Here is a 121,896-nt window from a genome sequence, read left to right on the forward strand (position 1 = left end):
ATTTTCAATTTTGCCTGAAGGTTAAGCTAGGAGGAAGGAGAATTATCAGTCACGCTTCCTTTATGCTGACACCTTTTATGCACCCTAATCACAGTTGTGATGAACCGTCAGGAAACAGGAATCCCGTCATTGTCTGTATTTTAATTATTAAACTCAGATTTGAGCATATAAAATGAAGCTAGTTGCCCCATAAACTAGGGCCTTAGCTAGATGGGGTGAAATCCCAGGGTGATTCCCGGGATTGTCCCTGTGCGTTCACATGATGCACAGGGGATCCCGGGATCAGGGAGGGATGATCCCTCCTTTGTCCTGGGATCTCACCCTACCCTTTGAGCCCAGTTTTTCAGTGGTCCCTGGCTGAGCCCAAGACCATGGAATGTGTGGCCAGGCATTGCGGTTTGTCCCGGTTCCTCATGAGGAGCCAGGAGCCATGCATGGGGCACAGAGCTCCTCAGGAGCACTGTGCCCTTCGGGGGGGGTGAGGGGGGAGTGGGGAAAACATTTTTTTTAAAAAAAAATCAACCTTACCTTTTGCACACAAGCGATTGTGCGCATCTTCCCCTTTAAGAAAAAAACCAAAATGGCTGGGGCAACACCTTTCCCTCTGAGGTCATTGCATGCCACATGTGAACAGAGGGGGAGATCACCCAATAAAAATATTGCAAGATCTTCACCCATCCGTCCCGCTAGACCAGGTAGGTCTAGCTAAAGCTTAAGTCTCTTTTCCCCCAAAAGAACTGTGGCTCTCTGCTCAAGGGGAATGTTTTGAAACACACACACACTTACTGCTTATCTTCTTTAGAGGATGGTAACAAAATTTGTTTTAAAAAATACACTTTTGCCCGTCAAAGATTGTTTGGATTACATAGAACATTGAGGTTAAAATAACTCAATACACCCCATTTTTGTCACCAACGGTGAATCAAAAATATTCTATGAGGCTACTTAGGTTAGTTTAGTATCAGTGCAAAGAATCACAGATCACAACACATGCTAGGGCAAATAAGCAATAGCCAACCTTCCCTTGAAAATCTAAACCCTGAATTTATTTGAATCTCTCCCTAGCATATTTACAGCAATTCATGGGTTCCTTGTAAAACAGAGAGCAGTAGATTTTATATTAGCAAAGGTCAAGATTAATTTTATATGATGCACTAAGTTCTGACTCAATAAAAGCAGGCATTTGTGTCTATCTTGGAGGTGGAGGAAGAGGAGGAAGATTCCACCTGTATCATGTTAGGAAGTTTTTCAATACCATAAAGATCAAACCAGGGGGAAAAAATGTGTGTGTTTTAAAGAAAAACACATATTTGGCTTTAAAATATTATCAGCACCATTGTTTTTGGTTCCAATCAAGCATCTAGCCTTGCACCTTCAGAACTGTCCCTAGTAAAAATGAAAGAACGTGCCCCCCACTCAACAATTGCAGTTATTGCTGACCAGCACCCCAAATGGGAATGTAACAATGTTCAAGTAATTAATATTTTTCTTATTCCTTTCTAAGCATTCAGCGGTACCTCAATATTTCAATTAATCTCTCCTTATAAATACTTTGTAGTACTGCAGAGCATTTAAGCACATAGATAGGCAAAGTTGTTCAAATTAATAGGTATAGACTTATTATTAGGGTATTTTAACTCTTGGAATTCAAAACATAAGATATTTCTAAAAGCTCTCTACCCCATGGATATACTTGCTTGAGTTGCAGTCTTCTACAGTAAGTGTCCCTTTCACAAAGCTAGGCTCTAGGGCATAGGAGAAAGGCAATCTCCTTGGGACCTGGACACATGTTTTCCAAGAACAAGTGAAAGTACAAAGAATTTTACCCAGTGGCATCAGATTCCATCTGAATCTCCCTGGAAATTAGAGTCCCAGTTATACTGTATCAGTTTTAAAGTGCCTTCTTAGAACAAACTGCAAGAACATGATTTTGAATTCTCATGTTTCAGAAAAGACACCTCAACAACATACCAAATGTTTATGTCTCTGGAAATCACTTCCAACTTTATATCACTGGAAAGCTCTTCTGAGAACAATTACATAATTAGAAAACTGAGAAGCAGAACAGTTCTAGTTAGAAGCCACTCTGGAAAGGTTACTATTGTCTTCTGATGATCAACCTTTCCTCAAGCTTTCAACATTATATTTTGTCAACATTAACACTGATGATGAAAAGTAACAAGGATTTACACCAGGGTCTTATGTTTGAACAGCTCGCTTGGTGGAAGATCATTAAGGTATCAGCTAATGAAAATGGTCTTTTAATTACAGTACTGATTACTGATTACTGATTTTCACTACAAAAAGTGACTTGAACCAGTCTCCTTAGCTGCTTCTGACTCCATGAGGAAGAGGACTTTGTAGGGCCCATCTTCATGTAGGTGAACTCCGATGGTGAGTAAACCTCACATGACATCATCACACAGGCATGCCTCAGGAAAACAACCAATCAGAAAGGGGGCATAACATAGTGACGAATGGGTTAAGAGTTGGTATTAAAGAAAAGCTCTCATCTGAGCTCACATGGACAAATTCGTTACTTTTCAAGTAAATCACAAACTCATTCTGGGTGAGTTCACCCATCACTAGTACTGGTACTTGAAAAGGTTTCATACCACAATGAGTTTTGAAGGTGTATTGGTTACATCCTGGATGATGCAGGCCTAAGAATGTTCAGAATAGATATACTCCAAACTTAGTTCTTCACTTACTCAGTGGAAAGGTAGTTTTAATGCAAGTTTGAGAACATGTTATTGTTGAATCTGCTCTGCATTCTCATTTCAGATGACTCTCAGTTTAATGATTCAAGAACAAGTGGGTGTCACCTCACGTCAGAGGAGATAAATGAATTATGTTTTTAGTAAGATGCCAGAGGACTGTGAGCTGGAAACCACGAAACAGCATCCAATTTTAATGAAAATGGGGGAGGGGGGGATCATGACCAAAAAGCAAATTTAGTGATGCCTAGAACTCTGGGTTTAGTTTCTGAACATGATAAGTCACCTTACACCTCTTCATAAAGACTGAACAGGTGAGACTATGGAAAGTAAACTTCAATGTAGTTTCACAAATGTTCCTTTTCATGATTTGTGTTTATGATCAGAGCAACCATACAATCCTATGCATATTTACATGGAAGTTAAATCCTGTTTGCTGGGACATACTCCAGTATGGCACCTAAGGATTATCACAGGCAAATGGAGGGATCATCCCTGCCTGCTCCTGGGATCCCCTGTGTGTCATTTGCATGCACAGGGACGATCCCAGGAAAAAAGGCAGGTGTAGAAATGGCCTAAGTGTGTATAGCTTTAGGTGTGCGTAGCTTAAGGATGCAAACCTATGCACAGTTCCTTGGGAGCCTCACTGACCTCAGTGGAACTTACTTTGAATTAAGCATGCATACAAATTGTATTATATGCCATCCAGAGTCTGTCTTCAAACATGAGAAAATACATCCCAATGTCTGTAAATCATTTGAAAATTGAGTACACAACATATGACAAGATAGGTATTGGCTGGGCTCTCAGCCAATCAGGTCAAAGAACCAAAACTGGTGAGACTTTGAGAACAATGAGGGGAAATCATTGTTGGGTTATGACAGAAATGTAGCATTCATTAGGGATGCTGTCACATCCACCTTCTTCCAAAATTAATATTTCAATGGAGAACATTACAAAGACATGCTACAGAACCAGTGCACAACACAAAGAAACAACTGGTGCACAACTTAAAGAACACAATGCTATTATTGAATTACTACAAAATGGTCTTCTTAATGGAATTTCCAGTTAAGGAACATTGTCAGTGGCTTCTATTGCAATTAATACCGACATAGCAAAGGAAGTTGAGAATAATGCTTATGAGAGTTTTCATTTAAGAGAAAGCATCAAACTGTACAGATGACAAGTAAACAAACACCAGGTGAGAAACAGATATGACTGGATTCATTTCTCTATAGCTACCGCTTGAAGATTAGAATCTCAGATTCTTAATTTTCTTTGTATTGGCTTTGGTGCATGGAACATCAAACTCAAATAATGCAGCTAGATACAAATCATTCAGAGCTGTTAAAATCTATTTCCTTGAAATACAGCATTGATGACCGCTAGCCCGTTGTCATTGAAAGAAGGCAAGGAACCTCTCGTGCAAGCACTGAGTCATTACTGACTCTTGGAGGGACGCCAGCTTTCGTTGATGTTTTCTTGGCAGGCCTTTTAGCGGGGTGGTTTGCCATTGCCTTCCCCGGCCATTATTACCTTTCCCCCAGGTAACTGGGTACTCATTTTACCAACCTCGGAAGGATGGAAGGCTGAGTCGACCCAAGCCAGCTGCCTGAAACCAGCTTCCGCTGGGATCAAACTCAGGCTGTGGGGAGAGTTTCAGCTGCAGAAACTGCTGCTTTACCGCTCTGCGCCACATAAGGCGCATTGAAAGGGCAATTAAATATGTTTTCGATGGAGGTGCTCTTCTGCATAGAATTCTATGCACTAAGAATGAGAGGTATGTTGCTCCAACTGGCATGTATACACAATTAAACGACGAACATGTACCTAAGTGGGCCTTTAACCAGAGGTGTAGTATGCAGACAGAGAACTGGTGCTCTATGTTCTTATAAGTGGGGAATAGCTACTTCTAAACTGAGGAAATGACAGCTCAAGCCCTTGTTAAATTCCAAAAATGTAAACTTTACTTTTACAGTTTTTTTGTGTGTGCTATGACTAATTTTGCAGCTATTAAATGAGTTTTAACCAATTACCTATGCTCATTTCTAACACAACGTTAAGATACCCAAGCAAAACATACATTGGGTCCATGGGTATATGATATCCAATCATTCTGCTCAAATGGGTTACGATTTCCCCCGCAAAAAAAAAAATTGATTTTTTTTTACAAGTTCACTGTGTGTGAAGGAAGTCTGCATTGGTTTCCTCACACACTTGCACTTTTTATTGCTGAATGTAACTACACCTAAGGCCTTTTGTTGCCTATGAAACCACGGGACTTTAGCCACAGCCAGCATCATAAAAGCAAAAGACCCTCCATGATAAAAAGCCTCTACCAATAAAGAAATGAGGGGAGACATGATAGCACTCTTCAAATACTTAAAAGGTTGTCATACAGAGGAGGGCCAGGATCTCTTCTCGATCCTCCCAGAGTGCAGGACGCGGAATAATGGGCTCAAGTTAAAGGAAGCCAGATTCCAGCTGGACATCAGGAAAAACTTTCTGACTGTTAGAGCAGTATGACAATGGAATCAGTTACTTAGGGAGGTTGTGGGCTCTCCCACACTAGAGGCCTTCAAGAGGCAGCTGGACAACCATCTGTCAGGGATGCTTTAAGGTGGATTCCTGCATTGAGCAGGGGGTTGGACTCGATGGCCTTGTAGGCCCCTTCCAACTCTGCTATTCTATGATTCTATGATTCTATGAAGTTAATTGGCATTATAAATTCTTATTATTATGGAGGGCACTTACTCTTCAGCACCAACAGTGTGAATGGTAGATTCGTACTTAGCTTGCTCATGAATTAATCTCCCCATTCAGTGTACTGCTGTAAGCTCACTGAGTCAGCTCAATTCTTCTAAAGTGACCTGATTCTGTAATCCCATTATTAATATCATGAGAAAGGCTGTCCTAGCTTTGTGCTATCAATGGAAAGCCAGCACAACCCAAAAAAAATGCACAGGTCTTCAGTAAGATTATTTGCGTTGACGCAAACAGAATTAATCACAGACGTATTTGAATAATTGTCCATCGCAAATTCCCGTGGGAGCTTGGTTGGTGGTTACTGTTAACATCTGACTCAGAATGCTGAGTTCCATTACATTCTTATCAAAGCTCAGTCCACCTATACTAGAGTTCAAAACATCAGGAGTGCACAATATTTGAATTGCATAGGAAGGACCACGTTTTCTAAGTCATGAACTCTAGCAGCCAGTTCTAGGTGCCGTGATTTCTGCACTTCAAGACAGTTTGAGACAGGGAAAGCTGCTGACCTGATCACTGCTGGGGGTTGGACACGATGGCCTTATAGACCCCTTCCAACTCTACTATTCTATGATTCTATGATTATCATAGAGCTACCAGCACTGTGGAAATTGGGTCACTCAAGGTGCAATGGACTTGCATCTGGGCCTGTAAAGTTCCTCAGTCTGAGGCTCTCTGTTTCTTGGGCTACTTGTCCCCACATGTCTTCATACTGCCAGCTCTATGCCCATGTCTACAGGTTCTTTGGTCACATGTTTCTTTAAAAGCTGCACAGGTGACAATTCTTGAAGAAAAGTTTCTAGACTCAGATCCGAACCAAGTACCATCGCCTGAGTAATATTCTCCTAACATGCATGTGCAAACACTCCTTTTTATCTTGTATAAATAGTACTTTTGCTTTTTCATTAGACTTAGTGCTCTTGGGAAAAGGGGGATTATGTAACCCGTAAGCCACCCAGTGGATCAGGCTGGGACAGCTTGGATCTTATGAGGAGGAGTCAGGAAATGCAACCAGTTTATGAAGCAAGCAAAGGATTTATTTAGGGGAATTGACAAGGGAAATAGCAATGAATAAAATAAAACCGATAAAGTGTTTACAAATATTCTCAAAGAGTTGCACACTCTCTCTGGGCTACAGACTTAGTTTTCCAGTGTTACAAAGATTCTCATAAAATCACACACACACACACACACACACACACACACACACACACAGAGGATTACAATTTTTGTTTCTCAGTGTTTTCAGAGAGTTGCACACCCTCTAAAAACAACAGTTCTTACTTCTTTTAGGAGGTTGTTCTCCTCCTAGTTACAAACGTAGCTACCCAAACCATGGTGTTTTGTTTGACTAAATATCCAGTACAGTTAGCCTCTGTAGAATTATACAATTCCCACCAACCAAGTCTTGGGATACAATGCTCCTTGGATCGCACTTGCCCAGTGGCAAGTGCAATACATGCCAACGAGACACATTCCTTCACCCCTCAGCTGTTGTATAACCCGAAAACCAATAGTAAAGTGGCTTAGCATCAAAACATACACACTGTGATACAAGTGTAAAATTTTGTGTGGTGGTATTTATTACCATGTAGACTAAACTTAGATATAGGGCCATCTTGGGAAATCAAGGAGGAGGGCTTTCTCCGCTGTGGCACCCCGGTTGTGGAACGAGCTCCCCAGAGAGGTCCGCCTGGCGCCTACACTGTACTGCTTTCATCGCCAGCTGAAGACCTTTTTATTCACTCAGTATTTTAACACTTAATTTTAACTTAAATTTAAATTTTACTGTTTTAACTCTGTATTTTAATCTTATATCAACTTTGCTGTGTGGTTTTATCCTGGTTACGCTTTTTATATTGTATTTCGTAATTGTGTTTTAACCTGTTGGGTGTTTTACTGTGGTTTTAATTTTTGTGAACCGCCCAGAGAGCTTCGGCTATTGGGCGGTATAGAAATGTAATAAATAAATAAATAAATAAATAAAATCATTGTAACAGTCACCATTTTGGAAAATGGTGCCCAAAATCCAGGTTTCCCCCCCCCACAAAACCTCCATTATTTTTAATCTCACAAAACAGACATCTTAGTACAAAATTAAAGAGCATAAAATTTGCTACAGAAAGCTCCTTATCAATCTTTTCTAGAAGCAACCCTTGTCGAGATATTAAGGTTTTATTTCTACACATTTGTCTGAGAAGTCAACAAGATGCATGATCTCACCCTCATTTCAATCTTGCACTTTGTGTTGCCAGCCTGAAACTTTCAGAAGTCATGTTTTACGCCCTTTTCAACAAGAAGGCATCAATTGGGGTGGGGGGAATGAGTTAAAATAATGTGAAATTTCCGTAAGAGGCTGCTTTTTACTTGAGATTGATCTCAAATATAATATGATTTATTTTTCTTATTTTTAACTTGTCTTTCTTTTTTGTTTCAGATTAGATCAAAACGAAGAAGTTTACAATGGGAAAAAGTGCCAACAAGTTACTTTTACAAAGTATATCCACATCAGGCCTGAAATCCAACAGATGTTAAATGGATTGGACAAAATGCGTATTTTGCCAAGAAGACAGTTCCGATGATCTTCAGTGTCCTGCTAACTCCAAAAGAAAAGATAAAGGTGCTGGTTACAAAACAGTAAATCTGCTCTGGGCTTTAGTCAGAGTTTAAAGGAGCTATCCAGGGTGCTGAACCTAGTTTGGGGATAAGGTTCAGCATCTTGGATAGCTTCTTTAGAATTCTGATTGGTTCTGACTGAAACCCAAAGAGTACACTTTTATTTCACCAGTTCATCATAATTGCTTTAGATTAGATTACGTTTTGGTTTCTACATCTTTCATAGGTCAAATAAAAGATTGCAAGATTGACATATTGGCAGCATCAGACCATGGCCCAGTCTGTTTGGAATTGCGATTTTATGATACTCCCAAGGCCCCTGGCCACTGTTTCTCGTCTTAATGATGAGAAATTTAAAACATAGATGCAAAATGCTATTCTTTCACAGCAGCAGAATTCGCTCTGACTTGCTTACAACACGTATATTCGGGACATGCTGAATGTCCGAGTAAGAACCTCGCACACCATCTTAAACAGCAACAACACTGAAATGTAATTTCAGCCATTAAAGTTGAGAATGATAAAGCATGCATTTCTCCTATGGATATGAACTCACAATTTTTAAAATTCTATACTGATCTCTACAATACTGGTAGCAAGATATCACAGCAAGGCATGGACACTTCCCCACCCTAATATTAATCTTCTATATTTAGATGCATCACAATGACAGCTTCTTTTAGCACCTTTATGTTTGGAGGAAATTATGAATGCAATTATGAATATGAACACTGGGAAATCAGCTGGTCTTGATGGATTTCCAATTCCTGGCCTCGGGAAACTTGGGTTCAAATCTTTACTCAGCCATGAAACCTACTACCTGGCCCTGGACAGGTCAAACACTCTCAACCTAACCTACCTAACAAGCAATTGTCATGAAGATTAAATTAGATAGCTCCCACTTAGAACCCTTGTATTCTGCCCATTTTCTGACCCTTGTTTTTTACCGTCTCAGTCCTAACCAAAATCTATTAAATTCTGTGCAAACCCAAATACTGCTGTTGGATCAAAATCCTGAAAGCTTAAGTTTATTTTATTTTATTTTTCCCCTCCCTCTTTTTTTAAGCGCAGAAAAGAGATTTTAGCCCTGAGCCTAACCATTTCAGATTGCATCTTTTTGAAGATTTGGTTAGTCAAAGTAGCTGCTTATAAAGTTAAAATAGCACTGCTTGTAAATTAATTTATGACCCAGTGTGTGAATACTTCAGACTTGTCAGAGACCTGATTATATGAAGTGAAGGGTTATTAGAACCAAAAATAGGATTTTCTCAATCTACAGAAGTCTTTATTTGCAACACTTCGAAAGTTGCTAATGGGGCTTTTACAAGGCTAGGTATAAACAGAACTTGCATTTGCGACGTTCACAAAGTGCATGCACTGTGAAGTAAGAAAGAAAGATATCCTAGTTAACTGTTACTGCTTTGGATGCATTGAATCCAATGATATTGACATAATTTATTTATTATTATTATTTATTTAAGGATTTTTATGCCGCCATTCAGCCAAAAAAGGCTCTCACAGCGGCTTACAAAAGTATTTCTTGATAATAGAAACAAAATCATTTGTTGGTAAATCGATTTAAATCGGGGTGGGTAATTTTGAGTGGTCTGGAGAGGAACTTCCAACACCTCAACTCTCTTGAGAGCTGCAGAGGCAAAAAAAAAAAAATCAGCAGTTTGCCACCAAAATTCTGCAGCAAACTGCTATCGAGATTCAGAAGGGCCTCAGCTTGAAAACAAACAACATTTGGCACTTCTGAATCTTTGCAGTAATTCGCTGCCAATTATGGTGGTAACCCGCTAATTGTTTTGCCACTGAACCGCCACATTTCAGTAGCACGGGACGGAAACACGTCTGGCAGGCACTGCACTCAAGGATATGAGGGGGTCACATGTGGCTCCCGAAACTACGTGCTGCCCACCCTTAGTTTAGATTCAAATAAAACAACGGGTGACCCCCATGCGTTAAAAGCTTTCACAGAAGGACAGAAAAACTCCCTTTAGCCCAGCCTTGCATGCCACAGCCACAAAAAGCTCTGATGTAAATTATACAAGCAGGTCAGTACTGTGTCCCTCTTGCTAGGGACAATGACTCAGGCACTGACCTAAGTCTGACAACCTAAACATGAGTTGCTGCTACTCTGGAGAGTCGAGCAGTTGGATTATTTTCCCTGCAGAAAGCAACCTTGGGCTAAGCTGCTTCCTGCTGTGTCTGTAGTTCTGTGCCCCCCACAAGCACCTTATGCTTCCAGACAAACTCCCATCCCTGAAGCCATCCTACCACATGTCCACACCAGATGCCAAGTTGCCTGGCATAGGCCTCATAGGAGAGGTAAACAGAATCAAATCTTCTTCCTGGACAGCAAGCAAATGAGGCCTCAGTCTGGATCACAAAGCAAGCAATGTTGTGTCCAAACTAGGCTTTTGTTTGCTTGTTGCTAGGCTCACTTTGCAAAGGAGTAGATAGGCCCAGGCCCAGGCCCAGGCAGTGTATTCATATGAGAGGTGTGTGCAGTTTGCCTCTCAAATTCTCCACCTTATTTGTGGGCGGAGGAATGGCTGGGGCAGGGAGAGGGGAAGGATTTCAGCAATTTCATCTACCACAGTGCAGGTGTGAGGGTATTAGGGTTGTGTCTACCTCCAGGGAGGAGGTGGAGTCAGGGCTGTGCCAAAATTTGTCCTTCAATTTCCTGAAATTTTCTTCCCCCATGGAAGAGGCTTCCACTGTTCTGCCTCATTCCCAGGTTTCTTTTAGGTTACCTAATCTCTGTGAGATGACCAAGGCTGCAGTGTGTGTTTTTCTTTCTTTTACACATCTCTCCATTGCTCTATAGCCTCCTAGGCTGCCTGTGCTTTCTGAGTTGAAAAAGCCCTATGGGAGGAATTAACTCATGATGGCTTCCCAGTGTGGAAAGCCAAGGAGGCTATAAGCTACTGGAGATATGATTGTACAGTGCAAACCACAACATTCTTGGACACTCCTTGGACACCTCCTAAGTAAGGTAATTGCAAGGAAACCCAACCCATAAGAATTTCTCCAAAATGTTCTTGACCGTTGAATTTCTTTTCGAAAGCAATTTATTTTCTATCCGATTGAATGAGAATGGTTGAAAATAATGTAGAGAATTTTTGGGCACAACACTAATTCATATACCTGGGTGGAGCTCCTCCAGAACTATTTCAAAAGCAACCTTCTGTGGCCTCATGGTTTTATGCTTTCCTTAGGATCAGACTCAAAAGCCCCCTGGGTATACATGCATCACCCTCGGCATGCAGGCAATATGAAAATGAAGCCCTTGGGATGTTGCCTTACTGTATATCTGTTTCTGCTAGTCCTTATAGACTGGCAGGATCAGCCCATGGGCACCAACACAATTGCACCCACTCTGGCACAATAACTCTAAACCCCTGCAATATAAAATACCTCTTTATCAGAGCACTTTGTTTCCCAACTACTATTGTTAATTGGAGCAACATGTGGAAAGGAGACATTCACTTTGTGCAGCCTTTTTCTACCAAGTACAACATATGATTATAACTTTGCAACCTTTAGAAAATCAAGCTATCATTTTGTTTTCCCTTTGTTTTACACCAGTTGTAATATTCAGCCTTCTGCATTACACCACAAACCCATTTCCACGCCAAAGAACAACTTGCAGGCAGAGCACTGGTTTTCAGCATTTCACTAATTATTTTATGATTTTATTTTTATTTTTATCAACTTTTCCAAGACTTGGCAGAACTGCTAGATGTCACAGCATGGCAAGAATTTTCCTGCACTTCGCTTCTGTGAAAATGATACCACAAAAGAATTTTTCCAAGGGAACATAAGGCTTCAACTCTTACATTTCATAATTTATAATTAGCACAATTAAAAAGTGACAAGGCACATGGTACAGGAAGACCAAAATTACCTCTTGCAGATAGCACCAAAAAAAGCAGGAACTGATAACAAAAGAAAAAAGAGTTTTGGAAGGGTCGTTGTTCAGTATTTATTCTCAGAACCATCTTGTGATGTATGCTGCATCAATTAATAGTGATTTGATCGAGGTCTGTGTATGTTTTGTGACTTATTTTATTTTAAAATCCATTAGCCACCTTTCTAAAGGCTCTCTCTAGTTTCCATGTGCTAGGAGAGTTGTCAGTGCACAATATCATGATTGATTGGGGGAACTCTACTCTTGTGAAAATGGTTGCTGCTGTTCTCAGGCTCCAAGTTTCACGCATGTTTTGCAATACACACACACACAAAAGCACAATTCGTCTTTGACCATTTTTTTCAGAGCCATTCAAACGACACAAAAATCTGAATGGGGACACTTCTGGTGGTGGTGGTGGTGGTTTAAACTCAGGGTCTGTCGTGTACTTTAGCTGCTCCAGCTTTCTCTGGGAGACGAATGAGGCAAAGTGCTAGGCAATTTACAAAGCTTTATTGCAAGCAATAAACACTTCTGTAACACAAACTAGGCGCCTTCTGTGAAACTCCCCCTTAGGCAAAAACTATGCAAACTAAGTAAGGCAATTGTCCGTTCAAAGAAAAGGCTTTTCAAATGTTCATAACTTCAAGGTGGTTGATGCATGGATGATTTCTCATGCAATCTGTCCACCTGTCTCTTTGCCGCTAACCTCACTGAATGTTTTAGTTTCCGGCAATTCCTAACATCAAGTAAGGTCTTTGAATCCTCACCCCTGGAAGTTGGCTCCCTGTCTCCTGAAAGCATAGAATTTGGCCTTGAAGAGATAGACCCTGGAGGGGGCAGATTTCCAGCTGGAGTCTCTCCCATGTGAACCTCCTCCCCCACTGGCTCTAACTGCCTGGTGTCTGGCTCAGCATCTTCTGAGTCTGAAACTGTTTCTGATTGATTACCTGCCTCATCTACTCCCAATACAGGAGCAGTAGGGCTATACATGACAGGGTCCAGCATTTGGCTTTAAAAGGAGAACCTTAATTCTACAGTTGTTTGTAAAGCCACACAAGATTATGTGTGAGTGCTTGAAGAGTGTCTTCATTTGCCTTAGAATCCACAGTCATTGCACAGGACCATGGGTAAGAGAAAGAATGTTGGAAAGGTCTGGAGAAAGCCTACTGGTTTTGCCTGTGGTTCCCTGCACTGCCCTCATTCCTTTGAAAAAGCAACTGGGTTTTAGAGTCAACATTTTAGTTTCCTACAATACCCTCAACATAGCACTTTTCCAGGGCATTATGGGAATTTAAAACGGCACCACCTGAGTGGTGTTGCTGTCAGAGTGGTGTTGCTGCCATTGCCACCAGTAAAGCCCTCTGGAGCCCACTGAGGAAGGAGGGGAGCACCAGAGCCCCCCTCTCTGCATACTTTAGAACAGCAGCTTTCCCAGCCGGAATCATGAAAATTCAGGACAGCCGTTCTGATTGTGCTATTGAGCTGCTATTGCAAGGCATTCATGGCTAGCCCATGCCAGTACACTTTCCAGCACCGCAGTGGCCACCTTGGCTGCATCGTGGGATTCTGGCTATCTGAGCTGCCTATCCTGGTTAAATATATTCCAAACTTTAGAGGGACAATTCATCTTCTCTCAAGCTTTGAGGGTGACAGGCGCATATGTTTCCATTGAAAAGGGCTTACCCTATTACCTTATCTGCATATTCTCTTGGTTTATAAGCGTGGATATTTAATTGTACCTTCTGTGCCTACATCTGCTACTCTCATTCTACTCTATTTGCAACAGATGAGGAAATTGCACACTGCTAGTCCATAGAATATAGAAACGCTCTTCCTGATTGCTGTGCACAGAGTAAATAATGCCCCAACCTAGAGTCAGCTTTCAAATGCACCAAATCTCCATCTACCTGCCAGCAGGTCAGCTCAGGACAATCTAAAAAGCATCACCCACCTCCTACAATTCTATTGCATGAGATCACAAATTGTCTGCGGGATGAGCAATTACTCTTCATTTGTTTGGAGAGGAAAATCGACTTTGGAAGCTCTCCAACAAGCAGAAGGACTTATTTTTGCTTCACAAATGTGCTTTTGAGATGCATTTTCCATTGCAGGGCCTTTGGCACTGAATGTGGCTTTTGAGAAGCATGGGCAAACTGGTAAACAGCTTCTTGCATAGCTCTGAGCAAATAGCTCATTGCCTGGTAATACTGTTCCTGGACTTCTGACGCCGCTAAAAAGTTGCATGATTGAATACTCCTGTGTGAAAACTAAATTCCTACATAGAGAAAAGTAGCATATCAGGAAGAATAAGCTAGAACTCATCTCCTGCCATCTACATTTCTGTTTTCAGGAAGTGTTTATGCAGAGGAGCATTCGATACTGCAATACTTCGCCTGGAGCGGCACATTAAAAGTACAGTTTTACAGTTATACATACAAACTATTTTTCTGGAGAGGCACATGACCAAAAAGACCACAAGAGAGACCAGTGTCACTCCAGCTCTGGTCAAGATTTGTTGTGCAGGAGTGGCCTCAAATTCAGGTGGGGGCGGAGACTGGATATGCATTACGATGTGCATCTGCTTCTATGCACACTTCAAGATCATATGGATACCAAACCCTATGAAGAGAGACTGAAAGAACTGGGCATGTTTAGCCTGGAGAAGAGAAGATTGAGGGGAGACATGATAACACTCTTCAAGTACTTAAAAGGTTGTCACACAGAGGAGGGCCAGGATCATCCCAGAGTGCAAGACACGGAATAACGGGCTCAAGTTAAAGGAAGCCAGATTCCAGCTGGACATCAGGAAAAACTTCCTGACTGTTAGAGCAGTACGACAATGGAATCAGTTGCCTGGTGAGGTTGTGGGCTCTCCCACCCTAGAGGCCTTCAAGAAGCAGCTGGACAACCATCTGTCAGGTATGCTTTAGGGTGGATTCCTGCATTGGATGGCCTTGTAGGCCCCTTCCAACTCTACTATTCTATGATTCTATGATCTTCCTTGCTGAGTAGTTTTAAAAGATACATGTTGTTAGAATGCTCAAGCCCAAATGTAATAAACATCAAACAAAGAAGTGATGTGTGGCTACTGCTAACCCCTCTCCCTTCCTTGCATTTTTCAGGTAACAGGTAGTGAAAAGAAAATGTGTGATGTGATCACGATACCATCAAGCTCAGTGCCCACTTAGTTTCATTGGGTACACATTGCAGGGAAATGGTGAGCAAGACAACATCGCATCATACATCTTCTTTCACAAGATGTTACACAAAAAATATGGGAAACAGATGCAAGTTGGCGATGATACATCCCCTGTAACATCTAAGTTGAGTCTCAGATCAAACAGCCAAAGTTTGTGGCCTGGTGCATTCGTTAAATGCAATCGTCACCACGCACTTCTGCAAGGGGAGCAGATAATCTGAAATCAAGAGGATCCATTTCTCTATGAACTAGAGATATAAAGCAAAATCTTTCCAACATTGTGTAGAATTCCACAGCTGTGAATGAATGACAAACTACTAGAGATGTCAGGAAAATATGTTTGGGAGGTGGAGTTCAACGGGTTTTCCTTGGCTGGGCACCCTGGACTTCATGTCAGTTCCTGCTGCTGTGCCCAATTTCATGTGCAGCAAGTCGGGCCACTTTCTGGATTTTCTAGGTCCTGCAATTGGCGTGGATTTCTGAGCAATTTGCACAAATTACACCCAGATTTTCTCAAATTACAGCCGGATAGGTTTAATTTGGCAAATTCAGGCATATTTTACACAAAATTGGCCATAATTTGAGAAATATGCACAAATTGCAGGAACTTGGAAAATGCACAAAAATGTTCCCAGAGTTGGGGGAATCATCCAAAGGTTGGCTTGCAGGTGCAAAGCAAGTTGTACATGCCACGGAACTCCATCAAGCAAAAGAGAACCAGATTTCCCAGAACAGATATCCCTACAAACTACTAACCTCAAACATTACTGATTTGCATTGGTGTTTTCCAAATCATGCATAATTTCATCATCTGTCAAACATGCCCTCCAGCAGCTAACAGGGACTGTGTAGAAATGTCCTCCATCTCGTTTGAGTTGATGAGGTCTTGAAGGTAGCCATCAATGGCTGAGAACATTTCTTCCTTGTTTTATTCATTGTTTTCCTTTTATTGTGAATTTTAACAAAACAAAACAGAAAACAAATCATGAAAAGAAAAATGGGGAAAGAACAGAAAATTACGTGCATTGAAATATCAAAATTCCATCAAGTACAGCATTCTTAAAATGGGGAGCAGGAGAGAGATTGTGCAAAGATTACAAGAAAAGCAGACTAAATATCCATCTATTTATCCACTCGCAAGTGGTGTCTATATACCACCTGTTCAAAAGATAGCATTGTGAGGTCATCAGTTCATTGCATTATGGGAAGTAAACATTTATCCTTCCAATGTAATAATATCAGTCTTTTGGCTGTCATAAGGACTCAGAAAATGCATTTGCGCTGACCATTGTTTAACTTCCAAGAAACCAGTAAAGAGTTCAGCAGGACATACACAACATTCAGTATTAAAGACTGTTCCAATACACAGTTTTTCCATATTATGAACTCCCCAAAGGAAGCGACTATTGAGCATTGCCAAAACATCTGAATAAAAGAAGCATTATTTATTTATTTATTACATTTCTATCCCACCCAATAGCCAGAGCATTACAACTCCAACAATTATGCAAGCCCTTGTTAAGAAGGCGTTGTGGAGTCCAATAACCCCCCCCCAATTTTTTTTATTTTTATTTTTTATTTTTTTTGCTGAATAAGGCGTAGCCTAAGATCTATAGAAACTTCTGGTACAGTCGCTAAAGCAACAATCCATTAATTAGGCAAAATAAGATGCTCCAATTCTCTATTCCATTCCTGTCTTAGACCCTGAGCATCATATTCATTTACTGATACCAAGTATTTATATACATAGATCATGGGTTGATATGTCTGTTCAGCCACTATAAGTGTTTCCTACAATCATGGGGACTCTGAAGCTGTAAAAGAGGCTGGACCAAACCTAGATTCTAGCAAGTGTTGCAATTGCAAGTATTGTCCTTCAGCTATGCTGGGTAAATTGTATTTAGCATGTCAATGAAAAAATGACAAAAACTCATTGTCCAGACCCACTAATTGATCAAATATAAAAATTATCCGATCCATGTTCTCCACAAAAACATTTTCTTTTTAAAACCAGATTCCCCCATAAAGTCAATTTAGCATTAGAGAATAGTTCAAACTGTAATTGATGTGATACTATATGCCACACCTCTCTAGCTTAGAACATTTCATGCTGTTAGAACACATGGTCAGCTAATGAAACTGACTAGCAATAAGTTCAGGAGAGACAACCCATATATTGCTTTACACAACATACTTCTTCTTGAATTCATTACTGGTGAGTAGATTAGATTACAGGTCCCATGATCCCTGATGATTGGCCATTCTGGCCAGGACTAATGGGATTTTGAGTCCAAAACTTCTGAAGGGTACCAGGTTAGGGAATCCTGGCGCAGATGGATTTGTTTTGAAAAAGGATTAGGCTATCTCTATGGCTGCGAGAGCTGGACCATAAGGAAGGCTGAGCGAAGGAAGATAGATGCTTTTGAATTGTGGTGTTGGAGGAAAATTCTGAGAGTGCCTTGGACTGCAAGAAGATCAAACCAGTCCATACTCCAAGAAATAAAGCCAGACTGCTCACTTGAGGGAATGGTATTAAAGGCAAAACTGAAGTATTTTGGCCACATAATGAGAAGACAGGATACCCTGGAGAAGAGGCTGATGCTAGGGAAAGTGGAAGGCAAAAGGACCAAGGGCAAGATGGATGGATGATATTCTGGAGGTGACGGACTTGACCTTGGGGGAGCTAGGGGTGGCAACAGCCGACAGAAAGCTCTGGCGTGGGCTGGTCCATGAAGTCACAAAGAGTTGGAAGTGACTGAATGAATAAACAACAAATCTCATGGAGCATCATCCATGTTCAAAGGCTTCACCTCTGAATACCAGACACTCAGGACAAGAAATGGGATGGGTAATCATGCCCCATTTATTTATTTATTTATTTATTTATAATATTTATATAACACTCCCCATTGAAAAATTTCGGAGCGGTGTACAACATAAAATGAAAATAAAAACAGAATAAAACAGTTAAAACAAATTTTAAAAGAAGCAAATACAGAGATTCAAGGCTGCATATTAAGGAAAGGCTTCCTGGAATAAAGATGTTTTCAGGAGGCGCCGAACGGAGTACAAGGTTGGCACCTGCCTGACCTCCAGAGGCAGGGAATTCCATAGGAGAGGGGCCACCACACTGAAGGCTCTTCCCCTGGTGGACTCCAATCAGATCCTGGAACGTCTGGTCTACTCTCGTTGTCTTGACTTTCTCTCTAATAACTCTGCTCTGGATCCCTTTCAATCTGGCTTCCGTCCTTTGCATTCCACTGAAACAGCCCTTACCAAGATCACCAATGATCTTCTTACTGCCAAGTCTAAAGGCCATTATTCCATTCTTATTCTCCTCGATCTAACCGCAGCCTTTGACACGGTTGATCACGATCTTCTCTTAGATTCCCTCCATGACCTTGGACTCTGTGGCTCTGTCTATAACTGGTTCGCCTCCTATCTAGAGGGTCGCTCTTTCAGCGTGTCGGCTAACGGCAGCTCGTCCTCCTCTTTTCCCCTTTCAGTTGGGGTTCCGCAAGGCTCGGTGCTTGGCCCGTTGTTGTTCTCTCTATACATGCTGCCCTTGGGTAAGCTTATTCAATCTCACGGCCTCCAATATCACCTGTATACCGACGATACACAATTATCTCTCTCATCTCCGGAACTTTCTCCTGATGTTCACGATCGTATCTCGGCATGTCTTTCAGATATCTCAGCCTGGCTGCTTCATCGTCGTTTGAAACTTAACATGGCAAAGACTGAATTGCTTGTTTTTCCTCCTAAACCCTCTCCTCACCTCTCATTCTCTCTTACTGTCAACGATGTCACGCTTACTCCGGTCAAGGAAGCTCGTAGTCTTGGCTTTATATTTGACTCCTCGCTCTCCTTTACTCCTCACATCGAGGCAGTAGCTAAATCCTGTCGTTTCTTCCTGTATAATATTGCCAGGATTCGACCATTTTTGTCTGTCTCTTCTGCCAAGACTCTCGTTCACGCACTGGTTATCTCTCGGTTGGACTACTGCAACCTTCTTCTCTCTGGCCTTCCTTCGTCTCACATCAGTCCGCTGGTCTCTGTCCACCACTCTGCCGCTAAGATCATCTTCTTGGCCCGCCGCTCTGACCATGTCACTCCACTTCTGAAATCTCTTCATTGGCTTCCAATTCACTCCAGAATCCAATATAAACTTCTCCTGCTGACCTTCAAAGCTCTTCACGGTCTAGCTCCTGCCTATCTCTCCTCTCTCATCTCACACTATCGCCCCGCTCGTGCTCTCCGCTCCTCTGATGCCATGCTTCTCGCCTGCCCTAGGACCTCCACTTCCCTTACTCGGCTTCGTCCTTTTTCTTCTGCTGCCCCTTACGCCTGGAACGCTCTTCCAGAACACTTGAGAACTACAAACTCAATCACTGCTTTTAAAACTCAGCTAAAAACTTTTCTTTTCCCTATAGCCTTCAAATATTGAGTTTGTTCTGACTCTCTACTGTTAGCTTCTCCCTACCCGGTGCCTGTTTACACTTCCCTGTGCCTGTTTGCATTCTCCTTCCCTCTTTATTGTTTACTACAACTTATTAGATTGTAAGCCTATGCGGCAGGGTCTTGCTATTTACTGTGTTATCTGTACAGCACCATGTACATTGATGGTGCTATATAAATAAATAAATAAATAAATATAATAATAATAATAATAATAATAATAATAATAATAATAGAGGATGGATCTCTGTGGAACCACCAGGAGCAGGCCCTCGGATGACCTCAGTGACCGGGCAGGTTGGTAAGGGAGAAGGTGCTCTCTCAGGTATCCTGGTCCCAAGTTGTTTAGGGCTTTGTACACAAGTACATTTGTGAGCCTTCAGAGACATTTGAGTGGCCTCCTTTGGAGAAAGAATACTGGGTTAGGTGGACCTTAGTCTGATCAACAAGGCCTTCCTTATATTCTTAATGAATGAGACAATGCACTGCACAGAGTTTTAAATACTACACAAGTTTGTCTCCTATTTAGCCCATTAAATCCTCCACGGAGCTTTTCAGACCATAATCACTAACACCTTCTAAAATTCTGGCTATACTCAGCGTGTTCCACAGCATACCTGACCCACCATCTGCAAGGAGGCTCCCAGGCTACAGAGAGCATAAGATCCTGATGAGACTGTAAACTGCAAGCATCTGCCCCTCTGGCTTATAGCAAAATATGCTAGGCTAAGAACCAGCAGCAGTGAATTTCCAATGCAGGTCATTCTAAAAGGCGCTGCATAAACTATATTAGTATACCCCCTCCCCTCCACAAAAAGAAAAAGAAAAACATGTTGCATGGTGCTGTGTCAACACAACTGAATTCTTATTACATCTACAAAATTTGCTTGGTTCTTTGATTAGTCCATAGGTCAGATTATCCAGGATTACAAGATTAAAGTGTACAAAATCAATCTAAGCAGCAGGGAATTGCTCCTTACAATAGCTTTTGTACTCAGTTCCCAAGGAGAATGCAAACACATATTGCACTGCTGGAGAATGTTGCACACGAACACACACATGGCTACTTTGCCTCTTTACTCCAGAGTGGCAACCAGGAAACCATCAGGTTCCTGCTCCTATCTACGTTGAACATTCAAGCAGTAAGCTAAGCACATGTTCATCTCTGAAGCTGACCTATGTTCTGTTTTGTACCCTGGTACAAAAATTTAAATATGCAAGCATCATTTCACATCGGACAAAATCCCTACCTGGAAGAGCCTTCCGTTTAAAGGTGTTTCATGGAGTTTGCATGTACATTGTCACACTTTTCTTGGACTTTCTTTGCACATGGAATTAAATGATCAGTGGTCATTTTACATCTTACCTTACATGGGAGCTGTTTACGCAATACACTAATCCACACTCAGGGGTTGAGTGTGGGTTGTTGTTGAACCATGGGTTATCTGTTGCGGGTTGTCTGAACCCAGGACATTTTCTACAGGGTGGCTTGTTAACCATGCAGTATGGCTTGTTAATCACCCTGAACAACGCAACAACAAAGCATAGATTCTCAAGGGGGCTTGTTTGATAAAAATAAGCCACGCTGCATGGTTAACAAGCCAGTCTGTGGAAAATGTCCTTGGTTCAGGCATGATTAATCCATGGTTCAACAACAACCCACACTCAATTACTGAGAGTGGGTTAGCATGTTGGGTGAACCCAGTTAAGAACACACACGTGCAAGTCAATACTCTGGATCCGTCCCTAGCCTCTCTTCTCCCCTTGTGCTTCAGGCAAGATGCCTGCTTTTTATATATTCTATACACACAACCATTTATATTAAAGCATATGTTTATACACACATACTTTCATCCTTTATAATGCAAATGGTTTACGAACAGTTACAAAACTGCTCCAGGAACTGGGAAGATCTTTTCATCGGCAATATGGGAGGAATGAGTAAATACCTCACCACAGCTTGTTTTTCCATGATGTTGCCAGAGAAAAGCAGCCCATGCACATTTAGAGTTCCCATTCAATCTCCTTGACTCAAAACTCTCTTATTCTCTTCGAGATGTTTGGCAGACAAGGTCCAATCAGTTAGGATGAAATAAATCTGCAGTTCTCACTAGGGCTGTGCACGGACCCCCCAATCCACCCCGTTCCTGATCCACAGATTGCGGATCAGGCCCACTCCGCCCCGCCTTGATCCGCCTAGGGTCCACTCCACTCCGCTGCGGAGCTCCGGTTCTGAATTGGAGCTCCACAGTGGTGGGGGGCAGCGCCAGGTAAGGCCCCCCTCCCTCCTCCCCCTTACCTGCTTCTGTCATGGCCCACCGCCAGCTTCACTAAAGCCCACGGCTCAACCAGGAACTGTAGGCCCCGCTTGTGGCCTACACTTCAGGGTTGAGCCGTGGGTTCTAGTGAAGCCGGCGACGGGCCATGACGGACACAGGTAAGACCCCCCCTCCCCCTTGCTTCCTTACCTGGCTCTGCCACCATCGCCGCACAGGCAGCGGCAGCGGCAGGGCCAGGTAACCACCCCCTCCTTCCTCCCCCTTACCTGCGTCCGCAGTTGCGGCCTGGTCTTCCTGTTTGAGTCCTCAGGCTCAGTTGAAGCAGCCGCGGGGCCATGGATGGATGCAGGTAAGAGCCCCCTCGCCCTTGCCCCCTTACCCGGCTCTGCTGCTGTCACCACATGGGTGGCGGCGGCAGCGGCAGGGCCAAGAAAAAACCCCTTACCTTTTTTGCGGAGCTCTGGATCGAGGCGAAGGATCCGCCTTCATCTCGATCTGCTCCGCGACGCTCCACTGCTCCCCCGATCCTCTTCGCCTCCACCTTAAGGGGAGGCGAAGAACCCCGATCCACTTCTGCTTCTCTGGTCCGAAGAGAAGTGGAGCACAGCCCTAGTTCTCACTGTGATTCCCTATTGAAAAGGAAAAGGAGTACCCCAACCTTGGATCTCTTCGCCTCTCGTACGCCTAATCTTCCGAGATGCTAAACTGATATGGGGGCTAGGATTCAGCACCTTGAATAGCTACTTTTGAGTTATGGCTTGTTCTGACTGAAGCCCAGAATGGATTCACAGCCGCACTGAAATTGGACCCACCACTGCATATGTCCTAAATTACAAACAGTGCCGCCATTTTTAATTGCAAAGAACCGGTGCCTTTAATAGCTGCAGAAATTCCGCAGGTTCAGTATAATCAGTTTGTTTGTTTACCTATTTAATTTCTAACCCACTTTTTCCAGTGTAGAACTCAAGGTGAAGTACTTGTACTTTTCAGATCATCTCCAATCCAGACCCTGACCAGACCCAGGCCTGCTTAGCTTTAGCCCAGTTGCTGTGGCATGTCCCTTTCATACTAGGGTCTGGGTTCATGTCTGTGATGCAGCGTAAGGCCCTGGGTACATTTCTATCAAGAAAGCCAGTGCGGCCATTCCCACTTGGTAGTATGTATGCACACAGCAGTATTTGCATAATGTTAAAAGAAAAGTTCAAAATGAGATCTACAAAACTTATTGGAAGGTCAGACAAGTTTCCGTTTCAATCCTGATTAGTATTTTGGCTAATTGTTCTGTCAGCTTCTTTTCAGATGGAGGACTACAAACGGCTTTTCTTTTTTTTTTCCCCTCACAAGCCGTGTAGAAGCTGACAAACGGGCTACTGATGTTTTCATCTATGTAAATCTATAATTCAGAATGTGATGTGGAAATGGTAGATAATTAAGGCAACATGGTGCATTAAATTAATCTGACAGTGTCTAAACTGCTCAGAATGAGAAAAGCCAGCCAGCCTGTCAAAACAAACTGTAATCATCAGAGGTAAACCAGTTCCAGTATTTCAGAACAGATTTCTGACTCAGCAGTTGCTTTGTAGCAAGCCTGACAGGAAAGTTGAGCCGTTGCTTTCTGACCCTTGTAGAGTCTTACAAATTCAGCTGATCTTTCATGGGCACATGGATCCTGGAAAGAAGTCGGGTGAGAATACAAGTTTCGATCACAGAGAACGCTCTCCAGAGAACGCTGAAGCTATAGGAGATTCCTTAACTCAATGGTGAGTTCTCATAAACAATGGGTGTTACTCAGTGCTGCTGCAGTGCTTAGCATGAACCACTGTTAGGACAATTTATTTATTTATTTATTCCAATGCCATTAGCACTTACTATATTCAAGGGGAAAGGGCCACCATATTTTGGCATTCGTGGTTATTATTTATTTATTTATTTATTTCTAACCTGCCTCTCCCTCTGGATCGAGGCAGGGAAGAACATTTAATACAAAAATACCATATAAATCAAATGCATAAAACTGATTAAAAACATAAAACTGACACAATATAATAATCATACATCTTAAGTTAGGCCTGATTAGATGTTGTTGGAAAAATAAAAAATGATAGATATATATATAAAAGAGACTAGTCTTTATAGCTGTCTTAAACTCAGAGAGAGTATTAAATTGACGAATCTCCCCCGGCCGGCCATTCCACAGTCTGGAAGCAGCAGAAGAGAAGGTCCTCTGGGTAACAGTTGTCAGCCTAGTTTTAGCTGACTGGAGTAAATTCTTCCCAGAGGACTTGAATGTTTGGGGTGTGTTTAAGCTGTGTTTATGTAGCCACCATGGTTAGGTGTCAGGCTTTGCCAGCTGACCAAAGCTGAATTGCGAGGACTGCCATAAATCCCTTGCAGACTAGCCAGGCGATAAACCCATCAAAGCCAGGAAAGGATGGAGGACAAGGCAAGGTGGAGTTGTATGCAGGGCTGGGAAGTTTACCAATTCAATGAAGTAAATTCAATAAGGCAGAGAAGAATCCTTTTCCAAGCCAGAGTTCTAAAATCCAAGGCATTCAAGGCGTAAAGGTAAGGTAAGGGCAAAGCTCAAGGTCTAGGATCAGGCTGATGAGATCCAGCATATAGATGTGATGTATCTTAAGTGACTGTTCTGCAAATTCTGGCTGCTTTTAAGTTTACCATCTGGCAATTGGTCCCTTGTTTTCTGGAAGCCTTCCTGTCTTAAACGGACTGACACTCACCTCTGTTGCTCTTTTATATGAAGCCTCCTTTGCTCTGCTGGAACTTGGTCCTCTGAATCCAACAGAGGCAGGGCTGGTGCCAGACTACTTTGCGCCCTAGCCGAGGTGAGCTACTTTCGAACAAACACACACACTCCCAAAAAAATGCCAACTTTGATTTTTAAGAACAGATATTTCCTGGAAAAAATAAGAAGCACAAAACTTGAAACTGCTAAATTTATTTTAAAGTGCAAGAAATACATCATGCCAATTATAGCAAACAAATTGGAAAGGAACGACTATGGGTCTAAAATGCATTATTTAATAGAAATTTCACCTCCAAATCATCCCCCCCAACTCACACATGCGCGCACACACACACTCAGCATCACTCACTCCAAACACACGCATGAACACATAAAGACCCCATTCACCCATACATTCTCTCTCTCTCTCTCTCTCTCTCTCTCTCTCTCTCTTCCGGGCGCATTCCGGAAGTCCGAACGTGGAGCCACCCCACCCCCACCCCAGCGTTCCTGGCTTCGCTTCAGCTGGGCGGGTGCGGGGCGCCATCTCACCTGCCCAGGCCCAGCTGAATCCCCGGGCCGGGCCGGCTCACAGCTGTGAGTGCTGCGCTACACCCGGCACTCTAGGCAGCCGCCTGAGTGGCCTCTATAGTAGCACCGGCCCTGAAAAGAGGGGTTGCAGCAGGGCCCTGATCACTGTCAGGTTCTGAGGACTCTGGAGATGCTTCTGTTCTAGTCCCTTCACCTGGGTCTGCAACCTGCCAATCCCTTGGAAGAATCCGAGGGAGGCATGGCATTAGAAATAGTTCACATGACACACTAAGTCATGGTTCACACCCTAAGCCATAATGCTTAGCTCAAAATGCTTAGCCACCGTGGCTTAGCATGACGTCTGAACAGGGTCATAGTGTGTCATGTGAAGCACTCCTAACTGTGGTGGCTACATATAGTTACCTAGGGAGGTTGTGGGCTCTCCCACACTAAAGGCGTTCAAGAGGCAGCTGGACAACATTGTCAGGTATGCTTTAAGGTGGATTCCTGCATTGAGCAGGGGGTTGGACTGGATGGCCTTATAGACCCCTTCCAACTCTACGATTCTATGATTCTATGATAACCACGGTTTGAACACACTCAATAACCATTTGCTGCAAAAGAGTTAGTGGCCTAATCATGGCTTAGTTTGTTGTCTGAATAGGCTCAATACGGCCTGTGCAGTGTGCTTGGAACTCAAGCAAAAATATATCCATAAAAAGGAAGAGAAAGCAATACACTACAATATGGAAACGAAAATGTATGGTTGAATATTGTCTTCATATTTTCTGTTCCAAAGCATTGCAAAAGTCCATCTTTCAATCTTCTTATTGATCTTTTGTCCACAAGATGATCTTCTGCAATAGGTAAGCTTTGATAAAATGCCATACTCTACCACGCTGTTCAGAAATTGAGAGGGCGACTCTCTTCTTCCAATTAGCTGCTATGTGCATTTTGGCAGCCGTAAGTATGTTTGGAACAACTTTGAGGTCAATATCATTAACCAAGCCTTTAAGTAATACAGTAATACTATTTTAGGATATTGCGGTATTAGGCAGGCAGCCACTTCATTCATCAAATTCCAGATGATAGCTCAAAAGACCTGTATTATCAGACAAGACTGCCAAAATGTGCAAACATCTGTATGGCCATCGTTGTAAATGCAAATTACCATAAAGGATTATATAGCACTGTAATCGCTAAGCTTTTTTCAGATCAGTCGATACTAATTTGGTCAATATATTCTTCCACACCTAATCCCATTTCTTTCATTTCAACCTCTTGTGCCTTTGTGGGGGGTGGGCAAAGGATTTATTTATTTATTTATTTATTGCATTTATATTCTGCCTTTTTTCCTCCAAAGAAAAAGTCGTCTCTCTCAGACCTAATGATAAAACATAGAACTATCTTAGAAGACCACTAGTATTTCTGGTACCAATCAGTAACTTACAAATGTTTTTTCTTCCTCAGTTTATTCTACTTCCTATGTAGAGATATTGCAGTATGTTTTGCTTGGAAATACTATTTATTATTATTATTATTATTTATTTATATAGCACCATCAATGTACATGGTGCTGTACAGATAACACAGTAAATAGCAAGACCCTGCCGCATAGGCTTACAATCTAATAAGTTGTAGTAAACAATAAAGAGGGAAGGAGAATGCAAACAGGCACAGGGAAGTGTAAACAGGCACCGGGTAGGGAGAAGCTAACAGTATAGAGTCAGAACAAACTCAATATTTGAAGGCTATAGGGAAAAGAAAAGTTTTTAGCTGAGTTTTAAAAGCAGTGATTGAGTTTGTAGTTCTCAAGTGTTCTGGAAGAGCGTTCCAGGCGTAAGGGGCAGCAGAAGAAAAAGGACAAAGCCGAGTAAGGGAAGTAGAGGTCCTTGGGCCGGCGAGAAGCATGGCATCAGAGGAGCGGAGAGCACGAGCGGGGCGATAGTGTGAGATGAGAGAGGAGAGATAGGCAGGAGCTAGACCGTGAAGAGCTTTGAAGGTCAGCAGGAGAAGTTTATATTGGATTCTGGAGTGAATTGGAAGCCAATGAAGAGATTTCAGTAGTGGAGTGACATGGTCAGAGCGGCGGGCCAAGAAGATGATCTTAGCAGCAGAGTGGTGGACAGAGACCAGCGGACTGATGTGAGACGAAGGAAGGCCAGAGAGAAGAAGGTTGCAGTAGTCCAACCGAGAGATAACCAGTGCGTGAACGAGAGTCTTGGCAGAAGAGACAGACAAAAATGGTCGAATCCTGGCAATATTATACAGGAAGAAACAACAGGATTTAGCTACTGCCTCGATGTGAGGAGTAAAGGAGAGCGAGGGAGATCTTAAAGTGAACCCCAAGATCACAATGAAAACAAGAAATGATGCGTCGGGCATGTCTGCACCTCCCGGCATTCCAGGAGGGAGGAGGCAGGATTTCACGATATTCTGCTCACGAGAGCCTCCCCTAAGTCCACACATGTGCGAGACATCCCAAGAGGAAGGAGGGATGTCGCACCCGCCATTTTCTTTCTTTCTTTCTTTCTTTCTTTTAACAGAGATGAGCGCACTTGCACTCCAACAAAAATGTAAGGTTTTTTTAAAAAACAAAACAAAAACTTCTTCCCCCCCCCACCCCCAATGTCCCTGGACACCCCCCCATCCCGGCTCCTTCCCTCTGCTGACCCCCACTACACATGGGGAGGAAGAAGCTGGGATGGGCGCCCACACCACCTGCGGTCCTCAGGATCATCCCAAGAGTGCAGGAAAAACTGGGCTAAAAGTGTTCCCAGATATCCTGGGGAAATGGAGGAATCATCCCCCCCTGCTCCCAGGATGCCCTGTGCATCATGTGGATGCACATGGATGATCCTGGGGTAATCCCCTGGATAAAGACTGGTGAACACATGCCCATCTTTTCCTATTTTCATTGTGATCTTAGGAACCACCTGAAAGAGTGCAGCATGAACTCCTGGTGGCTCTTGGATTACAGTTTAAGAACGGTATCGCTGTTGTATAGCTGTGGAGCAGGAAGCAAGAATCATTTTAAAGTGCTGCCTTCATGTGCAAATGGCAAGTGATGGTTAATCCCTACATGTTTCTAATAAAACAGTGTCATTAACACTGCCGAAACTGAGTCGGCAGTGTTAATGACGTTAGAGGAAGTGTGCTTGGAAAAGCGATAGTAATAACCAACAAGGAACACAGTTCTACAATTCAAGGTCAACCATCAGCTCAGCCTCCACATCCATGTAAGGTAGGGGACAGGAAAATTGCCAATTATATACAAAATGGGATATCCCCCTCTCCAAGGCAGACTCAGGCCGTAGCTAGACCTAAGGTTTATCCCAGGATTATCCTGGGGTCAAAACTGTTCATCTAAGTGCCACACAGGACATCCAGCGCTCAGGCAGGGACGAACCAGGGATGATCCTGGGATAAACCTTAGGTCTAGCTATGGCCTCGATGTTGTGCACATTCAAAAGGCAATTCTACATTTCACATTCAAGCCCAATCTTAACTCCCATGCATATTTTAGGCCAGGCAGAAACAAATGAGGCCCCTCAAACCTGTAGTGCTAATATAGAATCATCTGTTTTCAACTGTACAGGCGGAATAGGGAGAAGGCAGGAACAATCAGGCATAGAGAGAGAGAAGCGGTCTCCATGCAGCATCATACCGCAAAAGCAGCGGCCCACTCTTGCAATTCCCCTTGGCTGGCCTGCTCCAAGCAAACAACCACATCGAGTTTCACTTCCACCTTGACACAGGAAGGTGTGTGATCATCGTTCTAGGTCTTGGGAGTATCAACTGCCCATCAAGCAACCACCTTTCACTGCCCAGAACAATTGTAATTGCTTCATTTCAAGCAAGAAAATGTGGCTATGGTAACAAAATTATGCTGTGATCATAGAATCATAGAATTATAGAATAGCAGAGTTGGAAGGGGCCTACAAGGCCATCAAGTCCAACCCCCTGCTCAATGCAGGAATCCACCCTAAAGCATCCCCGACAGATGCTTGTCCAGCTGCCTCTTGAAGGCCTCTAGTGTGGGAGAGCCCACAACCTCACCAGGCAACTGATTCCATTGTTGTACTGCTCTAACAGTCAGGAAGTCCTTGAGGTTTCCTAGCAGAGAAGCTTGCTGGCCTTATACTGGAAATATAAATATATTTTAAAAGTTCCTAATATTGATGCTAAACCCCCAGAATAATGAGATCCAATGTTCTTCAAGGAAAATATTCCAATTAGATGTTCTAGGAGGGAATTGTTCTCAAAGCTTTATCTAATTAGCACACCTCTAGCAATTTTCATTGCAGCTCAATAAAGTTTCATGTAATGATGCTGATAGAGTTGCCTTAGATTTGCCTGGGCATTTATTGCTTTTCATCATCCGAGAATGCACTTTCCTTTGCACAGTGTTTCCCGCTTCATGAACAAGCTTCCATTATGGGTTTCCAAATGTTTAAAACGTTCCGAAGGAGGAAGTAAGTGGCACCCAGAAGATATCTGGATGATATCTAAGACAAAGAAAATTATAATGAGAAATCACTTTTGAGCAGCCTCACTTCCAATATTGTATTATAATCTATTGTATATCTTTCCTCCCTCTCGGTGTAAAGACGAGAGCAGTGACCAAGCTGATGTTATAAGTACAAATGGAGAATTAGGTCATGTGAAGCAGGGCTGGGTGGATGTCAGACTTGCTGGATTTACTTTGACTAAAACCCCAAGGGTTCACCAACTAGAGTCTGGGGCAAATAGCGACTCAGTGCAGCAGATCATAGAACCATAGAATCATAGAATAGTAGAGTTGGAAGGAGCCTACAGGGCCATCGAGTCCAACCCCCTGCTCAATGCAGGAATCCACCCTAAAGCATCCTTGACAGATGGCTGTCCAGCTGCCTCTTGAAGGCCTCTAGTGTGGGAGATGTATGAATAAGGAACAAGGGTGCCTCTGAACATATGTTTCACTCAAAAATTTGCTTTCAGTTCAAGAACTGTGCTCACATTCATTTCATACGCAAACACAAAAATCCATTTCTGGTTCTCAGGCCTGCCCTGCTAAACCCACCCATCCCGATAAATCCCTCCACATGCTTTCAACATCTTAGCAGCCTAATATAGAAGCAGGGAGTGAGGGGAGAGATTTTTCATTGGCCCCATTCAGACAACACACTAAACCATGCTGCTTAACCACAAAATGGTTAATGGAATGGAATGCATTAAGGTTAATGCATTCCATTAGCCATTTTGTGATTAAGCAGCATGGTTTAGCGTGTTGTCTGAATGGGCCATTGTTGCTTTTCTTATACAACTGGGAGTCAGAAACCTTTACTACAGATCACCTAGAAACCTACCGGTACGTTCCAATATACCATAAGTGTATGTGCCATGTTTCTCAAAGGATTTTTCATACAACAGTGTGCTTTACATCTTTCCTGGCCCCTTGGACATGAAGGCTGGACCGGAGGTGGAGTTTGCACTTCACAGACCCAGTTGTGTTCCAATTGCTCTCACCAACTCTGATTCCAGTATCTTACTCTTCGATGCAAATAATACATTACAATACATTGTGTGTTTTCTTACCCATTCCACCCCCTTTTGGAAACAGCTGTGGGGGGTGAGGTGAAACAAGTATTTGAGCCTAAAACAGGAGCCAAGGGCCAAATTCGGCCGGCCTGCCTGCCTGGGGTCCCAATTTGAGGTTTCCCAAATGGTCACACCTCCATTCCCCTGGCATCACTTCATTCCCCCAACCATCTATCACTGAGTGGTTTCCAAGACTTGGTGCAGTTTTTTCCCCATTCTAAAAGGTCAGAAATGTCTCTCCTGCAGCTTAGTTACTGGCAATAAGGGCTGTTAGCCAAAACTAGCTTGACTCACACAGACCATCTGTGCGCTAGAACTTTATTGCTCAGTATCATACTTTTCCGGCTTTGTGTTTATATATCCTCCAATGTGTCATACCTCAAAACCTTCATGCTGTGCATTACCACGCATCACCTTCGTGTTTTCTATATAGAGATATGCTGGCATTTTTGGCTCCAGCCATTTTTGCTTTTGGCCCTGACCACCCCGGGAGTGCAGACCCTGAGAGCTTCTCCAAAATGCACTTACATCGTTGGCCTGAAAGAGGTTTAACACCTCTGACCTAAACAAAAACACCCCACCTGTAGCTCTGCTTTCTCAATAATAATAATAATAATAATAATAATAATAATAATAATAATAAAGTGAAAGCCAAATGGATCAAAGGTCTTATTTTGCCAAGCCCCTAAATTAAATCTTTCAATTATTTGTCTCCCTTTAAATAGGGTGACCATATGAAAAGGAGGACAGGGCTCCTGTATCTTTAACAGTTGTATTGAAAAGGAATTTCAGCACAACTTAAATTGTGCGGGGGGGATCCGCACATCGCTCTCAGAGCGCTCTCCAACCCAGGTCGCTCTTACCCAGGCAGCAGGAGGCTGGCGGGGAGGAGGCGGCGGCGGCAGCAAGGACACGCCCAGATTCCCCAGCCGCCGCCTCCACCGTCTCTTCTGGCTGTAGTGCACACTATCGTTTTGGGGTCGTACTTGGGGCGCATGCATGCGCCTTCAGTACGGCGTGTGGAAGGGCCCCTGCTGAAATTCCCTTTTCTACGCAAGATACAGGAGCCCTCTCCTCCTTTTCATATGGTCACCCTACTTTAAAGGTTCACTTACTTCACGGTAGGGCTGGGCCTGCTAAGTTATTTGGATGTGTGTGTGCTTTCAGACCTGCTAAAACACAGAGGTGGTGACTTAGGACTCATGCCCCTGAAGGTGAGAGCTGCTGGCCAAACTCATGTTTTGTTCTATCGTTTCCATGCGCCAGTAGATTCAGGCAACTCTGACAAGAATGATTACCTCTCTCACTCTCTGTCTTGCTATTTCTACCACTTACTGATAAATGTGATACTATTGGGGGAAAATGCAGCCCAAAAAAATTAACAAGGAATACTCATATGGGGTGGAGGATGGAATCTTGATCTTGTTTGGAAGTTTGCAAAGCCTGGACGCTTAGACAGGACAAGCCTGCCACCTAGAGGATAAATCCAGGACGCGGCCCAAGCTTTGCCTAAGCACTCACCTTCTTTTCCAAGATTTCGATGAAATGACAGAGGGAGTCTTGAATGTCAGGCAATTATCGCAAATCATGTTATGACTGTATTAATATTTCAGTCACACTGCACAATTAGAAGGAGAGTGCTGTATGCCAGGCAAGTCAGATTATAGAATTGCCAAGGCTTTTTCCAACACGGAAGGCAGTTGAAATTGATTTTTAATGTTCAGTGTTTTAATCTCTGTAAACCACCCAGGTTGCTTTGGCTGTGGGGAGGGATGATGATGATGATGATGATGATGATATAAAATCCCCAGTATAGTTTACATTTGTATGGCGCTGCTACTTTCCATCCCAAATTGCAAGGATATCCCTCCCATGTACTCAAACGGAAATGGCTGGACCCCAGAGGCAGCATTGCGCATCACTGTGAGAGCCAGTACTCTCATTAAGGTTTCACAAGTAGGGCATGAATGTGACGGCTATCCTGTTTCTCCTGAGAATCTGGTTCTTAGAGGCATATTGCCTCTTAACATGGAAGTTCCACTAATGAGCCAATCCAATGCATGTTTGAAAAGGGGGGGGGGAGGTCTTACAGCTCCCAGCATTTCCCAGGCTGCCATGTTGATTTAGCCAACCTATCCCCTTCCCAATGAATTGGCTTAATCTTTAAAGGCATCAAAGCAATAGGCAATCATCACCACATCTTGTGATAGTGAATTCCACAACAGAAATAATTACTATAATTTAAATCTCCAGCCTTTGGTCAGCAGCCTTCTTCCCCTGGCCTCATCCCCTCTGCCAGAGAGGGTGGAAAAAAACCCTCATAGATTGACAGGTGATAGGCGATAAGATAATAGAGAAGGGCTTTTTCCTGCTTAGCACTGAAAAGGGCTCCCTCTCTCAGTGCTTAGCAAGGGAAAGCACTTATATCCAATTAGCCACTGATATATATTTTTCTGGATGATGAGCAGGAATGGGCAGGAATTTGCTGAGTGATTCAATCCGGCTTCCTTCTGAGTCTTGTCCTGCTTGTGTCTAAGTAGTCATGCAGAGGCTTGCCCTGCTCACTTGTGCGTAGATATGTTCATGCTTTCTTCGGAACAGACATGCTATTTGAAAGGGCTGGGAGCAGGGCCGGTGCCAGACTATTTTGCGCCCTAGGCAAGGCAAGCTGCTTGCACACACACCCCAAAATTGCGTGGAAGTCCTAACGTGTGCGCCGAGTGGAGAGCTGGGAGAGCCTCACTTCAATTTGGGACCGAGCTGTCTGAAATTCATCGGGACTTACTTCCGTGCGAACGCAACCCGCTATGCATCCTGGCGTCCCGATCCCCTCCACATGTTTATTCGGGGGAATAAGGCTTCCGAGTAAGGAGGCATAGGCGGATCGGGCCACACTGGTGCCTCCCGGTGCAACGCTTTCTCAGATGCAAGTCCCGTTGATCCACACGCGCAGGATCGGGAAGCAGGAGAATTTGCCTTGCGAGGAGTCCACAAGTCCCTAGCTTGCCTGGGGAAAGGGAGAGGGAGTCCTGCTTGCCTGCCTGCCTGGACATCGCGGCCTATTTGAGGAGAGGAGAGGTGACCCACTGCCCTTTCCTCGGGAGTAAGGCAGAGGCGGGCTTGGGCCAGGGTCGAGCTTGCCACATGCTTTTTCTTCTTCTGGCGGCGGCCTCCCGGCTCTGGGAGGGCGGCTTCCAGGTGGAAGCCTGAACATGGAGCCGCCGCCCCACCCCATCGTCCCTCGCTTTGCTTCGGCTGGGCGGGAGCGGGTCGCCATCTTGCCCGCCCAGGCCCAGCTGAATCCTTGGGCTGGGCTGGCTCACAGCCAACAGTGTGCGTGAGTGCTGCGCGGCACCCGGCGCCCCTCTTAGCTTAGCGCTCTAGGCGGCCGCCTGAGCGCCCTCTATGGTAGCACCGGCCCTGGCTGGGAGATCAAGTCCAGCTTCCTTCAGAATCTTGTTCTAGAGCAGTGTTTCTCAACTTTTTTCCGACCGTGGCCCCCTTCCGACCTTGTTTCCGTCCTGTGGGCCCCCCATCCTACTGGTAGAAAGGTAGCTATTTAAATGTTTTGTTTGTAAATAGAACATGTTTTATTTATAATTTTTATAATTTATACAAAAAACAATTATATAAAAATTTATACTTTAAGTATTTCTCGATCAATGTGACCCTTGTGCTTGATGACCGGAAACAAGATTTTTTTTATATCCGGTTCTATTGCTGTGAGGGATAACCAAAGATGACCTCTGTCCATTATGTTAAGGCGATTCCACATTAGGCTGAGTAAATAATTCACACAACTAAAGCCAGATTCTACCAAATACGAAATAGGAAATGCCATGAAAAACAATTTTGCTTTATCCCAAAGCTGTGGAAACTTTTTAGATATTGTACTCTTTATCCAAAAATGGTGTTTTTCTTGACTGAAAGTTAGTTTGGCTGCTCTGTCGCTCTGTAGCTCTATGAGCGGTTCTTGCAAAGAAACATCAACGTCAGCAGCACTCACAGCAAATGGATCAACTACCCAGGCCGGAATATCCGTGTCCAGCAGATCATGGAAACGAACTTCCATATCATTATAAAGCTGCTTCAAATGATCCACATACACAATTATTTCATCATCTTTCAATTCATCACTAACTGCTACCAAAGAGGAAAACTGGGCGAATTCTCGACATCCAATATTGGTGGCATACAGCTTGACTTTCCCAAGAAACCCTGTAATAATCTCCTCGCTTGAAAAAAGGTCACAATTCCTTCCCTGTAGTGGTTTGTTTAACAAATTGAGCTTTTCGAAGACATCACACAGGTAAAATAGATCACATTTAGCGGAGGTCATCTTTTCTTCCATTTCCTTGCCTGTGAAAAATGTCACAACTGAGTCCCACAAAGCAACAAAACGACAAAGGCTTTGGACAGCCAACGGACGTCTGTATGCAATAATAAGCTTATGAAGTCTTCGTTATTGTCCTCGCAAAGCTGTCGAAACAGGTGGTCTTGAAGTGCATTTGATTTAATGTAATTTACTGCTTTTATTGCAATCTGTAGAGACTCATGCAAGCGCCCTGCTAGCTTTTTTGAAATCAAGTTTTGAAACCTCTGTGGCCCCCTAGTCTCATGCCGTGGCCCCCCATTTATGAGATTTTTACCTGTGGCCCCCTTGGAATATCCGGGGGGGCAGGGGGCCATATAGCCCCCAGTTGAGAAACACTGGTCTAGAGGATTGCTTTGCTTACTTCTGAGTAGACATTCAGAGGCTCAGTATTCAGGATCCTCTTAGTTGGTGTAGTAGATATGATGCCCAATGCTTACTTCCAAGTAGTCATGCTTCCTACCATAAACTGATAGCAATGGAATGAGGGGTGGATTTTCAGCCCCATCCAATTTTGCCCCTAGCCCTGTCCACTTTGCCCCCACCGACCACTGGAATGAAAGTCTAAGAACTTCCCTGAAATGGAATCCTAGGCCTGAAGGAGGCTTTCCACCCCTGATTTCAATAGAACTGTAACCCAAAACTTATATTTTGAATTAGGGAGAACATTTTCTCTTCCTCACACCATCCACAATTTTATAGACCACTTTCATGTCCTCCACTTGTATACTATGACGGGGTGGCAGAAGGTGGATCTCTAGATATTTTCGTAATTCAACTCCCAGCAGACCCTGCCAGTATGGCCAATGGTCAGGAATGCTGGGAGTTGAAGTCCAAAATATATGAAGATCTATTTTCTGCCTACATTTGATCTACAAAACTGAATAGCCTCAAGGCTTCAGCAGGGTTACTTGCCATCACTTGTTGTTATCCTTCAAAAGGAAAGGAGTGGAGCCACTATGACAAGAAGCAGAGCGTAGGAAGACTGAAAGCTTCTGAAAAATACAAGATTCCCTCTTTCTGTGTCCCACCAATGTGGTAAGAGAAGGAATCTGGAAGGGAGGTGAGTTTTTCTAAAAGAAGACCTATCACATCCATGTAGGTCCACAACTCTGTAGTATTCAGGTGAAGCCACTTATGAAAATTATTCTATCCAGATCAAAAAAAAAGTCTTTTTTCCCCATTCAAGGAAAACCCAATCTTCCATGCTAACTCCCACTTTCTAACTCCATCAATGTCAATGTTAAATCTCCCATTTGCATTAAGTATTAAAGCGTGTTCATTCTTTAGGTAACAACCATGTTAGATATGTCAGTGCTGTTTCTGCAGCAGTGGGTACATTTCAAAGCCCAGGCTCAATCAAGCTCTCTTATCCATGTATGACAAAACAGTTACAAAACGTTTGGGGAGAAGACCATTTGCTGCTACTAGTCTTACAGTGGTCAGAAAGGAGAGAGTAGAAGAGCACCAACCTTTCACTGACCTTGCGGAAGAGGTGCAGAGGCAAAAAGGAGGAAAGGAGTCCATGCAAGGAAAAGAGAGAACCTCCAAGATGTACTGAATTATAATTTCTTTAATCCAATACAGTTTGATTAAAATCTTTGTCAGGGGCAATGTAAAACAAAACACACAGGGATTCACAAACTTTAAACTGAAACAGCAAGGTGAATAACATGGAATTCCACGCATCTTTAAGGGGGGATCTACACTACTGCTTTAAAGCGCTTTATAACAGTTTTGACAACTGTTGGGGCCCAGGACACACTGCATATACAGGTTTCAAAACGTTTTCAAAGCGCTTTAAAAGCAGTAGTGTAGATCTCCCCCTCTGAGGCTTTTCTTCTTACCCTCTGTAGGATAACTGCTAATGGCAAAAAATATGTGAAACCCACCCCTTGTAGTTTCCAAAAAGTATCAGCTGAATTTCACCTGATTACAGGTGAAATCCTATACTTAAGATAGGTCAAGGTTGTTGTTGTTGTTGTTTAAAAAACCCAAATTATTTACAACCGGATATGGGTGGAAGGAAAGTGCAGGTAAACTTTCCGGTAGCACACCTGGTGTCTGCTTCTTCTTGCAAAGAATGCTGAACAGGCTGGACCTTGGTCTGATCCGGAAAAAGCACTTATGATCACTCAACACAGATTAGTTATGCTATGACTGCTGAAATATTCTGAGTATGCACACTTGCTTTGAAAATTTAGCACAGGGTGCTATTTTAAAACATGTGCCACTCAGAACTAGTTAGTTCACCTCCTGCTTTGAACAACAAAAGAAAGTTAGTTGTTATGAATATCTCCTGCTCTTTACAAGGGGGCAAAATACTTGTTCGCGTTAAAAATGCATACATGGTCTCCCATACTAGGGATTTTCAGATGTGCCCTCATGATTCATAACTGGAATGTGGAACATATCACCAAGAAACTACTCTCGACACATCATATACACAGAGAGAAAGAGGGGGAGAGAGAACAGGACAAATGGAAAGGAAACCATCTCTTTCACAAATATAGTACTGGCAGAACAAATACTCCAGGGTGGTATTAAGGGGGGTGCTGTTGTAGTCATGTCCTGCGTGTGGGCTTTCCATATGCGTCTGGTTGGCCGCTGTGGGAACATAATGCCTGAGTAGATAGACCTTCAATCTGATCCAGCATGGCTCTTCTTACATTCATAAATGCCACTCTTAAGTCACATTAGGTTCTGCCACTGAATATTTTTTTTTAATTTTTCCTGGGTTGTCATCATGAAGTTCGAACCTAGAAACTCTGAATTGTTTAGAGGTTAAACAATTGAGAGTTGATGAGGTATTCCTGGGTTGTTAAATGAAATCGAAAGTGACCAGTTTGCTTGCTCCCACTAGACATTGGCAATTTCTGGGTTAAACAACCCAGGAATTGCAATTACATGCAAACCAGGTCAGAGTGACTTCAAGAAGCAGAGTTTGTGAAAAGCCAGCCCAGGAAAGCCAGTTTAGAATGTTTTCCTTACTTCTGTTTTAATGGTTAAACTAAGTGCTGTTGGTTTTGGAACTTGTGTGCAAGGAAGAGCAAGAATACTTCATTTTCATGTATAACTAATACACCATACTACTATCTTTCCAACATGTACTCACTCCTAAGAAATGCATAACATTGTGCTGGAAATATCTATATTATTATTATTTTATTATTATTTATTTATATAGCACCATCAGTGTACATGGTACTGTACAGAGTAAAACAATAAAATAGCAAAACCCTGCCGCATAGACTTACATTCTAATAAAATCATAATAAAACAATAAGAAGGGGAAGAGAATGCACCAAACAGGCACAGACTAGAGTAAATCTAACAGTATAAAAGTCAGATCAAAATCAAGTTTTAAAAGCTTTAGAAAAAAGAAAAGTTTTTAGCTGAGCTTTAAAAGCTGCGATTGAACTTGTAGTTCTCAAATGTTCTGGAAGAGCGTTCCAGGCGTAAGGGTCAGCTGAAGAAAATGGACGAAGCCGATCAAGGGAAGTAGAGACCCTTGGGCAGGTGAGAAACATGGCATTAGAGGAGCAAAGAGCATGAGTGGGGCGATAGTGTGAGATGAGAGAGGAAAGATAGGAAGGAGCTAGACAGTGAAAAGCTTTGCAGGTTAACAAGAGAAGTTTATATTGGATTCTGAGGTGAATTGGAAGCCAATGAAGAGATTTCAGAAGTGGAGTAACATGGTCAGAGCAGCGAGCCAAGAAGATGGTCTTAGCAGCAGAGTGGTGAACAGAAACCAACGAACTGATGTGAGAAGAAGGAAGGCCAGTGAGAAGAAGGTTGCAGTAGTCCAACCGAGAAATAACCAATGCATGAACAAAAGTCTTGGCAGAAGAGACAGACAAAAATGATCGAATCCTGGCAATATTATACAGGAAAAAACGACAGGATTTAGAATACGGTAGTGTAAGGTTTATTACTCAAATTCTACCAGACCGATTTGCTCATTTTTGTTTAAAACTGAAGCTTGAGCAGTGTAGAGAATTCTACTCTGGGAATTCTCTCTCTCTCTCTCTCTCTCTCTGAGTGAGAGAGAGAGAGAGAGAGAGAGAGAGAGAGAGAGAGAGAGAGAGTGCGTATTTTAAAATCTTCTGTCATGGCAGGATATACATTATTAGCAGAAATAAATATTGGCAATGCCACCTCACAGTCAACTATGTTAAAGGCCACTGAAAGATGTAGTAAGAGTAACAATGAGTGGTTCTCCAGTTTACACGCACCACTCAATCAATCCCTAAAGAAACAGGCTGCAAAGAATTAGTTTAGGCATCACCCAGTGGGGTTTTCTTTTAAACCTTGTTTTCTTTGAATAGCAGTCCTCACCATGCCATCACTCTAAAGTCCTCTCTATTCCAAAAGTGGATTGCCAAGTGTTGATGCTGAAGCCACAGTTATAAAGCCCCCTTGAGTACATGAAACTAGTAGTGTGGTCTCCTGGCACAAGCAACAGTTTGCATTGTAACCAGGTCAGAAATTGACCTTGAAGGCTCCATGGATCTGATGTCATCCAGGCGTATTTGTGGAGCGGCAATACAACATGTTCCAAAACCTTACCAAAAATGTAGATTGGAGACAATAGCCTATGACTGGGAAATAAGCATCAAGGGGTGGTTTCTCAACCTGGGCTGAACAGGGTTGGGTATTTGCAATCCTACCCCCCTATATTGACAATCTGAACCAGCAAATGTGTGGTTTAAGCACAGGCATAAACTGAGTTCACAAATGGTTTCATATTATCTTCTCAAGGGTTGCAGCAAAGGTTTGTTGTTTATTCGTTCAGTCGTTTCTGACTCTTCATGGTTCCAATCCTGAGCACTAGAGTAGCAGTACTATGCTGGAGTCCTTTAGACAATAAAATAACATGGAAATAAAAAGTAATAAAGCGAAATAATAAAATGAAATGAAGGTGTGCATGCTTCAGTTTTCTTCTCTTTTTTTAAATAGCCAGACCAGTTATTTTGTAGGGATAAAAAGGTTACATGCTGTAAACTGGGAATTTAACAATGAACGTTTAAAAACTGCCTGGATTTCTAGTTATTTAACCACTGCTAATATTCTGCTAAATATTTAGCAAAAGCATAGCAAATCCAGAGAGAATTTTGGTCTCTTATTCCTTGAGAAGAGTATAAGAAGAGCCCTGATGTATTAGACCAGAGACCGATCTAGTCCACCATTCTGTTCTCACAGTGGCCAATCAGATGCCTTTGGGAAGTGCAACCACACCTCTCATGTTCCCCAGCAACAGGTAGAGAGAGGCCTACTGCCTTCTGAAACTGAACAGAGCCATCACGACTAGTAATCTTGACAGCTCTATCCCCCATGAATTTGTCTGATTTCCCTTTAAAACTGTCAAAGCTACTAGTTTGTGGCAGCTAATTCTATAGTTTAGTTATATGCTGTACGAAGTGTTACCTTTTGCCTGTCTTGAGTCTCACACCATTCAGCTTTATCGGATGATCGCAGGTTCTAGTATTACGAGAGGTGAGCGGGGGACGACGACATGATAGAGGTGTATAAAATTATACTGTTTTAATTGTTTTTAGTGATTTTAAATTATATACTGGTATTAACTTGATTAATGGTTTAATTTGTTTTTAGCTGTGTATATTTATTGTTTTATATTGTATAATTTTATCCGTATGCCACCCTGAGATCCTAGTGATATAGGGTGGGATACAAATGTTTTAAATAAAAAATAAATACATGTTTTGGAGCATAATTTTATACACCCCTATCATGTCTCCCTTTGCTCACTTTCCCCCCTCTAATATTTATTTATTACATTTATATCCCGCCTTTTTTCCTCCAAGGAACCCAAAGCGGCGTACATAATCCTCCTACTCTCCATGTTATCCTCACAACAACCCTGTGAGGTAGGCTGGGCTGAGAGTCTGGGACTGGCCCAAAGTCACCCAGTGGGTTTCCATGGCCAAGTGGGGACTAGAACCCGGATTTCCCGACTCCCAGTCCAACACTTTAGCCACTACACCACACTGGCTCTCAATATTGTGACCTTCCCTCATAGGGAAGTTGCTCCAGCCTCTTACTCATTTTAGTCGCTCTTTTCTGTGTCTTTTCCAGGTCTACGATATCTTGTTTGAGGTGTGTGGTGACCAGAACTGTGGTCACATAAAAGATCTTATGATATCGGCGGTTTTATTTTTAATTGCTCTGCCAATTAAAAACAACATAGCTAAGCAGCCACTGTGTCACTCACCATGAGAGAACTCTAAAAGGGCTCTAATGTGTTTTGGTGTGGTGTGGTGCTACTTATTAGTTCATTGATGTACCCACAGAATTTGAAAAAGAAATTGGATGGGTGGGGGGGGAGAGAGAAAGGAAGAAATAACCTTACCTGTACAAAGATGTGTCATCAAGCATTGTGAAAGGGAAGTGGAACCTGCATCCATTTATGTAAAGCTACCAATACCTTCATCACAAGATAAAGGCCCAGTGATATAACTATTCCTCAGGTGATCAGTTCTGAAGGGGGGGGGTACATTGACTAATGGAGGGTGGAAGCTGGTGGATAGCACGGGCAAGTTGCAACCCGGAGATTCCCCCTTCCTTTTACCTTTAGACCTGTTGATGAATTGGGGGCTGAAGCAACTGCGACGTAACAGACCCTTACGCTACACTAGGCCCGTCGCATAAACCCTTCTCACCCATAAACCCACCCATACCAGATGGGTGTTATTAAAAGCCCCTGCCAAAGGAAGTGAGGCAGGTGGCTACCAGGAGGAGGGCCTTCTCTGCTGTGGCACCCCGGCTGTGGAATGAGCTCCCTAAGGAGGTTCGCTTGGCACCTACGTTATATGCTTTTAGACGCCAGGTGAAGACCTTTTTATTCTCCCAGCATTTTAACGGTCTATAAATAAATTTTAACTTGGGTGTTTTAAATTTGTAATTTTGCATTGCTGCTGTTTTTATCTGGTTGAGCTTTTAAATTGTATTTTATATTACGTTTTATACTCTTGTTTTATACTTTGAATGTTTTTAATTTTTGTGAACTGCCCAGAGAGCTCCGGCTATTGGGTGGTATAGAAATGTAATAAATAAATAAATAATAACTGTAAGGCAGGTAAATAATGCCAAGCTGACACGTGGTATTTGGTAGCTAACAAAACAAAAATAAGTTTATTGTTATTTAAAAGCTTTAAATAAAAATATAATACTTTCACTCCTGTCTAATCTAAACTCTCCACTCACCAACCACCTCACTCTCTTCACACCAATCCTAAATCCCTAGAACCCAAACTCTTCTTACTCTGCAAATAAACCACTCTTCTCACATGCACTACTCCACAAACTCCCAACACTCTTCTTATATACTCTTCTTCCCCCCCGCCCACCTATTACATCATAAACCACACCCACTCAGTTCTAACATTCCATACTTACCAGATATACTAATTCAGACATATACAATATAATCAATTGTGGGGTAACGCCACAGCAACCAACTGCAGTTTCTCCAGTCTGCACACGCACCCTCCATCCAGTTACATCTGCCACAAGGAGGTTTGCACAAGAGGAGGAGTAATATGACAGGACTGGGAGAATTTACTACCCAACCTAGGGATGGGTAGTAAAAGCAAGGTCAAGGCAACTACAATGACTAGAGGATTATCCAACCTGCAAGGTCTCTAGGGAAATCCTTCAAGGTTACTTAGCAGCAAAACAGAAATGGCCTGGCAGTGATTCTGCTATGGAATTATATAGGGTGACCATATGAAAAGGAGGACAGGGCTCCTGTATCTTTAACAGTTGCATAGAAAAGGGATTTTCAGCAGGTATCATTTGTATATATGGAGAACCTGGTGAAATTCCATCTTCATCACAACAGTTAAAGGTGCAGGAGCTGTACTAGAGTGACTAGATTTAAAAGAGGGCAGGGCACCTGCAGCTTTAACTGTTGTGAGGAAAAGAAAATTTCAGCAGGTTCCCCATATACAAATGACACCTGCTGAAATTCCCTTTTCAATACAACTGTTAAAGATACAGACGCCCTGTCCTCCTTTTCATATGGTCACCCTAAATTATATGAACACCAGGAAAAACTTGGATCCCCAATTACTGGTGTCTATTGATACTACAAATTGTTGGGACTGTGACTGTCTCTATGAGGAGAAACATGGCCTAGTCTTTATTGGATATTTCTTCTGAACTTCATTTGTGTTTGCTAAGCCAACAGCCATTTTGTAAAATTCAGCCCCATGAATTTCTTGATCCGTTTTAAACGTGTCAAGACTTACTAAGAGGCATTCAAGCAATGTAAAAACAGTTATGGCTTTGAACAACCAGCCACTGTTTTTCTAAGAAGGCTTCTTTTGTTATTGAATGGAAATTCAAAACATGAAGATAAAAGCTTGCTGAACTTAAGGATGGTTGCTTTCATGTGAAAACTTGATTCACATCTCCTCTTACCTCAACTTTAGCTTCTGAAGTGACACCACACTGTAACAATCTGTTTGTTTTATGTTAACACACAAAGTAACATTTCGCTCAGATGTCTTCACATCCAACTCTAAAATACATTAAAACTAGCAGCATAAAGTCATGCAAATTGTCAGACACAGAGACATAGATCACACCTTTATGTTTATCACTTCAGTGCAACATCACCGGATGTCTTGCACAAGTGAATGGGCCAATGCAGTTCAATACTAGCACAGATAAAACTTTTATATAACTTCACGTTGCAAACATATCGGCTTTTAATGACGTCTATTCACACATTCAACTGCCAGTCATGTGTTGCGCATACATGTGTGAACCAGGCTAAGTAAAGCCAAAGAACTTAGTATTTTACATGGGTACCAAAGACTGTGATTGTACAGGACTGCAGCCTCCCAGGCTATCAGTTTGAAGCAAGACTTATTGATAAGTTGGCAGGCTGCTTAATATTTAAGGCCAAAATCATGGTTTGCCACTATGCAAATGGGCCTTGAGCACAAACTTGACCTCCCAATCAGGGTTGTAAGCTTCAAATGAAGGATGGGGGAGAAATTAGTTTGGTTTGCATTTTAATACAAACTGATCTAATTCGCCCTTCCCGAGCCAACATGTGAATCAGAGTGCAATCGCCCTTCTTTTTACACTGCAAATTTTGCGATAGTTTTCCATTCAAAAGTATGTACACAATGCATACATTAGAAAAAAATGCATTTAAAATGTATATTTTAGAGTAATGTTTACAAAAAATCATATTGGGGAAGCTGCATATGAATTTTCATGCAACTTTTTTTTTTTCAAAAAAAAGCATTTGCAAACTGATGCAGAAATAGGATGGAACACTTGTGCCTGAAAATATTTGAACCTTATAAAAAATGAAACAGGGCTATCCATCCCTACTTCAAACTGTAATTTGGCTTGGTTTGGAGGAGGAAAGATGCAAACCACGGTTTTGCATTTGATTGCAACAGAAAACTGTGGTTTGTGCCACAGAAAAAAAAATGTAATCAAATCAATGGAGCCCAAGGAGCAGGAAGGAAGCAGTGTGGAAGCTCAGAACTATGAATTGGTATGATGTCTAAAGTGAGCCAGTGAGACCCACTGCAGAGTAAACACATTTGGGATTTAGCTGTCAATTTACTGATTTTCTTAAAACTCAGCATTCCAATTCATAGGATTGAAGAGCATGCTGCAAAATGAGTAAGGAACGGCCCTCAAGGATCTCGTTAGACTACAACTCCCATCATCCCTGACCATTGCTCATGCTGGTTGGGGCTGATGGAATCTGGAGCCCAACAACATGTAGTGGGAAGACCGAGGTTTTCCATCCTGTTATGAAATAAGACTGAGCAATTAAGAAGATGATTCACAATGCAATGTGAACCAGTAATATATACCGTGCTCTCCAACGAAGAAGAACTTGAGGAATTTGGGTTGGAAAAGGGAGTGGCTAAAATCAGAACAAGTCAGTGCACAATAATATTTTCAATTTATTATCTTTGCCACAGTACAAATATTCACAAATCAAACATCCGTTGTCTGTCAATGTATGTAAACAAGTGCCCACAGTTGTCCCTATCCTGGTTTTAAGGTTGTGAATGTCTAAAAAAGTCCTTCAAAATCAAGTTTTGTCGTCTTCTTTTTTATCACTTGTGTGTGGAATCAGGAGCCCCCTTCTCTTGATAAAAGTCTTTTTCTTACCATACAGCCTATGCAATGCAATAAAATCACAGTGAAAGCCCTGGATAATCATGATCTTTACAACAGGACCCAATCCATTAGGTTAATTAATGCATTTAAATAAGCATTCTGTAGAAGAAATGAGGTTCCAGCTCCAGAAATCAACTGTTAGAAATGCTAGTTTCTACATAAAAACGACCTAAAAAATAACAATGAACCAACCCATCTCTTCTGTCTTTTCACAAGTCTGAACAGTTTCACTTGCGAAGATACTTTCCAGTCAGGAAAACAGTAGTGCAATTTAAGTAGTTTTACTTCATTTTAAAGTTACTTAAGTCCAGTACGCAAATGCCATAGCTTCGGTGGAAAGATAAGAAGATGCTCTGGTAAACAAGAAAAGAAAAACTTTGGCAAGCCCATGCAGGCTTACTAGTCCGTTAAAGCTTGTGTTAAAGTGTTGTTTTTTATGTTTTAAAAAAGTTTTATATATAAACTAAAAAAGCAGAAATAAATAGACAAATGACTGTAAACTGCCTTGAAATTTAAAATTTCTCATTGACAGCTGGCACAAGTTGACGTCATTTAAAACAGAAGAGAAGTTGGCCTTAAAAGGCTTTTCTGCTGCGGCATCCAAACCTGGAGAACCTTGATAACTACATTCTTAATTTAAAAAATAATAATAGCAACAGAGTCTAACAATGCCACTCATGAGCGTTGCCTCCGGCAGCCTCACTTCGACTTCTTCTTAAAGAGACTTTTTATTTTGGAGGACTTTTTGTTTCGCTCCCCGTTGTGACAGAGGTCTTGCGAGGTGCTACTTATCCGAGGGGTCGCAGAGGGTTCGTGGCCTGCTTTACTTTCGCTGCTGGTGGATGAACAGGAGGTGTGACGAGGCTTGGGAACCGGAACAGCGCTAGAGAGCTGATTCATGCTGCAGGACTTCTCCAGAATGCCGTTGTACACTTTGTTTGCTGGACTAAAGATCATACTTTTAGTTTCCGTCATGCCAACACAGTCAGGAGAACCCCTGGAAAGGTCAGCTGTTAGGGAGGACGAGTCTCCGGTAGATGACTCCTCTAGCGAGAGTTCCTCCCGGGATATTTTTTGAGGTGACAGGGGCTGATAGATTTCAAGGCTTGAAGGAGGAGACTGTTTCCTTACGACGGAGGAATTGAAGGAGTCACATTCGGAAGCTGTGTCTTGTACTTCCCTATAGCAAGGAGGAAACAAAATGGTAAGGTATCAGACTGTTCCGTTTAAGGATATATATAATCTTCAAAATACTTTTGATATAACCAAATGAAATTTTTAACTAAATCACTGAAACTTCGAATGGCTAAGGCATGGGAAAATACCACCTTTCAACCCAACTCTCTGCATCTATTTGACTAATTAATTGATCTAGTGAAGATACAATCCTAGAAGCACTTACTTGAGAGTAAGCTCCATTAAACACAATGGGCCTTACTTCTGAACAGACACGTATAAGACTGCACTGTAAAGAAGCTTCTGGCTGGCAAAAAAGATGCCCTGGTTAACTGGGCATGAGATTTTAAGTAAATAAGTTTTGATGATGCTTCTTGTCATTACTGTAATACAAATTACTTTTGGAAAACACTATCTTAAAAAAAAAGAGGCATTTCCTCGTCTCTTTCACAAAGGAGGGAATATCTCTTCTACAATGTCACCTGCTAAAACAGATATATGCTCATCTGAAGAGAAAGATACGCCTTTTGCTTCAAAAATTTGTGTCTTTACTCATGCAAAATTAAACTGATCAACTAAAACTTGTACAATTATATCAACTAAGATTATTTAAATCAGTGACAAGACAGCTTTACTGGTAATAATTAAAGATATAATTATTATATAATTATTAATATAATAGCTTCGGCTATTGGGCGGTATAGAAATGCAATAAATAAATAAATATATAATGAATTTAGCCTACCCCACACACGTGATTGAAATCCCCAATTTTTTAATCAAATGATAAATGGAAACAATTGATCTATCCTTCTTCCCTTCTGCATTAAAAGAAAGTGAGAAGGTCTTCTACTGTTTTTCTGACCGAGTAGTTTCAAAGGTTGGATTCACAAAATCCTAAGTTTGTGCAAATTGCTCCGGAGTTGTTCCTCTTCCATAACAAGGCTTCAAAGCACACATTTTACTGCCTAGAGACTACCTTAGAGATGGGCCAGGAAACCCAAGAGATGAAGTGCCAAAAACAGCCCATTCTGCTGACTTCATTGCTAGCTCAGAGTTAGACCGCTGTTAACAACTTCCAAGTTTGGACTCCCCTTGTAGACCATGTCAAGTATAACCACTTGTATGCTGCAACAGGTGAAAGTCTCAGCCCTATATATTTTGGATCCTACATACCTAAGAGACTGTTAACATAGAGGATCCAAAATATGTAGGGATTTACTATCCCATCACCAATTCTTAACATATATATGGAATAGTCACTTTATCATTCCTGTTGTGTGCCAAACTATAGACAGGAAAGACACACAGGCATTCCATGTAACTAGGGGAGCCATAACCTTCAAAACCAGTTCTAACTCAGGTCCTCACAGTGGAGTAGCAATGCTCATACCATTGCTTGTCAGCAGTGAAGTAAATGGCCTCCTCCTCCTCTTCTGTACGGTAAGCTGCAGGGCAACTGGACACTGAAAGGATGTCTGGATCTGCAGAGTGCAAAGTAGCTTGTGTATGCGAAGTGTGCTGCGTTTGTGCTGTGTGTTGTGACTGAGGAGATGATGGCATGATATTTCGCCTGGAGCGACACATGCTACTGCTCCTTGCTAAGGTGCTAGTTTTTACAATGGACCCTGAGAACAACAGAAGAGAACAACGTTAGTCAAAATCAATCAACTGCTCTAAGTTATCAACTGAGCTATTACTCTGCTCTACACAGAATATTTTATAACTACTACTGAAATTTCTTTTGCTACAACCCCATAGCATAAGAATTCTGAGTAAAGATGGAATTCATTTTAATTTTGAATAATCTATATTCTTCCTCCCCAAGTATTAATCTATACTTTTTTATTATTATTATTATTTTTTAAAAAAATTTCCCTTAATATCGAATATTCAAATTTAACCTATTAAACATATTTGTACTAAACATAACAGTGCTCCCCCCACCTCGGCATCTCATTCCTGTTTCCAAAAACTCATAGTTTCATCTGTTGGTGGTTTCCCACTTCCTTTAGAGAACACAATCTCTAGGAACTTTTTCCATATTCCCTCAAAATCGTTCGTTTTTACTATACCTCTTTTCATTTTAATATTACATGTCAATTTATCATTTATAGCGATGTCCCACACTTCTTTATACCATTCTTCAATACAATAGTCTCCTTGAATCTTCCAGTTCCTAGCTACAATCAACCTCGCAGCTGTCAGCAGGTTAGTTATCAGTTCTTTCGCTTCTTTATTACATTTAAGTTCTTCTTGCAGTGAGAGTAATGCAATCCTTGGTGTAACCTCTACTTTAAATCCCACAATCTGCTCAATCTCAAAGAACACCATCTTCCACAACTTTTGCACATGTTTACAATCCCACCACATATGTAAATACATTCCTTTTTCACCGTATTAATCTATACTTAAATACATTAGTAAATGAAACAGGCAAGGCAGATGTGAAACTGAACTCTACCGACTGAATCTCACAGCAAGTTTGGTTACCATTTTTAAAGTCTTAATACAGAAGCAACTCCTGACTCAAATATTTAACAGGAACCTATACCGTCTCATTTTGTATATTATGCATTACATTCTATTGGAAAACAGTAATTCTATTTACATCTGGTAGAATTTTAAGGATGAAACACCTTTACTTCATATAAAATGAAAGTCATGGCAAAAAGTATTTTAGCCTGGAACAAGAGAGACAGTATGCATGGAGTGTGTTCAAGGTGACCTATGATACCTGAGACAATGTCTAAGGAATCCTGAAAAATAGGAACCAAAACATCTCCGAAGTGAAGGACTACTTTAACATTATTGTTGATTAGATCATTCTGATGAGAAAATGTTAGGATTCTGTGTATCATAGAATAGCAGAGTTGGAAGGGGCCTACAAGGCCGAGTCCAACCCCCTGCTCAATGCAGAAATCAACCCTAAAGCATCCCTGACAGATGGTTGTCCATAGAATCATCATTTAGGTCCAGTTGGAACTGGATTTATATGCATCATCATCACCGCAGTTACTGGTGCATGCCAGGTAAAAAGCAAAGCAAAGTAATTTTCAAGTGCAGCAGGTAGGAGGGGGAGCTCTATCAGTACTTCCGTAGTGTAGTACAAAGTTTTCAGAATAGCCTTTTTTTTAATTAAAAATAAACACTTTCACAAAACATTACAGCTATGGAGTAAGGAGCTATGTGTAGTGTTAATATGATGCCACAAGCACGAAAGAGTTCATGATACTCCAATAACAACACTGCACTTACAATCTCAAAGTGCTAGAAAAGCCGTGGAGGTGAAAGAATAATATTTTGCAGCCATAAAAAAAATAGAGATTTGAGTGGTGGGGAAGATGTAGCCCAACAATATGTGAAGAAAGCTGTCCAGATCAGCTCTGCACATGCCTTTTTGAGGGATAATCACCAACCCCCTACTCCACTCACCCGAGTTCCTTCCTCCTCCCTACTACCTTCATTGGTCTCCCACGCGCACGACTGCCCCATTTCCAGAGAATGGAGAAAGAGTGACAAGGGGCAGCAAACATGAGCACAGCACAAATCTAATTTGGCTGTTTTTCTCACAGGCAGCCTATAAAGCATTGGCCCCCCTGTGACCGAGGCAACCTCTTTTCCAGCTTACATTCAAGAAGCAGCATAACGCATTTGGTCTATGCTTATTGTGATTACAGAGCGCGCTTTTTATTGTATTATTTGTATTGAATGTGTATAAATAGTGCTCTTTGTAAATTATATTAAGTGTTAATTTTGAAAATTACACGATGTCTTAAATTATATTTATTTCCTTAACTTCTTTGTTATCAACTGTTCAGTTTTTGGTTAAGGCTAGCACCGGTTTCTTGCAAAAATTTCTTTCTGCGCCTTCCTGGAAGCAAGGAGGGAGCAGCACTTATTATTATTATTATTATTATTATTATTATTATTTATTTATTTATTTATATAGCACCATCAATGTACATGGTGCTGTACAGAGTAAAACAATAAATAGCAAGACCCTGCCGCAAAGGCTTACATTCTAATAAATGTAAGCGCAAGTTGGATTTTCAAGGAAGTACATGTTTATTATTTACTGATTGATTATATTTTAATCCACCCAATAATCAATGTTCTTTGGGCAGATTATGAACAGTTAAAACACTAAAATGCCATCGAAGCAGTTAAAATATAAAATGCAATATATATATATATATATATATGTGTGTGTGTGTGTGTGTGTGTGTGTGTGTGTGAATAAACTACATTAAAATACAAAACAAAAAAATAAACAGCACAGGAATCAATAAAAGAGCAATACAAAATCTACAACTAGGTCTTTAAAATGTCCGGGAGATAAGAAAGGTCTTTGCCTGGTGCCGAAAAGGTAACAAGGGAAGTGTCAGGTGAACCTCTTTGAAGAGGGTTTTCCACAAGTGGAGTGACACAACTGAGGAGGCCCTCTCTCTTGTAGCCACCCACCAGGGGCATCCAGAGAAGGACCTCCGAAGATGAACTAAGGGTCCAAGTGGGTACATACTGCTTGCTTCTTGGAAAGCCGGAAAGGGTGGGTGGGTAAGAAGAGTGTGTAGGCAGTTTTCAAAACACAGTCCTTAAACTGAGAAGACTGCTCCTTTCTCCCTTCCTCCTACATTGCAAACATTTTAAACCCAATTAAGGAAAGCATGTTTTCCCCAAAGAGCTTAAAATATTCTCTCCCTGGGATCATTTTTTAACTTCCATAAATACTCTCACATTCAAAGGACTTTCGCTTTCCATTAAATACTGGGGGTTCCATCTGCTGTTGGTGATCTCTATTTTCTAGACCTCTACTATCTTTGCTCTGTTGCCTCTTAGATATTCTGCTGAGCCTCTTTATTTTATATTTCAATTCGCCCATTTTAGTCATTTGCCAAACTCCTGTGTACCTTCACGTGTCCAATGTCTTATTAGAGATACCATCACATACCATGAAACTGAGAAACTATTGGAGGAGTATCTTCATCAAGGTCATCCACTCCCCCTGCAATCGGATACGGTGGAATGGAGACTCGTGGCATTACCACCCAACTATGATCGGAGTAAAGTGATGAAGTCAGACTCGGTAATCCTGAGTTATGTGCTATCTGGAAGCCACAGATCTTTTCAATCTGCTGCCATCGATAGAGTCGCTCTCTTAAACAAGTTGTTAATTCAGAAAGTGCTTTCCTGGAGAGTAATAAAAAAGATTTTTTTAAAAAGGGGGGGAAGATATTTGCTATGCAAGTTACAGATGGAAACATTTATGATTATCTACATTGATATGTGCAATACAATATGCTGCAGGACCTAGATTTGTCCTTTGGAGTAAACTTAGATATTATAATAATAGTATAATATTATTTATATTATAGAATCTGGGTTTTTTTAATTTAAAATGTGAGTCCACATTAAAATGTTGAACTCTGTGGAATTGAACTTGTTTAGGCAACAAACACAATGGCCTCTTACTTTGCTTCCAGAATCTTGTGGTCTACTTCATCAAGAGAAGAGCTGTGCGCAACATGTAACGTCCCAAAGACAGTATTTCTCTTCTTCTTAATCTTTTCTGCCTAAAATTAAGGGCAAACAATGCAATGGCTAAATAGAGATGTATATGCTTTTCATAGACAGTGAGCTATGCGTGAAAAGTATTACCAGCTTCAGCTATCAGCAACCTAAGCATAGCATTATCCAAAGAGCCACTGTCCTACCAGCATCTCCAAAATAGAATGAAAACTCCTTCACAAATATGCAAAGGCATATCCAGAAGTATTATCAACAGCTGCCCCGTAACCATGAATCTCCAACAAAGCAGCTTGGAATGGGCCAATATTAGCATTTATTTAAAATTATTCATACACTGTCTTTCAGGGCAAGCTCTCCCAATGCAGCATATACAGTAACAATTTAAAACAATACAATTAGCATGCATTATTTATAATGGGATAATTTGTGTTTACTGTCTTAGTTGTTGTCCATCATGAGCTTTAAAGTATAGGACAAAATTCTAAAGCTTAAAACATTAAGCTGGACTGAACTTCGAAAGTAGAGTGGGTCCAGCAGAGTGGTAGGAGCAAGTACCACCATCCTGGCACACCAGCTCTTTGAAAGTGGAGGTATAGTAGCAAGAGAAAAAGAACAACCAAAATGCAATGTTCTAGAATTGCAATTATCATTTTTTTCACCCAAAATCTGGAAGCGGCACATTAGAGTGTGTGGCATTCATATGTGTGGGCAGTCTCCGCAAGAAATACAAATATCTAGCTACAATCCTGCATCCTAGAGGAACAAAATCAATAGAATCATCAGAGGAACAAAATCAATAGAATCATCAGAGGAACAAAATCAATTTGTTATGACTCAAAAATGCTCTAACCTCTTCCTTGGCAATCGCTAGTTGCATTTCTGCATTTTGTCTCTTAATGTTGTAGTACTGTACTTCCACTTCATGCGTCAACTGGAGCCATTTCTGCAGGGCATCAGGAACAGACCAATTGCTTCTCAGTTCAAACTCCTTCTCAGCCTTTTTTAAGGCCATGCGGACCTGGAAGAGAGAAGTAGAGCCATTAATTCACAAAGCCTGAAGTATATATATTGGAATGATTTTGCCCATTTACACTGTTGTGAACTGCATATGCAATGTTTGGTCACGGAACATTGGTATATGATAAGATTGTAATGTTTAGTTGATTAACCCATTAATCAGCTAAAGCAGATTTGAAAAGGCACCACCCAGTTTATCAGACAGCAGGCTTTAACAGTTGTTAATACTGTAATTATTGTTAAAATACTAGTACATACAGAAAATGTATGTAGCAGACACGGTCTTCAAAGATCCATTCATTCTCTCACACTCAGGAGGAAATGCCTCTTTGAAAGGGGTGTCTGAGATCAGAACTGCTTGCACCATCCAAAAAGTATGCTTTTTTCTTCAGAACTATAGTGTTTATTCATGTACAAGTTGATAAAAAAAAATCAATTGATTAACAAATACTTTAAAACCCACATGACTGGATAACAGCCCTAACATATAAACATTAATAGTGCCCTTGAACGAGTTCTGTTTCCATTGTTTTCCCCTTAAACAGAAACGAGAAACTTTGTGGCTTACTGCTCGACACCCCCTGTAAAATTCCTTGTTTGCAAGCACCGTAGCTCATATTTTTAAATATTTATCTAGGGATATAGCACTAGAAAACTCTCTCTTAGTTCTTCCCCTCATTCAGATCCTGACACTACCTTGTGTGCATGTCAGGCTTGCAAATTGCAAGAGATCAGATAATGAAGTGTCCTAATATCAAGTGTCAAGAATTTTTTTGTTCCACTGTACAACAAAGAAACTATTATAATGCTTAAAAAGCATTGTCAAAGCTAAGGATAGTTGATGGGCCTGAATTGGCCTTGCTCATTAACAGGAGCGTGGAATGAACATCAAGAAGTATACAAGGAACAACTAACAACGTGTTTGCGGTTTTTCATATATAGATGGATATCAGGGGCAACGGCCAAAGGTAAACTTAATCCCAGGCCTTCTGGAGCCTGAGCTAGAGCCCTGCTCCTTGAGCTACCATGTATGTTGGGCACCATAGGCCTCCTGAGGCTTACTGGCTCTTTGCCTTGCTTCACCCGGCACAGAGATTAGTCTCTGCTGTTTCCTGTCCCTATATAAACATTTCTATTCTGTTAAGCCTACGAAACAAACAGGTACCATGTACAGCTCATAGGCTCCAGTCCTTGCTTTTCCCTTTCTTGCTCTGCTTTGCTCACCAAGCCTTTCTCTGCTCCCTCATTTCCACTGATCACGTTACCCACTTCCCTCCCAGGTTCAGCCTCTTATGTTTAAACTACTTTTCTGAAAGAGACCTCAGCTTGCCCCTCTTGCAATTTCATCTTGTCCCTTGGTAAAATGCTGCAGGATGCTTAACTTGCTTGAAACGGCGCAGGTGAGAATATCTAGATCCTTCTGTTCTCCCCCACCCCCAAAAGGCCTAATGCTCTTGCTCAAAGGGAGCATATCATTTCTCTACTAGATCTACAGTTCTAAACTAGCTTAGAAGTAGGAGTTTAAGCTTACTGCATTAAAAGAAACCACCATGGTAAATGTGCCATGTCACGAAATCTAAAAACAAGCTGAAAATTAGACTGTAGATTCAAGTATACACATACCTGCACCAGCTCCTCTTCTGCATATTTAAGTCTGCTGAGTTCACATTCTGCTCCTTCCCTCAACTCTCTTAGCCGACATGCTTCCCGTTTTGCATCACTGATTTCATCCATCATTTTGCGCTCTAGGTTTTGCTTTTCTACAGCAACGGTTCGATTCTCTTCCTGTGCCTTTTCAAGCCTTCAAAGTAGACATTTTCACACACACACAAGTTAATAGTGTTTAATTAGTTCTGTTCATGGTTCAACTGATTGGACAAATAATTTAAGCTGCTCTGTGGTTTCACCAAGTAGCACCTTTCTACATCACAAGTACTGGGAGATGTAACACTGAAGGATTACCTCTTGGTTTGACTAACTAGCTGAGTTTTACTCATAAAATTACCCTGCTAAACCCTCAAATTCATGAAGGACAACAGAATTCTACCATCTGATTATATCACAGGAATGCTGCTGCTTAGTGACTTACAGCATGACCTGGGAAGTCTCCTTTTCACATGTTAACACAGCCGTGAACTCACTAGGTGACACATGCAAGCCACCATCTCTGGGCATCTGCTCCCTACAATATGAATGTAAGACTACCAACCTGCCCCGCAAGATCCTCATAAGGACTTTGAACACCCTAAAGCACTATATAAACTCTAAGTTTTCGTTCACATACCTCCCTTGCAATTCACATAGGCTCTGCTCTGCTGTCTGAAGGCTTTCCAAATCTTTCATCATTTTTGTGATGTGCTCTTTTGAAGACTTGTTCTGGGTATATGCAAACCAGCAGCCTCCAACACCAATCACTATAGAAATTGTGAGTACGAAATCTTTCATCCAGTTGTGAGGCGGTCCTGGAAATGCAGTTATAGAGATTAAATGTAACAATTTAGACACCACACATACATTGGGATGCACTGGATAGAACCCTAAACCATAGTTCAGTATTATGAGAATGAGATACTGTGAACTCAGGCTTATGCACTCCTCCACCTGTCCTCTCTAGTGTGGCCATGAACACTTTGCACTTAGAAGGTGGCTACTTGCGATGTAATGTGCATCACAGTCCCAGCTCTTCTCTTGGCAAAATGTATGGACAGGTGCCTTAAAGAAGAGGCAATGCAATCCTGATTGGTTACTGTTACCCATTGGACCAGTCGAGGAAATATTCCACTCACACTAACTCAGCTACAGCATGACACCCACTAGAAGATGGTGCTGTAGCAGTGGCAAACAAAAGCTGCACAGAGTGATGAGAAAATGTTTATAGTTAAACATTTGCTATAGCCCGAATTTAGAATATGACTGCCCACCTGCTATTTCATTTGACTTAAAAGTCAGCATTAAACTAGGTGACAGAAAGTGACATTTTAAACCTATTTTAAACCTACAGAGGCACAACTGTAATTACAGTTATTAATTGTAGCTTTTCTGTTCTGGGAAGTGGGGCATTTGATGTAGCTTTCAGGTCTGACCTAAAGTCTTGTACACGAGCACACACACACACACACAGCAAGATTCATATGGACAGATACTGAACAATATCACAGTGGCATGCATCACTGAATGATATTCTCTCAGTGGAATTTGCTGGCCTAAATGCAAAGGACATCAGAGTTCAGCAAAACAATACATTCCGCTAGCAGTTAAAAGGTGTGGGCATGGGTTGGGAAGGAAATGAAAATTGTACTAACGTGTAAGAGGTCCAAATAAAACAACATCCAAGGCCTTCAGCTGAAGTTTCTGCCTGTGGCTCCGATCAATTATTTTCAACTGAGATATCATAAAGGCAGGTTCATTAACTGCTATCCTGCACACAATAAAGTACAGAATTTAAGATCCTTCTCCTGAAAGTAGCCATTAAAGACACAACTAAAAAATGTACATCCTGCGTTATGCAGTAACCCTAAAAATCACACATTGAAACAGTCACTATGTTTTTTCCATGTATCAATTACATGGTTAGCATGTACAAATGTTAAAATAGAGGAGGTAGGGCATAACATACCAGTCTGATGTCAGGCTAAACAAACGTGTTCCTCTATACTAAATAGATAATGAACTTCAGAAATTTCTTATTTTGCTATTTGTCTGTATCTGGAATGACATTTTACCAAATAAATAAATAGTTGCAATGTTTTTATTTTCAGCCCACTGATAACAACTAGTATGCAATTCAAGCACTTCTATTCAAGAATATAGATTTGTATTACCATGTTCCTATGTTCTATGTTCCCTGGAGCAAACCTATAATCCCAGGATTCTTCAGAGTCCCGCCTCCAAGGTTGCATAAATTGCTAAAACCTCAGAAGGGGGACTCTGTAATCCAATTCCACCCCCACTCCCACCCCCCGACAACCACCACGGAAAGACCTGTACACTGCACTCTACATCTAAGATCCTCCTCCGAGTGCCTACTCTGAGGAAAGCTCGGAGGAGGGCAACAAGGGAGAGGGCCTTTCCAGTGGTGGCCCCCCAATTATGGAATGATCTCCCAACGAGGTTCGCCTGGCGCCAACATTGTTATCTTTCAGGCACCAGGTCAAGACCTTTCTCTTCTCCCAGGCATTTAACAGCATTTAACAACGTTAAGATTGTTTGTTTTTTAACAGACCTCAGAACTGTTGTTTTAAAATGGATACCGTTGTTCTTATACTGCTGTTATGATTTTGATGGTTTTAAATTTTTGTATACTTCTTAATGCTCACTGTTTTTAACTGTTGTAAACCACCCAGAGAGCTTTGGCTATGGTATATAATGTGATAAATAAATCACTAAATAAATATTATTATTATTATTATTATTATTATTATTATTATTATTATTATTAATTTATTTATATAGCACCATCAGTGTACATGGTGCTGTACAGAGTAAAACAGTAAATAGCAAGACCCTGCCGCATAGGCTTACAATCTAATAAAATCATAGTAAAACAATAAGGAGGGGAAGAGAATGCAAACAGGTACAGGGTAGGGTAAGCAGGCACAGGGTAGGGTAAAACTAACAGTAGAAAGTAACAGTAGAAGTCTGCACAACATCAAGTTTTAAAAGCTTTAGGAAAAAGAAAAGTTTTTAGTTGAGCTTTAAAAGCTGCGGTTGAACTTGTAGTTCTCAAATGTTCTGGAAGAGCATTCCAGGCGTGTATTACAAGTTCATAAAAACAGCGTTGGGGGGCCTGGGAGAGGTCTGAAAGTGGGCATTGCAGTGAGTGGGGAGGGGAGGAGAAAGGAGAGGCCAAGATATGAGAAATCTATGGCCTCGCCACCCACCCACCCATAGACTCAGGGGTTCATTTTCAGGGGGAAAGAGGATGGAGAGGCCTCTGTCACTCTTCCCACCCTGCCCGTAGCAGTCCAGCGGTGGATTGGATACTCTGAAGCCTACAAGATTGGAGGCTTCCATCCAATGAAAATGCACCCTTAACGTAGGAATCAGCAAAGTTTGAATTAGAATGGATAAACCGCTGTACTATCACATAGAATAGTATGGCTACTTCAGTATAAGTGCGATAATGTAGCATCAAGGAGAAGACATCTGAGGAAAACAATATTTCATGATAAGAAATGCTTAAATTACATTGACCTAAAGTTTAATATATTTCACGGAGTATGCTCTGAACAAACTGCATGACACTTCAATAGTTCCCCAGACAAGAAGAAAATGGGAAATATAAGTGTGTTACAAAGCCCACATTTTGCTCCTCTCTGAAAGAAATGTTTCAAAACCTGCCACAAAAAAGGTACAACATGTACAGAACTTAGCAGTGTTGAAAAAAGTCACCTTGGCAACGTCGTCCCTTTCACATTATTTTCTCTGAAATTCTTCTCATACTGAGGAAGTTCAACAAACTCCACCAGCCACTGAAGAGTCTCCTCTTGCGTCCAGTTGTGAACTATAACAAATACATAAGTATTACTTAAACAGCCTGGATTATCAAGAATTAAATCAACAGCACAATTAAAAAGCAAAAAGTAACTTATTGGCAAGTTCGCCGTCTTCATCATGTGCTCATCAGAGTCAAGATTACAGAACGATTATGAGCAAGTAATTCTTAAAAATATTCCCTTATTAAAAATTCCATGGCATAATTGAAAAATAAAAGATCTTGTGACTGCTAAAGTGTACTCAGAGTTCCTGACCCTGTTATCCCTCATCCCTTACTATAGAATGGCATATAAGCAAACAGGTATTGTGCCTGTTTAAACAAATAGCAGAGTGAGATCTTTGCTCCCATTTGATGGAGTCAGTGTATTTGCTTTGGAATCTCATGAGTTTATGCCATTTTGATGTGAGAGGGTAATTAAAAGAAGGTCAGTTGGGCAATGAAAAAATAAAGGAAAGAAAGTAACATATGTAGACTAAAATATTATTACCAGTGATATTTAATACCGTATTTCTTCGATTGTAAGACACCATCGATTGTAAAACGCACACTAATTTCAGTACCAACAACAGGGGGGGAAATAAAAACTAAGACACACCCGCAATTCTAAGACGCACCCCATTTTTCGAGATGTTTATATGGGGGGAAAAGTGTGTCTTAGAATCGAAGAAATAGGGTATATCAAAATACAATATATCCAGTATAGCCTAAGTAACAAAACAACTGAACTGATCAATGTTGAACAAGCTAAAATATTTATCTTCATATTCAGATCCAGTTCTTAGTAATGTGAAAACCAGTTGTGCAATGGGTGAGATCTATGTATAAGACCTCACAGACAACAAGAAAAGACAATTACTTAAATATAGAAGGGACCGTAACCTTGGCCTCAGCTGACAGCTTTAGAAATTACATGACACTATAATTACATGCCAATAACATTCTCACTGGGATAGAAAGAGCTCTTCTGGCATGTCAAAGTGTTTGCTCCTACCCTGTGCAATTTTGACTTTTCTTTCTTTCCTCAGAAGGCCCTTGATATTTCATCATCTGCTCAGTTTCAGAAACCTTTTGCAAGGCAGCATTAGGTGGGGGGCAAAGTACATCTCAATGTACAAGCCCAACACATCCTTGAGTACGTGGAACTAGCTGAAATGATGGGTGGATCCTGACCCTAATCTTAACTTAACTGACAGTACACTGGCAAAATAGTACAATACAGGTCTATACTGACATGTTTATTTATACTGAGTGGAGGTATCCAATATTTTCACTCCCTGACTATCATCAGTACAAGATAGAGCACTAACTGCAATGTTGTTTTACAATCAGGACAGATAAATAACACCTGTTACAGAGGTCTTAACACAGAACAGATTGACCGCTGATGGAGACAGAATGAACACCACTGCGGTTTTGTAAAAAAAATATCTAGAAGGTTTTAAATTTGTAATTTATTTTGTTGTACAGGTTAGTTCTTTCTTATGTGGGGGTAGAGACAAAAAACAGTTTAGATAAGAAATGTGGTCTTAAAACATAACAGACCATAATGAAGATGAGATGTAGGGTGTTAAAAGATAAATAAAAGAAGTTATTTATGACTATACAGCCGGGAACAGATTTAGGGAGTGGAGGAGAGTGCCGAGTTAATATAAATAACTACATTTGCTGTAATAATAAAAAATATTATGAGCATTTCCTCTAATACAAACGTTTAAGTTGATTATATCACGAGTAGGTTAGTCCAGTAAAAACTTAGTGTAGAGGCCCATATATTGTATTAGACTCTGAGTGTTGTTCCTTTTATTTAATTTTAAGTTGGATGAACTTGTTTACCATGTAATATGACTTTATATATATTTTACTTGAATGTCTTATAGCTCCTGACGAAGGATCTCCAGATCCGAAACGTTGAGCGTTGTACAAGTTTGATTGAAAGTGTTTTGAACATTTTTAAATGTATATTTCTGATAAAAATAAAGAAATTTCTTTTGACATTTCTTAGCACCAGAGCTAGTAGCCTCTTTTTCTTATGATCATATTGTACCAATATTCCAGTCAAGGAGTATTATCTGCAATGATTCCTGCATTGAGCAGGGGGTTGGACTCGATGGCCTTGTAGGCCCTTTCCAACTCTGCTTTTCTATGATTCTATGATTCTATTGTGTCTGTGCATTTACAGGAGCTTCTCCTCCTGCAATGGGGCTTTCACACTTCTAAAAATGACCTGAAAAGAACAGAAACGTTAATTTCTAGAACAGGGCAGGTGAGCAGAGCTCACAGAAGGCAGCTTTTTAGGAAGTGTAAGGGCACCATTGTGGAAGCGGTCACTCCTGAGAGCACAACGGAACTAATGGAGGTGCTGCCAGCATCTAATTGGTTCAACTTGTTGCCAATCCAATCTATAAAGAAAATGTTTTAATTCAAAATGGTGCACAGCGGGGCTGCCGCCTCATCCGACTGCCACTGCAGGACGTTCCTTTGGCAGTGGCACTGCATGAGGAGGGACGGGGGGCATTTGGGGGCTTCTGCTGGACCACAGGGATTGGGTGTGTACTCCATGGTCCAGCCCTAGCAGCACCAATGTTTCTGGTTCATGTCCTGGCTCAGCTTACAAGTGCTGGCTTGGTGCCACAATGTACCTGAAGGGCTACTTGTTCCTGCCTGTGGCCTGAGATCATCATCTGAGGCTCTGTTACAAGTGCCTCCATGTGCTCAGGTTCGGCAGGTGTCAATGCATAATGACTTTGTTGACTTTGGGATGCCAGGCAAATACCGTTTTGTTCTCTGAAGCCTTCTACGTTTTCAGCTTGCTGCTTGTTTTTACTCCAGCCTATGTTTTAAAACTGCATTTTAAAATTGTCCTTTCTGTGCTGCCTTGATATTTACCTTCTGCTTTTAAAATACTATTCTTGCTGCTTTTATTGTAGTGTGTGTGTGTGTGTGTGTGTGTGTGTGTGTGTGTGTGTGTGTGTGAGAGAGAGAGAGAGAGAGAGAGAGAGAGAGAGAGAGAGAGAGAGAGAGTTTTAAGTGATGTTTTTGGTTTATAATTGGTTCAATTGTGTTAGTTTGTATTAGGTATGTCACCCTGCAAGCTTTAGCTATGGGGTGACTCATAAACAGAATAAATGTATGAATAGACAACTAAATATTTCACTACAGTGGCTCTCTATAAACAATACCATGCCATTTCAATGCTAGCAATTCCACACACAAATATTACACAGAAACAGAAAGCATCATCACTTTACCATGTTAATTTCTTAGCAGATCTAACTCAGACTTTAAATAGTCAACACTATTTTTCACACATAACATAGGGCACAGCAAAGAGAAACTAAAAAAAAGCATTACAATACATAGACTGACTAAGACAAACATTACAACTGTCTGGTTTTAGGTTGTCAGTATTCACTCATTTAGCTGCTTCATAATCAAGGATGACAATAAAACAGGAATACAGTTCTGCTAAAACTGTAGGTCTATAGCAGGGCTGCAGAACATCTTTCACCGCAATGGCCAAATATTATACTTCAAGCGACCATTTTCTATTTTCCACTCAGTTCATGCAACCTTCTCCCCCTCCCTCCCTCCCTCCCTCCCTCCCTCCCTCCCTCTCTCTCTCTCTCTCTCTCTCTCTCTCTCTCTCTCTCTCTCTCTCTCACACACACACACACACACACACACACACACACACACTTCCTCAAACTTTCCTTCTATCACCAACCAAGTCCCAGTAGTTCCGGGGTCTAACAAAACCTAACAACAACACAACAGCTAGACAATTGTTTTGCAAAATCTGAAGAAAACACACAAATTAATGTCTCAACCCAGAAATGAAACTAGGGTTCATAGGTTAATTGTGAAGATAAAATGGTAGCAGAGAGAATAGTGTGTGTGCCGGCTTGAACTCCTTGGAAGAAAAGTGGAATATAAATCATAAAGTGACGCTTGGGGAGTTTAATTGGTCCAAGAGAGCTACAACACCAACAGAAATTTCACAAGCCGACTCCCATTTGTTTTACAGTAGATCCCCAACCTATAAGAAGAATGCTCCATCCAGCGTGGAACAGGAACCATGAAGTGCTGCCTGGGATTCTGGAGGAAGGTTGCAGGAGGGTGGAGAATTCCACCCTTCCTCCAGTGTGCTATATTGCACTAAAGGGATGACTAGCAGCTTTGAACCTTGGCACTATGTATTGGTACACAGTAGGGAGCATAGGGGCTGGAGAGTAGGAAAGGAAGAAGGTGTCCTTCTTCATAGCATTCAGTCCCCTTGACCAGAATCCATTCTCTAGGATACTGTAAGCTATTAGGGAGATCAAGCATAACAGTTCTCTCTTTCCTCCCTATTCCTCATGTTGACACCTTTAACATTCTACAAGTCCTGGATTTCAATGAGCACAGGTCCTTTTCAAGCAAAAATGTACATGCCTCTTAATTAACAAACGAGTATACTTTTGCATACTTAGCATGCCTCCCCACCACCCACCAAGTATGCAGGAACCACTACCTTAAATTTTGTGGCCCTGTTTCACTTCCAAACTGAAAGGTATAGGACTACCTACATTAGATGAAATAATATTGCCACCAATGGAGAAAATCCACCCATCTAGTGACTTGCATGCATGTGTAAGCCAGCCCTTTGCCTGCTGCAATTCTCAGTCATACCCCTGATACAGCTGGAATTGCTTCACAACGTTCTCCTCAATGGGTAATTAGTAAAGCACTGCAAAATCTTCAGCCATGCACTTATAGGTTGTCCAGAAACCTATTAGGATAACTGATATTTTACCTAAAATAAAACAGAATTCAAAGTAGCAACCACTACCCAAGGAAAGTATCAAACAATTAAAACAGTTTTTAATCCCCCAAATGAGTCACAGTTAAAACAGCAGAGTCAGCATTAAAAATACCAAGACCAAAAAACCCCCAAGACTGTCTTCACCAGGCAGCGGAAGCTAAAGAGAGAGGGGACGAAAGCAAACCTCCCATGAGAGAGAATTTCACAAGTGGGGGGCAGCCACAAAAAAGGCCCTCTCAGGCACCCCAATCAACCCACGACTGGATGTGGAGAAGGGCCTCTTCATCAGATGTCAGAGTGGGAACAGGTTGATACTAGGAGGAGGTGGTGGTTTAGGGACCCTGGATCCAAGCCATTTAGGGTGTAATAGATAGTAGCCAGCATTCTGAATTAGGTCCAAAAATATACTCGTAACAAGTGCAACTGTTTTAATACAGACAGTATGTTCGCACTTCATAGCTGCTGCATTCTGGAGCAAGTGCAGTTTTCAGAGTCTTCAAAGGGAGGATACACAGAAAGTTGGATCCATTGGTCCTATCCTAAGCCCTTCAACTATGCACATTCCTATGTGTCACATCAGATTTAAAATGTATATCCCCTTCTTAATTTTATGAAATCCCATTCACCTCCTATTCGACTCCTCACAGCCATGTCCCATAAACAATGAACTGCTCCTCATTACTTTTTTTTACTTTTAAAATCCATTCCAACTTGTAGCCTTCCCACTAAACTACTTCTTCCAATCTCCTAAGCCTGTGGGCAGTTAAGCTTGTGAGAAAGGTTTTTTTAAAATTCAGTTACAAGAATAAGTAAATAATAATAACAACAGCAGCAACCACAACAACAATTATTACTGCTCCCTAATCCTGCCATATTTCTTCTTATACTTCCTGAGTTGCCTCTGCCACCCAAAAGAAAGCCATTCCTTGACCTAGCAGACTGGGTCCTATATGAAATGATGCCGTCCAGGTAGACTCACTTGGTGCCTTCATTCTTAAGTTACCACATTTTTATCCACACAAGCCTTTCCACATTAGTTTTATGGCAGTGCCTAGAAGTATTTTATACTGAGTGATTTTATCCCACTGCATTTCAGAGTGTGTGTGTGTTTTAATGGTGCTTCTGTGTTTAATCTACTGGTTTTGTGATTTTGTTTTTAATTATTTGTTAAGTTGCTTTTATTACCAGCTTTGGAAATTTATTTACAAACTGAAAGATGGGTTAAAAATATCTGAAATACATTAATAATTAATAATTTCCTGGAGGAAATGCCTGGAGATTTTTTTTCAAACTGAGATTGAATTTCTGCACGTTGCTTTACCTGACTAAATTCACAGTCCCAATTTCACCTCTTTAATTCACCTTTACTATTTTAACCCAGCCTTGGAAAGCCAGACCTTTAAAGGCCAAAGAGCACAACCCCTTATTTATTTTGATTATTTATTTATTTTTATTTTTATTATTATTGTGTGTTTTCTTCTCTCAGTGTACTCTCTTTTCTTTCTGCTTGTCATTTTGTTGTCATTCTGTAAAAAATGCCAAAACCTTTAAAATAAAGAATATTTTTTTAAAAAAACAACAACACCCAGTAAACTCCAGGGAGTCTCCAAAGACAACCACTATTTGAGGCCATTTCTGTTACTCTCCTAAGCTTGTTGTATCTTCCCTCTCTGCAGCTGGGTTGACAGCATTATACCTTCATACTAAAATACTGTGTTTTCTTTATTTATTACATTTCTTTACTGTATAATAGCTGAAGTAAGTGCAAATAATAACTGGCAATGAGCAATTAACAGGAGACAAAAGAAGTCAGAAATCAAATAAGGCAATTTCCTCAGTATATAGAAATACCAGATGATCACATGTGCAGCGGAGATCAAATGCCATGGGCACCTACTCGATGATGCCCATGATATCGCAGCATATACCCAACACAAATGCTCAGTCAGTGAAGGGGTGACTTGCCCGGGAGCGGAAACTGACTAACATCAAGGCAAATCATGGAAGCCTTTTGATAGTCCTTGTCCCTCAGTGCCAGTTTATTACGCAAGAATGTTGTCATGGGCACTAACTGTGGGCTGAAAAGTGGTATATAAATAAAGTGGTGTATAAATAAACCAAGAGGAGAAGGAAAAGAAAAAAAGGAGGAAAGAATTTTTTTTTAAAAAAAAATGCACATGCTATGATTTGATCATTCAGATAAATCCCACATCTTATTAATTCTACTGTTAGAATTCTGGGGTAAGTAAAAGTGCATCGAGTTCAACAAAAATCCACTACAAATTAAAACCATAAGTTGTGGCAGAAAGTCATAAACTGTCGTAAAACAGGAGCTCATTATTTAGCTAAACAGTGAGGGTTCTATTCACCACAAAATTAATTTCCTCTGGAATCTCATGGGAGATTTTGCAAGGATTAACATATTGGGTGTTGCTGAGTCACTAATCCTACTACAGTACATTTCCAGAAGTTGCCAAACCAGAGGTACACAGATTTGTCAGTAGGAACACCCACAGGTTCCATCCACTGAAACACAGTTGACTACTACACTCATTCACAGCAAACAATAAAAACACGTTCCTGCAAACATTTTTTTTCCACACCTGATCAAAAACACAGAACGTGCCAAAGTAACAAAGCATGATATCTTATCTAGATGGTTTAGGACAGCTCTGGTGCTGTACCAAGTGTTTATTATGGGAAAATAGTGTTTTCAGGGGGTGGGGGAACGCTCTTGAACCTGCACCAGCTCACTTTCTACTGCAACAAATACTTACTGCCCAGTTACTAATTCAGTGCCATTTTTTAACCTGTAGAACTCCTGAGAAAACCATTTTAATCACTCAGGGATCATACAGAAAATGTGATGCTGTGACAATGCTTCTGAACACAACAGCTGGGCTTCTCTTGTCATGGTGAGCTGAGCTGTGGCCTCTTGTGTAAAATAGCTTAAGTGTACACATGTAAGAGGAAATTTAAACATTTTAAAAATCGATGTGAATGTCCAGGCTAGGGAGATTCCGAAAATAACACTGATGGTTAAAAATTAGGGTTGATAAAAATCAATGACTTTTTTTATAAAAAAAAAAATTAGAACAGATTTTTAAATTTAAATCACATTTCAATTTTTTCTTAAAACCAATAGTAAAAAAGGACTCTAGGTCAAAGATATCATCATGATGATTAAATAAAATCTTGAGCAGGGAGTTGGACTCGATGGCCTTGTAGGGTTCTTCCAACTCTGCTATTCTATGATTCTATGATTTAAACTGTGATTTAAATCATTAAAATTGAGTTCTTTGGAGAAGCGATTTAAATCATGATTTAAATCAAATCAAACTTGTTAAAAATATTCTCACCAGCTCAGCAGAGGCATACACAAACTACCATACTTGTTCAAAGCTCTAAGATCCTGGATTCTGCATTCTCTCACCCTTTTCCAGAGTTCAGTTTTGGTGGATTTCTTTTTAAAAAATAGTAATATATATTAATAATCAGCAAAGGCAAAGCTTAAGACAATTATTATTATTATTTATTTATTTATATAGCACCATCAATGTACATGGTGCTGTACAGAGTAAAACAATAAATAGCCAGACCCTGCCACAAAGGCTTACATTCTAATAAAATCATAATAAAACAATAAGGAGGGGAAGAGAATAATAAGGAGGGGACAAACAAATTATGCTTCATGTGAAGCAGCCGTTAATTTTTTTTTAAAAAAAAGAACCCCTAACTGGACATCCCTAAGCAACACTTTGTCCACTTTTCTGATTATGCAAGTTTGTCGTCGATGTGTAACATCTGAAGGTTTTTTGGTTTTTTTTTGTAAATAGATTGACTGTGAAACTCACAATCAAAGGAATGTGGTTATTATTATTATTATTTATTTATATAGCACCATCATATAAATAAATAATAATAATAATAATAATAATAATAATAATAATGTACATGGTGCTGGTTATAGGACATGGTTATAGGACTCAATATGCTTAGAACCTCTCCCCTGAATTCATCAATTGGGAGCAGAGTATCAATCATCTTTGGAAGGCTATACTCTATAAACTTAAAAGTCCTTTGGGTAGTTCTCCTATCAGCATTATCAACCAAGTTGTCCATCTCTGCTCAAAATGATGCCCAGCTGTGAAGTAATGAGACTATAGTGATGGTGTACTACTTTATCATCATGACATACATTAAATAAACAAATTAACATTACACATATGGGGTTTCCTTCCAAAAAATGGGTTCATGAAATTCTATATTGGTCTTATTTGAAATGGAATTTCAATGGAATTTAAGGTTACATAATGCATCCGCAGCAATGCTTGGCTTACATTTAATTCCACTGTTCTAGATATTTTAAACCCGTAGCTGCCAATATGCAATGCAAATATAACATTTCTTGATGATATGCAGTTCATTCCAGTTGTTTTTAGAATGTTTTTAGGATGTTTTAACAATGTATATTATGTTCTTAATTCAGTTTTATGTATTTTATATTTACTGTTGTTCCCTGCCTCAATCAAAATGGAGAAGCATAATAATAATAATAATTCAAAAACATCTTTTCTGCAGCCCCAGACCTGAGCTAATCAGCCACCAGAAACATTATTTGAAGTGGTAAAATACAATACCCTTGCCAGAGTTGTGTTTGGTATATTCCTCAACCATTAGCCCAGTAATGCCCTTTGCATATTTACGTTACTTGGGCAATTTCAACAAAGTCTGACACTAGTAAGATATTTCAATGTTTGTGTTATCATGCAAGAAAGTTGACTCCCAAGTCATACAAATTAGCCAGTGAATCAGCAGATCATTCTCTCTCAGTACCTCCTCTCTAGCTAGGAATTCCCACCCACCCACCTGCCCATTTGAAACAATTTAAGCCTCTTGCTCCCACTGCAGCACAGGTAAAACCTATACGACACAAATAAATACAGCACAGACTTTTTACAAGAATAAAAAAAGAGCAGCTTATTTACGAGACTTTATATGCCTGCATCAAGATATATGAGTACAGGCAGTGATACAGCTCAGTAAAAGACTTTAGAAAGCCACCTCTGGGTTGTTAATGTGGGGGTAGAGGGGAGAGAATGTATATACATCTACATGTGGATGCATAATAACGACTGCATTTCTACACACATTTTAACAAGAAATTGGCCATTTATTTATCAATAAATGTGTAGTAGCATGTGGCAATCAAAATCCTATTTCTTGGGGAGGGGGTGGTTTAAACTGGGTTGAGGGCTTTTAATGCATTGAGGGTGAGGGTTTTCAATGGAACTGTTTTATATGTGATTGTAAAGCGCAACGATACCAGAAATGGTGAGGTGGCGCTATAAAAATGTTTTAAATAAATAAATAGTTCATTTGGTTGTGTGCATATCTTCAGCGTACGTAGCCAGTTTCTTAATAAAGCCTGCAGAAAAATGACAAGCTGACCTTGGACAGTCTCTCTCTTAGCCTAACCGACCTCACTGGACCCGTTCACACATCGTGATAAGCCATGCTCAAAACAAGTCACGGCGGGATGGTTAATTGCTCGCTAAACCACACTACTGACAACAGACAATCAGGTGCTTCCCAGTTCATCATGGTTTGTTTCCCTCTTCAGCCTCCCAGCATATGTTGCAGAGGCCTTTGCAGCACAACCCATCTATACGCAGGCTGTGATGAGATTCCACACACACCCCAACACTCTCTCTCTCTCTCTCTCTCTCTCACACACACACACACCGCTTTTTGACCTGTGAAGCACTTGCTTTGACATAAATAAGCCAAACTATTATTTGCCTTACTTTTCAGGATGAGGTTTTTATTTATTTTCTTTAACACTTAAAAAAAAAAAGCCTACTTGGCTGCTCTTCATAGCCAAGGAAGGGTCAACATTCCTCTTCCTAGCACAGACATCCATGCTTACCTCTGGGTAAGTGCACACAGCCCTAATTTGGGAGCATGGCAATTTGGATTTATACTTTCCACCCTCATGTTTTCATGCCAAAATTTGCACACACCTCATGGGAGGGGAGGTTAAGAAGAGAAAAATGAGACTTTTCTTCTATTTTAATCACTTCCCCCACGCAGGGTGGGGGATTTTGGCTTGAGAATAGGAGGGGAAAAGCTTAAGCACACACACACACACCCCAAATCACCACAGTCCCAAATTGGGGCTATGCACACTTAGCCAGAGTAAGTCAATCACATATACACACGTAGCTGTGATAATTAGGACCACAAGGGGATAAAGCTAGTCACTGTCAAATGAAGCCCCAATCTGGAGTGGGGGGCAGAGGGCATTGCAAGGAGCAGTTGAGTTTTTTGGCCAGGCATCTCTGTAGCCTTTCCAAACAAGCCATGCACAAGCCATCATCCTGGGTTTGCACATCATGACAAGCCATTTTAAAACAAGCCACTCTGTACAACCCAACAAGCCATGGGTTCCCAGGTGGCTTCTGTATGGTTAATAGGCATGGGTAACACTTAAGCCATGGTGCCAGGTTCAGACAACATGACACGCCACTATGAAACAAACGAAGTTGACAAACCATGTGGATTCTTATGTTGTGCAAACCAGGTCACTGAATCGTTGTACAGTTAAAATGCTGGAAAGGAAAGTGGGAAGGTACCATTCACAAGGGAAGGGAAGGAGGGGGACTTCCAAGTACATAATATTTCTTTTGTTGGTTTGTTTATTTATTTGTTTGTTTTAAATTAAGCACTTTGTTGTAGATTTTTAAATTGAGAATTCTGAAAGTGTTGTTTCCTGGGGACACTTCCAAACTACTAATCTCAACCTGGTATCTGCACCCTGTTGCAACTTACTTTATTCTTGTATGCCTGGAAGTCTCCTCTCTTCTTTTTCATGACTAAAATGCTGCTCTGGGTTTCTTGGAAGAATGGTCAGTTACAAATGTAGGGCATACAGTGTAACTATGAAATGATATCCAGAATGGCATCCCTCTCTTTTATTCTGCGTAGAATTTTGTGGCATCCTCACAGAAAAACGCCATTCACTTATGAATGGTCTAAGAATAAAGTCTTAACTTGCTGCACTGACATAAGCTAATCAAAAAAACAAACTCATAATAACACCGACTTTCTGGGTAGGGCTTACTTGGTGCTTAATCAGACATGATCAGTACTATTTATGGCCTGTGACTCCGGCACGCAAATTCCTTTCAAGTAACCTCAAGGAAGTTAATGTTATTGACACCATCCTTTACACTAGCATCTTAAATCCATTTAATTCCAAGGCTATAACTAGTTTTATCATGCAGCAGTTAACAAAATGGTTGAGAAAACACAAGCAAGCCACAATATTAATTATTAAAATAAGCATTAATGTCACCATGGAGGAAAAACATACTTTACAGAGCAGGAAGGTTGAAAACTTGTGTTCTCTTTTCCACTATCCCATTTTTGCATAGCCCTAAGCAAAACAAAACCTTGTTTTGCAAAGGGTGATATTGAATCTATGCAAATATAGCTGTTCAATTATATTCGTAAAAGACGACTGACATGCTTTTAGCACCCCAAGGGAACTTGTTTACAGCCCCAGTTTGCAGGTTAATACCAGAAAGTTAAACTAGAGGTTAATTAAGTCCATCTGGTTGCAAATGACTCTGGAATGCTCACAGAATGCAGCAATATTCCAATTAGAGAACAAAACTAAATTAAATTAAATTAAGTAAAAAATTGTTACAATGAGGCAGAGATTATTATGCATAATATTAATTAATTAGGGCACAGAGTAAGCATATAGAATCATAGAATAGCAGAATTGGAAGGGGCCTATAAGGCCATTGAGTCCAACCCCCTGCTCAATGCAGGAATCCACCCTAAAGCATCCCTGACAGATGGTTGTCCAGCTGCCTCTTGAATGACTCTAGTGTGGGAGAGCCCACAACCTCCCTAGGTAACTGGTTCCATTGTCGTACTGCTCTAACAGTCAGGAAGTTTTTCCTGATGTCCAGCTGGAATCTGGCTTCCTTTAACTTGAGCCCGTTATTCCGTGTCCTGCACTCTGGGAGGATTGAGAAGAGATCCTGGCCCTCCTCTCTGTGAGAACCTTTTAAGTATTTAAAGAGTGCTATCATGTCTCCCCTCAGTCGTCTCTTCTCCAGGCTAAACATGCCCAGTTCTTTCAGTCTCTCTTCATAGGGCTTTGTTTCCAGTTATTTTGGCAATAAGCCAAGAATCCAGCCTGACTGTTCGTTATTCAGGAAGAAGCCAACCCTACAATAACATCATCTGGCCAAAGGAACTTGGATGACCTGGAAAAATGCTGGGGGCGGGGGGAACAGGGACAACGACCCTTGTTTTTGTTTTCCATTGCTCCAATTGGAAAAATTATAAATTTTATTTGGGATCTGGAGAACACAACTAGTTCTGTTCACCTAGGACGACTCTGGATTTCTGCTTATCAAAACAGCAGCACCCCATAGCATGCCTGAAAACAACCTCAATTGAAACGCACGCACGCACGCACGCACAGGCAGTTCCTGCTAAAAGCTAGCTAAGAATGAGCTGTGAGACAGAGCATCCCAGTCTTGCATCATCCATGAACTCATAAGAGGAGCCAGGTTTTTTCTTACCTTAGCCTTTCATCAGTAATATGGGGGTTACTGGCTCTCCTTACATAGTTATTGTAAGAATTATTTGAGATAATGTACCTGAATTGCTTTAGACAGTCTAAATTGCTCTATTAAAGCTAAGTGTTATTTTAATCCAGGGATGGGGAGTGTGTGACCCGCCATATGTTGTTGGACTGCAACTCCCATCAGCCCTAGCCAGCAAAGTCAATGGTGAGGGATGATGGGAATTGAAGTTATCTGAAGGGACACACGTTCCCCATCTCTGTTTCAATCGGTACAACAAACTCCAATGTTTTTGCTCTTTGTTAGCTCTGATTTGCCTGTCCAAACTCAGACCTTGTGGCAGCCTCCTTCTGACTATACATCGAAATTGCTATGGCTGAGCTCATCACCTTGGCCAGAAACCTAAGTGCTCTCCACAGTTTCCAGTCTTAGGCTAAGGCAATAAATATAGTTTGTTGCATCCACCAACAACACACTCTTTGCAGGGAAAAGACAACAAGCTCACTAATGGCAGAAGCAAAGCTTGCAGACTGAGATTGATACAGTTTCCACTGTCTTACCTTCAGATGTTTTCCAACGTTTCCACAAATCTTCAATGGTGATGTGTTTGTCTTCCCTGTGTAGGTGGTTGTGTTTATTAGAAGCGTCTTTATATTTCATATCTTGTCTGATAAACTAGAAAAGAGGAAGAAGCATAAGTCAGATAGTCTTTGCAGCTTAGACACTAGTTGTGGTGGTGTTCAAAGATTAACTTCCAGGATGACCCACCTAATTCCTTCTTACTTTCACTTACCATTCTTAGTACTTCAGTTGTAATTACGTGCTTATTACAGAATAGAGAAAACAGCACTATTAACCCCAATGGCTTCAGCCTAGGAATGGACTACATGGCCTTTCTATAAAACTTTAAATCCTATCATTTCTTGCATCAGTATCAGTTCATCGACACATGTGTATGCAAACAGAAACAAGACACATGCGAACAAAATAGGTCATTACAGTGTAAATCTAAAACTGGAGGAAGACAAAAATCGGGGAGAAAATGGGGGCTGAAACAATGACAGCAGAAAGTCCTGTAAGTTGTGTGAATTCATAATTTCTCAGCCAAGGGCTTCTGAAGAAGGGAAATTGAAACTGGCCAATGCAATCCAACCTCCAGGTTACCAACTGGGTAGAAATACTATGCTAAGTTAGTCCTTTTTGCAAAGCACTAAGAGCTCAAGGAAACATACCAAATGTCCCAAATTCTTCCTCTTTTTTAAGTGTACTGTGTCTGTGTTTGAGAACATGCTGCTTTCAGTTTTGTTCAAAAGAGAGCCTTATTGTTTTTGACACAACAGTAGCAGCATGGCAAAAGCAAGCAAATGGCAGCCAAATATTGGTGCTTCATGCGCAGAACAGGAAATGGGAGGTCCTTTATTTTTCCTGCTTTGGGGGAAATAGTATTTTTTTATTTGACCCTCTCAAGAAATCAGTCTTAACAATGAAGGTAGTATTCTTATAAAATGCAAAGATGAGATTATGAGAACAAGAATAGACATGCAAAGGTATGTGGTAAACTTAACAATGAGGCGAATGTGCTCCAAATATTTAATTCTACTCAGCACCAGGTCCTAAACATGTCTTTACAGTTGTACAAACATTTCAAGACCTGTTCTGATATTACATTTCCCCAGCTGAAATACAGAAGCAATGGCCAAAAACGGAAAACCTTATTACGTCAGAAACTTCCAGAGTCCATGTTACAGGATTTGCAAAACTGGCTTGAAAGTTCAGCAAAATTCATGTGTTGAATTTTTGTAGCAATGAAATAAAGACTGATTAATGCTTACAGCAAAGTGGATTGTCCCATTAACCTGGGGTGGATGAATAACATTTTTAAAAAAATGTTCTTCTACATAAATTTTCTTTCAGTCAAAAACTAATACAAAGGGCAGGGCAACAGTTACTTCTTACTGACAATGATTTCTATATTGGTTTAAAACTGTAGCAGAGAATTAAAAATGGCACACACACACACACACACACACCTCCCTCTGTTACACCATAAGGCCAGACAAAAACTCAGGTTCTTCTATGTTTTTTTTCAAATTGTCAAAAACATGACTATAGGAACATCTCTTTATCAAAAAGGGTAGCAAGGAAAAATACACTTGGTTTTGCTAGCACTGCTCATAACATTTCAGCATTTCGTTACGTATTTCCCTTTTCAAAGAATGATCACAAGAGCTATTATAAACCACAGAAGGTCCAGACGTCAAACATCCGTCTCTAAAATCAAGTATTTATCAACAGAAAAGGCTAATTTTGGATAGTGTTCTGAAGTTTATGATTGAGAGAACTAGCTCCTCACTCCCTCACAATACCTTCACTACTAGATCTGTGTCCTACCATGCCCTCATTCTCCTTGACTGCTCTACTGCCTTTGATAAAGCTGTCCACTCTCTCCTTGTTACCCTTCATAACCCAGGCTTCCATGCCCTCAGGTACCTAGCTGAAAAAGTATCCTGAGTTTCCAGGGTAGAAAGTTCCTCTCCTTCCCCAATCCAAATTGGAAACTTTCAGGGATCTGTTCTTTGTCTCCCCTTCTACATGTGGGCCCCCTTTGTACTACCTATATGCTCTCTCCAGAACATTTGCTCCCTGTCTAATTCCACACCTTCAACTGTATGTCAGATATTTCTGTCTCACTTGTACTCAATATACTCCTCATCTTTCCTCTCAAATCTTCATCTCTTTGTATATTCTATATACATTAGCAATGTCACCAACCAACCCTGTTGATCTGGCACAACGTCTTAGCTTGTCTCCTCCATTGGTTCCCATATTCAGTCATTTCACTTGGTCCCTTGGCATGTCCTCTAGTTCATGCTCTGGTCATTTCCTGCCTCACCAATCCACAGCCTTTTCCTCAGCCACACCTCACTCCTTACACCTCTATCCAGAATTCTGTCACCAAAATCATTCACATACCTTAGCATTCAAACGACAGTGGTGACACTGATTTCCTGGCCACTCCTGCATCCAGCACAAACTCTTCCCTCTTAGATGCAAAACCATCCATGGTCTTGTCCCCTATCTCTTTGTCTTCAGAACTCTGCACATAACCTTTACTCCTCCTGACCCACTACTCTCACGCACCCAAAGGTTTCCTGTACCCTTAATACACCACACTTTTTCTCCATGGTACTCCCTCTCCCTCTCCTAGTAAACCTCCTCCTCAAAACCCAGATTAGTCCTCAGCCCCTACTGAACTTGCAAAGGTTCTTCCTGTTATCTTTGCCACCATCATTCTGCCTGATCACTGTTGTCTCCCTGTCTGAATCTATAATTAAAGAGGATGTGTCTGCCTGTCCAATTGTCTGCACCATAGCACCAAGACCATGAAACCCTGGATGCCTGAAATTTGGCATACATACTAAGGGGACACTAGGGGTGTACACAAGTGTCCATGTGGCTGAAGCCTGAAGTATAATCTTCAGCCATTTACTTGAAGGCTTCACTGTAAACTAAGGGCTATTCCAACCTGTGCAAAATTGGGTCTGTTCACTATTAAGTAATAAAAGCTTACTATAGTTCAGCCAAGCTAAGCAGTTTTAATTCCCACTAACCAAAAGGAGTAATTGAACTTTCCCATTCAAATAAATGGGACTTAGAAGTTATTAGCTTTGATTGAATCACAGCCAACCATTTTAGTTAAAATACAAAAACATCAATAATGCATTTGGGATCTTTAGACTGCAATCTTATTCACACATACATCCCACCGAACTCAATGGAACTTATGTGTGGGTAAGCATGTATAAAATAGCATTAAGCACTTTTAGAAGTTCTAAGTTATTTCTAGACCCTCATCCTGTATCATCTTTGACTCAGTTTTTCAGATATACAGGTTGAAAACCAGGAGGCCACCTGCGTCATTTTCAATGAAGGTACTGGAGACAGAATTTCATTTCTGTCATTTCCCCCCAAATCCACCAGTGCTTCTTTAAATAGAAGCAGCATGAAATAACGATGCTTCTCTTTAAAATATTTTCAGTTCATAATATCTGATAGCTCGTTCTTCAGTTTAAACATCAGGGTGATTTATTATATTTAACATGGCTAAGATTACAAAGAGAGAGAAAAGTAAACCAGCAGTGCATGAAAACCATGTGGCACCACAATCTGCAAGTTAATACCCCTAGACAAATCGAAAACTACAACTAAGTACATTAATTAGAGGCTAGACTCAACCTCTACATAAGCATAAGTTTTCTACAACTGATTAAGGTTAGGGAGAAGCACAGGACTTAAAATAAAAGTTAATAATTGATCCTGCTGCCAACAAACCATAAAGGTTCCTACTGTTTACATGTTACTTTCATTACTCCTTATTAATGTTCTATAACAGAGAGGGCGCATTTGTTTCCTGCTTTTGAGGTCAAGTTATTCTCCTTCATTCCTTTCACTGGATTTCAGGAAGCATTCCAGTGTCTGAGGAGGTCTCCCAGTCGTCCCTTTAACAAACTCAGCAGCTGCAGCCTTCCCCAGCTTCATTTGCAGTTTCTTCCACTTGCACCCCCACTTCCTGTGAATCCTTTAGACCCAAAGCCAGCAAGGAAGGTGAAGGGCGGTGGAGGGCTACAAATGAAAGACGGGGAGGCTGAAGCTGTGCAGTTTTTTAAAGCAGAGAAATCTCTGGCGCAGAGATGTAACCGGGGATTTCTGGTACGGGGGGGGGGGGGCGCTTGTTGTGGTGAGAAAATCAAATGCTTTCCAAGCGCTTTTGCTCCTTATTCTCAAAAACAATGGAAGTGCCCAAACTTTCACAATACACACAGTCATTCAACTGCAAGGTTTTTGTTTTGTTTTTGTTTTTTTTAAAAAAACACAAGTCTTTGATTGAAGCAGTAAGATCTTCTTAAAATTAGGACCTGCACTTTGAGCATAACAACCACAGGGTACATTTCCTTTTACTTGAAATGTTCTTGTTTGCCTCCAAGCCTGCTCTTGTTTTAGCAAGTACTCCTAGGCAAGGAAAATAAATGGTATCCTCAAAAGCTCCCGATTCAATATTGCTTGGGAATAGCGGGGAGAGTTGCAACACGCTGCAGGAAGCGAAATGGGAATGTTTAAAAGTTAACAATACCAATAGCTACAGATCTTCCTACGCTAGCCAATTGCATTGCTCCATAAGAACAACGCCTTTTCAGACCATAAACCTAACACAAAAAGATCAACAACTCACATGGCACTTGAGCAGAGGAAATTTGTTAAAATGGGCTTTGCATGGGTCAAAGATAATTTAAATTACCAGTTAAGTGTAGAAAGACTCATAATTGCAAGCAGACTCACTTGCCTTCAAAACCAGCAGCTACCTATGCTAGTTCCTCACTACCACATTAAGCTGTTTTGGCACTGAATGCAGGAGCAGTTCCAATGGCCTTGGGATGCAATTTTCACAAAGTGGCCCAACAATGGCCTAGTTCAGATAACACGTTAAACCATGCTGCGTAACCACAAAATGGTTAAGGAATGCATTAACCCAGTGGTTCCCAAAGTGGGCGGTACCGCCCCCTTGGGGGCAGTGGGATTGCATAGGGGGCGTTAAGAGGCAAAGGGGCAGCGGTGGGGGACACTCAAGGTGGTCTTTTCCATACCAGGAGTTCTGGTTATAGAAAGAAATTTCTGATGGCTATCCTGCACTATGGAGAGTGGTTCAGAAGCTCCTGGTTGCATTTCTAACATCATATTTGGTGGGATGTGGTTTTAGTGTGGTCTGCCTACTTCTCTCCAAGCAAAGAAATTGACTCCAGATTACTAAATGTGGTGATTCAAGACTCATGTTAAGTGACTTTAAATCAGACATTGGGAAACTGGTATCACTTCATCAAAAAATTCACATTAAGAATTTACAGAATAGTGAGGTACTCTACCCTAGTTACTAAATGTGATATCTAATATTCTTGCTAAATGACTATCGGACTTTGAAAAGATGATTATCACTGGATCAAGTTCATCAATTATGTTTAATTGAATAAACTAAAAAAATGCAATTGAGTTTTGAATAAATATTCAATTACTTGTTACTGTTTTGAATTTTATTGTTATTATCTTCCTTAGTTGAAAACTGCTATTCTGAATAATGATTTTTATAGTGTAGGGAAGGGGGCACTGGGCATGAGTTTGTGGAACCAAGGGGGCAGTTACCTGAAAAAGTTTGGGAACCACTGCATTAACTTTAATGCATCCCCGTAACCATTTTGAGGTTAAGCAGCATGGTTTAGTGTGTTGTCTGAACCAGGCCTTTGGCTGCTGCACCCTCACACCAATTTTCTGGGAAACTCTTTGCATAGCACTGCTTTGCTACAACAGACAGGGGCTTTAAATTTTAATAATGTGATATTTAAAAACTTTTCTGCCACCATACTATTACTTATCTCCAAGAACGCTGACATATGAGAATTAGAATATTAAAAGGATTGCTTTATTTATTTCAAAGATGTGTATGTTGCCTTATATCAAAATAAAACATAGATTATCAAAATCAATAAAATCGCAACCAAAACTCAAAACATTAAAACAGCAACAATTAAAAAAATGCAGAACATCATAAATCAAAAACACCTTAATGTAAAAAAAAAAGTGTTTAAATGCCAATAAAGAAGGGGCCATCTGTTTCTGACGAGAAAGGGAGATCCACAAATATGGGTCCACAGCCTTTCTCTCGTGCTTAATAATCTAATAAACCTGATAAATCTTGAGAAGCCTCCAAAGCTGATCACAAGACCTCTATAGGTGTGGGCAGTCTTTCAAATAAACTGGTCATAAACCATTTAGAGGAGGGGTGCATAACTGTGGCAGGTTTAGGGGCTAATTCCTCTCCCAGGACCCACCAGGGGGCTGCAATCCTCGACGCTCATTTTGCCACTGAAATTCCTGAGAGGCTGCCTCAAAGGTTTCCAGGAGTGCAATTTTTCTTGAAAAACTGTGTGTCTGGTTTTAAACAAAACAAAACTTTTTTGTTGTTGTTGTCCCAGTTAATTTCAGTGCTAGCAGAGCAGCAAGAGCTGCAAAAAAAGCCAGGGGAGGGGGGCATTAACAGCACTTTAAATTGGGCTCAGAATAAAATGAGAAATAAAGCCTAGTAAAAGTCAAAACAACAGAACAGCATCAGCCTTAAGTAACATATTGTCGGGTATCCAGCCATGCCAGACTGAATGTAGTCAAACAAAGAACTCAATCTCCAAGTAAATGGGTTTTATTAGGTGAAGCAATCAGTCCTTCAGCAATTCAGATCGCAATCTTGATCAGGTTCTGATAACCTTATGCTAAGATCCCTAACTAAACTGACTAGTTTACCTAAAGATCCCCATCTAGTTTATCTAAAGATCCCTTTTAGGGATGCACAATGATAGAAGAGAAAGTTGTTGCAATTCTGACACCAGTCTACAGCACAGAACCTGAAAGGCTTTCTCAGCCTCACCCTCAGGGAGGCTCTTCCTCCGGTGATGGGCCAACCTGGTAGAACACCTTACATCCTTACACTGCTGCTCCTCTTGACTCTATGCTGAGCCTCATGTCTGTCATGCTCACCTCCTATTTATTTATAATATACATTAACTGTTTTTCTTTAAAGTGTGCAAATGGATGTATATAAAATGAACATTTGGCAATGTCTTAGAGTTCACCTTGCCTGACTGTTAGCAGCTCCCTAGGGTCTCAGGTAGAGAGGTTTTTCCAAGGACCCACTGCCCAATTTATAAGGGAGACATCTAACACCTACATAAGGGATAGTGCCAAACATACCATTTGTAATGCAGCATTAATTCTTTTTTTATTAATATGCATCTCAGAAAAAGCCCTTCTAATTCTCAGAAATACCAGTTATCCTAAAATCGTCACTCATACTTATACATTTGAAAAAGTATGAGATTCTAGCCATTTAATGAACTGATGAACCATACAGAACCTATATTCACCCCACTGCTTCCAGTCTGCTTTAGAATCAAGCCTTTACCTAGCACAGGGAGAGGGTCAGAGTCAAGAAGCCTCCTAGTTACACCTCCCACCTTGTTATACAAGCTGCCCTAAATCAAGAGGAGCAGAAGCAGCTGAGCAATTCACACCTTCTACCGCCTTTTACAAGGACTGCTGCATTGAGCCAGGCGAGGCCAAGGAGTGAGGGTCACGTTTATACCAACTGCAGCCTTCCTGTACCATGGGCTACATTCTGTATTCTTAAATATTCAGCTTTGTACCTGGTAGTATTAAAAATAATTTCACAATTTCTTGTTTGTCCCTCAAACCAGACACCTACTGTTTTCAAAATTATAGTAAGATTTACACTTGGAAAAAAGGTCACAACTCCTTGAACATCCTTTAAAGAACAATCACAGTCCCCATTCCTTTTAAAGTAAACTGAAGTATTATTATTTTCTCTCCATCACGAATTATAAACAGAACTGTCAACTTTTTACAGGACAGTGATAATGCCAAACAGTTATTTATCCACCAAACTATGTCTACATTTTAAAAGTTTAACATATAACATTATACACTGCAAGAATTTTAAGAAAATATTTTCTTGGCCTGCTAGAAAAACTTTTTAACAGCGGCTTATGAATATAGAAGAATTTCCTAGAGTGATACGATGAAAAAAAATTTGTAGAGAAAGCAAATAGTAGCAGGGTGTAAAAAGCAGCATATGACAGCAAGTGATAAATAGTAACACAGCACAGACAGCTGGTTATGCCAAAGAATCAGAGCTACAACTATTCAAAGCTTTTTTTTTTTTAAGTGTTTTAGCAAAGTAGGCATAGAAAATCAAATGACAAGTTTCTCTCTCTCTCTGCTTCACTAATAATCTTCACACACCCTACTAAATATAGAATTTCAGTAGTATACTCATATTACAAGTTAAATCAAAGTACTTTGTCAACAAAAATATAGATTACTATTTACTGTTAAAACTTTGCACAAGTTGGGAACAATACGTTCCATCATCATGATTGTGTAGATATTATTTTCTCTCTTGTGGTTGATGCTTTTTTTGGGGGGGGGGGGGAACTATAACTATATTTACAAGTTTTCCCCTGTGCAGCATTGTACCTTTCGATCAAGAAAACGCTAACATTAATCAGCCTCGCAGACAAATGAACCTGTCTATTTGAGATTTCCATTTAATCATAACTGAAAATGATAAACAAAATTTACAAAAATCTATTCATGATATTAATAGAAACTGTTATGGCTATTTGTACTGCGCTCCAACATGGAAATAATAGAAGCTTCAAGGCTGATAGGAAGATGATGATGATGATGATGATGATGATGATGATGATGATTATAGCACCATAATGTACATGGTGCTGTACAGATTACACAGTAAATAGCAAGACCCTGCCGCATAGGCTTACAATCTAATAAAGTTGTAGTAAACAATAAGGAGGGAAAGAAAATGCAAACAGGCACAGGGAAGTGTAAACAGGCACTGGGTAGGGTGAAGCTAATACAAATAAATAAGAAGTTAACTAGATTTCCCAGGGACTTATTTCCAACCTAATCTTAGAATCAAACACTGAACATAAAGTCAAAGGTATGTTCATTATTAATTAACATTTCTGTTTTTTATGAACCTCTTTCAAAATATGCTTCCTGTTCAGTTATTTTTCTCTGATGGAGTTTCCTTCCTCTGGCAGAATTTTATTTTAATACAGTTGTCAGCAACCCATTAAAAATAATTACTAGGCAAACCAGCAGAATATAATGGAGAAGGTTTTTTAAGTGGATAAGCAGCAAAGTCAACACTTTATATAAAACTAAACATTTAAAAACATCATGAAAAAATGATTACATCAAGGAAGTTGCATGCATACAAAGGTTCTAAACATTTCACTATTATTACTTTATAATAAAAATATTAAGCATGCTGTGCTTGGATCATAATAGTGTTAGAAGTTACTACTTTCATTAGTTGTGTCTACAATATAACTCCTATAACTAGCCAAACTACAGCTTTTTTGTAGTTGTCACTTTTTCTTTGGTATGCAGTTAAACGATCACGAGTAAAATTAACCCTGATTTGGGAGTTTTTCCTAATGTTTTGCGTATGCAATTCTCGCTGCCACAAAAAGATACAAAAGTGTATAATGGATACTTAGCAGCTTAATAGATTTTAACAAAAATCAATAAATAAAACAATAGAGCAGGTGAAGGCTGTAACTGAAATACTTCATTTATGGTGTCTTTGATGAAACGATCACACACACACACACACACACACAGAAAGAAATGAAAAGCCCAGGGTAAGGGCCGAAAGCGGCATTCCCTTTGCCTATCCCAGTTGTTTTACTTTTGTTTGTTTCAGCTGGACCATCACATCTCTGCCTAAGGAAGGAAACTGAAGACCAGCTGTGGGGAGTGGGGAACTGAAATACAGGGTGGACAATAGATAAGCTTGGGCAACATGTAGGATTTCATATGCAAAAACTGGACACTTCCTGTTGATGCAAAGAATAAGGGTCAAAATGGTTGTGATGAGGCAGCCATGTGTATTTATGCACAGCTGATCCAGCTCCATATAAAGTGTGAGGGGGTGCTACTTATCATTTAAAAGGAGCATGTAGGTGGGGAAAGCAACACACCCTTCCACTCGCCTTACTCTGCTGCTCTCTGTTGTTTCAAGCACTTTTCTCCCCAGCCCATCTTCTACAATTAGAACTGGGCTGGGGAGAAAAGTGCTTGCGAATGGAGCAGAATGGGTAGGTTTAGCCCACTTGTAAAAAGCCCTCATTGGCATCAATGGAGGCTTTTTAAATGTTTCATTGGAGTCAGAAAGGGAAGACTTTTGGGGGAGAGCAGTCACAGTGATGGGGAACGGAGGGGATAGCCCTTCCTTCTCCAGCCAGTGCCCCCAACACTGCAATTAGGCTTTGAAAAGCCTTCCACTGACATTAATGGAGGCTTTTTAAACACCTCATTGCAGTGTGGGAGAGTGTTCCAATACAAAGTTTATCCATATTAAGACCTCCTCCCGAACAGAGGCAACTATTGGGCATTTCCAAAACATATGGTTGAAAGACTCATTAGGTGTATTATATCTCCAACAATAATACTGTTAAGGCTGGTACCCCATGGTTCAAATTGGGTGGGGCAATTCACGCAGGATCTACAGGACTGCTTTATAATGGTTTATAACAGTATTCACAACTGTTGGGGCCCATGATACATTCCATATACCATTTTCAAACCGCTTTTCAAAGTGCCGGGTGCCCCACGAACACGAGGTGCGCTACGGGCGAGAGGCGGCCCCCTTCCGGCCGCGCTCCGCTCCTGAGACGGACGGCTCTCCTCACCGCGCCAGGCGGGGACCCGGCGCGGCTAGCCGAGGCCAACCGAGGCTCCTCGGCGCTGCGGTATCGTTCCGTTTAGGGGGGATTCTGACTTAGAGGCGTTCAGTCATAAGCCTGGTGTAAATCTGGCCTAAGTCCTCTTCCTTAGTGTCTTGCAAATGTTCCACATTTTCTCTGTCTTTATTAAACTGAACAGAAGTCTAAATGGAGTATCGTTCTCAGCTTAACTTGCTTTCAACAATAGCCTGCACTAAAGTGCTGCAGAAACACCACTAAAAATGGAAATATGAACATATGCCCACCACACAACAAGACAGACATTTGGGGCTGCAAGATTTAATCAGTGTGATTGATTAAATCCTCCCATCAACAACTGATTGGCAGGCCTGCTGAAAATAGGAAAACACTGAAGGATTGTGAACTGCTGAAAGGCTTTCATGTCATGCAAAGCTACTGCTCCACTCCTATATATTTGATAGGAAAAAACTTTTCTATCATAGCTGGACTTACCTAATAGTTTGTATCTAAAGCTAGCACATAGTTTGCCTTGAAAAGGTACACGTTTTAGCAACATGAACCAGAAAATATTCTGCTGAAGTCGTTGTCAGTCTGTCTCTTAAAGATGTATCCTCCAGGAAAGCATTAATATGCAAATTCTGCAAAATACTAGAGAGGTTTTGCTTAAAACTAATCTAACAGGGAAGTTCTATACCTGAGATGCTTCCAGACTACGCCTTTATTGTACCATTCCCCTACTTCATTCATGGGATTTTACAGGCGGTCCAGACAAAACCGTCTTCCATTTGTAACCCTCCTGAGTTTTTCCACCACTTCTTCTGTCTTTTTTCTTAATGCAGAAAATCTGATTTGGAGAACAGGACAGAATAGCTGCACAATGCTTTCTAATTGGCAGCAGTAGGACCTTGACGTCTGGAAGTACCCCAGGACTATATGAACTATGATGTAGCGTTTAGTTAATGGAAAGTATAAACTCAACAGCTGCATGGAGTCCAAAACCCTGCAATGTTTTTTGCTCTTTTTCATACAACTTCCATTTTTAAAAAAGCTAGTAAAAGTAATGTATTTTCTACACGTACCTCATCACTTTCGTTTACTTCAATACCACCATCGTTGTCATCATCCATTTGCTTATGAATTGTACGAAGAGCTTCCAGACTGAATTTATCCTCTTCAGTAAAGCATGGTGGACTGAGTAAATGGCAAGGGTCTAAAGGAGGAAATCAGAAACCATTCTTATCTTGAGCTTTAAAAGACAAATAGAGGTAGCAAAAAGTTACTTAAGTTACAGGCAATTAAAATGTAACCTTTGTTAGGATAAGTGCCTCGGTTCCATGTTACTGGATTATCAGAGGCCCAATTTGCACACACCCATATAGCACAGAAGCTACCTCCCTACAATGCAATTGTACACCATTATGTAGGCATGAAAACACTGGAACAACTCGGGCAGAGTCCATTACATATGATTCCCCTACCAGATCACTTCCCTCTCCTTCAGCCACATGTCAATCAGGTGGGAAAGAACCACATGACCAGCAATTCCAGTATGTGTTCTCTCTCTCTCTCTCTCTCTCTCTCTCTCTCTCACACACACACACACACACACACACATCATGATAGCATTAAGGTTGGAATATATTGGCTTTATCCATGTCTATTAGATTGATCCTGTGACAGAGTCTGTCTTATTTTTTATCTGCAGTGTAACTAGACAATTTTAGGCACTTTATAATAACAACAAGAAGTATGAATATGACCAACTGTGTTTTCAAATACACACATCATACATGTTCACTTATCAGAGAGCCATGATTGGCTGAAACATTCTGTTGACTATACACTGTGGCAAGTTTGGGTTTGCCTCCCTGGGTTTGCGAAAAAGCAGCCTTTTTCAGACTAACATCTGCGTGTAAACTATAGTGATATTTGCTGCAAAGAATCTTAAATATTGGCTAATTTAGTATGCTTATCAGAGGTCATGTTTTAGAAAATAATCTCTGCATTAAAGAAACCGCATTGCATGCTAAATGAGAAATCCTCTAATTTCTCTTTACCCTCCCATTCTCTCCTATCACCCCTAAATCTCTACCTTTTTTCCTTCAGCCGGTGACCTTTTTGCACTCTAAAACTCAGCCTTAAATGAGCCACCTACATCTGCCTAGAGCTTACTCATTTGCAATATATCATCACTTTAAAATCTCTTGCTTGGATCATATCTGTATCCATCTTCCTTTCCCCACTTCTCCTCCACATATTTGGAAACACACACTCATTAGAAAATTAAACAGTGCAAGTTATACTTATTTATTTATTTATTTATTTATTACATTTTTATACCGCCCAATAGCCGAAGCTCTCTGGGCAGTTCACAAAAATTAAAACCACAATAAAATAACCAACAGGTTAAAAGCACAATTACAAAATTACTTCTCTGTTAGCCATCGTTTCACCTACACTAACTAGGAACACTAATGTCTATTGCAGTGTTTCTCAAACGTAGAAAAGATGCTCTGTCCACAGTTATCCATTCTTCAGTAACATCCAGGTTAGAGTGCTGTATATGTTGAACGTGGGACTACCTTTGAAAAACATCCCAAAGCTTCAAACCCTGCAGAAAGCAGCAGTCAGATGTTAACTGAGTTCACTTTCATGGCCACGTTATATTGTTTGCTTCCAGGTCGAATTCAAAGTGCTGGTTGGAGCCTGGATACATCAAGAACCACCTTCCCCCACACAAGCCTTCCTCCTAATGAAGATCTTAGAGATTGTTCCAAGTGTGTCTGCCTCCAGAAATTGGGTGGTTCTACCCAAGCTATGGAACTCCCTCACCAAACTTGATCACTTGATGTTATCTTTTAAGCATCAAGAAAAGTTTGTTCCATTTAGAGGTTCCGTTAATAGTTCTTAATGGTGTAGAAGTTTCAACTACTTGCCTTTTAAACTGCTGTTTTTATTTTAATCACAACTGCTGGTTTGATTGGTTTATGTTTACTGATTTATCTACTGGTTTATTGTATTGTAAACTGCTTTGAGGCTACTTTGTGAAAGTTGGAGTAAAAATACCAATAGATAAATACGAGCAGATCAACAAATAATTTAAGATCATTAAAAGTGGTAAATCCCCATCAATCTCGCACAAAAAGAAGTTTGGAATTTGCATTGCAGTGGCACAGGATTAGTGGGCACGCTCTCCTGCCTCGGCATGGTGGGGTTCTCAATCAAGTCCATATAAAGACATGGACTATCCATGGTCATAGACATGAGGCATCCGCTAAAAAGAGTTCACCACTTTGCTAAGAAAGGCTTATTCTAAACTACTGGGTTTTCTTTTTTATATGGGTTGTCCATCAAAACCATTTAAGATAGGATAGAATACTGAAAAGGTTCTCTGTTTACCCTGTAAAAGAAGAAGTTCTGTTCTTATTTAACAGAAGAGAGGAGAAACAGTGTCAGTTCCCTTGAGCACAAGTCAAGAGAACACTTGATACCTCTGACAGATCAAGTTCCTGAAGGCTTTCAGGAGAGAGGAACATGAAGGAGGACAGTGACCTGATTGAAATTAAAAGACAAGCCATTTTATGAAAAACAAGAACCAGTCTAATTAGAAGTTTGTTTCTCTTGATAAAGTCAAAAACAGGATTCTTAACTACATATTTAAGCCCCATTTTACTTAAGATTAAAAGAAAGCATCATCATTATTATTATTATTATTATTATTATTATACACCATGCTTCTGCCCATACAGCTAGAAAAAGTGCAGAAAAAGGGCAACTAAAATGATCAAGGGGCTGAAGTATCTCCCCTAGGAGGGAAGGTTACAACAGCTGGGAGACGCGATAATGGTGTACAAAATTATGCACAGTGTGGAGAATATGGCTAGGGAGACATTTTTCTCTGTCTCTCGTAATGCTAGAACCCAAGGTTATCCCATGAAGCTGAGTGATGGGAGATTCAGGACAGATAAAAGGAAATGCTTTGTCATACAGAGCATAGTTAAACTATGGAATTCGCTACCACAAGATGCAGTGATGGCCATCAATTTGGATGGCCTTTAAAAGGGGTGGGCGAATTCCTGGAGGAGAAGGCTATCAATGACTACTAGTTCTGATGGCTATGTGCTAAACTGCAGTATCCAAAGCAATAAGCCTATGTCCACCTTTCCAAATAAAAACATTTTAGCTTTTTGTCTAAAGGATAACAAAGAGGGGGCCTGCTATATCTTTGCTGGAAGAAGAGGAAAAGCTGGAGCATCACCACCAAGAAGGCCCTGGTCATTTAACAGCACAGGATGATGGCACAGTGAGGTGTGCCTTCAAAGCCGATCTTAAAAGCCTGGGCAGGCCTATATGGGAGCCAATGGTCCTTCAGCCAACCAAGTCCAAGACTGTTTAAAGATTTAAAGGCCAAAGTCAGCTCAGAAACAACTAAGTTGAAAGAAAATTGGAATTACATTGTCTATTCTGGCATCTTTAATCAGCCAAGCATATACAAGATTGGTTTTCACAACTCCAAAGAGCTTGTCCACATTGTCAGAGTCAAAATCCTAAAAGATATCCATTTAAAAAAAGTGACTAGATGATGCCCTAAAAGTAGAGTTCAAATCAGAACAAACGTTAGCAATTTTATCTGCGAAAAGGATTCACGAACTGGCCTTAGCAGGCTACCAAAGAGTCCACTGCTTTTCCCTGCAGGCCAGGATATAACAGACCTTTCAGCACCCAAAAATCTCTACTGGCAGATGCAATGTTCCCAGAGAAATGGTTATGTGGATTTTCTGGAAATTTTTGAACTGGAATATTTTCCTATGCAGATTAGACTGATTTGCATATAATAATTTGCACTGGAAAATTACCTGATGCCCTAGAGAGTGAACTAATTTAACATGTTTATTTTACTTACATTTAGCAAACAAAAGCACCCCATGTTAATTTTTTGTGTCAATACACCACAAGTATTTGACCTGAATTATTTAAAGAGAAGTACACTTAATCTGTTTTAGATGTTATAATGTAGAGATCTTTTTTCCTGGAATATTTGTAAAAAGTCTAAAGATAATAGCATGTATTTCCCTTAAATTCTTTAAATTTAAGGGAGGGAAAGTTACTGAAAACTGTTGACACACTAACATATTTTAGCAGTGCGTTGAACTGTGCATGATAGACCAACAACCACTCATCTACAACTTTGATATTGCCAAGCTTACACCAATGAATTGGTGTCCATTCATTGCTAATGAATGTATAAAACAGAATTTTTTTCACGGAAAAACGAAGCACTAGACATTTTTCCATAAACTTTTCTGTTTTAGAAAATTTCCCATAGAAAGTTTTCCACCCCACATCATAGCAGAGAAGGAAGCTGCAACTTATTTAAAGTGATTAATTATATTTAATTTGAAGATCCGTAAAACAAAAATGCTTCTGCCATGAGGAAAGTGGGGTTTTTATTTTTATCTTTAAACATCTGCCATTAACAGAAAATTCACCAAGCTTTACCAAAGCAAATGCATTAAAGACAGACATTCCAAAGGTTAATGAATGTGGGTTTTCCAGAAAAAACTGAATTGTCTTGACTTGTATTGACTTGTACAATTGTATTGAAAAGTAAGCTATTGCATCAGAACTTCATGTAGCCATTACCCCCATTATATCATGTACATTTGTTGGCACACAAGTATATATTAGAGTTTAAATTTTAAAAGTTACTTCAAAATTAGCTGAATTTCAGTAACATACCAACCAATCTAAATATCTGTGGTGTTTCCATTTTGGTGAATCCCTTATTTCCGACTGCAACCACTCACAGAACCATCACCCCCCCTCCTTTACTAAGCCCTCAGAGCTGTAATTGGCTATGTCAACTGACATTGAATTCCTTGACATCATGATGACAGATGTAATGAGTCATCAATAATGTGTCATCAGTGGGAAGAGATGGCAAAATAGAGCAAGATGGTAAAAAGAAGGGAAGTGGCATGACATCAAGAAGATTATGTCAAAGTTCATGGAGTCTGATCTCTTTTAAGAACAGTGAACTCCAAAAGCTCCCTTTGAAACAAGTTCTACATCCAGTCACTAGTTCCATTGTTTTAGCTTAACACAGCTGTTCAAGGAGGTCTTGCTCACACAGGAGAATTTGTCCTTACATGTAACCAGAGCCATCTCCACTAAGGGTTTTCAAGACGTTGACTGATACCCTGGATTCACCCTGGTATTCGACAAGGAAGCTAGTAAATCAATGCAGTAATGTGTTCTCTACAGCTGCGGTTGAGTGACTGTATTCTAAATCAGCTTCATCTCTACAGTTAATTAGTATGATTTATACAACACAATGGAAAGATTTTTATCTAGTTAAAAGAAGGCTGGAAAATGAAATCGCCTCTGTCTACAATTTTATAAACCCTCTTGCTTGGAAATGGGACTTATTGAACTCAATGGGACTTATATAATAGTTGGCATATATAGGATTGCACAGAAGAACTGAAAGTGGATGGATACTGCTACCTACTTAGTGCAGGACTGGGAAAGACCCCAGTTCAAATCCCCACTCATCCATGAAACTGACCAGGTGACCTTGGGAGAGATCTTCCTTCTCTCCCCGCCCCCCAAGACAGAGTTGTTATGGAAGATAAAGTGGGATGGGAAGAATAATGTATGCTGGTTTGAGCCTTTGGAGGAAAAGTGAGAGATAAACGTAATACAATTTTCATTTCTTATCAATGCAATTTTAAAACATTATGTTTGTCCTACTGCTATCTTTGGTCAAACAGGTTTTTGAAATTCTGGCAAAGCTTATTTACCACAGGCAATAGAACAGAGGTTCCATCACCTGCTGTCCCTTTTGAGGGGGAGAGGCCTTGCCCAAGGCCACATTGGCTGGACGGGCTGGCCTAGCAGGCCAAATATGTCCATGGGCCGGAGGCTCCCCATAGCTGCAAGAGAGGGATAAGTTGATACAGCAAGGGCAACAAACAATACCATCTTCAACAATTCTGGGGGGGGGGGGGAACCTTTCAGGTACGTATTGTTTGCTGTAACTAAAGTTATACAAGAAAGACAAGTATATTTTCTATTTTCAGTAAAAATAACCAAGTCCCTCTCAGCTGTTTCTGCTTACATTAACTATAAAGCTGCTCTATGGGCCAGTTCACATATGAAATTCTTCCATACTTTTGCACAAATTGGTTCATCAATGCATAGAGTATGAGCAGTATGAACCCTGACACATGCAGGTAGCCATCTGTGTGATGATAGTTACTGGGAAAATCCTGGGTTACTAGTTAACGCAGGGGTAAAATCACCTTCTAATACAGTGGCCTGGTTCACACAACCATGGTTCACACAACCCTCATGACAACCTTGAGTATAGGTTGTTGAATCATAGGTTGTCATTTCATGCATATCTGGAACTATTGGTTGTTAACCACAAACAACCCAGAAAGAGAATTCATGGTTTATTGTTGGGTTGTGACTTCTGGGTTGTTTTAACTATGGATTGTTGTTACATGTGAACCCAGAACCATGGATTATTTGTGGATTGTTTCACCAGGCTACAGAGGCAGCAAGCAAAAGTAGTAAAAAACAACAGCACCCATGCTACGTGCCAGTACTAGAGCGCCCCAAAGGCATTTGGGGTACAGGAAGGGAGCAGGCAAAAAAGAGAAGCAAACAACCCAGGAATTGAAAAAACAACAACATGTGTTTTCTGTGATCATCTGACAGACATCATGGGTAAACTCTGAGTAAGGCAACAATATACTATGGGTTGTTATTACATGCGAACCAGGTAAATAAGTGACTGCTAGAGAGTGCTTGCCTTTATAGCATAATGGATGAAAAGTCAAACACCAAGCAAGTAGATGTAAACAGCAAATCAGAATCCAAATTACACTGACCTGGTTCACACAATCATTGTGCTCCAGGATGGCTTAAATAAACCACCATGGTTTGTGACACATGTTGGGTGCCCACGGATGCCCGTTCCATAAACCAACCCATGCATGTAGGTTGTAGTATCATCCAAACCCAGGGAAGGTGGGTTGTTCACATGGTTAACAAAGCACCCACAGTCCTAAAAGAGCCCATGGATTCTGGATGGTATGTTAACCATGCCAACAACCCACTTTGCTGGGTTCAGATGACACAACAATCTACAAGCAGGGCTGGGTTAGAAAATGGGTGCTAGAGAGCACCCAGCACATCCTGCAAGCAGTTAGGATGTCCGTACCCTTCATGGCTTAAAGGGTTTTTGGGATGGTTAATTAGGATCAAAGGAAAAGGCATTTTCTCCAATCCAAATTAAACCATTAACACCCTTGCCAAAGAGACTACGTAAGTTACTAGGGGAGCAGTTGAATTGTTAGGGCATATATTTTTTTGAATGCAGCCTCCACAGGGAGAAATGAAATAGACTTCTTGGCCCTATCATGAGGAAATGCCCTGGAAGGTCATCTGAGCAGTACTTCCTGGCAGGGACAAACAAACCAACAACAGAGGCAGTGACTAGATCCCTTTTTTCTGTACAAAGAACTCATAAGACAATTGAATAATTTTTTTAAAGGAGGCAGGCAAAAACTTTTTTGTTCCGGCAGTGCCAAGGACTTTTAATAATTGTCATTTAAAATGTTTACATGCTTTAATACTGGAACTTATTTAATTTATTTTTAATTTCTGTATATTTGTATTTATAGGTCTTAAATGTATACGTTTAAAATCTTGTAATACCGCCTTAAGGCCCAGCATTGGGCAAAAGGCGGGATATAAATATAATGATGAGTTACTAGGGGGAAGGCTTTGTAACAGCTGAAAGGATCCTGAAAGGAAGAGAAAACTGACATTGGTGAGTACATGTCAGGAGAGGTTGTGTGCTATCTCCAGTTTTCAAGGCAGTAAACCTGTGTGCACCAGTTGCTGAGGAACATGGGTGAGAGGGTGCTGTTGCACCATGTCCTGCCTTGTTGGTCCCTGGCCGATGGCTGGTTGGCCACTGTGTGATCAGAGTGCTGGACTAGATGGACCCTTGGTCTGATCCAGCATGGCATTCCTTATGCTCTTACATCCCCTAGCCTCTATTTCTCCTTCTTCCCTCATATAATGCAGAGAAGAAACTAAACCTTTACACATACTGCATCAGAGGGTTCAGGGATGTCTGTCCCAGCCCCAAACCTATGCTTATAGTATAATTGGGGGCATTTCCCCACCACATGTTTCCAAGTTATTTAAGAAGAATTATGCAAAGGTTTTAGCAAAACTCCATGCTTTAAATTATTTTTGTTGTGCTATGAGTAACAAACATTTATTTGCTTATCTAACCTATTCCAGACAGTGAGCAGCCCCTATACAGTCATCCATAACAGTGCTGATTTCATGAACCAACACCTCAGTGCGAAATATATACATGATGCCACTACAACTGCTGCAACCAGGGAGGCCTCCTCAATAAGCTCCACGTGGAACACCAGTCCTCCATACAATCGCTGCCAGGTTAGTACACTCCCATAGGGGACCGCATGGATACCACCGACTATCAAAACCAAGCCTCAGTTTCCAAGTGGCTGATCACCATTTTAATCACCAAGAACGTTATAAATACATGTAAAATATAAATACCTACAAAATATCAAATATAAAAAAGTAAACCACTGCCACATCTAGCCCTGGTCACTTAAAGCTTGCAGAAATACATATTTCTAAGTTTAACATTCTGCAATACAAACACTCAAGTAAATCCTCATCACAGTTCAGCTGCACTGTTCTTACGTTTCCATCGGTACTCAGCGTATTCCAGAGAATGAAGGAAACTGAAGTGGCTGAGAGAACTTCCTCCACAAACGGTTCATCATAGCAACTGGAAATGGTTGCAGTGCCCAAGCGCAGGAAATACAAACAGAGAGACCATCTGTTCTTAGCTCCACAGTGTTTCCTCTATACTGGTGAAAGGGAGAGGGATACGGCAGCATCTTGACTGACAATGGGTTTTTAAGTAGTAGAAGATTTGTCAAAGCAACGCTGGTGGAGTTAGCAGGGAAAGAAAAAGGCAGCAGCAAGATCAAGGACAAACACGGGCTTTAACACTGCATGATCTCTTGGTGACACAGATATTACAAACACAAAATTACACCCTTTCATTCCACCGGATCCTAACTATACAATTGCTACTATCCCAGATAGTTCCATCTATCTCTTCGCTTGATAGAAAGGGTTTCCCTGCTGCCTTGAAAGTTATCGCACCTAGAAAGATTGAATTTTTGTAGTGTTGTTTTACCAATATACTGTTGCATATGTACTAAAAGAACTGCAGTAACGATTACCACAGTTTGATACATAATTCTCTTTCTCTGCAGTGAATGGAATATTTTAGTTTAAATAAAACGCTGCAGTTTTTCTCTAAGACAACTGCTTGATTGTTAGATTTGTATAGAGTTCGTAGATTCCCTTCCACCACCTGCAAACTTACATTAAGATCAGTGGGAATAGTTTTATGGATTAAAAAATTAAAATAATGCAACCCTGCCCAATAATGAAGTACACATCCTAACAGTGACTTCTTTTTTCTTCATTTAAGCAAAATAATGCCCATGGTTGGTGTATAATTGAGGATGAAGAAGAACTGTAAACAAACACATTGATTACAGAAGCAAGCCTAGATAAGCCTTGAAGCTGCATACTTCACCTCTTATATATTGCAAGGACATCAGGCATTTTCTATACTTTTTTCAACTAACCACAGGTATTTGTTTCGTTCAGACAAAGACCTACGGCATTTACTGTGGTTTAGGGAAACAAGCCAGGATCATAATCAATTTCAAGTTAGTTTGTTTCTTTAAATCATAGTTAACACTAACCACAGTTTGCCTAAGTTCGGGTGTAACAAGTAATTATACTTACTTATTTGAAAAAGGCGCCGTTCTTGCGGCTGTGATGGTTACAGTGTATGAGCCCTAAGGCCTGTGCACATAATGCCAAGCCAGTGTTATGTGCAAACCAGGCTAACAGGCCATTGTGAATGGAAAATGCATTTAATCAAAAGACAATTTTTAAGCCCTTGGCTTCAAAACAATGCAACATATCTTAAAATTGGTGAAGTCAGGCTACTACCTGCTAATTCGATGAGAAATTACCCCCCTTTAAAAAAATATTCCCTCTTTCCTTAGCACAAGGCCCATCAATCCAAGAACACTGGGTCAGTAAACCATGCTGCAGCTAGTAGAGAGCTGGGCCTTCTGGGTGGGTTGTTCTCTGTAATAAACACTGCTTTTCAAGAGAGGACCCCCATCTATCTTTGTTAAGAAGAGACATACATCAAGCACGTTTCTCACAAGTGGTGCAAAGAGAAAAGCTGTACCTAATCAAGTAAAAGCCTACTAGTTAAGTATAAATACAATCAATATGGAACTGTAGTTTGCATTTCTCGTTTGTCCATAAAATATCACTCTATAAATGCTTGTTCTTTCAAATAACGCAACTACACTTGCAGGTTCCTTGCCTCCTATTTCTATTTGTATGTCTGTTTCCATAAAATTTGGACACTCAAGAAGCTTGTACTGGGAGCCTCGTCCTTGTAGGAATTAGAGATACCAATGGGCCTATTCAGACAACACACTAAGCCATGGTTAAGCCACTAACCCTTCTGCCGCAAATGGTTAGTGAGCGTGTTTAAACCGTGGTTATGTAGTCACTATGGGCAGAAATGGTTCACACAACATGTTAAGTCATGGTTCACACAACATACTAAGCCATAATGTTTAGCTCAAAATGCTTAACTATCGTGGCTTAGCGTGTTGTCTGAACAGGGCCTATATGTTCCAATAAACTGTATCTTTGGAATAATCCCTAGACTCAATACCCCAAGCCTAAGTACTGTACATGTAGTTGAAATAACTGCAATCAGTTACCCTCACCTCTATTTTCTATCACACCCTCTTCTTCTGTTTCCCATGTGAGCTTTTAAGATTATAAGTCTCTTCAGGTAGGAATTTATCAATCCTGTCCTTTGCAAAGCACCATGTATACAGCTGGCCCTAAGCAAATAAATAGAATAAAAATAACATACCCTCTACTCAAACAGATATAGGCAATATTCGGCCTTTCACCAACATACTAAGCACATTAATCTATAAGAGCACAATCCTGTACATGCCTACATAGCAGTAAACCACAGAGTGAGGCTTACTTCCAGATAAGCACACGTAAAATTGTAGCCTGAGATTCCTAACCAGAAGGCTTTAAAAACATTTAGATCATCTGCAAAAGCCAAAATTTTGCAGGTAGGTTATAAAAACAAGTTCAGATATTTCTTCCACATTCAAGAGTCCTGTGGCACCTTAACAATGTAACGAATTTATACATTTCCATAAGCGTGCTATCATATACAACAATCTGTAATTTGTTTGCAATACGTGTGTGTTAGATTTGCACCACCATCCTCTTTAATGCATCCAGTTTTTGCTCCTTTGTGTGTAACCGTGCACGCTTTTGATGGTGCATTGGGTGACTCCTGACTAAGAGAGACTATATATGAAGGTTGGTCTTGATCCTGCAAGGGTTTATTTGCATCATATCATTTTTGGTGCAGGATTTCGCTCCTTTGTAGGTAATCGTGCAGGGGTTTGATTGTGCATCAGGTGCCTCTTGACTAGGGGAGGCTGTGTATGAAGTGTTCTCCCGATCCTGCAAACCTCCAGTGCTTTAGAGCCACCACCCCTTTGCCACGGTGATGCTGGAAGCGCTGAATGAAGCCCCTGTACTTTACCCCACACCTCTCCCCTCTCATTGTGATATTGTAGAAGGTTAAAATAGTCTTCTGCAATGTTGTCAATGAGTGAAATAGCACCACTGTTGGGGCAGGAGGACTGCAGCAGGACAAGAAGCAGAGGCAAGACTCACACAGTCATCCCTCCGCCCCCTGGCATGGTCGCTTAATAAGCTATACACAGTACCTTATTTGTCTGATCATCTGTGGGATAACAGTAGCTTAACTTCAAAATAAGCTTCTGTGAGTAGCTTATTAACCCATCATGGCTTAAAGTGGCATCCAAATGCAGCCCAAGTGTATTATTTTTAGGAACACTAGTTTATATCTTATTCTGGCTTTTATATAGAAATTGCATATTAAAGATCCTCATGGATATTGTATTCTTCCCCTTATCCCAATTTCTGAGGTTTCCCTTGTTTGACTTTTATATGGTAGCCTTTTGTTAGTACACATTTGCATAGGAGGAAGCAGATTAAACATGGGGAGCAAAGGAGATTGAAAAAATCAGTCAAATCTTCACAGCTGGTTAACATGATACAATATTAATGAGAGAAAATCATGAAAAGGAAGACGAGCTACTCAGCCTTATGTCTATTTACTTTGTGCAAACAGAATCATTTAGCTGGGTTTCCTATAAAACAACTGTTCTATAAACTTTTCATGAAATTTAAAAAAGCTACGACTGCAATCCTATACTCACCTACTTCAGGGTAGCTCCCATTAAACTCAAGTAGGGCTTACATCTGAGTAGACATTACACTGGAAGTATTAATATTTAAAAGCCAACTTCTCAGTGAAAACGGTAAAATTATCAATTTTTACGTACTAAAAACACATAATGCAATAATGTCATTTAATCTCTTCCGAAGAAGACGCTATTAATCCAAAGCAAACTGATCAAATTGAGATGTAAATAGTGTTTGGTACATTGTTTTCATAATTTACTATACAGTAATATTTATTACGAATATGCAAAACCAGGCACAAGCCCTGAAAAACTCTTAAAAGTCTAAATCACAGGACATAATCAGCAATTATGCAAAGTTACAGAAATTAAGGTTTACCAAATACAAAAAGGCACTGTTCAAACGCCTTAACTGATTTCCTACTGAAGAAAGACTTAAGAAAATGAAACTTAAGACATTGGCATGTAAATTCCTTTTTATAATCCAGAACACATGTCCTGATCTTTTGACTCCCTCCCAAAAGTATTTATTAGTAATTTGCAGACTAACTGGAATGTTTCCCCTTCCAATACTATTTTATAAAACCAAAAGAGAGAGAATTATTTTTTAAAACTTATCAGCTCAGCTTGTATTTGTGTGGGAGGACACAAGCTTTCGAGTCTGTATACTCCTGGCAAAGAGAATGGTAGATAGGTAAAAAGCTTTCAAGAATATAGAGAACAAGAAGTATAGAGAGCAAACACAGAACGATAGAATTGTGGTGTTGGAAGGGACCACAAGGATCATCTACTTCAACCCTCTGCAATGTGCAGGAAAAGCAATTAAACCATCCATGAGAGGTGGCTATCCAGCCTCTTCTTAAAAACCTCCCAAGATGGAGAACTCACAACAAACAAATCTTTGGAAAACAAAAAGAGGTAGTGGAGGAACTCCCCATCTGAGCAGGGAGAGCAGAAGACTTCCAGAAAGGTGGCGAGGAGGAGGAAGAGAAAGAAGAACTGGGTTCACACAATATGAGAACCCATACTCAACTCTGAGTATGAGTTGTTCAGTGTGGGTTGTCACTGAACCATGGGTTGTTGTGTCATCTTATCCCAGCCACACTAACAAACTATGATTTATTAACCACTGCCAATCCATGAAGAGAACACATGGGGCCTGTTCAGACAACATGCTAATTCATGGTTAGGCCACTAAATCTTTTGCAACAAATCATTAGTGAGCATGTTTAAACAACAGTTATGCAGCCACCATGGTTAGCAATGGTTCACACAACACACTAAGTCACCGTTCACATGACACGCTAAGCCATAATGTTTCGCTCAAAATGCTTAACTACCATGGCTCAGCGCGTTGTCTGAAGAGTGTAATAGTTTGTTATTGGTTTGTGAACTGTGGGTTGTTCATGGTTAACTAACCATAGTTTGTTAGTGCAGCCGGGTTCACACAACACACCTTTCAACAACAACTCATGGTTCACCAACAATTTACACTCAATCCATACTTGATGTTGAGTATGGATCATTGTGTCATGTGAATCCTGCCAAGGGGTGGCTCTGCGCACTCCTTGACTGACTTCTCCCATAACTCAACAGCCCTTCATAGAAAAAAAGGTTCACCATTCCACATGACTCCATCACATTCAATAGGGGAAGAATTAAGAGGCTCCAGAGGCAAACACTGCAAGTTAGACAAAAACTTAGAGAACTGCATCCCCATTCCAACAGGAATCCAGGGGCTTAGGGAAAAAATCATCCCTTATTTAAGCAAGACTTTAACAAGATCCTGAAGTTCTTTTCTGAGCTTGGCATTTAACCAAACATTCAGTGTCCATAGATAGGATGTTGAAATCCTTGGACTTGCTTTAAAAGATTGCCTAAAGGAACAATTCTAAAATTGGGGTTCATGGCTTACTTTCCAGGATGTCTGAGAATATAATGAAAGTAGGAAAAATGCTGAAGAGCCAGATATTTCTGAAGTTGCTGGCTTCTTTTGTGTGCTGTAGAAACATCTAAGAGGCTCACAATGCCCCCAAAGTATAGCAAAACACTGGAGAAATAATAAATTTTTTACAATGCATCAGGAAGGAGAATAGTTAAGACTGCTAAGTTACAATATTTTAAAACTTAACAAGGTTACAGAACTAAATGGCAGGTAGTTCAAGAAAAGCAAAGAAATTTGAAGGACTAGGTGACTGAACCCAGGCAGTCATGTCAAGGGGGGGAAATAATGTATTATCTTTCTGCATCTTTCTTCCTGATATTTCAGGTGCAGCAAATTTCAGTCCAACTATTTTAATGAGGGGAGAGAGTAAAAAAAGCACTAACATGTTCTACTTCCTCCAGAAAAAAGGTAGTGTCAATAAATACATAAAACTGCAAAAATGTCCAGGTGTGTCGAGCTGCAATTCATCACAGAATGCCAGCCAGCAATTCATCAGCTTGGATTTGGGCTTAAGGGAAGATTTATTTAAAAGAATACCCAGCTAGCCATACAAGAATATCTGGTGGCCAAATCTCAAAAATACAGCATTAAGAAAATATATCAAGTAGCTTAATGATCAGGATTGGGGACACTCTATGCTAAAAATAAAAGAAATAAATTTTGTGTCTGGCCAATCCAGCTGTGTGCATTAGGAAAAGCTGAATTCTGCAACCTGTATGAATTATTCAAACAGAGCAAGTTTCTGATTTATTCATTTATTTGCATAATTTGGCTATGCTCCAAAACCAACCACTAGTAATGTCATTCAGAAGTTTCTGCAACCTCTTACAATAATATTCAATATTTTGTTCCCCAGTATGCCCTCATACAAAGAGAGAGTAAAAGACATTCTTAAGTGTCATAAACTAAAAAACTTTCTGGTCAACTGGGAAAGTTTCAACATGCTTACAAACAAGAGTAATTTTACCTTATTTATAGGGGACCACATTTCCACTCACTAACTTTGTCACAGTTCAAGTTTCATCACTTTCTGGAAAGGGTAACATGCTTGGAGCTGAGGAACAAGCCGGGATCATTCGTGAAGTTACACTGAACTTGGGAAGGCTCAGCATTAACAAGAGGAAAGTTCCCTGCTCTACTCCAGTTCTAAAGTAGAAATGAAGTTTGGGATTGGCCAACTCCAAAACAATCCCCTTAGCAACAGAAGTTTAGAAGCTAGAAAGGAGATCACCTCTCTCCTCCCAAAGAAGGGCACTGTGAGATCAAGGAATAAACCTCCAAACTGTGCACACTTGCCTGGGAGTGAAACCTATTGAACACAATGGGACTTGCTTGTGAATAAGCATGCAAACGATTGGACTGAAGGGCAGGCTGAAGGGCAGGCATTAGTTTGACTACCAAGCCCAGTGAAAACATGTGTAGCCCTGATTATAGTGTTAGATAAACAGGTGACTATTCTGCAACAGAAAATGATCTTTCCAGCATCTATATTTTGTAGGACACTACTAAGTTTGCCTGCATCCCTTTCTCCTATTGTATCACTTGCAGGTTGCTAAAAGGACTGTATAACCAGGAATTGAAAGTCCACTAAAATGCTTGACCTCTAATAGGCAAATTAAAAAGGGACTAAAAATGTATGCCATGTTAATTTTACTTGCTGTGCAGTTATAAAAATATATATTTTCAATAGCCCAAAGTATTTCAGCTAACCCAATATGAAATACTTTACAAATACAAAACTTTACTTGGAAATTATTTTATTAAAATACTTGTAAATATTTTAAGACATACTTCCTTACATTGTTTACATTTTACCAAAATAATATATATATATATCACTGCTGCCTTACTGTTCCCTGGGTTACAAAAGGAGCAAGTAGGAGAAGATAAGGATTTAAAGCCTGCTTCAGCACAGAAGCAAAATTAGACCTCAAATCCTTTAAGGAAAGGGGTTAATCACTTAATATGTTTTAATGCATAGATTTGGGTGGGCTATGACCAAGCAAATAAAGAAAGAGGGAGTTGCCTATCAATTATTCAGCAAGGTCAATGGGTTAAAACAGCTTTTCTACTATTATCACCACCACCCTCTTATAGAGAAACGTGTGTAATATTTCATCAAAACATAACGTGTCTCCTATTCTACTACACCAGTTTTAACAAGAGCTTTTGCAATGCTATGTAGACTTACCTGGGAGTAAGTCCCCTTGAAATCAGAAGATCGTACTAAATAGAAATGTACTGCTTTGTACTATTAACACTCAACTCAATGTAAAGTTAGGTTCTAATTAATTTATTTCAGGTGAGCTTCCCTAAGAAGCACATATATGTATGTGTACAACTCTTCAGGCTTATTAAAATTAATTATGTTTTCAGTACCTTCATTATTTTCTTAAAATACAAATTATGTAAGGGAAGTGTTTGCTATACAGCTAGCATGTGTTCAAATATGCACAAGTATTCCAATTTAAAAAATACAAATAATGCTCTCAATTTGACTAAATCCAACATTTCTGTGCATTTTATCCCCTAATCAAATATTTCAGCTATTTTGGGGTATTGGAAAAAGATTTAAGATATCTTTGAGCATGGTAGCTAACCTGTGGCCCTCCGTATGTTATTGCAGGGGTCCCCAACCCCCGGTCCATGGACCGGTCCCGGTCCATGGCCTGTTAGGAACTGGGCCACGTTCTCATTGACAACAATGCGATTTCTGCATTAACAACCAAAACGAGATTACAAAGTAGACTGGACATAAGCAACACACTTCGGGTGTCACTGTCTCCCATCACCCCCAGATGGGACAGTCTAGTTGCAGGAAAACAAGCTCAGGGCTCCCACTAATTCTGCATTATGGTGAGTTGTAGAATTATTTCATTATATATTACAATGTAATAATAATAGAAATAAAGTGCACAATAAATGTAATGTGCTTGAATCATCCCAAAACCATCCCCTCAACACCCCCACCCCCACCCCGGTCTGTGGAAAAATTGTCTTCCACGAAACCAGTCCCTGGTGCCAAAAAGGTTGGGGACTGCTGTGTTATTGGACTCCAAGGATCATTGGAGTTGTAGTCCAACATCCTCTGGAATGCCACAGATTCCCCATCCCTGTTATATGATTACTATTTACATGACATACATTTAATTAAAAAAAACAAATATGAAAACACGAATTCCATAGACTTGGTACAGAAAAGACGAATTCCATAGACTTAGTACAGTGGAAAATGTTCTAGAAAAATGTTCCAATTCCAGAAAGCTGCCATCAATGGGAAAAGTAGATTATCCAAAACAAAAATAGTTAACCTTCAACAACATATGGATTGTATTTTTCCCACTCTAAACTACTATAAGTAACAAATGGTAAACTACACTAAAATGCAAACATAGCTGTGTAATTATGACCGCAGAAACCTCTCTATTAATACAGATTATGGAAAACTCCATTTCTTTTACTTACTTCTGCAAAAAGGGCAATTCCTTTTACTTTTCTCATTCTTCTCTGCACCTTAGTACACCTCATGTATTCTGATAAAATGCAAAATATTTCATAGTTTCTAATAAAAAAAGGGCACTTGGCCTTTTCTTAAAAAGAAAACTCATAGAACAATCTGCTTTAACTGCTGTTTCACAGTAAATCCATTCTGCTTCTGTTTTCTTTTCTTTCTTTAAATGTTTCCCTGTTACAAGCTTGGAAAACATAAATACTTTGTATACATATTTCCATATGTTACAGACAACAAAATGTTTAAGAGCTTGAAACAAAGCACTGAAAGCTTCATTTAAAAATAACTAATTTCAAACCAGCTCAATGAGAAAAATAATTCCTCATGTTGAGGCAAAGCAAAACAAACCCTTTGAAAGACTTTAGTTAGGAGAGACTGCCAGGAATAAGCATGACAAATTAGCAAGATGCAAATATGTTTCCCATTGCAATCACACTGTGGGCCTTCCAGCCATTCCTATTTCTTTCCAGGAAAACACAAAGAACACAAAGAAACAGCAACACATCCGACTGTTATGAAACTTTTAGGATTTGTTCTACCTCTGTCTGGGAGAGTTTTAGGCATAAGTGAAAAATCCAGCCTCTACCTTGAACCAAAAAGGCGGCAAATCAACGTTTTTAAAGATTTATTGCTTCAATGCCATTTGATGGATTTCAACCAAATTTCACATCGTGATTCAGCACTTCAGTGAGCAGATTTTAAGCATACGACAAGGAAGACTACTAGTCTGAGTTATAGGCCTTATCCTTCCCCTCTGCTGTCAGGCAGCACCACTGATGGGGAATGAGTAGACAGACCCCTCCCTCAGGGGGCTTTAGGGGTGGCCCATGGCAGCGCCACGCCTAGGAGTACCAGCAGACATGCCTTCACTCAGGTGGAGCGGGCACAATGTGTCCAACTGTCACAGCTGTGTAAGTTTGCTTGAAGGCAATTCTAACTTATGTGAAGCCAGGTCCATCTGCTAATCTGTTAGTATATATGGATGGAATTGTCATTTGGAATTGTCATTTGGAATTGTCATTTGCAAGTCAAAGACCATCAATAAAATCTTCACAGCATTATAAAATCTGTAACAGAAATAAAACAATGGAGTAATGAAATAATTTAAAAGAGAGCTCAGTGAATCTGAACTAAAATACATCGGTTAGGGCTTTAGAATTAATTTTTGAAACCACCAAAACAAGAAGAACAACCTGCTAGGTCACCTGACTATTTTGGTAAGACAGCAATTGGGTGCATTTATAATCATCATCATCATCATCCAAGCTATTTTGAGCATGGTAATGCATTTAAAGACCACACATATAGATAGGTAAGATCTTCAATTTCTGAGGACCCACAAATAAATTGCCATTGGACATAAGAGACCTGATTGTATCTGCCATTGAAAACTGCTGATGGTGTTGGTGCCTATTATTATTTCTATTATTATAGCTATTAATAATATAGCATTTATATGCCAATTTTGCACCACTCAGGACCCCTCAAAGAGTTTACAGACCATAGTCAATAAAATACTAGATTCAAAGTTAAAATTACACAGCATCCATTACAAAACAGCAGAGACATAAAATCAAGTAGGGAACCATTAAACAATAGCTTTCTAAATAGATGTTTAAGTCACCAGCCGAAATTATAACATAATTGGAAACTGCATCAGTTAAATATTCATTAACGTAGTCTAACACCAGCTGAAGAGACTCCACAGAAGTCAATTCCATTTTTCTCTCCCAATTGGAATTGGCAGTTAAAAGCTCTCCTTTTCAGACCTTAATGCAGTCTTCTCCAACCTGGTGGCCTCCAGATGTGTTGGACTACAACTCCCATCATCTCCCAAAACTACTGGCCATGATGGCTGGAGTTACATTCAAAGACATGCAAAGGGCACCAAGTTGGAGAATGCTGCATTAAATCCTCTTTCTCCACACTCAAATGGGAGAGCTAAGGCATAAAATCTAAAATGGGCAGCCTCTGCCCAATCAACATTCACCACCAGGCTACTATCAGCCAGCCAGCCTTTAATACTCATCCATTCTCCACTGACCCACAGTATTGGTGTTCGTACAGTGCTCAGAGCTACCATAAAGGGGCAGCGAACCAAGGTCAGCGCCTCAAAAAGTAAAAATAAAAGTCATGCTGCCTGCAAGTATGAATTATATGTACATAGATTTTTGTGATATATTTGTTTTGCACTTCTTTTCAAAACAGCAAGTATTAGCGCACTGGGGTCTGCTATCTGCTCAGAAATCAATTGTAAGTCATTATAGACTCTGGAGAATGGGACAATATATAACAATGCTTCTACCAGCTATTCCCTGAATATTGCCAACCAAGTAATTCAGAGGAAAATTCAGTGTAGTTTAAAAATTGGATTTTCAAAGCACACTCTATAACAAATGACAACAGCCTTTTCTGGGGAAATTCCTTTATAGATATCATTTTACTGTTTTTCCTTTTTCAAACCTTGCCCTCTATAAAATTCTCAACATTTCAAACTGGTCTCTGCAGGGGCCACCAGTGAGGGAGGAAGCAGCAGCCAGGCACCTCTCCACCGTGCCTGGGTCCAGCTCCAGCTGAGAGCCCCCTCCCTCCTGCTACCAACTGTCTCTGCAGAGGCCACCAGTGAGGGAGGAAGCAGCAGCCAGGCACCTCTCCACCGTGCCTGGGTCCAGCTCCAGCTGAGAGCCCCCTCCCTCCTGCTACCAACTGTCTCTGCAGAGGCCACCAGAGAGGGAGGAAGCAGCAGTCAGGCACCTCTCCACCGTGCCTGGGTCCAGCTCCAGCTGAGAGCCCCCTCCCTCCTGCTACCAACTGTCTCTGCAGAGGCCACCAGAGAGGGAGGAAGCAGCAGTCAGGCACCTCTCCACCGTGCCTGGGTCCAGCTCCAGCTGAGAGCCCCCTCCCTCCTGCTACCAACTGTCTCTGCAGAGGCCACCAGAGAGGGAGGAAGCAGCAGTCAGGCACCTCTCCACCGTGCCTGGGTCCAGCTCCAGCTGAGAGCCCCCTCCCTCCTGCTACCAACTGTCTCTGCAGAGGCCACCAGAGAGGGAGGAAGCAGCAGTCAGGCACCTCTCCACCGTGCCTGGGTCCAGCTCCAGCTGAGAGCCCCCCCCCTCCTGCTGTCAACTGTAACTGCTGAACTTTCCAACTAAGATTGTAGTGCCTGAATTTGCTTTCCTTTCCCCCCTCCTCCTCCTCCCTCCCAATCCCCTTTCCTTTTGTGTCATGTCTTTTAGATTGTAAGCCTGTGGGCAGGGACTGTCAAGAAAGACTTTTGTAAGCCGCCGTGAGAGCCTTTTTTGGCTGAATGGCGGCATAAAAATCCTTAAATAAATAAATAAAAATAATAAAATAAAACTACATATTATGAGAAAGCAACATGGTACAAAAACAAACGGATGAAGTTAAGAGCATTATACTTGTGCCGTTTGAATTACTGATCAAACAAAACTTAATTAAGAAAAGTTTTGCATATACAAACATGAGGCTTTCCAAGGTTTTAAAGAAATAAAAGCAGGAAGTTCTCATACTGTTATGAATGCACCAGCTCCAATTCTTCATATGGAACTCTCTTAACGTAATGAAAAAAAGTGGCAAGGATTCCCTGCATTTCACAAGCTAATAGATGTCTACACATATAATATGGAATAAGACTTAGGCCTAGGTCTCACAAAACAGATGACGTAAGAAACCCTGTCTCTAGACTATACTAGTGCAGATTTCCGGTAAGCGCTGATATGATGCAACCCCCTCAAGCAAGAAAAGCCTACATACTGAAAACTAAGGATAAAGCAAGGCTAGAATGGAACTTTTCAGCATGGTCATTTTCTTTACGTAAGGTAGAGTTTCCTTGTAGGAGAGAATCCAGCCGTGAGCACCTCACCTGAAGCCTGAGGCTTGTATCCCAATTAGTCCTATTTAGAGCAGACCCACTGAAATGAATGAGACTAAAGTTTGTCACATTCATTTCAATGGATCTACTCCAAGTACGCCTAACACTGGATACAAGCCTGACATAATACATTCCTGACACTGGTTTTCTAGCTCATCTGCTGTTTGAGAGAATTAAGCTTTGAGAGAATTAGTTAAGAATAGATTTGTTAAAACCATAGGAAGACAAAAACTGTTTGTACATACATTGTAAGTGTAAATCCAGAACCTGAGAGTTAAAGCAGAATCCTGGGAACCCCAGCTATTTTTAACCGTGGTTTTTTGTTTTGTTTTGTTTTAAACCCAGTCATTTCTAGCTCATAGCAAGTGTGCATTCTGAAAAAAAATGAAAGCAATTTCTGTAAAGGAACGCAGAGCTCATGTGCCCCTTCATGGCCCTTTATTCATCTCTACTGCTTACCAAAAAGGCTCCACTTGGCATTACCTTGCTGGACTATGTGTCACCAAACTTTTGGAGGCCTTTGAGAGTGCCAATGGACATGTGAATAGGGGTTTATGGAGAAAGCACATAGTTAAAACATTGTCTTCCTTTCCCTGTCACTCCACTCACCCAATTCACTGGCAGGCAGCAGATTTAGGACAGACAACAGAAATTACTTCTTCCCAGCATGTGTGATTAATTTATGAAATTTGCTACAATGAGATGGGGTGATGGCCATTAGCTTATGTAGCCATAAAAGGGGGAGGGGGGTAGACAAATTCAGGAGGGGCCAGGCCTATCAGCAGCTAACAGACATGGTGGCTAAATGAAACCTTCATGTCCAGAGGCAGCAAGTCACTAAATACTAGTTGCTGGAAGGCAATAGCAAGGGAAAGCTACTACCTGGATGTCCAGCTCATGGGCTTCCCAGAGGCATATGGTTAGCCACAGTGGGAGGCAGGATACTGGACAAGATAGATCCTTATCAGAATCACGAAAGATCCTTATTTTCTTATAACCTTAGGTCTGATGGAAGTTCCTATGCATATATTATTTTTAAATGTGGCCAACTCCGGAGTGTCAATTAGCACTATTCGCAAAATGTTTGCATATTTCCATATAAACTTGCATAATACAACATAAAGGAATATTTTTTTGTTAAAGAAACTCCCCCAATGTACAATACCCAAGGATAATGAAGTACAAAAGTCATAGAGAACAGTTTATTGTAAGACTGTTTCCTGTTCCTATCAGAAGAGATGCTATCTTATCTACAGCCGTGTGGTTAGGCAATGCAGAACTGGTGGTACCTGAGAGCTGGAATTTCAATGAAAAACACTGAACAAGAATGAGAGACTTGTTTCTATTATGAAAACCTGGTCCCATAACTGAGCAAAGATTTGTAAAAGTATTGGAGCAATGATTTACTTAAGTAAACAAAACCTGACATTTCTATATCGCCTTCAAAGAACAGTTTGCAATGAGATTAGTACATGAGAAAAAGACATCCTACTATTTGTTTCTTTATACCAGCTTATGTGAGCATTTTCACATTATTTTTTAAAAGGAACTAGATGACCAAACACATCTCAGAACAGAGACAAAACGACGAAGGGAAGAAGTATTCTCCTCATAATCTCAGCTATGCCTGTGAGCATTATCATTTACTTCAAAGTATTTATTTAAGGCTTTTGCTTGTATAACTAATAAAGCATGGATAAGAGTTTTCTTTATTAAAAGAAACGCCTAGCAAGTTAAGAATTGCAGTCCTGCTTATACACTCATAAACTGATACAGGAGAAAATATTTGTCCATTAGTGATACATAGGCGGCAAGCCATTTTCCGGGAATTATGTCAACGAGAATTACTTTCAAGTTGTTACAAAAAATATTTCAAAAAGTGATGTTGTCATAACAGCTGCTGAAAAATGAAGATCCCACTTGAATCTCTAACTTATCCCAAAATACTAGGAAATAAAATGGATCTTGAAGTATGCAGCTAGCATACCTCCATTTGTAAACTCCATTCCAGTATACTGAGAAGAGATTCATCCAAGCCGAATGTCTCTGAAAGGAGAAGCTCACAAACTTTGCCTTGTACAGCTAGGAATTCTCACTTTGTAGAAATAAAATCCCAAGCAATTCAGAGCACAGATGAACAGATCTAGGCTTGTAGTTAGCTATTCAACCATTTGTTGAAGGCAAATTCAAATTCCTTCCCAGCGAGTTGCTTTCTAGCCCAATCACTCAAGGCAGAGGTATATTGAAATTAGTCATTTTTGTGGGCCTTAAAGGCTGCAGTAATCAGCATTTCTAATCCACCTTAATCATTCTGGTTTCCCTTCCAAAAGGATGCTAACAAAGGAACACCAAATAGAAGCAGAATCAACATGACCTGAAAATCCAAAACGCCAGAGTCAAATTATGATACAGAAAACAGATGACCAAAAAGACTAAAGAAATTAAAGCCCTCCTCTTCAGAAAGAAGCATATAAAGGAAAAATGTAAGTAAACTGTTATGTACCAGCCTGCCCAACAATTATCAGAGTCACTTCACATAGCTACAGACCAAATGTGGATGACAGCTGTCAGCTGTCACAGGTGAGAGCAACCTGCCAGATAATGAGCAGAGTAAGTGATGTGGCCATCGCCTGGTTTCAACCTTTCTTTCCACTCAGACCCAAACAGCCAGTTCAAGGACAGCAGCTCAGGAGTAAGAGGAGAAACCATCAGCCCCAGGGGAGGAGGATCCCATTCCTGGCCCAAGGTACATTAAGGACAGTGAAATGTGCCTGACTGAAGGGCAGGAAAGATGAATGTCAAGTGATTAATGTTGCACCTCCCATTACAGGTGCTGCACTGCATTGCAGACTTGGCCCCACTCCCTCACCCCATTGACACAATTAGTGGGGACTCAGACCGACACCGAGTTGGGAGCCCAGACCACTTCTGTGGAGGACATCGAGGGGTCTGTGGAGCGATACCACCATTTTGTGAATAGGAACTGTAAGTGACTGGAGAGGTTTTGGAGTAAGGACTGTTCACATATAGTAATGTGAGACTGACATAATGCTTCTTTCCCCTCTTACAGTTTGCTCTGTCCAAAGGAGGTTCCACAACCTGAAGGAGAGAGTCCTGCACCTGGAGTAGTAAGCAGCAAGCTGCAAAGTAGGAGGGGAGGGGTGGGTGGGTATTTGTTTGTACATGGTTATCATTTTATAATAAATCTGTGTTGTCATTCTTTCATGATCACAGCAACCCTGTAGGGTAGGATGTCTAGAAGAGTACCAGCCGGACACATCTGGCGGTTAGGGTGAGGGGACAAGAGTGAAAAGACTACCTAAAAGTATGAACATGAGAATAGGAAACCATCTGCCCCTTGGAAACCCACAAGAAGGTCACAAGAACAACTGCACCCCCCTGCTCATGTTGCCCAGTGTTGCTTCTCCTCCATCCACTGCTATTATTAATAATAATTCTTCCCTATCAACTGGTGTAGAGAGGCATACTGCTTCTGACGCCGAACCTGCAGAGTAGGCATTCATACTCCTTCATCTATGACTATTATTAATATTATTAGTTCCCAAACAACTAGCATGCATGCTTTATCCTTCTGCATTTGTCCAATGCCCTTTTAAAGCCATCCAAAGTAATGGCCATCACTGCCACTTGTGGAAGTGAATTCCACAGTGAACCATATAGAAAAAACTCATGCAAGGGGAAGCACCAAAAACATCATGTAAGAGCGGAAACACAATGTCCCCCACAGCTGTCAGTAGCTCTATCAGAACTGCTCTACAGCAGTACGAAAATGAAAACCAGGTGATACCTGCGATATAAAGGACTGCCCCTCCGTCCAGTCCACCCCTCCCAACTTGGTGCCATGTGGTTTTCACAGAGATGCACCCCAACCCACTTTTCACTGGGGATCACATTGGCCACTTCTACTATGACAGCTGTCAAACCATATGTAGTTAAAGCAGTAGGGAGCGAAAAACGGGATGGTATGTGGGGCAGCCTGAAAATCAGTTTCTGGGGACTTGGGCAAGTGGGAAATTGAAGCAGGGCACCTCAAGGCTCAGGGGATGCCCTTGAACCCTGTAGATAACCATGCTAAAGGCAACCCTCCCTATTTTGTACAGCTGTAATTGCGCAGCTGCAACTAACCGATTTTTAAAAAAAAAAACATTTTTAAGGGTTTTGACTGCGACCAGGATCATGGTCTAAGCAGATACCAATGCATAAATAAATAAATTAGTCAATATTATTGTAAAGTATGGATCCCCACATTTCCACTTTCAGTCGGCCATGTCTCTTCTGCAACATCCGCAAGAATATTTGCATATTGGTAGACATGAAGTTAACACACTTCGAGGATTCTGAGCCTATCATGGCTTCCAGAGGCATGACTGCAATATGTTTTCTAATACACATATTACAGAAGAGACATGTACCAAAACAGATACAAGGGGACTCCTATTTTGCTGAAGTAGCCCTCAATCAGCACTGCTTGAGCTAAAAGGAGTTGTGCATACCAAAATTTGGAAATCTCTTGACATACTTTACCAATACAAATGTGTCTAGGATACAAAAAGTTAGATTTCTACTTTGTATACATTGTATCCTTTCTGCTACATTTCTGAAATTCTAGTTACTGTGGCATTAATATTCATAGTGCAAACAATTAGCTTTTACATATTAGTGTAAAACACATGTTTGTGATATGCAGTAATTTGGCAGCTAAAGTTTTTTATGTATGGTGCATATTAATTTATAGCTTTTACTGCCTGCAGCTGATGCAAGTTCAGAATTACTACAATTAGCGCAATATAAAAGTATGTAACTGTTATGTAATAAATCTGCTTTAACCAGTGTGGGTGTCACATAGCTTTGTTTCCATAACAACCAACACTTCAGAATGATAACTGCATCTACCGAGAATAAAAGCCAGATTATATAACTGATGGAGTCCTGTCACCAGCCATGACAGACATTGTATGAGTTACCACACCAATTTTCAGTTTGGGAAAACGTGTTCTTAAGGGTTCCCAACCAATAGAGCTGATTGACCCAGGTCAGCAATATTATGATTAGGAGAGTAACACACATCAAATTTCTGCTTCCGTTGTACTCTGGTTTTCTTCTTATTCTTCAAAAAAAATATGTTAAGGTAACTACTGTATTTACTATATGTTCATTCTACTATTTTTTAATATATCATCACATCGTTAAGACTATTTCAAGAATAATTTCCAGCTTCGATCAATAATAGTGGTGCACTCCAAAGACTAATATTGCCAACTGGATTCCAGTACTCTCTGGAGAAAATGCATACTGCCCTTACTTACATCTCCTCTGACTAGTTGAGCTGTGGAGCAGTGGACACCTGAAACTGATACAGTAACAGTAGTAACTACCTGGTTCTCTATACAGATCCCTATTTTATGGAAGCACCAAAACAAAACTATTGTTCTCCATTGCCATAGCATCAGCAAAGTGCTACCCAGATGGTAATTGATAATAGTCCCTAACCCACCACATGCACACAATGCCAAGTACTTATTTGGAAGGCTGACATATCATGGAAGTTGGTGCAGGCAGACTTCAAATGATTGGGTATTAAAGCAAAGGCAATATACCAGATGCCTTCAAGACAATAATTTAAGAGGTTGGTTTTTTATATATATATAAAGGCTTGAGCCTTTTCTCCAATATAGATCAAGAGATCCTCTCTGCATGAATCATTCATACATATGACAAGGGCATATAGTCAGGGATTCTTGGTTGATGCTCTCCCACTGTAAGGCTCCATCCCCTTGGAGGCTTAACAAAAGCTTAAACATTGTACAAAAACATAGGAACAAGATTTGAGGTGGGGCCTTTTCAACAGCACTTAGGTTGGGAAGTGGAAATAGAAGATGTTGTGATTTTAACATTTGGTAGTATGGGGGGTATTTACATTTTATAAAATCTATTTTCAGCTGTTTGCTTATATTTTGATTTTTGCTAGAACTTGCATAGAGGTTTTCGAATAGAGAAACATTTAAAAAATCTGGAAAAATAAATAGCCTCCCTCCCCACCCACCCCAAAAAATACCCAAGGTAAGGCGTTGCAAAACCTTTGCTAAACTAATTATAGTTGTTGACAATATCTCAATATTCACTGAATAGATGCTTTATATGCGATGAGATCCTTATCCATAATAATGTGGAGAAAAATTCGATTCTGATTTCTATTCTCAACCTCAAAGCTGAAAGGCTCTTCACATGGAGACCTAAAAGTAAGGTATTGTGAATGCATCTACATCCATTACTAGGCACTTGAGAATGGAGCTTGAACCATGGCAATTTATCACCACCTCTTTTGAACCCAGCCAAGATGTTGCATACTATAATCTGAGAAGTAGGATTATACTGATAATCATGAGAAGCAACTCTGCAATTATGCTTTAGAACCGCTGTGGCGTTACACCCCACAAGTCAAGTCCAAATGTATGTCCGCAGTTTGTAAGTCTGTGGTTTTTAGAATGTTGGCCTGAGTGGCCAGAGTTAGAATGTCTTGGGAGGGAGGAGGAGTGATATATAAGGGAATGACTGAGGGGATTGAGAGATCTTTTCAGGAGATCTTTTCGAGGGGACTTGTTAGGTACTCTTAGAGTCTGTAGTGCTGTCTGTGTTTATGGTACTTAAGTTCTGGGAAATTTGAGGGTCAGTGTAGTGAGTGGTGTCTTTAGAGTGTGGTGTGCACGTAGTGGATGTATATTAATCAATACTGAGAATAAAGAAAGTTCAAGAGTGATTGTGTGAGAAAAAGGAAAGCGCGAATGTGAATGAGTGACAGGATTGTATGAAAGGTTTCAAAAAGGTTTTTAAATGTTATTTGAAACAATGCTTATGAACTTTTAAAAATAAATTTTGATTGTTTTGTTTTTAAACTACCACAAAAAGCCCACGTGTCTGTTTGGCATTTATAATCTTAAGTTTACACATATAACACCCACTCTGACAGTCATTCATCTAAGCAGATATAACTCATAGCGCATTATTATATATATTAAAATCCTTCTCCATTTTAAACCCCTTTCTCCACATAGTTTGGAGGAAGGTGGTTTTTATCCCTTGCCTCAGGCGTATCAAGCGGTGGTACTTGAGTTGAGCAGGGAGTAGCCTCGGCTGGGTCTGGTGTTCAGAGCCTGTGTCGCCCCATAAGAAGTGGTGGCAACCGTGAGGTCTGGTGTTCAGAGCCTGTGTCGTGGCAACCGCATTCTCCAATTTGGTACATTCCAGATTTGTTGGACTACATCTTGCAAGTGTTTAAATAACCACCGTGTGGAAAAGCATATAGTCCATCCATCTAGGCGAATTAAGCAGGGTGCCGAAGTTGAGGAGGGAAATACACATTTAAAAAATACAAATAAAATGACGAAGATGTCATTATTTCAATTCCTGTGTGTGTGCGCTGAGGGAATACAATCGAGGCTGACCGACTGGGAATGGTGGGGCTAAATCAGGCCGGCCAGCTGCCCAGCCACCTTTAGGACTTGGTCCTCCCTCAGGTAATGCGGGATTATCTTCCTGCTCTGCTGCTGCTCCCAGTGGGAGGCAGGGAGTGAAAGGCTCCCCCAAGAGCAGCTGCTTCCTTTCCCTCGGAGGGCTGAGCCTAGGGGCTAGCAATGCCTTGTTGGCCATGCTGCCCTAAGGATGCAAGCAGGACCCTTCTTCCGGGGACCTCCCTTGGGCGCTGTGGATGGGGCTTCTGTTCCTTCACAGAGCAGATTGCTGGGCTCCTCTCCTTTGTTGTTTTTATCAGACCCTCTGTGTTGATACCGTATTTCTTCGATTGTAAGACGCCATCAATTGTAAGACGCACACTAATTTCAGTACCACCAACAGGAAAAAAACCCTAAGACACACCCGCGATTCTAAGATGCACCCCGTTTTTAGAGATGTTTATATGGGGGAAAAATGTGTCTTAGAATAGAAGAAATAGGGTACACTGCTTTTAAAAAACAACAACATTTGTCCGAACCCGGACATGCTAACATCCGTATGCATTGGCTGCATCTGCACAACAGCTAAGCCATGGTTTCACTGCAAACAGCAATGCCAGAATAGTGCTCCCCATACCTCCAACACCATCCAGCCTATCAAAAGGGCTGCAGGGAAACACAGGTGGTGTCATCCCTGACATGCATCAGCAGAAACAAGTCATACTAAGCCTTGGCCCCGTGCACTCTCTTCTCCTCCTCATCCTCCCATGCGGCCTAGAAAAGAAGTTCAAAGCTTTTGCTTTCCCACATGCAGAGTTGTCATGTTGTATGGAGTGACAAACTCTAGCTAACATTAGCTAGTGATAAAAAAGGTAAGCTTCCAACTGTGGTTTTTGAAGCTGGCTTGTTTTAAAATAACTACAGTTCATATCAACCATAATTGTCAGTTTGAACAACACATGAAGCTGTGGTTAACTAGAAACAGAACCCTTCCTCTTGGAAGCAGAGCGGGGAGAAGAAGAGCACAAGGCTCACTGCAGCTTGCTCTGCTTGCGCAGGTTGCAGTAAACCAGGGTTGGGTAACTTGTGGCTTTCCATTTTGGCCTACAACTCCCATCAGCCCTCAACATTGTCTAGGGCTGATGGAAGCTGTAGGCCAAAACATCTGGAGGGCCACGTGTTGCACACCTCTGCACTAACCAAATTCTGTGCAACATGTGACAGTTTAAAACAGTCCTAGTCTGGGAAGTCCATAGAAGCTGAAGCTATATACCTAGAAAAACTTTTAAGATGATCCTTTAGCAAAGTTTATAATTTTATATTTCTGCTACAGTACAAATTATTAGGGTGGGGAAAAGGGAACGAAGAAGCCCTGAATAGTAGATAGGCCATTTTAAATATTAACATTTGTTATATTATGAAGACTGAATACATTAGACATCATTCAGAGTTCACTGCTACAGTTTTCAAACACTGCTGACTGTCCACCAATATCCTACCCAGCCAGAAACTTTCCCTGCGGAAACAATAAAAGAGGCCAATTGGAAAAGCAACTACATGTGATCGCCATCAAGGTCACTTAACTTCCACCAAGGTGTTGGATGATTATTGCTTGAAAGCACTGTAAACACTGTATGCCACAGTTTAGTTAACACCATTTTCCTACTTACTCCCTCCAATTCAGAAGTGCCCACAGAATGCCAAATACAAATAAATAAAAAAACAGGGAATAATATAAAAATGGATCAATTCTTACGCATTTAATTGCTTACCTCACTGGCCAGGGTCTCAGGAAAGATTCTTTCCTACCTCTACCTGGAGATGCCAGGGATGGAATCTGGGACCTTCTGCATGCAAAACATGTGCTCTATCACTAAGCTATGGCCCCTCCCCTTCCTAACATATCTCATGAATCTAATCTAATCTAAAATTATTTGAAGGTGGAATGAAGTTGTTTAGTGAATATTACAGACACTACTCTCCACAAACCATTCTGAACACTCTAATACAGTGATTCCCAATTGGGGGTCCGTGGACCCCAGGGCATCCGCATAACCCACCCAGGGGGTCCATGGCACCATTGACATATTCACCATTCATTTCTGGAGTCCACTGATGATAAATTCCTACCAGAAGTAAAATATAACATCACTGAGCACCTGCGTGATTTAGCGACTAGCTTCAGAGATTATTTCCCTGCACCTAATCCTGAAAACTCATGGAGAAGGAATCCTTTTGAATGTGGTGATGTACAACTCTGTCTGCGAAAGAGCAAGATGCACTTGCTGACGTGACTTGTGATGGTTCATTGAAATCATTTTTCAAAGAATATAGACTGGACCAATTCTGGGTGAAGGTTTTTCCTGATTATAAGAAGTTAGGTGAAAAAGCATTGAAACACCTAGTTCCCTTTTGTTCCACATATCTTTGTGAAAAAACATTTTTGACATTTTGTTATATGAAGAACAAGCATAGAAATTGGCTCAACATTGATCCAGATTTGAGATTAAAAGTAGGAAATATTGAACCGGATGTGGAAGGGATTGTTCAGGACAAAAGGAGGCATGATTTCTCCCATCACATTTAGGTTTACTAGCTGCTCCACATGTCATAATTTGTTCAATTGTAAACTAGACGTTAGTAAAATTAAATTCATCTTTATATTCCTAACTAAATCATTGTCATTTTTGCGTGGTAATATCACAAATTTCATGGTCTTTTTTTTTTAGTATACCTAAAATCCTTTGCTTATTAGGGGGCACCCCTTATTTTCTCCAAAAAATCGCTTCGCACAGGTAAATACCATAGAGATAACAAATTTTTCAAAAGGCATTCCATGGCTTGGCATTTGAAAAACAAGGGGTCCTCAGTACTTAGCTAAGTGGGAACCACTGCTCTAGTAGAAGGATGGGACACAAATGCAACAAATTCCCTGACAGTTGCAATGACATAGTTTTTAAAATGACCTTTTATTGTTCTCCTTCTGTACACAAAAATTGATACACAATTTTCATCTTGGCTTAGCTTTCCCACGGAAGCATGTTCACTTTTTTTCCTGCTTGCCTTCATTCACAGAACCCAGGAACTATTTAATTTGCATTACAACTTCTACCTCATTTTCCAAAAGGTTGCTTAAATTTCCCCCCACAAAGTCTTTCACAACCAAGGTTTTCACTGAAAACCCACATCAACACATTTTTGAAGATCTTAAAGCCCAGGGCTATAACCATGGATATCTGACTATCAGCAACATTAGGGTTGAGCCATAGTCCTCAGACTCTCAGGTTTCATTAAAATCGTTTGTGATACAAGGCAAAATGCGCAGGCACAATTCTGCACATTCATTTGGTGAAAAACCAGCCTGCTCCTACTTAGCAGTGATTGACCTTTTAGAAAGCAGGGCTAGACATACAGACAAAAGGTTCAGAGCGACACGCCTATTGTCCAGAGAAGGAACTTCCTGGTTATTTTTTAAAACCATGGGGTTGGGGGAAGCTTCTTCGGTCTTCCCTGATGGAAAACAAAGCAGCAACCCAGAATTTTAGTATAGCTGTGATTAGGGAGCAGTGTGTGTACCCCAAAACAAAAGGCAGCAGCAAAGACAGGAATTCATGGGCTTTATAACTCAGGTTTTATTTCATATTTTTAAAATCATTTTCCCCTGAGATTTGTATACATTAAAAAAAATACCTTGCCAATTCTAGTGCAGATAAAGCCCATCATTATTATATCCATATTTCAGGGGGCGGACCTATGGCTGAGAGAGCTTGGGTCATGCCAGCCATACAAAGTAGCCCAGTGTTGTTATTCCCATTTCCCTGGGCAGAACGGCGAGTTACAGTAGAGTGTGACAGCAGAACAGTAGAGTACTGCTGTCCAGATCTCCTGATGCGTTGGATTTTTTAATGGAAAATGAAGAAATGTATTTATCTTATTAAAACTTATACTTTTAAGTTTACTGGCATACTCAAAGTGAAAAATGCTAAATCTATTCAATTGTTTAGACTTACACGCTAGCCCTAGGGGTATGTATTGTAAGTAAGAGGGGCGAGCTGCATGCGCTGGCCCTGTCCTAAACATTCTTGCATGCGCTGGCCCCTCTCCCCTCATGTTCCCAGCCTCCCCATGCTGAATGGAGAGGTCTGTAATGCGTTCCTATTCGTTTTTGTTTGAAGAGCCCTTTGAAGAGCATGAAATTGAGCAGAAGTATTCGCATGATCAAGAACCCTGAGAGAGCAAGGCTTAGGGTCACATGGAGTCTTCTACTCACGTTCAAGCAAATATGAACAGAAGGCTCAACATGGGGGAGATCAGGGACATTAGAGGTTCAGCCTGGTGCGCTTGGCTCCATCCTTCTTATGCATGTACATATACCCTATTCAGGCTAATCCCTAAATAGAACTATTGTTGACTACACTCAGCTGTTGCTCTGTATGCTTATATCTTTTGATTTATTGACATGCTTGAAATGAAGAACTCCTATTTGATATTGTATGATTTAAAATGTTTTTAGAGCAATTTCAACATTTTGAAGCAAAAAATTAACAAAACGTTTTTTTAAAACAAAAATCTCTCTTCAATCCAAATTCTTGTTTCACGCATTTAGATTTGCATTTATGTATTCCGTAGATATATGTTTTATTTCTATGTATATACTTCCCCTCCCCAACACCTCCAGCAAACATTCCTACAGGTGCCCATGGTTGTAGCACACAGGGATAAACTTTTAGTGCCATCATGTTCATGAACCTTCCACTAGAACAATCTACCGTATTTCTTCGACTGTAAGACCACTAACAGAAAAAAAGCTTTGATTCTAAGAATAATAATCGCACCCGCGATTCTAAGACACATCCCGTTTTTAGAGTTGTTTATATGGGGGGGAAGTGCGTCTTAGAATCGAAGAAATACGGTACATCCATTTTCTCCCTTGCAACTCTAGGATGGTGAGTCTATTTCCTGGGAATGAATTCCATAGCCTCCTGTGAGTCTTCCTGTTGATAATATATTAGCAAGCCTTCACAGGGCTGTTTATTTCACTCTGATTTCCTTCACTCTGCTCAAGATTCCACTGATGTGCATAACCAGTGTCTTTTGCCTTTTGTACAGCACAGGACCCAGAAACAAGATAAATGGTTAAAATAGTTGCCAAAATCCTGAAGACAGCTCAAAATATAGCAGGCCTCCACGATCACACACTTACCATAAAGCATGCAGAGAAAGGTGTGATAAATATTCAACATCCCCTCCCCTTCCAATATTTTATATATGCCTCTCAGCACTTCGACAGGAATTTCCAGTGGATTAATGATGAGCTGGAAGTCCTGGATTGCTGGAGAAGCTTTCCTACACCAGCCTCAATTCCGCATTGCTGCTACTGCTCCTTTTGACTAGTAATTCAAACATACACCCACAGCCCCAATTGCTCGCTGATCCACCTGGTTCTTCTGCAGGGATAACTAGTGGCAGAAGAGGCAGTGACAAAACCAAAACAATAGCACTGATAAACTTCCCTCTAAAAAAAATAAAACAGTATGGGACACAGAAAAAACACAGTACCAATGAGTGAACAAGATGCATGAAGAGTGGGCCAAAGGGGGCTTCTAGTTGGAAGATGAAATCTTAGGCAATTCTTCACAGCTCTTAATGCAAATTAGAATCAATGCAACCATAAAGGTGCACTGAAAAAGTTCAACACTACCTACATTTCAGGGTGTTCAGAAGGTTTATGCACCAACCTGCGTCAAGTGTTCTTCAGTACACAGCTCTTGTTTAGGATTAAATGTTATCATTTACCCTTTCTACTACCATCTCTTTTGCACACACGCTTATCACACAGAAACAAAACAATCCTCAATTTCCTTCACAAGTGATGTCATAGAATCATAGAATAGTAGAGTTGGAAGGGGCCTATAAGGCCATCAAGTCCAACCCCATGCTCAATGCAGGAATCCACCCTACAGCATCCCTGACAGATGGTTGTCCAGCTGCCTCTTGAAGGCCTCTAGTGTGGGAGAGCCCACAACCTCCCTAGGTAACTGGTTCCATTGTCGTACTGCTCTAACAGTCAGAAAGTTTTTCCTGATGTCGAGCCAGAATCTGGCTTCCTGTAGCTTGAGCCCATAATTCCGTGTCCTGTGCTCTGGGATGATCGAGAAGAGATCCTGACCCTCCTCTGTGTGACAACCTTTTAAGTATCTTAAGAGCCTCAAAGCCATCCTCAAAAACCATACATATTCCTCCGTGAAGAGCTCAATACTGCTCCACTTCCCTTATTCACCTCTCTCTCTCTCTTCGGGGCGATTTCACACATGACACAGCGGTACACCCAGGTCTGCCACAATCAGAATAACCCCTACAGAGAGAGCAGCTTCCTTACCAGTCTACCTGCCCGATACACGTGTGAGCACAACAGCTCCCACTCCCCTGCACAACTGACCTGCCTGCCATTCCACACATGACGTGGCAGCCAACCCAGGTTCGGCGCTGCAGCCAATCCGGGAGCTCTGACGAGCGTCCCTGGCAGAGAGAGAGAGAGAGAGGGGGGGGATCTTACAGGTCGCCAAACACGCGTCGGTCCCACTGAGGTGCTACATTTCGAGGCGAGCGCTTTAAAATGCTCGAAACGAAGCTGCGAGGCGACCCTGAGGAGCCGGAGACACCCTCGGCCGCCCCTGCACGCATGTCCGGAGCAGCTCCGGTTTCCTCCTTCACCAGGGATGCTGCGGCGGCGGCTTGGCTGCCCTTATCCAATCCCTCCCGCCCCCGCGCCCGTTTTTTACCTGCCCCCAGAGACGGGTTCTCGGCCGCGGAAGAAGAAGCCGCGGCGGCGGCGGCGGCGCTTCCCCTGCCGCCCCCGGCCACGTCTCCTGCCTGGGGCTCGCACCGCGCGGCAGCCGGCGAGGCGGGGACGGCGGCATCCGCCTCCGGCAGCGGCAGCAGCAGCAGCAGCAGCAAGAAGCAGCCCCCCGGCCGCGCGCTCTGCTCCCTCCGCCGCCGCCGCCGCCGCCGCCTCGTGCCGTCGCCGTTGCCGCCGCCGCCGGCCGCGGATGCAGAAAGGCAGCCCAGGCTCATCGGTGCGGCGGCAGCCGGCAGCTCCACCACGGGCTCCCTCAGCGGCTCGTCGTCGTCGTCGTCGTCTTGGCCGCTCTGCCGCCGCCGCCGCCGCCTGCCCGCGCCTGATGCTGCTGCCGCCCCGCCCCCAGGTGCCTCACGCTCCGCTGACGAAGAAGGCGACGCGGATGCGGCGGTTTGCTGCTCTCCAAGGCTACAGCGGGCGCAGATCACCCCGCGCATGCGCAGGCTCCGGCCACGTCAAGTCCCTCCACGGCGCCGAATCTCCCTCCGCCTCTCCGCTCGCCCCAGGCAGGCGTTCTTTGGCGGTCCAGGGAGCATGCGTACTGGCGGCGCCGAAGCCGCCGCTGCCCTCACCGATTGCCCTCAGTTCCTCTTTTCCCACCAGTGGCATTTTAAGATGCCTTTTTTAAAATATATATTTTTAAAAATGAACAATTTAATAACATATGTTCTAACTTAATTTCATTTAACATAACATAATTAACATAAGTGTGCTCCCTCCAACCCCGGGATCTTATTCATATTTCCAAAATCTCATTACTTCCTCTAGAGGTGTTTTCCCTCTCCCCTTTAATAGTACAAATTCTAAAATCATTCGTTTTTATCATTCCTCTTCCAACTTTCATGTTACATGTTAATTTATCATTAATAGCAATATCCCATATTTCTTTATACCAATCTTCTACATAATAATCCCCTTGAATCTTTCAGTCCCTAGATTTCATTAGTCTTCCTGCTGTTAACAAATTCGTTATCAATTCTTTTGTTTCTTGATTACAATTCAATTCTCCATAAACTGATAATAATGCCACAATACGTGTCTCTTCAATCTCCATTCCTAAAATTTCTTTTATCTCTTTAAACACCATTTTCCATATTTTTTGTACATATTCACATTCCCACCACATATGTAAATACGTTCCTATCTCTTGACAACCTCTCCAACATATTGCTGAATTGATCTTATTTATTTTATTTTATTTCACAGGGGTTAAGTACCACCTCCAAACAAGCTTGTAATAATTTTCTTTTATCCTCACGGACATATTTCTCAACACTCGTTTCCATATCCCTTTCCAACTCTGTTGCCCTATTTGTTCCTTCAAGTCAGTTTCCCATACCATCTTACCTACACTTTCCGTCTCTCCCTTTTCCACTAATATTCGATATATGTCACCCGTTAAAAAGATGCCTTTTTAATGCTTTTAACGATGCACT

General features: G+C 40.9%; 1 protein-coding gene across 1 annotated transcript; it reads right to left on the reverse strand.

The window, feature by feature from the left end:
- Positions 1–45,129: 45,129 nt before the first annotated feature.
- STIM2 (stromal interaction molecule 2) lies at positions 45,130–120,675 on the reverse strand. The gene is made up of 12 exons (XM_063135119.1): positions 120,384–120,675; positions 84,422–84,552; positions 72,549–72,663; positions 58,476–58,587; positions 56,387–56,502; positions 55,369–55,546; positions 54,708–54,885; positions 52,918–53,085; positions 52,011–52,111; positions 51,490–51,728; positions 47,932–48,166; positions 45,130–46,542 (listed from the first exon to the last, which is right to left on the reverse strand). Exons 1-12 carry the CDS (start codon positions 120,673–120,675, stop codon positions 46,062–46,064), a joined length of 2,346 nt encoding a protein of 781 aa, XP_062991189.1. The 3' UTR covers positions 45,130–46,061.
- Positions 120,676–121,896: the final 1,221 nt, after the last annotated feature.

This window comes from Elgaria multicarinata, chromosome 10, assembly GCF_023053635.1.
Source record: "Elgaria multicarinata webbii isolate HBS135686 ecotype San Diego chromosome 10, rElgMul1.1.pri, whole genome shotgun sequence".
Lineage (NCBI taxonomy): Eukaryota > Metazoa > Chordata > Lepidosauria > Squamata > Anguidae > Elgaria > Elgaria multicarinata.

Excerpts from the sequence above, each read along its gene's own strand:
- STIM2 (XM_063135119.1), bottom strand. The coding sequence starts at position 120,675 with ATGAGCCTGGGCTGCCTTTCTGCATCCGCGGCCGGCGGCGGCGGCAAC. Across the intron at positions 84,553-120,383 it reads GAACCCGTCTCTGGGGGCAG|ACCCTTGCCATTTACTCAGT; the intron begins GTAAAAAACGGG and ends TTCCTCCTTTAG. Across the intron at positions 58,588-72,548 it reads ACGTTGGAAAACATCTGAAG|TTCACAACTGGACGCAAGAG; the intron begins GTAAGACAGTGG and ends TATTTGTTATAG.